This window comes from Aulonocara stuartgranti (genome assembly GCF_965226115.1).
Source record: "Aulonocara stuartgranti genome assembly, chromosome: 10".
NCBI classification, from domain to species: Eukaryota; Metazoa; Chordata; class Actinopteri; order Cichliformes; family Cichlidae; genus Aulonocara; species Aulonocara stuartgranti.
In genome coordinates, this window is record NC_138946.1 from 21274720 (window position 1) to 21394696 (window position 119977).

Genomic DNA, 119977 nt, shown 5'->3' on the forward strand with positions numbered 1-119977 from the left:
TTTTAGATGGGAGTTAGCTCTCTGCAGCATGTATAGTTGCATCATGGCAGATTTGGTTTGTATGCAAACTGCATGTGACTTTTCCACTAATGAGCAGTTTAGAGCCTTGCTGACATTTGGTTGTTTTAAGCAGACACACAGACATAATAATTATATCTTAATTATTAGTTAGAATAACATTATTATATGTAAGGTCACCAGAAAAACGGCTAAATAAATGTGACCAGGATACAGTGATGGAAATAATTATTTTGATCTTCACTTACAAAGAAATTAACAGTCTCCAAATTTGATGGCAGTTTTATTTTAACCGAGAGAGAAAGGATAGAGGAGGATTTTAATGAAGAACCCAGAAAGAAAACATTACATAAAAATTATAAGATGATTTGCATATCATTCAGTGAAGTAAGTATTTGAGCCCCAATCAAAACATGATTTAGTACTTGCTGGAGAAACCCTTGTTAGCAAGCATGGTGGTAAGAAGTTTTTTTGTAGTTGGTCACCAGGTTTGTGCACATCTGAGGAGGGATTTCGGCCCGCTCCTCTTTACAGAAACTTTTTTAGGTTTCTTGGCTGCAACTTGGAAACTCAAAGGTTCAGCTCCCTCCACCAATTTTCTATAGGACTGAGAGAGTTTGGAGAGTGGCTAAGCTACTCCATAATCTTAATGTGCTTCTTTGTTGCCTTGGTTTTGGCTACTGCCATGCTGGAAAAGTCATCCTTGACCCATCTTTAGTGTTCTGGGTGAGCAAACAAGGGTATTGTCCAAGATTTTATTGTACATGGTCCTGCTCATTGGTCCCTCAATGTGGTGAAGTCGTCCTGTACCTTTAGCAGAAAAATAACCAAAAGCATAATGTTTTCACCTCTGTGCTTGAATGTAGGAATGGTGCTCTTTTGATCATACTCAGCATTTCTCAAACAATCATTTCCCCCACTCTATACACGGTTACTGATCAGTAATTAGTGCAGGGGTATTGTTAAGTATACTAGAAAGTGTAATTAAATTGTAGTGCTTAATAAATCCATTGAAAAACTCATTTAAGTTACACGCTCATATGTTAGCCGCTCTATGCCCCGCTCATTCTTTCTCACATGCTGCGACAGGCACAGTGAATGAGGTACGGAAAAATCACCACAGACTGAAGTGTTTTCATTTGCAATCAAAGCGCTCTTTGTTCCAGATCAATGCATCAGCTGATTGATAATAAGACTACAATCTAATGGATTATTCAAGAGTATGAAAAGGTGGAGGTTGCAGAAAGGTGATTATTGGAGAATCTGAGTGCATTTTAATGAATGCATACATTATTTTTACACATTTTGTCATTGTAGACTGTAGCTGTTAACTCAAATAACCACCCATTACAACCAAGGCATGCAGAAGAGGATCTCTGAGTCACAAGACAAAGTCACAAGACTCATCAAAGACTCAAAGTTTTTTTGTACTTTAAAAAAAGTACAAAAAAACCAAACATATTTTACAGGTAGCCTGTCATTCAAAAATGCATTTATGTCTTTTAAAATGATTTACATACTGTGAACAAATGTGGCTATTGTTTGTCTATTTGGTCATTTTCATTGCAGAATTGATGCATTTTTTACTTTTTTCAATAGTAAAAACTAATTAAAAATATTTTTTATGTATTGTTGTTATATTTTATTTAATTTTATTTAACATATTTATTTGTTTTTTTCTAGTTAACTTTACATGGTGTAAAAAAAGAAATTCCTGACCTTTGGGATAAATGAGGTATGTGTTGTCTTATTTATTTGTCAGAGTCCTTTTAATTTTTGCTGTTTGAGCTGGAATGTCATTGGGCAGCAGGAACACCGATCTCTGCTGTACCTGTGAAAAAACAAATCACTTCCATATTTCAACAACATTAGCCTCTCACATTAGCTCATCTTGAAATTTCCACTTGATTTACCACAATATTCAAACTCCAAATTCAGACTTCTGCTTTTGTAAACTAAATAAATAAATAAATAACCAACCTAATTATCATACTTTATGTGCGTCCCTGTCTCACTAATTTCCAACATGTGATACTTTTCATTATGAATATAGCTCACGAATGTTTTTAAATGGAAGGCTATGGTTCACCTCACAAAGTATTATCCAGGCATTTCAGTGTCCAGGTGCTTCAAATAAAAAAAGCTGTCTTAAAACCATTATTTAGTAACGGAAGTTTTAAGCCAATGAGAGAAGATTGCCATACTCTTCCGCCAATGGAAAGTGTGGATACTCCGGCTTTCCTAGTAAGCTACAACTGCATTGGATAAAACTAGGAAGGAGGCTTCAGGGGTATAAGTGGATTTGAGGGCTTGGAAGGAAAACAAGGACGCAAGGTAACGCTATATCGTTGTGGAAGGTATGGAATATGCTTTATAAAACTTTGCAGAGTATAGTTAAACTGCCTACATTAATGAATATGTTATACGTAGTATATTAAGCTCAACACATACCGGGTTGTCAGTTAGCCATAGGCATCTGTTGGTGGTGGTAGATCAACCAACCAACCAGACCAACTAATAACTAAACCAACTAACTTATATTAGGACCACAGTCCTTTGCGCCGTCACTGGTTAAGCTAATGTCGCTATGGGAAGATTGCTTAAGAGAAACTTACGCGACAACCACAAAGTCGACTGTCGTGATTTGATGTTATTTTAAGCTAGCAAATGTTAACGATAGGGTTAGCCTAGCTAGTTAGCATTAGCCTGTTCCCACCGGAGGTGTACCGACAGTATGGAGTCAAACATGGCCAGAAAATGAGCAAAGCTCCCATTTGGTTGCCTTGTCTGTTAAGTCTGAACAGCTGTCGCAGTCCGGCTAATGGAGACAGACGTGTTTAAAGATAGGAGCCTGAAGCCTTTGCTAGGAACAAAGTCAGTTTTAGTTTCTCTCCCATACATCACGATATCAAACCTTGAGCTTTAAAAGGACTAACCTCACCTTCTCCACACGTCTCTCCGACAGCTCGGCACTTTGTGGTGACAAACGTTCGTCCCAAATTAAACCCTGTCACTAAATTAATTCTTAAACAGAGGGAATCAAAGTTTTAGGAAAACTTCTCAAATATCAAAAACTTTTGAGCTAAGCTTTTGAAACAATCGCGATGACAGTTTGCTCATCTTTTCTTATTTTAAAGGTGATGCTGCTGTATTTTAAACGAGCACGAAGATTGTTCTCTCAAGTAACATAGACTGGAGCTATATTTAGCATTAATTAGCCTAGTTCAGTGTAAAGCAACAAGTTGTGATGTAACTGTAACATTTTAGCAGCGGATGGGGTCAAAGAAACACCCATTCACCCTTCTGTCAATCTATTTCAGCTTTCAGCTACAAAGTAACATGCATGCACACGCACTTTGTTACTACCAATTATTTAAGATGTTAATGTAAGTTTAATATCGTCTAAGGTGAAACTATATGAGGGATTTGTGTGTGTGTGGTACATCTCAGTTGAGGAGAATAAGCGTTCAGATGGTGCATTGCCATGTAACTGAATGTTTGTGTCAGCTGACATGGGGTAAAGTGGATTAAGAAAAGATCAATGCCTTGCTGGAGAAGCTTTCTTAAACTGGCTCGTTAAAGTGTGCAAACTTTAAAACATGATAACGTAAGTTCAGTTTAAAAATGCTGTTAATACTGTCAAAACTTTCCTAAAAGTGCTGAATTAAAAATCACCTAATTAAAAAAAGTATTATGGCATTTTCTGGAGTTCAGAAAATGCCATAATGTGTGTGCTTCTTGGAGAAGGGTTTTAACACAAATATTTTGCTTTTGAGGTGTGGTTTTTGGCGAGGGTATGGAGCACCCTATACACAGAGGGGAGACGATGCCCGTCGGACTGCACGATAGGTATGGTAATGCGGCCTCATCTTGCATTTTTGTTTTTATTAATATGCCTATGAATTTTATATTTTGCTCACAAAACTTACCAAAAATTAAGGAATGTTTAACATACGGTGTAAGCAATGTTTAAGATTTTCTTTTCCTTCTCTTAGAATAATATTAAATGTAACCAGCCAAAATTAGTCGTTTTTAAAAAAAGCATCTTCCAATAGAGAATTGATGGTGGGCCATTTTTAAACTGTAGGTAATGCTTGGTTTAAATTCTGGATAGGAATGGCTTCTACCTGGTGTTAATTAAGTAGTATTTATTACATGTTAAGGAATTAAAGTATTAATGCATTAGTATACATAGGCCAGGACTGAAAAATACTGCTAAAACCCCTGAGCCTCTCCAGTGACTCTAATATATTATTTTGTTCTCCAGTACTTTACCTTTTACATCTTGCCTGAGTAGCCTGTGTGTAATAGTGGCTTATTTCTCACTAAACAAGCAGTATTTTCACATACTCATAGTTATTTCATACTTTTCTATATATACTCAAATTGGATTTTAATGGTATTTATAACTGGACTTGGTAATAATTGAAAACAAGCAGTTTCTTTGTTTTGTTTTGTCTTTGTTTTTTGTTTTTGTTTTTTACCCCCATCAAGTTGAGTCAAATGACTCATCAAGCTGAGTCATTTGACTCAACTTGATGTGACCTAATATGGACCAACACTGGGTATAACTGTGGTGGATGGTGCCCTCTGTTTTCGGTTCCTGGCGGGACTTAAAGTTAGAGACGGGCATAACTATTTTTAAAATCAATAGTGACACTCATGCATGCAGAGATGACAGAATTAGTCTTTTGTCCTCATTTTAGCTTCTTCCACTGTTGTTGGATTAAGACGGCACAATACCTACTGATTTGAATGGATAGGTGTTAAAGAGATTTATATAAGAAGTCGGAGCTTTTTGTAGATTTACTGTTCATCTTTTGCCTTTGTAGCTTATAACTTTCATTTTAAGCAAAAGCGATAGATGAAGAGATAAGGAAGTCAAACTGTGCACCAAAACTGTTGGTATTTGTGTTGCGGTTTCACTCTCGGTTTCATAACTGCTACAGCTCTTTGATGTGGTACTAATAGAATTAAGATGTGCACGTTTCTGTTGAGATCACTGATAGAAGACAACAATTTCATAGCAGGTATAGAAGAAGAAGGTACTTTCAGCTGGTCCCTTATTTCCCGAGGGTTCACCACACCACATGTTTGATTTGGCACACATTTTAGGCTGGATGCTCTGCCTGATCTGATTCAATTCAACTCAATTTCAGTTAAAGTCAATGAAATTTTTTTTTATATAGCGCCAAATCATAACATCAGGCGCTTTATATTGCAAGTTAAAGACCCTACAATAATACAATCTAAGTATTATTAAGGTAGTGACCACTTTTATTGAACTTGAAAATTGATCATCTTTGGTGTCTTAGCACCAGCATTTCACTATCGATAAAAGTAACTTATCCAGGCAAAATAGGGAGTAATTTTAACTTCCTGAATAATGCATGCTACAAAAACAAAGTTTAAGTGAGCCAACTGAGTCATGGTAATTTCAGTTCTATCTCTAAAAAGCTTCAGAGCTGCTTATTTTCCAGGTAACAGATGTTTGCATTTAAAGGCCTGATTAACTGGTCAACCACTTTTACCAAAAAATATTTTGATGTGTAGATAGAGAGCATCTAGTCTTTTTAATAGAGCATCTAAACCCTTTGTCTTTCCAAAACATCAATGACAATATTGATTCTCTGGAGAGGGAACATTTTCCTTTGCCTCGTTGTTTTTTATTCTAGCCTGTAGCAAACAATTTCAGATGTATTTTATTGTTCCTAAGGCCTTCGTTTAGCACTGAAGAAGCTTTGAATACTTGTTGAGATTGTGAAAGATTTGTAAGCATGCTTATATTTGATCTTTAATTGCTTTCGAGACTGTTTAACATTGGCAGGGTCGCACCTGAAAGAAAAGGGTGAAGTAGTCGTACATGCCATAAGATTGCATCTAAGCAACACAAAATTTAAATGGAACACATAATTATAGTTCTAATCAGATATGCTTTGCTTTAATAATGGGGCGGTGATGCTGATGCCTATTAATTTACACAGCAGACATTTTTCCCCAGCCTTCCTCCTTGGCTTTGGCTGCAGCCTTGGTGTTACTTTTAGCTGGAATTAGATTAATTTAATTCCTCATATTTATTTGAGGTTGTTTATTTTTTTAATCCTGCCAGTTCAGACAGCCAGTTTCTCAACCGTGACTTCTTTGATTAAAATTTAGTTAAATTTGAGTAGGTTAAACTCCCTTTGGACAGCTATGGTCTGTAAAAGGCGCTCGAGAACAGAACTGAGACTGTGTGGAGGTGGATGAGACACACCACCAAATGGATGGGCAGTTGGAGAACACAGTTGTGAGTGTAAAGTTAAGGCGGACTGCTGACTGTCTCTCCACAGCATAAGCTATCAGTAACACATTTAGAAAAGCCTGTTTAATAAATGAAAGAAGCTTAAAAACACCATGACTTCACTTCTCCTATGGTTAATTGCTTTTGGATAATAATCAAATTGTATTTAGCATAGAAACCTTGCTGTTCACAGTTCATTCATGTAAAATAAAATCTTTACACTGGTGTGGAATTATTGTATTGCTGCCATTTGACATGGACAGCTCTATTATGTGGGGGTTTGCAGTTGTTGGAGGAGAGTGATAGAATAGGACTGTGAATAATGGGTGTAGCACTGAGCCTTCAGGCTTTGACAGAAGCGGCACGATGACTGCTGCCCTTGGTTAAGACGCAAGGTCATTCTGCCAGTTACAGCGTAAGGTGTGATGATGGGGGTTGTAATACAGATGGCACCGCCAGTTGAGGAGAAGAAGAGAGGGGGAAAAGGGTCATGACCGTTATATGTATTTCAGAATGCAAGAGGAGAGAAGACTATTTAAAGATGTTATTGTTTGGCTAGTGCTGGGTTTGTATGTCATATGCAGGAATATCCACTACAGAGGGGGTGCTTGCACACACATGCAGCGTAGCTGAAATTTGACACAAGAACAGATTAAGTGGACAAATATTCATCTTTTCTGAGAGGGACTTTGTCACAAAATCAGCCACCAGAAAGAATTTATGCTTGAACACTTCACATGAAGCCTTTCCTGTAATAGCGGGACAGTGCACTCTTGGCCACTTGAAACTGCAGCAGTCTGATGGTGAGTTGAGGTTAGACAAAAATAACACAGAGAAGAAAGATTTATTTTGAAATGCTGCTACTGTTGTATTTTTAAAGAAGTAGATATTACATACATAGACATATTACGTTTTAATATTTTTTTTTTTGCAATGATCCAAGAAGTCTATCTGATATAACCGATTTGCAGTTTAATTAACACACAAAAACACTGTTTTGGAATTGGCCTCTGGTTGGCTCTCGGTGCTTTTCGCAGTCTCTGGCAAATAAAAAGTTAGAAGAATCACAAAATGTAATGCTAAGTGTTTTGAATTCTCCATATTCATATATGGCAAAGGTAGCATCTTAGGTGGACGTCTCACTCAGACCTCAGATACGCAGAGAGTGGTGAAGGATTTAAGACTAATTATGACTTGTGCGAGTCGAATCTGTGGAGAGCCTATTTTGTAGTCCACGCACAGGGCTGGTGACGTTGCCAAAATTTATGCTTGTGCTGTTGTGTCTCTGTTGTACTGCAGCTTTGCCTCCAAAACACTGGTTTGCAATCAAGTTTCTGTTTAAGTTGATCTAGTCCATTCAAAAAAAAAAAAAAAATAAGGGCAGAAACAGGAGTTGGAAGAAATAAGAAGAAAGGATTATACTGATGAGGTCAATCACAGTCATGTAGTTACATTTCCAGGGGGAGACAAGGGTGTGCGGTTACCCAGTAACTATGGTGTAGATGAAAATACAGGTGTACATTTTCACTGTTAGTTTGCCACAAGCAGGGAACATAAGTGGCCAAGTAAATGTGGCTCCATGGTGGAGTGGTTTACAAATTCACCTACCAAGTAAAACATATCCAGTTAAATCCCAGGGGCAGATGTGTATCCCTTTGGGGTTGTGTCAGAAAGCTACCTGCTGTGGTGACCCTTTTGAATTAGGGAGCAGGTGAATGTAGCTGAAGTGGACAAAAATATCAGCTGAACAGCTGAGGGTGAGCAGGTGTTAAGTCATTTTATGTCTTTTTTTCAACTTTTTAAAACTACTTTCCCCCCCAAAAAATCTTTTAGTTTGTTATTATGTGTACCATTTAAAAAAACAAAAAAAACCAAAAACTAAGACAGGCAATAACAGTACGATAAAAAAAATACATGAAAAAACTTGAGGGCTGTTTTTTTTTTTTTTTTTTTTTTTTTTTTTTTTGTCTGAACCACAGCTGTTAAATACAAAATTTTCAGATTGCTCCAGCTCCGTAGGGGATAAGCTTACGCCTGGAATAATTTCTAAAACAGTCGTATGATAATAATGGTAGAAAGATGAAACCCCATCTTGGCTCCAGATAATGATTTACATTCTGACTCCTGTTTGGTAAAATAGATTTTTGTCAGCAGACATCAAATCGTGGAGCCTTAACTGGCTAGATACTGAATAGAGAACAGGATGATGATCAAAGCTTCGTGGACCTAAGCCCCCTGCTGGTTTGATTATTTCCCATTTGCATGTTGAGCAAACGATTAATCTTCCATGTTTTGCCACAGCAGACCTCGCAAAGGGTGTCGAATGTCCATTCTTTATAATAGAAGCAAATTATTATTTATTTATATATATATATTTTTTGTAATATGTGGTAATGTAGGGCTTGTAAATGGCATGTTTATGTTGAAGTACATGTACCTGTTCAGGTTAGTTCTATTGTTTGACCACTTGTGGACATAATGTGCACATATAATGTGTGCAGCTATTTAAAATATTTGTGTGTGTTTTTCAAATAAGAGTGACTTTTGGTCAGTTTTCCTAGTTTTCACAGCCCTTGTTGTCAGGTAGATAAATAATTGATTTGAGTTGGGGAATGTTAATCAAATTAGATATGTTCATTAAATGCTTCATTAAATGAAGTGTTAACTTTCAAGGGCAGCCCTGTTGCATATGTATAACTGTGCATAGCCTTTAGATGGATCTGCCCTTTCTGACTGTGGAAGCGGGCATAGCATAAACTGTGGTTGCATTTATCAGCCAATCTGTGGCGCTAAGGATATGTCTCGCTGTGCTGTAACTACTCTGCACTGTTTCTATGACCTCCCAGCCAAGAAAGCGTAGGTAAGACAAATGACTTACCCACGCAGCACAAGAGTTCAGAACCTGCAGTATGCACAGCCATTTCAGTTCGCAGCAGAAACCAATGTGTCAAAGCCTTTTAATCATGCCCGTGTCCAAAGCACAGCCATGGCCACAGCCACAATCACAGTGACAACTCTGTCGTCCCGTGACCACAGTCTGACTCGTACAGCCTGAGCAGCAGTTTTTAGGCTCCTCTAGTTAATTGCAGAGGTAGAAAATTATGCTATAGCTAAAAAGCTGGCTGTAGTCCGTAACGTAATATTCTATAACATCAGTGTAAATCTCAGCTGTCGATGTGTTCGATCATCTGATCTATTAATCAGATGGATTGTAAAAGGTGTTGCATTGTATCTCAAAGGTATTGTGACCTAAAGCAAAGCCTACTGGGACTCCTTACAGCAAATCCTTTGCAGTTAATGACTGTCTGAAGTCTTGAGTCAGAGCATCTTACCAAATGATGTTTCTTCCTGTGGAATGCATTGCCCTGCCTTCACTGCATCTAGCACCAGTACCTGCTTGTTTGTGGGTCTTGTTTGTGCCTTCCGTTTTATTTCTTTCAGTAAGGGAAAGGTGGGCTTAGTTGGTTTGAAGTTAGATGATTGGCTTGTCCATTTAAGAGCATTCCACTCCTTTGCCTTAATAAGCTCTTGGGTTGCTTCCATGGTTTTAGGTCATTATCCAACTGCACCACCAATCGCCTTCCAATCAGTTTTGTGTGGGGGATAATTTAAGAGGAAGAGAACATCAACTTGCAGTTCACTCCAAATCCCTACATGCTTAGGTTTGGTAAAGTGGAACAGTTCAGGTAGTGTAGTTAAAATTTTGATCAATTTGCGCTCTTTCTGTACTGTTAATTTAAAAGGCAATGGGAATATGAATATAGTGGCCCATGTCCAGTACTTAGTATATAGAACTATATAGTTTAATCAGTGACATGCCCATCTCTTGAGACTGGATCCTTTGGTTGTTTTTTTGTTTGTTTGTTTTTTTAATTGACTTGTATATAGGGCTGGGCCATATTATACCGTTCACGGTAATACCGGTATAATGTTAGGCAACGATAGGAAAATGAAATATCGCGATAGAATGGGAGTAAAACGCGCATGCGCAGTGCCTTTGTTTTCATACGCACATGGCCGATTGTTGAGTGAAACAGATGAACCAGAATTGGTTTGTAAAAATGGTGCAACTTCCGTGATGTGGAACTGGTTTGGTGTTTGTCCGTCAGATACACAACAAAGCACATTTTTTTTGCAGAACATGCAAGCGGCCGTTGTTATTGTCGTATTTGTCGGACTAAGATGCTCTTAAATCTGGGAGTAATCTGGGTCCTAAACTCCGTATGCTTCAGGTCAAACAACACTGCAGCATCACTTAGAGTTAAAAACTGTCTAAATTCTTTCATCTTTAATAAAACGATCAGCATTGCTGCTTTACCAGGTGTAACTATAAAGTTTAACTTCCAGGCATCCATGAAAACAAAAGTTATTACATTTAACGGAGTTAGAAGTTAGCAGGAAGCTAGCGGAAGTTAGCTCGCTAGTTTCGCTAGTTACCTAAGCATGATATTGCATGTTCTGACTGAGAGATTTCTGAAAAAAATCAAACGTACAGCTCTGCTATCACTTCCAACATAAATGAAGACAGGAAACTAAACAGCAGTGACGTTTGTAGGGTTACTGAAGTTGGGCTAGCTGGTATATAATGATGTGCTACGTGATCGCTAGCGACACAGCTATGTTAGCATAACATAAACAGTGAAGCTGGAGGACGAACACTAACACTTTTCCACTTATAAAAGTTAACGTGAAGGTTCTTCGTGGTTAGAGACAAATGCAATCGCATGGCAGGATGCTGTAAACGGACCAAACTTCAGTCAGGAGAACAACTGAGATAATCCATCCACAATACGAGGTTAGTCATTAATATACTGCAACAACATGGGAATAGAGCAGCTGCCAGAGAATTCAACATTAATGAATCAATGGTACAGAAGTGGAGGAAGCAAGAAGAATGAGTTTAATAAAGTTTGATTTATCTGACTGCTTTGTTTCGCTTAATGTGCCTTATAATCCCGTGCACCTTATGGTCCGAAAAATGCGTACTGCACACTGCAGTTTAATGTTGCAAAGCACCTCTTTTTAACTTCAGTGGATATTATACATGGTTATGCTCAGGATATGTCAGCCCATTTCTACTGGAAATGCCTTTGGGTTAAACTTTCAGCAAGGAATTTGCATTTGCACTGTTACATTTTTATAAAGCTTTAATGTACATAAAAACCAGCTTCTTGTTTAAGTGAAAATAAATGGAAGGTTGTCTTTTTGCGCTAGTAATGTTGTGGAGTTGTATTTTGTCTCGCATCAATTATATCGTCGGTTATATCGTTATCGCAAATTTTCAAATATATATCGTGATAAATATTTTTGGCCATATCGCCCTGCTCTACTTGTATATATATTTTTCTTAATCTACCATCCTTGTATTTGCACCGAAAGCCAAGAGCTGTAATCACAGCTCATCTAACAAGGTGGCACTGTTGCTTAGCTACTGGGCTATTCACTACCCTGAAAGGGTGATGAGAAGGCAGGGCTTCTTCCCCCTCCTACCACGAGACAACTGTGAATGCAGCAGGGCAAGTAGTCGTGGTGGATGCAATCTATTGGCTTCTCAGTGCTGCCGCTAAAGTCACAACCCCGACTGTAGCCCGCACTGCCTTTACCAGTGTATTTCTGTAGCTGCTGGTGCCGCTGCTGCTCTCCCTCCCCCTTAAATGGTGTGGGCAGAGTGGGATGGAAGACTGCATTGGAAACCTTTTCATGGAAATGGTCTTTGCTGTTGGTATTGCTGTAGCACCATTCTGGTGACAACAACATGCCGTTGAAATGGAAAAGCGGTTCTCCTGTCAGCTGGAAATTCCCAGTGCCAGTTCTTAAGACATCCAGGTCCTCACCCCTTTCGCCTGCTTACATGTGAGTAAGAGCTGAATAGCATTCAAGATATACAATTGCAGCAGCGCATATGGAGATGCAGTTATTTGCTTCTCAGTTTCTAATATTTTATTTTATGTTATTTTTTTTAAATGAGTGTGACACCGTTGTTTTTGTTGCAGCCCTAATTATGCGATTAAGCCTTGTAGTGTGTCAAGAGATTTCCCTTGTCCAAGATGAATTTTATGGTTTGCTGGGAGAGTGCCTTGCTCTCGGGAAAAAGGACTCATTTTGCTGCTTGTCTGGACACAGCATGCTCCACATCCCCGACTCTTGCCCTCTCCCTGTGGCTGTGTTTATTTGGGAACCGGGGACTCAGCAGCTTGGGAGGAGCCTGCCTTTGTCAGGATGTCTGGCGTGCCCTGGTTTAGAAGCTATTGTCATCTGCTACTGTTCAGGAAGGAGGAAGGGGGAAGGGTAGATCTGGAGTGGTTCACACAGTCCCTGCCATCATCTCTCTTTACATTTTTTTTTCTACCTGTAAGTGTCTTGTTTGACTTTCTGAACGGTAACGGGGTTGGTTTACAGATGGTAAGAACAATTTTGGAAGTGACAGTTTTCAAGACAACCTTGGCTAACTGAAAAGCCTAAAGGGAATTTCAGAGGCTAACTGGGCTTACTTAGAGGGATTTCTGCAAAATTGGATTCATGCAGTTCCCAGTAATCATGTATCTTTATAAGCTTAGGAGATTATTTTTGATGGTTTTACTCAAATATTTATTTTTGTATTAGTGCAGCACAGTAAGAGAAAGCCATGCTTTTACTTCTCTTATGTCAGGCTCCCCTTTAAATATCCTCAGTAGAACTGTTCATACTCAAAACACAGCTATGAACAAGCAAATATACGAAATACATTTTTATTGTGTAGCATAAACCTAAACTGGATAGTATGTCCTGAATCCTGGAGAGGACTAAATTGTGAGATCTTGTATGTATAAAAGTTCACTAATGACACTATTGACTTGTTAATTATAGATTTAATCTAGATTTCATCAGGCTAGTTTAGGTTAAACATCCTGCCCGGCAGTCACAGTTATTGGCAATTGAGCATCTCCAGCAGAGCAGTTGGGTGTTAAAGGCCTTGTTCAAGGGCATCTCAGTGATGGTAGCAACCGAGAGGAAAAGGCGCTTCCTCATTTCCTGACAGCCTGTAGCTCAAACTACTGACCTTCTTGTTAATTTAATTTCTTTGAAACGGCGACACAGACCCCATAAAAGCAGTTGTCGTAAATTGGCTGTAAATGGTTAATTGTAAATAAGAAGTTAAAGTTAATTAAGTGGAAAAAGTTATTAACATAGAAAAGTGAATGAGCATTTAAAAAAAAAAAAAAAATTCAGTCTGTAGATATGCTGAATTTGTGCGTCACTGTTGGAAAAAGGAAAACCTGCTGTGTCAGTGCGTTAAAAGTGACTTTTCTGCATTCTGGTTGAATGCCGGTAACGCCTTTTTGCCATAGCATTAATCAAGACCTTGTCAGAGATTGTAAGCATTGAAGCTTAACTATTCACATTATTTTCAAGGCTTGACATTGTGCAAATTCGAGAGGAGGATCTTCTCACCAGCACGTCAGCATGCCGTTTGGAGGAAAAGCACATCAAGTGTACTTAAGTGGCTGCAGACATCGTTTGGGTTCTGTTCATGGGAGATAATGTGGACACGCTGACAAGTGAAGCATATTCAGGCCTTGAGAATCCACCTCATCCTGCCAAGTGTGGCCCTGCCCCACCACAACACGTCTATTTTAAAAAAGTGTAAATAGTAAGCTGTGTTTTTAGGCGCGCTGATATTGGGCCCCCAATTATAGGTTACACTATGGGCAGGGAGAAGTCACTCTTTATAGGCCCTCCCTCTGTTTGACTCCAGACACATTTCTAATTCCATCTGCTGCAAGAGTCATCTCTGTATATGTATCCCGAGCAGGGTGGATACAGGAGAGTGAGCTTTTAGAGTATACAGTGCTCATCATGTATAAAGAAACGAGATGTATTTGCACAATGTGCTCACCTCTTTTGAAACCTCCCTAATCTATATATGGACTAGTGAACTGCCTGTGGTGCAGATTTCATGCCAGAAAAGACTAGTTAAGGTTCACTGGCAGCATGGTGTGTGGACTAATCTCGAGCTCAGTGAAGAAAAAGCACTGGGTTTATCTTTCCTCCACAAAAAGTCCTTGAAATGAATGTCATCCCTCATCTTACGGTGATTCAGTAGTAAGCACTTAATATATGTGACTGCTGTCTTTTGTAATCTCCTCTCAGAGGCATCACGGTGAGCCAGCAGCCTTAACTGCACCAACACCTGTTTGATTCCTGCCAGGGACCTTTAACACGTCATTACCCTTTCTCCCTGTCCCCACATTCCCGTCACTCTTTGTCAGTATAATGCAATTAAGGGAAAATGCTGGAAAGTCTGGAAAACAAATTGCTTCTTAATATTTACCCTCAAAGAGTCTGTAAGTGATCGCTGTTGCTTTTTTCCATGACAGAAATGGACCATAAAATCCAGCACTCACAGAACGCGATGTCTGTTCATTAAAAGGTTTATTTTTATAGACAAGATGATTTTTCTATGTATATTTTTTTAAATTGTATTGCGGCTGTAGCAGTGTAAGTGGTGTGACCGCATTAGATTCCATACAGATTGAACAGCTTTACATAAAATGAAAGCCCAGAGAATCTGTTTAACAGATTTTTGCAAATCAAGATGCTTCACATGTCTCGTGTGGCTCTAAAAGCCTTCTGCTGCTGCTGAAATCCCCAGTGCCACTGCTATGAAATGAATTTTGCTGTCTCTGAGGTAAATAGCCCTTTAGTTATCACCATTTTTGTGAATTTTGTCCAACCTTGAGGGGTTTTTTTCCTGTCAGTCTTTGTTTTGTTTAGTTCTGGGGTTTTTTTAATCAAAATTTTATCTATATTCAAATATTCTGAAAATAATCACATGTTTGATTTGACAGCTGACAAACTAAATAAGAGATGTAGATTTTCATTTGCTTTGACTTTGAATTTCAGCTCCCTCTGATCGCAGGCATTTTTTATGGTTAAAAATACATAAATCAAGAGTGGCGGTATTCTCAAGAGTTTCACCAGATATATCACACTGTGATTTATGTGTTAATTGGACTCAGTCAGGTCTGACTGAGTTTAACTTCTGTGACAGCAGAAAAGTTGAAAGTGCTGTTTTTAGCTAATGCTGAAAACCTCTTTAAAAGTGCAACTAAATTTGGAGATCAGTGAGAAATCATTAATATACTGGCTTGGCTCATGTTCTGTCTACCCCCTCTAAACCGTGTCTTCTGCAATAATCTTTGCAGCAGGAAATTCCCTTGCTCTTATTTTGAAAGTTTAGTCATTGCTAACCAGAGCTTTTGTATTTTTTGCCTTTTTTCCCTACCAGCAGGCTGGCAGGTCACAGTTTGGCAGTTCTTGATATCATTCAGCTGCTGCTTGAGAGTTTGTTGTCCTGCAGTTTAAACAATTTTGGTCTGCTGCTGGTGACGGCTTTTTAAAAAAAATAAAATTAAAAAAAAGTACTGCAACTTAAAGCTCGGCAAGGCTGCAGAACAGAACAAAGACTTCCTTAGCTAACTGCTGTCCAAGACATTGGCAATGGGAATCTGAACAAGACAAGAGACTCGCTCAAGAGGCGGTTAATTATTGCTCTGTTTATTTGTCACAAAGTGGGCCAAGTTATTTTTGCCGAGGAGCACATTTAATATTTTAGAAGTTGATAATTCTTTTAAAAAAGCACTGGTGTGCCTCCCTTCATGTCAAGCAATGCTACGGCGCACTCCCAGCTTCCTGCACAAATTGAATAGCTTGCTAATAGTTTGCTTGAAAAAGCTTATAGTATTGAACCCCGTCATCACGGCATCAACATCTGCCGCTACTTTTAAACAAGGCCAGCCTTGGATCACGGCTTTGATATTCATCTGTATGCATCTACCTGCACACACAAAGAAGCTTAACGTCTGCTGTGCTGGTGGATAAATTAAGAACTTTAGAAAATTGTCTCTGAGCTTTTAATTTCCTTTCCCTTTGGAGCGGACATTAAGTTCCCGCTGACTTGTGGCCATTTTGTAGAAAAAGAAACAGCCACCCAGGGATCATTTATTTTCATTGAAAGGCCAGAGGAGAGGCACAGGCAGTCTGGCTGGCAGAGCATCAACTGAGTTCAGTCAGGTGAAACTGTCATATCTGCGCTCATCTAACACACACACGCGCACACACACACACACACACACATGCACACACGCATACATGCACACACCTACTCAAAGATAAGATGAAGTTGGGTGTACTTTCACCAAACAGTTCACCTCTAAGTAGGTATCTAATCTGGCAAGAATAAAAAAAAAAAAAATGCATTGCAGTAACCAAATTGAACTCCCTTATTAGGTGGATAACATCAGACTCACAGTGCTACTGTCTGTCAGAACACAGTGCAGCGAGAGAGGAAAATCTTTTTATAATCCCAAAACTAAAACAGTGACTTGTAAAATGAAGAATAGTACAGTTGCCTTAAAGACTGGGGAGGACGACTAGAAAAATCAGAACAGCTGTCGAGCCCAGAGAGAACATTTGGGCAAAAAAGAAAGTGTTATTTCAGGTTTAAGGACTGGATTGGAAAGCAAATCCAGCAGAGCCAACAATAGATTCCCGAAAGAAAAATCTGATTCTTGACTCTTGTCAGAGGGTCAGTCAGAGCTACCTTACTCTTTGTCACTATATTTGCACCTTTGTTTCTTTTCTTTTTCCATAAGAGCTGCAAGTTTTCTCCATTCACTCCCAGAAAAAACTCCCTCCCAAGTACATTCTGTTCTACTTGGATAGTTTTCACATTGAAAGAATATAATTGGTTTAATGGAAGAGAGACGATACCACATTGGGACAGTCAGGGGAATTAAAAATAGAAATAAACATTGCTGACCTATACAATTGTGGCAGGATCTACAATTAATCATGCGTCCCTTTCTGGATATTGAAAGATTAAACCCCTTTGTATGCAAAGTTATGCCTCTGCTTAATTACTGCTCTACCCAGGGCAAGTTAGTGCCCCGGGTAGAGCACTGTAGTTGTTCTTTTGACTTACATACAGCAGGCCTTGCTGGGTCATGTTACCTCTAACAACGTCCTTCGGGTTGATTTAACATTTGTTACATGCTGACAGATTGTTCCACCTATGAGCAAACACCGTGGGAAGCTTTCTTGACTTAGCGATTTGCGGTGTAGGCTGAAACTTTTTTTCTTCTTTTTCTTTTTTTCCTGAAATTCAGATAAAGTTCAGTTTCAGTTGTATTCATGGAACTTTGACCTCAAAGTGCTCTTTGATTATAAGGTGTAATTGCAGGCTCATTAAAGCATATGGAGACTGATTATTAGCTGCGATTCGGGCAATTATCTGGAGATCATGGATAGTTTGTCCTAGACAGAGAGAGCCCCAACCATGCACTTAAAATATCAGCGGGCCCAAAGCTTAATATTTTCCTTTGCATTCATTAGTTTTTCTGTTTTTAATTAAAACCAACAGGTTAATTACATACTATTTTAAATAAGGCTTCCATTTGTGATTGCCAGCAATTAAAAGGATAACTGTTGACTGTGTGACCAGTGCATTGTGAATATTGATTCAGAAGGCTTCGTTTTAATTAGGGAAGTGCCAATTTTCATCTGAATCAACAGAGCAAATGCAATTTGTCTGACACATCTAGACACAGGTATCTGAAAAGAACTGAGTGATCTCTTCCTTTTCTAGGGTAACTCTTGACCAAAAAGGGGTGGAAAATTGTCTGCACAATAACTTCATTAAAATCTCTGTTTTCACTGTGAACACATTTTCTTATTGCAGTCTATCCAACAGACCCGCTGTCACACTTTGGATGCACCGAGGTCTGTTTGATGGAAAGAGATGGTATGAGAGGAGAATTTTAAAGACTGTAACACTTCCTCCTTTTCTCTTCCCCACTGTTTCTTGTTTTGCGGGTCTGTGTGTGTGTGGTGCAGGAAGCGAAACAAAAGCTGCACCTAGAGTTTTCAGATTAGTTGAAGAAGAAAGCTTGTTTTTGCTGAGGGAAACATAGAGATGCTGAGAAATGTGCAGCAGCTAAATTGAAGCACGCGTGTGTGCGGGGATTAAGACATTCATATGTCTAGGCTGATGCTGTAGGTTGGGTTGCATTTTCCCAGCTACAGGGCTTTTTTTTTTTTTAGCTGCGGCAGCACGGTGGCTTGGTGGTTAGCACTGTTGCCTCACACCAAGAAGGTTCTGAGTTGGAATTCAGTTGTCTGTCTCTCTGTGTTAGCCCTGCATCAGATTGCCGACCTGTCCGGAGTGTAATTCATGTCTCGCCCTAAGGTAGCTAGGATAGCCCCCCCCCATATGACCTTGATAAGGATGAGTGGGAGAGAATGGATGGATAAAGGCCAAATCTGTTGAGTCTGTAAACTTGTGGTGTTTTCTCTTGATGATTGATGTGATGTAGTGTTTGATCGTTGTACTGTACTCTTTATTTTTTTTCATGAATAGGAGCTGCTCAGGACATAGCATTATTGCATTGCTATTCTCAGTGATTGAGAGTGACGCTTCACTATAGGTGTCTGTTTACTAAAGACAAATGGATTTTCCTCCTGACTCCACTCACTTAGCTTCAGAGGTGCTCACCCAGTCGTCCCTGTTTTGTTTCTCTCCGTGCACTTTGTCACCTTGTCTTGTGCCTTTCTATTTTCACAAGCGCTTTGGATTCAGCTGCTAGAGAGTGTATTGTGAGGGCACCAGCCAGACTGTAGGAGTCTTGTGATCTTTTTGTTGAGTACACACACACACACACACACACACACTCAAAGCACAGTGGATTCAGAAGGTATGTGAGCTCCTTCACTTTGACACATTTTTATCTTGTAGATTTAATCTTGAATGGATGAAATTGCAATTTTCTGCCCATCGGTCACACAAGAATACGTAAATCTGTTAAAAATGGAAAAACTGAAGTCTTTCATTTTCATAATTATTTAGGCCTTTTTAATTTGGTACTTTTGGAAGTCCCTTTGGCAGCATTTAAAGCTTTGGGCTCTTGGGTAAGTCTCTACAAGCTTTGCAAACATGAACAATTTATCCCCTTCTTCCTTATAGATCCTCTCAAGCTCTGTCAGATTGGAAGGGCAGCATCTCTCAACTGCCATCGTCAAGTCTTTCCACAGATGATGCATGAGCCGTGTTTGCCACGGATGTGTCCTTGGAGGGAAGGAGGGGGGATATCTTTTCGGTTTCTCTTTCTCTCTCGCACTTAATAGTAATTATTTTCTCTTGTCTTAAAATAAGAGAGCTTCATTGTTAATTACAACATTACAGATGGATCAAAGCCCCTCCTCGTACTTGTCAGGACATTACAAGCAGAGCTTCTTGCAATCTCATCCATAGGTGCCAGGATCAGCATTTCTGTACACTCTGGAGCAGGTTTTGTGTATCTATTTGACAGTTTTCACGCAGCTCCTCGGTCACTACACTCCTGCAGTAGGATGCAGCCACCCCAAGCTTTAGTAGCTTGTGATGGAAGACTTCAGTTTTTCCATGAAACCCGAAGCTTTTCTCTCATGTTCTTGGAGTCCTTGAAAATGCCGTTTGACAAATTCCAATTGGGCTGTCAGATGTCTTTTTTCCTCGAGTGGCTTCTGTCTAGCCACTTTACCTTAAAAGCCTGATTGATGAAGTGCCGTCGGCATGGCTATCCTTCCAGCAGGTATCTCTTCAGAGGACCTATGAATCTCACTCTGACTGACCACTGAGTTAGACTGCCAACTTTATGACGAGCCGAGGTGCTCCCAAACTTCTTCAATTTCATAATTATTGAGGCTGGTGTGCTCCAAGTTTTAGAAATGGCTTTTCTAAAACTCTCTGACTGAGAGTTACTTGGACTTCATGGTGTCTTCTTTTTCACTGACAGTAAGTTTGGATTTTGAGACCTGTGTTTCAGAAGAGATGTTTGTAGTAAACTGTCACGTTTCAGTAGGTCTACATTATTTACAAATCATTACTTTATCCTTTATTTCACATAGTTGTTCTAAACTATTTACAGCCACTTTAGTTTGTCAGAGGTGGACTCACACAGGCCTGGAGACTAAACACTAACCCCCAGGTAATCTCCAGGGAAAAATGTGTGTATTCCTTGACAGGTTGGTGAGTGGTTGCTGGCTGTTGCTAGGTGAAATTTTTTTGCAAAAAGGGTGCTACACTCAAAACCTCTTTGTGATTGCTTTGATCTTTTGGACAATGTTCTTGTCGTTTGTGATTTGCATAGATTGTACTATTTACTTTCTGAGTTGTAATGAAACTTGAAAATGTGTGATGCAAACCAGAAATTGAGAGTGCTCACCTTCAGGGTAAAAGTTTTTTTGATCTGCTGGGTGAGTAGCTTGCAAGTGTTTGCAGAAAGGTTGTTGCCTTCCACACAAACTACATCTACATGTAACTGTGGCAACCTGCTAGCTAACAAAGCAATCACAAAGAGGTTTTTGGTGCAGTATCCTCTTTGCAACCACTTTCACGCTAACGTTTTCCTTCGACCACTCACAAACAGGTCTGAGAATGAACTTCTTTCTTCTTTCTTTTCTTTCCCTTGTAACCTCTGTTTGCCAGATGATCACTGACCAGTCATCAGGTATGTGTGACTGAGACCTAAAGTAAACAGGATGCAGTTAAGTACAGTTTAAGGTGGCACAGAAAAACTTCCACTTACTTTTAAGAGGTTTCAGCTTTTACCACTGTTGTCAGTAATTAATGCATTTTAGGCGTCAGACTGACGGACTTGTTATTATTATTTACATATCGGTATCAGATATTAACGTTTTTGTATCTCTTTGTACAAGAGATAGGCTCACCTCAAAGCATGATCATTTAGATTATGATGCTGTTTTTTTTTCTCACCAATTTTATCTATGATTCTTTCTTTTTGCTTCTCCAACCTAAGAATAGAGATCTCTCCTTTTTTTTCTCTCTTCTTTTTTTGTGAGTCTGCAAAGTGTGGGCAGGTATCACAGACACATCCCAATAAATCAAGTGCCTGCGGAATCGAAAAATCCCAAGTTCAGACTTTTCAAAAGACTTTTGATCCCCTCCCTGCTAGACGATATAGATGTTTCACAACTTCAAAACTGGACCTGCACTGGTAATTCCAGTCTCCAGTGTGAAAGCAGGGAATGAGTTCAGCATTCAATAAAAAATGAAATCAGACATGAAAAGCCGTCTGTCGGAGGCAAAGACGTGAAACAGAATGCCTTTGATTATGTTTGAACGCACCAGCCTGTTTAGCTCTTTTATTTTTTCCTGTTTAGACACAATGGCTGCGCTATTTTAGTGCCCTCCACTGCCATTATGATTGGTGTCTCCGTTTTTTCTCTCCATGTCCTCATAAAGACACACTCTATTCTGTGTATTAGTTATTGATGTAATCAAGTTGTGTGGCCTCCATGATTACATTTATACAGTAGGACTCAAAATAATGTCAACAGCCAAACAAATGGGGAAATAAATGCATCTGACAATAAATCTGACACGAGCACCGAGGACTGCAATGCTAACTTAGCCTTTACCCTGGTTACTTTGCACCGGGGTCCAGAAACTGACACAGGAAAGCCTTTTCTGATGGCACGTGTAGACACCAAGTTTTTTTGTTAACATTTATATATATAACATGCAATGCTGAATAAAAAGAAAAAGTGATCTGTTTTTGTTTTTATTACGTGTGAAAAGAATTTCTGGTGCATTACAAATTTAAAAGCATCTGTCTCCAGAAAATGTGATGTTGGTCCCACAAATGTCAAAGAACCTAAAACAGATGAGATTAATAAAGTTCCTATCGATGCAAGGCTAAACATGACGAGGCAGTAAAGCCATACTCATTAATCTTTTAAGACCCTTCTGCTGTCATTCCAGGAGAAAGCCAAGTTGACTTTAGCTTCCTGAACTGTCAGTGGTGTAAGGATGTGTTTAAGCTTTCCACTGACATGAAGGGACTGGATAGGCTGCCACCCTTTCCCTTATTACTTCTTTTCAACCCTTCAGCTTCCTCCTCCGGCTCGCTGAAAATTAAGGCAACATTCCTGTTCATGCAAATCTCACTGATATTAAAATGGATTGTATAGCATCACATATTTTGCACTTGTCGTTGTAGTTAGAAGTACATTTTCTAGTGGTTGAGGAAAGACCTGAACAAAGGCTTTCATCTGTACCACCATTATACAGATTCTTTAACTGAATTGTTATCAATGTGCCAATGTAGTTGCTAAGGTAACTGCATTTCAAGGTACTACCTGATAGTAATTTTAACAACTTTGTCTATGCATAAAATCTAGGATAGATCTCTTTATTGACTTTAAAAGAGGGATTTATATCATCTGTAATCTATTACTTCACACTCAGCTTGTGAAGTGGTCAGTATTATGCATGTATTAAAATGTTTTAAAGTCAAATGAAATAAAATGGTTTTCTTAGAATATATTAAGGCTTCTGATATAATACCAACTTCTAGGGAATGGGGGGTTATTCTATACATGATCAAGTAACTTGTGATTTTGTTTAAGCGTATTTATTGGAGAAAATGTAAAAATTTTACCTTCATGCTATATTATGAATAGTATATTTTTCATTACAGGCCCTCAAAGTACACATGTTAGTTATGCCTTTCTGTGAGCTCAAATTTCAGCATTTTAAAGAACTAAGGAACATCAGTTTTGTTTCTCCATTTCATGGCTGTTAGCTACATTTGCAACCGTTTACAATATGACTAAATTATAAAATTATTTTGACACGGTATGAATCACAGCCAGAAGATAAGCAAGGCATCAAAATGCAGGTTAAAAAAAAGAGAGAGACGGTAGATATGCTATAATTTGTTTTGACAGCCACCTATCCCACATGGTAACGTTACCCCTTGAAGTTTAGCCAAAGTGCACTTTTTAAATTTCTTTCACATCCACGACACCAATGTTTGGTTTTCTTACTCTTTATGCAAAACCTTAAACTGATGACGTTTTGTTTTTCAAGTTGATGTATCCTGTGATTTTTGTTCTTAAAGTTGGTTATATGAAAAAACTTTCTTCAGTGGCTTAAAATGTGAAAAGTTTGCCCTCAATCCTGTGTACTTCAAGATTTTCATAGCAAAGGCAAGATTTTGCACGGCTTTATGTAGTACATACAAGTTATTGTACAAAAAAATAATTAAATAAATAAAAAATCAGACGGGAGGCACTGACTTTTAATGAAATTACCCCGGCAGTATGTGTGACAGTGTATGATACTGAGTGTTTGATAAGCAGTTTTGCATTCATCCACCCTCAGTGTTCAAAGGCTGAATGTGCTTCATGACCTGCTGAGTATTAAACTGTGAAATGAGTTTAGCGTTGAACTTGTGACAGCTTTTATTGAGCATAATCTTTCATACAAACACAACGCCACAATTAATACAGTGTTATATATTGCTATGTTTTAAAAAGTTCGTATGTGATTGTGCAAATGTTATATACGCATATAATATAGAAGCTTAGTAGAATTTATTTGAATGTAATAGTACTTTTATTCAAGATCAGAGAAAAAAATCCAACATAATATACATATTATTTTTGCGTTGGTCAGTGCTGCGTGCACTAAAGCTTTGTGTCTTCAGACTGCTCAGGGATGCAGCTAGAGATTCAAGACTCCGTTCTCTGGTCTGTGAGGAAGAGCAGAACTTTTATGTGGGATGCTGTAGCTGTTGTCTTCTTTGTTTCGTTCCGGCAGCCACCAACACTCCTTTGTGGTTTGGACAACCCACTCTCTCCTCGCTGCCTGTCCGACTTACCACCTGACGGGGTAAATGTACCAGTACATCGCCTGTGCTCTGTGTCAGTGTGATTGTGACTATTGTTAAAGCCATCAGTATTTCGTGGTAATGGTGTTCCTGCTAGACATGGTCCATTATCATCCTTGTAAAATGTACCTTATTACCAATTCCATTCTCTCATTGTCATCTAAAAGATGGTACTGTATTTAATTCTTAATCATTCATATGTAACAGACCTGTAGTAATATAGCTAGATCTCATATTTCTAGTTTTCCTTACCTCCTGTGGTGGTAGAGGTCTCCGTGTTTTTGTGCTTATTTTGTCTGTTTATGTATCCTCATTGGTCCTCCTACCAGCTCCTCAGTTCAGCATGTGAAAGGAATAACAATTAGATTCACCCTGACCTTCTCTTAATGTTTATCCATCATATATCCCAAATGTCTTTGGCCTAATCGTTTGAGTCTTCACAAAAAAGTCTACACAGGAATGTTAGTTTGCTGAAGTCTTTGTGGTGTGTTAAAGTGCAAAGATGTGAAGCGAAGTGAGGTGACAGAAAAGCCTGCCTGATGAAGCTTTTTGTGAGTTTGAGGTCAGCTCAGCTTATCAGAGCCTAAAGTTTCTCTGTGAAGAAAAGAGGAGAAAGTTTTCCGCCCACAACTCCTAAGCTAACTTTTTTAATTTTTTATTAGCACGAATAATGAGTCTAAAGATTAACAATAATGACTTTTAAACCAGATTAGGCAGCAAAAGCATTCAGTGACATTTTTATAGTATAGCAAGTTGAAACCCTTTTTTTTTTTCCCACGTCCAACTGATCCAAAGTAATTGTGCCTCACATCGTTAATAATTCTGCATTTCCAGCCCTGTGTGCAGTTTTCCTTCACGGCAAAAAGATTCAGCATCTATAATTGTTGGTAAAGTTAATTACTGTGCAACAGTTACTATAAAAATAATTACTGAAAGATGGCTATTTACATTTCACACTAATGTACATCAAAAACATTACAATACCCAAGCAGACATTTAATTTCCATTCTGTGTTTGCAGACTAATGAATCTCTGCTCGCTTACATACTTTATTTGCTCACAGAGTAAAGCATAACAATAGCAGCAATCAGGCCAGTAATGAGCATTTTATTTTACTTAGTTAATGGTGTAGATCTTTTTTAAGTGACCATTTGATTTGTTGGGTCTTTAGTTGTGGAGTTCAGTAATTATTATGCATTTCTGAGTTTCTTTAATATGTGCAAGGTTAACGATCTAATGATTCACCATTTACTTATTCTGAAACCTAAAGGCAAAAATGCTGTATGTGTTTAAATGGCATTTTATTTCAAATGGCGAATCCTTTTTCTTTTTTTTTAATTGTAACTCAGGAGAGTGATCTTCCCTTTTTTTATTATCATTTCAATCTTGATCTTTGTCAAAACCATCAAAACTACTGTCTTAATACAGTCTTTAACGTTGACAAAATGGTTTGCGGCCAGTGAAAGTAGACCAGTTCTGTCACATTGCTTGAGGTCAGTTATTCAGGTCAAATGAGCGGTATTGCAGGTGATTCGCCAGCCTGCAGCCTGTGATGTTTTTAAAAATAAAGACACTGTTTTAAAAAACAATGCATGTTGCACTTGTGGACTCATTCATGTGCAGTCCTGTGAAAAACCATGCTATATGAGTCTTTGCACAGTTCTGTAAATGCTGCATAGGGTTTGAAGTGAGACTCTGCAAGCTGATCCCTTATAGTTATGGTTCTCTCTGTTCTTGACTAATAATGGTAAGAATATAATTTTTATAGTGAAGTCCTTGCTGCAGCATCCAGTTTTTAATGCAAATCTTACCTTTGCTGAGAGGTGTGTTTTGTTTTTTTTGTTTTTTTTGTTTTGTTTTTTCAATTTTGGGTTAACTATTGTGAAAAAGGAGACCTATTTGAGTTACACATCACAAGAAAATAGTCTCTAAAAAGTAAAACAACAACAACCAAACAAAAAAAAACAAAAAAACAAGTAGTCCCCCCATAGGGACTGCTTAAGAGGGTAAGTAGCAACAAGATACTGTTAATCAAACGTACTCAATTAACGGATAATGAGCCTCTGTGAGTATCTGTATAATAACAGAAAATTTGGCAGTTTTCTGTACAAAAGCTCAAATCCAGCAAATTTACCCCAAAGTCAGACTTTGCGGTGCTCAGATTTTTGCAGAAACCCCAAGAGCTGCTTGTCTGACTCAATTAGTATGTTTAGTGTTAAAGTTTGTGATGTTACAGTTAGAAAAAGAATGGCAAATGGACTGGAACTAGTTTGGTTTTTCTGCTACAACTCTCATTCACCCAATCACCTATATATTGTTACAGTGCCTTTATCTATACCTAATCACTATTGTATCAATTTACACATGTACACTGTGATGAATGGATCAGGGGCAATTTGAGCTTCAATATCTTTCCCAAGGATACTTTGACATATAGACTGTAGGAGCAACTCTACTACCTAAACCACAAGCGCTCTGGAGCCCTTTGTACACGGACCATTCAGCAGAAACTGGCTTCCACATAAGAAAAATAGGAGAACACTAGTATTGTTTAAACATGCATGCATGTATAATCTGTACCAATATCAAAGCAAACTTTGATAGAAGCAGGTGTGAATAATTATTTCGGCCTTTTAGCATTCATTACATCCTTTCTGTGAATTGCATCTGTTTTCCCCTTAGCCCACCCATCCATTTTCTTCTGCTTATCCAATTCAGGGTGATGGGGGTGGTTGGAGCCTATTATAGCTGCCATATGGTGAGCAGAGAGAGCAGGGTACAGCCTGGACAGGTCACCAGGGCTAACACAGACAGCCACACACACACACCTGTGGGCAATTTAGAATCACCAGTTAACCTAACCCTACTAATTGCTAGAGATGGCACGATACCACTTTTTTATGTCCGATACCGATACCGATATCATAAATTTGGATATCTGCCGATACCGATATGAATCCGATATAGTGTTTTTTAATCAACAAAACTGTTTTTTAAAATATCTTGCTGCATTTTGCAAGTCTGCAAGTTCATACTCAAGTTTAAAACAACAACTACACTAAAGCTATTCTGTTATACCTGTATGCAAAAAAAATATTTCATAGTTCAGCAATACTGATCAATCTAAAAAACTTAGACCTACACCATCCTCCCTATTCTGGTATTTTAAAGAGTACTTAGCGTAAATATTAAGCAACCTAACTAATAGGGTTCCAACTCCCAGCAACAACAAAAATAAATAAATAAAAAATAGGGAACCACCCCTCACGCTCCACCTCATGATGCTTAATCGACGTAATCAACCTTAATTTGATGCAGTGTGAAAAAAAATGCACAGAAATCAATTATTTTTCAAGAAATATTAAATAGATTCAACATCTTTCTTCAACAAAATTGCAGACTGCACAGATGGTACCTTCCCAAAGGAAAAAGTACTATAGCTTACTAGGGTATATATATTAGACTTAATAGTTACTATATACAGTAATGGACTTCTATTCATTTTACATCAAATTAAAACTTTGTGTGTCAGATAATTATTTATTAAAAGCTAGACATTTTAAATGAGAATAAGAAAGAAAAGTATGTCTTTGTGCCCCCTTTTCCCAGTTAATGCCCTATCGGCCCCCCTGGTTAAACTTTGCTAGATCCGCCCCTGCACAGTTACCAGCGTCAGCTACGTAGAAAAAGATCCTCGAGTAGAAAGTAATATTAAATAAATTCTAACAACAGCTTATCAAGCTTAAACGTGCTGCTGTTGTTCAGCCGCTGGTTTCCTCTTTCTGGTGCAAAGTGGGCCAAAAACAAAGAAGAGAGACGGCGTTGCGACAGAAAAGCCGATCAGCTGATCATTTAAGCAGTTTCACGATTGAAGTAGCAGCCGGAGAGCGAGAGGCAGTCGCTCGTTAAGCTTAACGCAGGAATGCTTTACAAACATTCAGAGATGGACTTACACACTTGCTTTACTTCTCTCGGGGATAACTTTGTCGAAGATGAAATGCCAGGTTGCTAGCGAAGCTCCAAATGCTATCCAGACCACCGACAGGTCCCGCATGCCACAGCCGCTCTATCACGTGATGCATACTGCTCTGACATGCTAACGTTCTGAGGCGAGTTACGGCGTGTTGCAAGTTTTGTGAGGTGCTTTCGTGATATTTAATGGATCGGATTACATTTTTTATTTTTCTCCGATATCCGATCCAGTCATTTAGGTCAGTATCGGACCGCTACCGATACGTAATATCGGATCGGTCCATCTCTACTAATTGCATGTCTGTGGACTGTGAGAGGAAGCCAGAGAGAATCCATGCAGACACGGGGAGATGATACAAATAGATGGCAGACTTAAAAACCCGAGTTCTCCCCTGTTCTTTTTCTTTCCCCCCACAAAAGAGATGTCATCAAAGTGTTTTTCTTTTTCATGACATGTTCAGTGTCCTGAAGAATTAGAATCACAGCAAAATACCTAGCTTTAACTATCTCGTTTCTTCTAATCAGATGTACCATGTTGTGCTACCAAATCTTTATGTAACAGATGAACACACCATCACACTTGATTACTCCTATAATAGACCTGCATCAAAAGCTTTAATGGATGTACAATTTACATAAGCAATGTTCTGCCTACTTATTACTGATGTACATAACGTTATATGAGATCAGTCTTAAAATAGATATGCATGTAATGCAGATGGAGGCAAGTGTTATATTCCCAACTTACTTTACCAGCTGGGACTATGTTTTCTTTATTTATGATTAAGTAAAAACCAGACATGTTAGAGATGCTGAGGAAATCTGAAGACTAGATGATTGGTTATTAGACTGAGCAGCTCCCTTTTTCTGTGATCAGAGTTGCTATACGAATATTGCTGCTAAGTAGAAAACAGACATATTTAGGAGACTCTCAATATCAAGAGCGTTCTTTAATTATTCATTGTGGGTGTGTAGTTTTCCGTATACTTAAAAAGAATAACTGTACACCCTCCTCTGTGTGTATGTTTATCTATCTGTTATTGGGACAGACATAAACTGTTTTTCAGTTTAAATGTGAAGCAATTTTAAAATATTACCTCCACCTAAATATGCCCCATTAATTTAATTTCATACATATGAAAGAAGAGCGTGACACTCAGCGGCTCACCCAGCCTTTTTATTAACATGTAAAAGCTATGTTTTATTCAGTGATGTTGAATAACAGCCCATCAAAGCACAGGGAACATTTACTCACAAATGGGAAAACCACTCCACTACCCACAAAAAATAAATAAATAAATTTTTAAAAAATCAAGCGCTCAGCCAGACAAGAACTTCAAATTACTTCCATTAGTCTCGTATATCTGACAAGCGCTGCCTGCTTATGGGGTCTGTTTGAAGACGCAAATTCACTTCTATGCTGAGCCAGACATTTTTGTGGGGTGAAAAAAAAAAAGGATTTCTAACCAGGCCAGTATTCGTCTGAAAATTAACACTGTTTGAGGCCCCAATTGCACATTAATTGCTGTTTATGTCATCTCAATATAGTGCATGGAGAATAGAAATAATATTTTAAGCCTAGTTTTCATTCTGTGTTAGAAATACAGATTTTTAATTGGCTACTGTGGACGCAGACTTGGCAAAGAAAGTTTTGTTTCTTTCCCATTAAAATAACTGCCCTTATTCAATCACATCATTGTTTTTATTGTCGGATTGTCATCATGTTCTTGCTTTTCTAGAAATGCAAGACAGGTGTTTCCGATTCTTTTGCGAACTGTTAACGCCAAAGTCAGCTGTTTTTTGTTTTGTTTTTGTGTTTGTTTTGTTTTTGGTACTTGGAGTAGAAAAGCAATCCAAATGATTTGCTTATGATATACACTATAGAGCTGTGTTGCTTGATAGCAAATGTTAGTATTGTTCTTCTTTTGATCCACAGCTCTTGTACCCAAATGAGCTTCATTCTCTAATGTCAGTTTTGTCTGAACAAAATGTACTCGTATCCCGAGAGTATCTGCCTTGGGGATCTGAGTCACACTTGCCGTCTTTCCATGTTCACCCTCTATGGAGCAGTTAGGGACTTTACACCCTATTACATCACATGTCGAGGTCGTAGTTGTATCTGAATTTTCATCCTTTTACACATTCATAGATTATAACAAAATGCTAAATTATCGTGCTCCCACGGCGCTGACTTTTTTCTCACAGACGGCTGCTGCAAGATTTCCCAGAGGACTCTTACTGTGTAGGATCCACGAAAGGATAAATGGCTCAGACATTATGCAAAACAACAACAAAAAAGCCCCAAAACTTTCATTTGCTTCAATCATCATTAGCAGTATTTTGTATCCTATCTTTTTTCCCCTCCCTAAGCTCTGAAACCTGAGAAATAATCACTGGACATGTAATATGCTTTCACCATTAGTCACATTATTTCTATTTAATGATCTTTTTCAGTGCTGCGCAGCTCATTTAAATTCATTAGAAGCTTTCTTCTTTTCATTTCCTCATTAAATTTCAAGAGATGATGCATTACATAGCTGTGATACCCATCAGCATCCAGCTTGACTCAAAAAACAGCTTAAGTGTCACTAAGTCTACATCGGGCGGTATTCTTGTTTGTTTATCACTTAGCCATTGCAGTTAGCTCATTTTTTTTGTGCACTGCAGAAAAATCCTTCAATGTCAACTTGAAGCCAGGCGCTTCACTTTCACCTTCACACTTACTTTTTCAAATATTTTGGTGTAATAATGTGTTTTGTGACACTCCGTGGCCTCCAGAGGTTTCAGTGTTTGTAAGAAATGTGCAATACTAAAAAACCTTGCACGAAGAAAAGAAGAGGGGAGTGGAAGGAAGGTGAGCTGCTGCTGAATGTATTGGAAGACAGGATGCAGTTGTCAGTGGCGAATCCATTTGCAAACTTTATGTCCATGTGTATTTCACTGAGATGTATATTCTTGCCATTTTAACATGATGGAGGCTCTAGATTGAAGGTGCTAGAGGTTGTCCAGAATGAAATCTATTCATCATCCAGGGACAATTCAGGGAGCTTCTCTTCATAATTTAAATATTGACTGTGTACTGTGGGAAATGGTGTATGTCTCCATTTATATAGTGATATTATCCTGTCTGTGTCTTGTTCACAAGCACACACTGGTGGCAGGAATCTACCAGGCACGGTGCTTTCCTGACCACTGGGACCAATTAGGAGTTTAGCCTCTTGTCCAAGGTCACTTTGACAGGTGGACAGAAGGAGCTTGGGATTGAACCGTTATACCACATCCACCTAAGTGGAAATCTTCAGTTCTGGCAAAAGGGCTCGTATACTGTGGCTACAGCAAATATCCACATCACATTTCATGTAAATTAGGGCAGAGGTCATTTTGGCACCGTGTTGAATATTCATGCCAGATCCTGCTGATGTTAGTGCTGGTGGTGTGACACAGACATATGTGCCTATAACTTGTTCATCTATACAACTAAAGAGGATAATGAAGGCTGTGAATATGACATTGGGATTTCAAAGCTTGTTTTTTTTCCACAGAATGTTTAGTGCATATCATTGCATGTTCATTTAAGTGCTAATTAACAAAAGTTAGAACGGATGCAATGTCAGCCTTGGGTATTTCACAATGTTTTACTGATATTATGGAGAAACATTTCTTGCATATTAGTATATTCTCATGGAATTCATGAGCAGCTTTTTAAGACTCGGGAGTGGCCTAGAGCTGGAGTCTGGTTGGTTAGAGCTTCGGGAAGATCATTGTACCTCGTTCACTTCCTTTGCCACAATTTCCCTCGCTGATTCAGTCTTGCAGTTCTACAACTTTTAGGTGACAGTCTAACAATTAAGCTACCGCCGCCCAAAATGTCCTTAAGCAGTGTCACTTTGAAAATGCATCTGTCCTACTTTCCAGAAGCTAAAATTAGAGGGAAATGTGCATTTGCTACCCGTTTGAAGTTAAAAAAAGAAAAAAAAAAGAAAAACTTATTTCCTTTTTCCTATTAGATCCCTCGTGGAGGACGACGACGCTCACATGAAAGTTGCTCTGGGCTATGGTGATATGGGCATCTCTGCTCACCTTCAGGCATCAAAGACTGGAAACACTCGATTTTTCACAAGCAACACGCACAGCTCAGTGGTTCTTCAGGTGAGAGTGCAGAAACATAGAGAAAACAAAGTGTAGAGTCAAATATCACCTTCGTCTGATAATAACATTAATGTTTGGCCTTACCATTTCTTTGGCGATCTCGTGAGTAGTTTCTATAGCTCTGCTCACAGGTGTTTGCAGATTGCAGGCCAGCAAGATGTTGAATATTTGTTTTAATTGGATTTCTTTGAAGATTAAAAACTGTTAACATTGCGGTATCACACAACATAAGGGAATTGATACCATGGATTCCTGGGCACAGTTTAATATCTCGTCTCGTGTTTCAGTAATAATCCAAAACAGTTGGGATTTGATGTCTATGTAATTTGATGTAAGGGGTGAGCGCAACCTGATTTACTGTTGATGAAAAATATAACAAAAGCTCACTCATCTTGTACATACACAACCCCCCCCCCCCAAAAAAAAAAAAAAGTCAGGAAGCTGCATAAATGTTACAGTTGGTGGCAGCTTTGGCATGTCACCGCTGATTGGTGCAAAGTGAAGATCAGCCTAAAGTTGTGCAAGTGAGTGCTGGCATCATGCTGTTTGCTGCAACAGCAATAACTGTCCTTCGTCATCGGCTCTCACTGAAAATGAATGGCCGTTGGCTGCTTTTGCAGCTCATTAATCTTTTGCTGCCACAGCACAGTAAGGGAATGCTAATGATTTTTCTAGCCTGATGTGATCGTACACCCTGATTATAGAATCTGTTAGTCTCAATTAGGTGGTGCATTTGGAAGCATCCACCAAAAAACCCGCCCACTGATTATTGCAGGGGTTGTGAGTCGGTATGTGTTATACAGGTTTTTTTTTTTTTTTTGTTTAATTCAATTTCGTTTTATTAAATAGCGCCAAATCACAGTAACTGTCGCCTCAAGGCGGTTTTTGGCTTGCACATTCTTAGTGCAACCCGCCATAACCATAATCAGAAGTGGTAGTCAGCTGGTAGGTTGTGAAATCAGGCGTTGGGTGAATAAGTGCAATATCCACTTATGAATTAAAGTGTGTTCGCCCATGTTTAGTGTAGGTAGTGCCTTTTAGCTGTAACTTTGCATCAGGTTTCTATGCCAACAAGAGAAAAAAATCCCTGTAATTCTAAACATGTCACTTTGAACCAGTTGTGCGTAAGAAAGCCAAGAAAATATGAAGGCAACAATCAAGTCGGTCAGCTCCAGCTCAAGACTAGAGTGCTGTCACGTATCATTTCAGGTCCATGAGCTCATGTCTGACAGGCCGTTGCTGACGGCATTTTGTTTTTATCCTCACTGAACCATACAAGTTCATTGTGTTGAGCCCTAAAGCAGTGACTGCTTTTTCCTTTTTTGGCAGCAGCCGTATTTGAAAGTTTTAGTATTGATGTTTTTCATCAGGCTTTGTCTAAGCCGAGATCTTCTTCTTGGGAGTAAAATCAGAGCTGTTCAGGTGCTCTAAGCTCAGGGTCAGCAACAAACCTCTCTCTCTTTCATGTTTTTTTTTTTTTTTCCTCTTTAAGGGATTTGACCAGCTGAGGATAGAGGGATTGCTCTGTGATGTCACATTGGTGGCTGGCGACTGTGATGAAGCTTTTCCTGTGCACCGTGCAATGATGGCCTCCTCCTCCGACTATTTCAAAGCCATGTTCACAGGTTGGTCTACAAGCCCTTACTCCAGCCAAACCACGATGTAGAATTTTGTGATATTTGTGACAGTGGCACAGGCATTTAAGTACTCTATATCTCTGTATTTTCCACTAAATTGCTTTCTTTTCATGAGGATTTCTGTTTCTACACAGTGGCAGTCATGTTGCTAGAATTTTGCATTGTGAATAAATTACTCAAATTGACCTTGTGCCCTCATCCCTCCAGTACTGAGCATATATTCATATTATAAAACCAGCTTGTTTGAGCCATTGTTATGCATTCATGTTCATGGTCATTTGTGCTGGCAATGAATATAAATGACCTACTTGCCTGTTTCATCTCCTTTGTGCACTGTATGCAGAGGCAGAAGAACCTTGAGCTCTTTTTAAGTACATAGAGAGTGTTTGTGTGGTATTTTCAGGAATAACAGACTGCAAAAAATTTTCTTCGTTCACTTTCGGATAACAAAGATATCTGGGCAATTAAACTGAAAGCTTTTAATCTGACGCAGGGAAAACGAGTAGCACAGATGTTGTCAGAGAACGCAACCTTACTGCACTGAATTTATCTTGTATTAACCCGTAGGTGTTTACTTTCATGACTCAAGCTTTGATGGGCAACTTGTCATCAAGTAACATTACGTTCTATATGATGAGCAGTGCACATGAATTTCTTTTTCTTTGTTTGGTCCAGATTAGCTTGCGAAATATAACGGAACAGAGGAAAGCTTTTTGTTTTGTCTTATTTTACTAATGAGTTAGCTTAGGGCTGTGCGATATGACCAAAATCTCATATCCCGATATAAGAATTCTATTGTCTGATAACGATATAAATCACAAAAATGTAACATTTTCTGTAAATTCTGTGAATCTCGGGCAGCTCGACTTGCAGAAAGTGTTTCCAGCTGCGGGTCATGTAGCTGGAGTCTATACAAACTATACATTTTTAGACATAAGTTGTAAAGGCCGCCGTTTTTTTTTTTGTGAGTATTTATTACACGGTGTGCTGCGGGGGAAAACCTGTTCTAACGGTTGAGTCCAAGGTTTATTTTTTAGCACCTGGCGGCTCTTTTTTTAATTCTCATCCGTAAATAATCTGCTCTTTCACGTGATTCAGTTTATTTTGAAAAGTCTCAACAGGATCTTGAGCTTTATTGTGAAAGATTTATGTGGAACATAAACAAGCAGACACGTGAAGGTGTTACCGTCGCTGTTGCTAAAATAAATGCATAAAAACAGGCGCTTGTCCATCTGTAGTGTGGTTGTGTGGTTATATAAAATATAAGAGAAAGAGAGAACTTTTAAGAAATTAATATAGCCACTACAGTGACCATCAAAACGATGAAAAAATATTGCCGTAAACAGTTTATTTTGCGACACCACGAAACAAACGATAGCGTAAAATGAAACGATAGACGTTTTTAAATCGTCATCCGATATATATCGTTATATCGAACAGCCTTAAGTTAGCTTATTAGTGAAAAGGGAATGCTCTGAGTGTAAATGTTGAACAAAAGTGCTCCCTTATGCTTACTATTCTTGGTGACATAAGTCATTTGACTGTAAAAACATTGGTATTGACATTTGCATCTACGTGACGTGTGCATATATTAGCTTTTATTCTTTTGAATAAAAAAAACTATCTGAGTTGAACCATATAAAGATACTATATGTTCAGTTAGTTTCTTCTTTCCCTTACTCTCCTCTGGTGCAGGTGGAATGAAAGAACAGGATTTAATGTGTATCAAGCTGCATGGAGTAAACCGAATAGGCCTCAAGAAGATTATTGACTTTATCTACACGGCAAAGTTGTCACTCAACATGGAGAATCTGCAAGACACACTTGAGGCAGCCAGCTTCTTACAAATCCTTCCAGTGCTGGACTTTTGCAAGGTCTTTCTCATCTCTGGGGTAAGGAAATTCTCACAAAAGTTGTGTTTTTACAGCTATCCTGCAGCTTTTAAGTTAGCTTATTGTCTGAATTAACTGGATATAAAATTTGAAACTTTTTTTCATAAACATTGTGTCATTTTAAACAAATTCCATCTAATCCACAAGTACAAGCTGCAATAGTTGCACACTCTTACTATTTGCACATCCTCTACAGAGAAAATAGCAAAGTAGAGTATGACAAGAGGGCCACCTCAATGCCAACCACATATATTCAATTTGTGTAATGTACTTGGATATTTATGATTTCAAAATATTGTATCTATTAGAGCTGTTTTGTTATATTTTCTAACTTTGTAATTTAATTTAATATATTTTAGTTTAGTTACTATTCTTGGTGTCTTTGACTGTGACCACATCATTTCATCAGGGATTAAAAAAGTATCTTGATTCTGAATATTTTGGATTTGAACTGGTGGGAAGGTTGTGAGAGCATGCCTGTGAGGCAGGGTAAGAGCAAAAAACCAAAGACTTATTTTAAATGAAGAAAAAGTACGTTTGAAGAACAATTTTGTTTACGGGTTGTGCTTGTTGTACAGAGTCAAGAGAAATCAGCTTTTAATTATAATTTCAACTGTTAATATGTCTGCCTGCTTTCATTAGCTAAAGTTATCATGCAGTGACTATTAATGCTGACAGCAAAGTGTTTAAAAATGTATGTACTTGTTTTTTCTTTAATGCAGTGCAGCAATCTGTTTTTACTGATAAATTTATCAAGGTGTATTAAAGCTGGTTTTCTTGCCAACTGTCTGAAAACCCACGTTTTTTAAATTTAAAGTGATATAAAATGGACAAAAGCAGCAGAGTCAGTTGACATCTGCTGTGTGTTAAATTGCTAAAGCACTGATTCTTTGTAATGAGACTTCTTTCCCTTGAGCTGAGAATTAGTCAATATCATAGCATATTCTTTCATTTATGTTTCATTCACTGGGACTTGAAACTAGCAAAAGGCCTGTAAATTCACAGAGCAAGGGACTGAGGACATTTTTCCATAGATTTCTATACAACTAAAGGAATGACCAATTGTAGGCCAAGAGTTTGTTTTACTTTCCAAGGGCTGTAAGCTACATCCATCCTTTTCTTTTCACGCTTACTTGCAGCTTTCCAAGATTTTTTACTTGTTTTTTTTCTGTCAAGGTTTCTCTGGACAACTGTGTAGAAGTGGGACGCATTGCCAACACATACAACCTCACAGAGGTGGATAAATACGTCAACAATTTCATCCTGAAGAACTTTCCCTCATTGCTGGGCACGGGGGAGTTTGTCAAGCTACCATTTGAACGCTTGGCTTTTGTACTGTCCAGTAACAGCTTAAAACACTGCACTGAGTTGGACCTGTTCAAGGCGGCTTGCCGCTGGCTACGCTTTGAAGACAGCCGTATGGACTATGCCCCAAAGCTCATGAAGAACATCCGCTTTCCTCTCATGAACCCGCAGGATCTCATCAATCACGTGCAGACTGTGGACTTTATGCGTACAGACAACACCTGTGTCAACCTTCTCCTGGAAGCTAGCAACTACCAAATGATGCCCTACATGCAGCCAGTTATGCAGTCAGAACGGACAGCCATCCGCTCAGACAGTGCCCACCTGGTCACTCTGGGTGGTGTTCTGCGCCAGCAGCTTGTTGTGAGCAAGGAGCTGCGTCTCTTTGATGAGAGGGCTCACGAATGGAAGGCGCTGGCGCCCATGGACGCACCTCGTTACCAACACGGCATTGCGGTCATCGGCAACTTTCTCTATGTTGTGGGTGGCCAAAGCAACTACGACACCAAAGGCAAAACAGCAGTGGACACGGTGTTCCGATATGACCCTCGCTACAACAAATGGATCCAGGTGGCATGCCTTAATGAGAAACGTACCTTCTTCCACCTCAGTGCACTCAAGGGACACCTCTACGCTGTCGGTGGAAGGAATGCTGCAGGGGAGCTTGGTGAGTTTATTTCCCCCACTTGTTTGCTTTTGTTTCCTTTTAAGCAACAACAGGGGCCTTTAATTAATATTGTATGAGATTTTACACTTTTAATATGAGAGAGCAGTGTGAGAAAGAATGAGCGCTTTAATAAGGCTGCAAGCATACCGACGCCAAGTAATCAAGAGCCGTGCATACACATCATTTGCTGTTTCAACATGTCGCACACATAATGTGTGTGTAATTTAATAAAATTTAGAGGATGGGCACATTATCACAAACACCCTCCCAATCGAATGTAATCCATTACAAAAGCATTTCAGCACATGCAGAATCAATTTCAGTCATCGCAGCCTCAGAGAAGTGTCATGGTTTTTGATGAGGTGTTGTTTAGGGTGTCATAATATATCATGAATAAAATAAGTTTAGATTTTTTTCTCTCTCCGTGTAATAAATTGCAGTGCAATACAACAAAGCCACAGCCTACGCTGATGCAGTCTTAACAAAGTCACAGTGTTTCTATTTGTTCAGAGCTGTGGTAGGTACATAACATTGAACTGTAGGTGATGAGATACAGCTGAAGGGAGGATTAAATAAAGAGGTGGATACATGTTGCCAGTGGCGTTTTCAGTGATTAAAAAGGGAAGAAAAAAAAAAAGCGGGTCATATCAGATCAACTTGTATCAGTAATCTGATGCTTTTACAAGCTTTTTGGTTCACATTTCATCCCTCTGGTGGAAAGACGAAAAGCCAACAGATGTATTTATACATTTATATCTAGTCTTTGTAATTTGGTTGTTGATGCTGAGTAACCAATCTGCAATCTCTGCACCAACTGTAGACCACAGAGAGGTGCCACCCAGTACTTAAATTCAGCTCTGTAGCTGCAGTGGACAGAGAGAGGCTACTGTGGAAGCAGTCTGGGTTATAATTAGACCAAAAAACACAGCACCAGTTCACTGTCAGTCTACACAGCTGCCTCTTCCTTCTTTACGTTTCACTGCCCTTTAACTGCATGCGGTTAGGCCTCCATGTTTTTCTGGATGTGCCCCTTTTATTATATTTGTTTGCTCTGGGTAGATCACGAGGGTGTGGTTTTTCTGTTACGTCAGAAATGCCTAGATTTTAAAAGAAAATCTTCACGACATAGAAACGAATATTTAGAATATACTTGCAGACCTGAGTGTTGCATGGATTTTAGTTTTGTGCTGCTTTTATATTTTCAAAAGGATGTAACAAAGATGCACGTACTTACTAATTCTAGTTCACCATGTTGTAAACCCTTTTATAGCTCTTGCACAATAACAGCTCAGTCTTTTAATATAAAAATAAGACTGCATCAGGCACCTATATATGCTTTAATTGAAAAAGAAGCAAAATGTACAGGTCTCGCTGTATGTCACCACAAGCTGCCAGTTTTTAAAATTATTATTCTATTTTCTATTTTCTATTTCTATTGTTGTGGTGAAGAACTTGTAGAAAGAAAAAAAATCCATGCTAATTACAAATGTGACCTTTCCAGCTTACAGAAGAAAATCATACATTGAATACATTTCAAGGTTTAAATGCAATTTATAATTTCTTTATTGAGAAGTTGCTTGTGATGAATTCCATTTTCAGCAACTTTGCAGTTTAGATACGGTCAGCACAACTGTGCTATTTCCATCAAGTTGGTGTGAGAGTTTGTATACTGCTGAAGGTCACTTTGATAATAGTCGTTGAGCAAGCAGACCTAGGTATCCACTGATTTCCTTGGTGAGACTTATCCAGCTGGTCCAGAGGTGACTCACAATCCTTGTGAGGGAACAAAAAAACCAAAAACAAACTGCCTGTAAATCTGTTAACTATAGAAGATGACCAAAAGTTTGTGAACTACATTGGATTACCAGGATTTCTAAACTTATTGATGATACATTTAAATTTGTTCTGACTCATTTATGAAGAAACACAATGTGAGTGAACTAATAACACAATGGTTTAATCATTTACAGTGCAGGCTGGAAAAAACCGGCTCCTGAGCTGAGTAACTAACAGGAGCTCCTCTATAACCCCATATACTTCAGTGGCTTATGAGTCTTGTAAAATGAGGAGGAATTTTGAAGGACTGCACTAAACAAAAATCTTTATCTATTTCTATAATGATATGATTGAACAAAACTCACAAGCTTATACTATTCAGACTATAAAAGCTGTTGTGACGCTGATTTTCTTGTGAGCTTGGGTTTATTGTTTTCTCTCATCACCGAGCGTTCTCAAAGCTTCAGGGAATGCACTGCTGCCCTGGAAATTTCTTCATTGAAATTTAGCAGTGCGACAGACTGGCGACCTGTCCAGGGTGTACCCTGCCTCTCACCCTAAGACAGCTGGGATAGGCTCCAGCCCTCCAGCCCCCCCCCCCCCCCCCCCCGCCCCCCCGCCACCCTGAAAAAGGATAAGCAGAAGCGAATGGATGGATGGATGGAAATTTTGAATTCATTCTTCCCTACACTATTGTAAGGCACCCAGGCCTCAGGTAGCAAAGCATCCCTGAATAATGATACCACCTCCACTATGCCTTACAGCTTTGGTGTTTGTTTCAGGAATGAAAAGAGTTTAAGCAGGTTGTAGAGATTCGTTTTGCAGGTAACGTTGGGCTCATTTCCACCGTTTCTATTGGGATGTACTCTGTATTTAAGTCTGTTTGTGCTTAACTGTCTCAGTTGTAATTTTTGCAGGTAGCTGCTTCTGGAAAGTGGAGCAACAGTCCTGATTGTTCAGAATTTTTCCTCACTCATGTCTTTAGAAATACCTGTGTAGCCTTTCCCAGCTCAGTGTACTCCTGTAGCACTCTTCTGAGGTTCTGTGAAAGTTCATTGAAGCATGTTTATGGGGATTGGCTCATCTACAACCTACATTTCCAGACTCCGTAATTGGAGCACCTCACTTCAAATACTTTCTTCAGCAAGTTCAATCCAGAAATGTCGAAAACTGGATCCCAGATATAGTGAACGCAGAAATGATGAAACAGATCAGCCACTGGTGAAACCCATTTTATTTGCCAGGAAGCCTGGAGCAAGTCAACAGGGGAATTATGGGACTGTAACCCATAATAAATGGAGAAATTCTGGTAATTCTTAGTAGTTCACAAATCTTTGTCATAAATGTTAACAAGCTCTAGTGAAATGGAAACGTGTGATTCTGCATTGTTAAACTGTGGTGTTTGATGTGAAGGTAAATCATTACCCTTCTCCATCAATGCAGTGATCATACATGTTGATGGACCCTGGCTGGCTGGCTGGTTTTGGGGTTCCCAGCCAGCAATTATCAGCCTGTGAGCATCTGATATGAACCCTAAGGTCCCCTTTCTGATTTCTCTGATATTTTATAGAACCATCAGACACCTTAAGATGAAAGCTCGAACAATCTCACTATTTCCTGCACAGTCAGTGCATTCAGAGCTGGTGGGGATGTGTACTCTCTATTTAAATCCTTGTTTTAGCTCCCACGCTGAGACCCTCCAAGGCCTCATTTGCTGCTGTTTGTCCTCCTTAGTTGTGTCTTGACCTACTTTCTACTAATACAGTCTTTTTTTTTTCTCTTTTTTTCATCTGTTTCTTCAAGCTACTGTGGAGTGCTACAACCCAAGGACAAATGAATGGACATACGTTGCCAAAATGAATGAGCCACATTATGGCCACGCTGGGACGGTGTACGGTGGTTATATGTATATTTCAGGTAAGTGGCTCCAGGGAGTTTTGAGTTTATTATCGGCTTAAATAAATAGAGATGTAATGTTGCATGACTGGGTAAGAGTTGTTTTTTTTAATTGCATGTTTTAAAGTTACAATAGCAATAAATTTTATTCTCTGAATGTGTTATATAACTGCAAGGTGGGGTCACAATAGTATCTCATTTTAGACAAACCGTACATAGAGTTCTGGAGTTATATGTGAGTCAGGATTTTTCTGACAGCCTGTTAATGCTAGGTGTTTTTATCTTTCAAACTTCATATAAAGAAAGTGTCTTTCACACTTCCAGACTTTTGCAAATCTTTCCTCACACTTTATTCATCTATGCTGAGCATGCTTTTGGAGCCTGCGAGGGTTCAACACTTAGGGCAGATGGCGGACACTGAGAATTGGGCCTTCAGCCAGCCAGTACTTTCTCTTTAGGTGACACCTGGGCACTTGTTCACTTAATACGACGGAAAACAAATCCTGCAGTATGGAGATGAGCCCTAGTTTCTTAGTGTGACTAATCCAGAGAGGTGCTACAAAAGATGGGGAACGGTGGTGGTGGTGGAGGGGGATTGGGAAGGATGGAGCAAAGTAGAGGACTAGAGCCTGTGTAGGAGGTGTAACACAGAAGAGACTGTAATAATCCCTCCTGGCCATGGGTACTATGATCCATCTGCAACACATGAGCAAAAAAATTGTTTTATGCAAAAATATTTTAAAAAATAGATAATGGTTTTCAGCATTGTTTTTTTTTTTTTTTTAATATATATATATATAGAAGGGGAGATAGAAGTAACAATCAGAATGGAAATGGTGTTGGTATTTTGATCCTTTAATCCTCCTGAATATGAATACATTATGAACACCAACACTTACATAGTTGCATTAAACGCATATTGTACTTACAGTGCCACCTGGGAAACTTTAGCTAATGAAAATAAAATATTGAAATGCTCTCTAGCAGCAATATACTAGCAGCAGTATTAAACCAATTTACAGTCTGAGGTGTTGACCAGCTTGCATGCAGTTTTATTAGATCCAGCAGTGTGATCACTGTGCACACAAGCCGTGAATTCAATCCACAGACCTGCAAATGTTTGCCGGTGTTAGATGGTCCTACAGAAGGCACCTCACATTCTCTATCACATTGGTTCCAGTTATCTTTCATGTTTAGCTGGAAAAAATTGCCACATTAAAAGTACATGCAGCCCCTTTGATTTGATTTTTATATCACCGAACTCTGACGTGCTGGAAAGAGGCCAAAAGCTAAGGACTACCTCCACACATGAGTACTATCAGGGTTTATATAAACAATTTTTAATTAGTTAATATTTCACATTATCAGGGAGAAGAACTGGGGCATGTTTGGGATCACACAGATCACAAGATTTGGCAGACCTAATATTAGAGTGGAGCCGAGATGAAAGCCACACATTTTACTTTTTAATATAACTAAAGTGAAATGATGAATAACAAAACGGTCACGGCCTGAGCTAATCTGCTGGTAGCCAGCTGTATGAATCGCTTCGCCCCTGGCAGTACTTTCCACTTCGTAGCGTTTATTTCCACTTTTTGATAGTCTAATGGCTTATCCTTTGTGTGTGTGTGTGTACGTTTGTGTGTTGGTCTCATGCTTCAGAGATACAATCAATCACAGTTCAGCAGTCTTGTAAATTCTGCTATTGTAACAGCTGGCTGTGCACCTGTGACAGCTGAAAATATGTGTCAGGGAAAATGAACGCTTGCGTTACACGATCAAGCTGGTCAGGCAGTTTTCTGAGTACAGCTGTGGGTTATAACACAACAGCGTGTTTTCAAGTGCCTTTAATGCCCACGGCACAGGTAAAAGAGCATTACCCATTAGTGCAGTTTTGTTCCGGCGAGTCCCTGCTGTAGCGTCCGCGGTCTCAGAGGTTACAGTCGCGCTGTGCAAGGTGACCCGAGCTAGAGTGCACTTCTGTGTCTAGCTGTCACAGTACATCAGGTCACATTCTCCGGCTGTGCTGCTGCGCTGTCTGAAGGTATTCTGTCAGCTGGATGAGCCTGACGAATGCACTCAGCCCACAGACCATCACGGCTCAAGTGGTGTGACAGAGTTCAGACACAAGCACTGAAAACGGCACAGAGCAACGCTGCTGCTGGTCCACATTCCTGTCGAGAGATTAAGACCCTTTGGTTTTACTATTACACTTTTTCCGAGTGTTCTGATGATTTGTGTGTGATTGTTGCTTCACTGACTGGGGATTTTTGAGGTTTTCACAACTCGCTAGTTGTCTGCTAATGGTGTTTTTATGTAAAGAAAAAAATGTTGATGTAAATCTCATGGTTGAGATTTTTATTTTTATTTTTTTTCCTCCATTAAAGATGATTATATTTGATCATTTATATTAATCGGGACATTTTATATTTTAAAAATCTAAAGTACTCTCCGCTTTAATTCATCTATGCTGAACATGCATTTAATGTCAGTGAGAGCTGACAGTAATCTCAAATGGATATGGTTCTGTAATGCAAACCTTCTTTCTTCAGGTTACTCTGAAAAGTGAGAAGAGGGTAAAAATTTCAGATCAGGATATTTTCTAGTGTAAAAATCTGCTGGGCTGAATGTGCTTTTTGATTCTTAGCTTACATGTGTGTTTATATTTAATTTCTTTGCATTAATAGTGACATTTCTGCACTAAGCTTGTACTGGCCTGCAGAGTTGTTTGGATAAATTGAAATAGTTGAAAGTGGTCATTTGAAAGATGGTTAAGAAAGATTCCTTTTCATATTTTTTCTTATTTCTGACAGTCTGCTAGGTATTTGTATGTTTGAACTCGCTACATCATTTAAAAACACTGTCTTTCACACTTACAGATTTATGCTAATCATTCCTCACACCTTTGATTCATCTGTGCTGAACATGCATTTGAAGTCTGTTTGGGCTCAGTGCAGAGAACTGACGGTGCTCACGAATATTAGGTTTCCAAATGATGATGTCCTGTGATGGCTCCACATTGAATCATATGAAATGTTGGTCGTATTGACATAGTTGCTGCTCTCGTGATATAATGGAGGTGTTGGTTAAGACGGTTACAGCGTAGCTCCTCTGCCTTTTTTGTGTGGAGTTATGAAGTGAATTTAAAAAATAAGGGGCTTCTGCTTAAAACCTTAAGAGAAAGTGTGTTGAATTTCATTGTATGACTTAAAACCCAGAAGTGATGACCCATAATGGCTCATAACTGTCTGAAATTTCAATTTGCTGCTCACCTCAAGAGTAAATAACTGTCTATTTTATCAGGAATAGTGAATAGAGGGAACAGGGGAGCCATTTAGAGCTCATATTCCTGCAGGGACTAATAGTCAGAGTGAGATGTCATACGGCTGTAAAATGAACTTGACAGTACGACTTCAAGAGGGTGATTATGCTCAATGGAGAAACGCAAGTGACTGAAAGTATTTTGCATGACACAGAGGCCATAAATGCAAACCTCTCCATTCTTCAAGCCACTCTGAAAAGTGAGAAGAAAGTAAAAACTGGTTTCATCAAGCCTGCGCTGCCTTTTGTATGTTAATGTCAGTCTACATATATTTTAAACCACTCTGCAGTAACGCTAATCAATACATGGATACATAGATCGTTACATATGGGCTCTCTAACTCATTATGGGGTATTTTTGGAATCTGCTAAGCCCCCTCCCCACCTCCCCGTCTATTTCACATCATTTCTGTGAGTCCCACATATGTTGGCACTGATTCAACCAGGTTGCTGGTTTTACAAGGGGACTCTGCAGTTGTTTTATATCTGCATGGCTGAGCAGGGAAATGTTTTGGCGTGGTAAAACAAGGGCATATGTAGCAGACATTATGAACAATATCGCAGTCTGCCCTAAGCTGCCTATGGAAGGCCAAAAGCTCCTCGGCAAGTTTGTCAGAGCTGGGATCAATTTGGCAAAATCTTGTCTGCTCTTAGTGTCTCTCTAATGGCGCTGATTAGACAAAGATACTGGAAAACTGATCAGACATTATTGTATTAGGGAAAGGCCAAAGCTATTGAACTGAATCAAAATAGCAGCACACTCCCTTGAGAGGTATTACAAGGAGGCTATTTTGACTCCAGCACTGTTCTCTTGTCAGGGTTTTAATAGCTGATTTGCTCCGTGGACTACTTGGATAAGGAAAATGGATGGTGAGGCCATCTTTGAACCTGATCAGCTAAGGGGTTGCTCCATCAGAGATCTGAGTCATGGCAGCTGAATAGACGGCTTAGGCCTGAACAATAAACCGAGCGCACGATCACTGGGCAGCAAGAAAAGAGGGTTACTGCCTGTATTCGGCGTGCTCTGCAAATCTTCACTGGATTTGCTCCTAGTCAATCTGCCTGGGGGGGAGGGGTAGGCTGGCTTCCACCCAAATGCATGCTGGGATTGTGTTCCTCTTTATTTTAAGCCTTCCCTGTAGACATGTCCTGTTTTTTTGTTTTTTTTTGGTTGTGTTTTTTTTCCCTCCTTCCCCACTTTCCCTCAGCATTGTGTGTTGCGGTGTCTACAGACTGTTTGCGTGAATGCGCGTGCATGCGTGGACGCTTTGTAATGGTGTTCCACTTTGTACTGAGCGCTCCTCATCAGCATTATTTCATGTTGTGGAAAAGAGGCTGAAAAGCTATTGATGTCACCTCGGTTTGTGAAATCAGTGTTTAGCCTGCAAATTGGCGGGTGGGTTCGAGTGAAGGTGTGGAAAAAGGGGATCAAAGAGAAGTCAGAGGTCTTTTTTTTTTTGTTTTTGTTTTTGTTTTGTTTTTTGTTTTTTTTTTAATGTGCGGCCTTCCAGCGTCAGAGCTGGCTGATGCTCCACATTGCCCAGATGAATAAAAAGGTTGGCTGACTTGAGCGAACGAGTCATTAATCTGTCTGAGTGACAGCTTCTCCCAACTAATGAGCCTTGAGCCCTAATTTCCATGCTCTTGTTTCATTTTATATTTTTTTTCTTGCTGCAGGTGGAATCACTCACGACACTTTTCAGAAGGAGCTGATGTGCTTTGACCCGGATGCCGATAAATGGACTCAGAAAGCGCCCATGACGACAGTTCGCGGCCTCCACTGCATGTGCACGGTGGGCGACCGTCTTTACGTGATCGGAGGCAATCATTTCAGGGGCACCAGCGACTACGACGACGTCCTCAGCTGCGAATACTACTCCCCCGCCCTCGACTTGTGGACACCTATCGCCGCCATGTTGCGAGGTCAGAGCGACGTGGGCGTGGCCGTGTTTGAGAATAAGATTTACGTGGTGGGCGGCTACTCGTGGAACAATAGGTGCATGGTGGAAATAGTACAGAAGTACGACCCCGAGAAAGACGAATGGCACAAAGTTTTCGACTTGCCCGAGTCACTGGGGGGGATCCGAGCCTGCACACTCACAGTTTTCCCCCCTGATGATATGTCGGGCTCACCCTCCAGAGAGTCGCCGCTTTCAGCACCTTGATGAGCAAAGGGGGTGAGCCCTACTCCGCTCATACCCCCGTAACCCTTCCCCACCCCCCGACAGCCCCCCTCAACAAACACACCTTATAGACTTTGTTTGCACTTCCTTTATGGACAACATCTGTACTGCATCCCAAATTACCCCCCCAAGTCCACATCCCCTAAAGCTGTGCAGAACCCCGCCTCCCACATCTGCGTGATGAAACCTACATACCAACATGGTTTGGCAACCTAATTACATGTTAATTTTGCATACTTGGTATATTTTGGCAGGAAAAAAAACAACAACAACAAAAAAAACAACCTCCACTTGAAAAGTGACTTTGCAAATCAACTTTTCTACCTGATGTCCAGACTTTTCTTATGTCTCGTTTCTTTTGGTGTTCTACCTTGAGATGTTGACTACCACACTGACTCTCTCTTCTAGTCTATGCCAGGTTAGATGCAGGTGACGCCCTCCTCAGACAGCAAACGCATAGGGACCGATGAGCTTTTGAAAGACAAGTGGTTTTTAACTCAGGGGTTGGCCCAGGCCCCATCTTCGTCTCTCTTGCAGTTTCACTTCTTTCCTGCTGTTGGTATGAAACTGTTAACAAAAATGGTGTTTTCTAAATTTAATAAACATAATTTTGAAAGTAATCAAATATTGTCCTCTTCACTGGCTACAGCTTGAAGTTGCACGTATCCAGGTCGTATTTTGATGTCTGAGTGAATCTAAAATCTCTTATACAGGATTCATGATCATTAATCAGCTGAGAGAGAGTTGGCTTCCTTTGTTGCTTTGTAAACTTGTCTGTAATGAATGAGCTGTGAATGACGTGAAGGAAAAGATCAATCAGTCTGTTTGTGGGGAACGATGACTTCGCTTTTATACTGCGGAGCTGGACTGTATGCAGTAAAGGATAACCGCAGACATAGAGTGTGATTTTTCTTTTTAGAGCCACGCTGTTGAAGCACTGTCCACCCAGTGATGCAAACTACACTGCTGACAAGTGTTAACTGGAATTTGGCAATTCCACCGCTGTCACCTCTTCTCCTGCCATCATGACAGACGGTAATGTCGCCCACAATCTGCCCACCTGCTCCCGGATCATTAAAGCCTTAATAGCAGCATATGGTGTCCGAGACGTCGGCTTCAAGCTGTTACTAGGAACAAAAGGTTTGTGTAATCATCAGGTGAGTTGGCTCCAGAGCTTTAAATCCTCATTATAGTCCCATTATGTCCCTTTAATGAGATGCTGCAATGGTGCTTGAGATTTGAGATTTGAATGCCTGTTTCTGTGTTTTCCAGAGCAATAATCTACTATAGGTCTGTCTTTTAATTAGATTGTTTTAACATGTTATGAATTGATATGCGTTTGTGCCTTTTTTTAATGTTTCATTTTGAGGCTCTTATGTGCTAAACGGGTCAGTCTTGTTTCATTAGCTACATTTTAGCTTGGTCGTGTTTTTTTGGGGGTTATGTTAATGTCACACGTCAAAAAGCTTTTTTTTTTTTTTTTCTAAAGAGTCTTATTATGAAGTCCTTTTTAAATGTAACAGTCTGCATCATTCATCTAGTTTTAAAAATAGGCACTTTGTAATCATTTTAATGGAAAGCCACTGAATACACAGAGGAGCAAAACATGTGATGCGCACAGCTGCTAGATGAGGTTGCAGGAGTAGGACTTCAGTGCTGTTGTTGCCTGGACATTTAACTGAAAATAACCCTTACACTGGTTACCATTTACCCTGTGGATCCGCTGAATATGAGAGAAGTAATGAGAGCAAAGAGAAGAGGATGGAGTGATGCTGCAGGTAGAAAGTAGTAAGATAAGATGATAACCGCTTCAGTTAGCATGCTGGGAAAAAGGGTGATTATTTAGACTGAGAGACTCTTTAAGGCTAATAACCTAATCCACCTCCTATCGTGTAAAGTTTGATTGCTAAGAAACATTTTCTGCTAATTGAATATGTCCCTGATATAACGAGTTTATGTAAGTTTGTCAGCTAAAGAATCTTTCTTTTAGTTGTTATGCTGTGGTACTTTTCTTTTTATTATGCTTGCAGTCTTAGCCAGTTGGAGCAAATAACTGAAAGTATAAAGGCAAAGAATTTTCAAGCCATGCTGATGCTGGACTTTATTATCTGTATATTCTAGCAACTGGTAATTCACTCGGTGTAAATGGTAAAATAATTTCTTCTGGATCAGAATTATTATAGTTTTATTTTTTTTATTTCCTAATTAGTTTTGGTTTTTAATTAATTGTAGTTTCTTGAGTGGATCTTCCTATTTCAGTTTTGTTTGTATTGTTTGAAATGGTTTAGTTTTAGTTTCTAGTTTTTAAGCACGTTAGCAAGCTAATATTAGCAAGCTAATGTTAGCAAGCTAATGTTAGCAAGCTAATGTTAGCAAGCTATTTAGCTCATAATCCCTCAGGGCTCAAGAAAACCTCAAAGATTTTTATAGTATAGATGTTTAACCTTATTATGATGACCGTTTTATCCCAAAAAAATTTCTTTCACATAGCAGCTACACACTGAAAATATATTACTGCAAAAAATAAGGCACCACTTAAATTACACATAGGATCTCTATGAACAAAACATTCAAGTTGAAAATCTTTACAGCCTTTAAATTTGTGTAATTTATTGAGAACAAAATGACTTAATGGTCATAATGGAAAACCAAAATCATCAACGCTTTCATGGTTGGATTCAAAATTACACCAAAAATCAAGATCATTGATTTGTTATTGTTATTGAAATCACAGCCTGAACCAATCATAATGCCTGTATGCACTCTGACATTGTCTGGGATGAGGTTATGGATGGCATCCTGGAGGATATCCTGGACAGCTTTTTGGTGCAATTTAGCAGTGTCTCATGTATTACTACATAATGAAGTCTGGAGAACATGAGGACTAGCTGGTGGGCTCCAGGATCTGCCAAACATTCGCCTACCTAAAAGCAGCCAGGATAGTGTTGGCCGGTGTGTGAACCCAATTAGCCACCAATAATGTTTACATCCTGCTCTCACTGTGGAAAGACGTATGCTTCATTCTGCTATTATGACCAGGTGTAGTTTAGTGAAGGAGAAAGTAGTTCCTTCCTGAAAGTGCTCTTAGTAAGGTTTGTGTTGAAAACCAGGTCCTGATGTATTATTAGCTCTTAGAGCACAACAATGCAAGCACCATTTAGTTCCACTGTATTCAGGAGAAGGCAGGATTTTCTCCAGCCAATATCACCGCTCCATGGCCTGTGCAGTGATGCAATGAGCGATGATCCACATTAAACGTGTAATTCCTCTCGAATGGGTCGCGCTATTGTGTTTTTGCAAGCCGCAGTCAATATTGCATGATGCAGAGCTTTGTGTATTCTGAAGACTGAACATTTAGGTATTATTGGACAATGTGTCCTCGGTGCTAAACCAAAGAGAACTGGAGCAAAAAATTACAAGCGTTCACCCATCCTCCTCCTCCTCCTCCCCTCCGCTTCACTACCTGTGTTTCTCGGTGGATTTCTTCGCCACTGGAGGCATGTTCTCTTGATTCATGAAGCAGATAAAAGAAGAGCGAGTGGATTACGACCTGACTCTTGACACATGAACGCGGCACACATTTGTGGCTCCGTGTGTCTCCAGACGACGACGACTCCTCCTCATCTCATCCCAGTTAGAAAATGACCTAGATTCTCCAGGCTGCTGGATGTGTTTACATACACTGAGCGCTGATGACATTGTCAGTCAGAAAGCATCGCTCTCAGCTGCGAGGAGTGGGGCGCTTTTTACTGTAACCAAAGCGCCTATCCACCTCCCGTCATGATGAAATAGTGTGCAGAGCCACAGATCCCTGCTGTCCTCTGACTGCATGCATGATGGTGTTAATGGCTATTGATCCTTCTGACTGGCAGACAGCCAAGATATCTGGATGTTACGCCTGCTAGATATATTTATTTTTGCAGTTAACTGCAAGCTGCCTTCTGTTATTAGACTCCACAAAGGTTTTTTCTCTCCAAAAAAAAGAGATTTACATCTCTCTTCTCTCCCTCATCATGAATATTCACAAAAGGTCAAGTCCTTGTGCTCCTCCTGAGCTCTCTATCCCCCCTGACTGTGTCCTGAATAACATGTCCCTGATTCATCTCTTGTTCCAGAGCTTGTTCCTGCCCTGGCTGTATTTTTAATATAGCAGAGATGGGAGGGGTAGGCCTAATTGGGATTTGTTTTGTTCAACATCTGGCCATGTATCAGTCCTAGATTTCGCCTCAGTTGTATCTCACATGTAAAACATTGTATGTAGGGATCTGACTTGCATCTTTAAAAAAGCACATCGTTTCTCCCTCAGTTTGATCTTCTGTCCTTCGTCTAAAGGACAGGGCATGATGTGCCTCTCTGAACCACCTCACTGCATTTGTATTTAAAAGTCATATTTCTGTGCTGACATTTGTGAAGGTGCACTAGTGCTTGGGTTTCAGACTCGTCTGTGAAGACTGAGCTGTGGGAGAACATGCAAAAAGTCGACTGGAGACTTGATTGACAGGAAGCCTCTCCGAGGTGCCTCCCTGCTTTCAATCCATGCATGCTGGGGATATGCTCCAGTGCCCCCCTGACAACGGGCAGGAGAAAGTAGAGAATATGAAACTGGGAATTTTGTAGAGAACAGTGGAGTTTGCACACTTAGAGCTTTAAAGTGTAAAATTTGGCTACAAAAAAACTGTAATTAACCCTCTTTGGCATTTATCACACATTTGCCTCAGGTAAACTGCTTTAAAAGTCTCTTCCCTTTGACCAGCTGAAGAGAGCGTGGATCTAGAACAGTTCAACCGCTCTGGGAAAACTACTTGACCTCGCATGGGTTAAATACAGCTCCCGGTTAGCTTCCCTACAGGTTTTCTGCACCTGAGCTCCAAATGAAGCTTTTTACAAACTCAATTAAAACAAATTACTGGTCAAACATTCAAAGCATACCCGGCAATACAAAGCAATGTATCCTGACTGTAGCCAGAAACTGCGACAAGATAAGATTATTTAGGAAAGCAAGCCTTGGAAAAAAAAATCAGCTTGACTCATTCTAGTAATTTATTTTGACATTTGTAAAACACATGCTGTGGCATTTTGAAACATAGACACGGCAGATTTGAAGCTTGTAAAATATTTGAATTCTATAATTGTCATTTATCATGTATGCATTGTCATATTGGGGACCTGCAGTTAGGGTTAGGGGTTTTTGCAACATATTTTTCATAATAAAGGTCCAATGCATGAAGATTTTTTTTTTTTTTTAAACAGGATGAAAGTTCACTAGTGGAGGAAGAAGCACTCAGATCTTAAGAACGCGTAAAGGGAAATGTCGAGTCAAGTCACCTTTTTATAGAGCACATTTAAAAACAAGGGTTGGACAATATGTACTTTGTTGAAGCAGTGCCTGCACAAGAATTCACAGAATAGAAAGTGCAAATTTGTCTAGAGCAAAGAGGGAAATGCAAAATATAAGCCTGATGAAAAATGAGAAACACTAGCAAGTATTACAGTCAAAGTGTATTCTGTAGTAAAATGCTTCCACCAGGTGACTGGAGGTATTTGAGTAGAGACAGCTCGCTGAAATGTTCAAGAAAGCAGTTTGTGGTGCTTTGAGCTTTGTGGCGTGGGGTTTTATCCTGCTGGAAGCAGCCATCAGGAGATGGGTGGTCATAAAGGGACGGACATGGTCTGCAACACTACTCGGGTAGGCTGTGGTGCTTAAATGGTCCTCCACACTATTACACTCCCAGCAGTGTAAACTGTTGATACAAGCAGGATGCATCCATGCTTTCATGTTTTTTACACCAAATTCTGACCCTACCATGTGGCTGTAGCAGCATTCAGCAACAGCAAATCGAGGCTCATCACGGTTTTTGGACGACTCTCTGTAAACCCTGGAGATGTTTGCGTGGGAAAACTCCAGCAGAGCAGACGAGGACTTTCTGAAATACTCAGGCCTGCATGTCTGGCACCAACAATCATGCCACATTCAAAGTCACTTAAATCTCTCTTCTCCTCATTCCCATGCTCGGTTTGATCTTCAGACGTGAGTGTATACAGTTGTATGCTTTTTATCGAAGTTTGGTCCAATTAAATGGTGTTCTGTGAAAAGCACAGCGATACCTTTTGAAATGTGATGTATGTCAAAACTGTGCCCTTGTACATTACTTGACTAAATATACTTCATTTGGCAAACCGGACATGGTTATGAAGAAATGGTTATGATGAAAAGCCTGCGAGGTCACATGAAGGGTGGAGGAGCAGAGCAGGGGAGCATGTGTGACAGTGCCGATGCCAAAGTGATTGATAACCCTCCTCGCGAAGCTGAGCTCAGACTCAACCTCGTCAGCTCCTCCTGTATAATGCCAGGTTGCCATGGTTACCCTAGCTCTTCATACAAGAAAATAAGGGGAGTGGGGCGGGGATGTGTTGGGGGGGGGGCATTTTCTCCTCCTCCTCCACATCTTTTGACATGCTGTGGCGGAGCTTTCCTGGGGGGTTGAGAGTGGGGAGTGCTGACCTCCCTGTCAAACACTGAATTTACGAGAAAAAAATAAATAAAAAAATAAAAATGGTAGGAAAGCAGCAGTGATGGAAAGCTTCCTCTTCAAACACAAACTCTTCTCCTCGAACTCCCCCTGCGATGCACAAATGTGTCTGAGCTGATTACCACTGCAAACTCATTTTCATCCCTGTAAGAACAACTAATTTCCATTTCCAGCACATTATCACTGAGTGCATGCCAGAGGTGGCTTTAATGTCTGCAGTGCTCTTTGCAATAATGACCTCTAGTGGTTTCCAGTGAAGGCAAACGAGACTCGGGCTGAACCTGTTTGGAGAGATGTCTGGATGATGCAAAGGAAGTCCCACTCGTGCTCTTGCTCTTTGTTTTTTTTCCATTTGCAAAAAAGGGAAATATCATCATCTATGCATTTACCCCCCCCCCCCCCCTCCGTCATCATCCTGCCAGTGACATCAGGCTTACACTTGGAGACAAAAGGTAATCTTTTTATTTACAGGGTTGCAGTTGTAGCCAAGACAGACAGACACGGAAGTAAACAGGATGGGACGCCTGCAGGGGGAGATCAGTTGTCACAACCACCCACTTAGACCCGCTGATTCCTCTGATGAAGCCCCCCCCCCCCCATTTAAAAAGCTGCTTATACACTCGACTAAACTAAACCAGCTCATTTGGAAGAGGTTTTTGATTGACACCCTTTCATTTTCCCTTTTCATTTTCTTCATTGTACTCTCGTCAAAGTGCCTAAAAGACTAAAAGGGGAGGAGGACCAGTTCTGCATTTAAATCAAACCAGTATGTGTTCTGGCACCATTTCCAATAATGGGCACTGATGGATGTCTGACCTACTTTGAACATTTTATGCCCTGTAAAACCTGACCCCAGCGGACAGAGAAAGCAACCATTAGTGCCCCTGCTGGTGGATTACAACTACTGATATTAATAATAACATTTATACATACGTAGTGCTTTTTTTTTTCTTTTTTTTTCCCCCAGTGCCAAATGCAAATTAATTTTTCACAAATGTTAACTGCCTGGAAGTGAATGACAATTTTGAATGGGAACCTGTATAATGTTATGGGATGAATATAGTATTACAGCTTCCAATTATTTTCATTGCAGAAAAGCCTCTTAAAGCCTCACCTACGTGCTGCAGCACAATCAGCAGAAAGATCAAATCATGAATTGATCAGTCCTTATTCTCTGTGGTGCCGTCGCAATGCAAGAAGCAGAGAAATTACTGAAAGAAGAATCTGTTTTTTGCCAAAGCAGCTGCCAAATAAAAGGTCAAATCCGACTGGCAGTTATGATGTTCGGCCCCCTTTGTCCTGTTTTCTGCTACATTACTGAAGGTTAAGCTCAACTGCAGCAGCTCCTGTATCTGTCGTTTTCACGTCGTCGGTTTATTTGACGTGATATTCACCCTGACAGTTTTTGCGCAGTGGTGCGCGTCCCGTACGGTGATGAAAACAGCTGCTTGATGGATCGGGAAACGACATAGATGAGAGTGAAACTTGAAAACAGCACAAGTGATTATTCAGCTTTCATTTGACCTTTAAGGATCCTTCCTCCTCTAGTTTTGCAGGTGTTGTTTTGACTTGTGTGCTCACAGTGTTTGAGTGGAGGTGACTCGACCTCGAGGAATCTGTTTTATCTCATGTTGTTTCCAATCAGCACTGGGCCTAATGCAATGCCACTTGGTAGGCATGTTTCTAATTACAGGTATGCAACTTTGAGTCTTTGCCCATTCAAGCAGACAGGCCTCTTCTTTCTGACCATTTCTAGGCGATACATTTACTTCTCCAAGCCTAACGTCGGTTAAAAGTTAAATGAATGATGGATCCATGCTTCCACGTTATTTATGACAAATTCTGACTACCATCTGAATGACGCAGAAGAAATATAGACTCATCAGTGCAGACAAGCTTTTTCCAGTCTTGATGAGCCCCTGTTTTTTACAGGCGTGTCACCTGGTGTGGTCTTCTGCTTACTGTAAACCGTATCAGCTTTAATGTTGTGTCATGTCTTCAGAGATGCTCTCCTGCATGTCTCGGTTGTAATGACTCACTCTTCCCTTCCTATCAGCTCAGAGCAGTCTGGCCATTCTTCTCTGACCTCTGGCATCGACAACATGTTTCCCCCCCAAAGAACTGCCAGTCAAGGAATGTTGTCTCTCTTTGGGATCATTCTCTGTAAACCCCAGAGATGGTTTTATGGGAAAATCCAGTAGATGAGGAGTAGAAATATTCAGACCAGTCTGTTTGGCCATTACCCTCTCAGGCTCAAATTAAACTTTTTGTTGCTAATGCACAACCAAGTCCTGCAGTGGTACTTCTGAGTAAAGAAAAATCATAAAATATGTATGTGGGGTAATCAGGTTGTTAGTTTTTAACTGTTGCAAATCGGCAACGCCTGCCTTGAGAGGGTTAATCATGAGACATTCAAAGTTAAATCACCTTTCTTCCCCATTCTGAAGCTCAGTTTGAACTTCAGCAGGATGTCTTGACCATGACTTCATTCTTAAACGCATTAAGCTGCTGTCACATTTTTGTCTGATTAGATATTTGTGTTAACAAACAGTGAAGTGGCCGGTGAGTGTAAATTTTGTGTCATATCAGCACAAATCAAATGACTAAATCAAATCTGTCCCTGATGCAGAAATGGTCGTGGATACTGAATGACACTAATGGCAGTCCTGGATTACGACATTGTGTCTGCTCCACTGTGAGAAGCAACGGCTTGATTTGTGAGCTATTTCGCAACTCTGCGCTTCTAAACATTGCAATATCATTAGCAACATAACATAACATCAGACTTTTGGGTAAAATCCCAAACTTCATAAACCCCGACGTAAACGTGTTAAGCATCAGTTCACAGACCAAACAAACACTCGTTCTGTCTGCTGGTTACTAATGTGGTTACTAATGTGGTTACAGTAACAGAGGTGTCAGGTAGAGACGAAGCTTCTTGTTGACACAGTCAGTGAAGCTGATTCACTTCTTTATATCTTACCTCTTTACCAGAAAATGACTCACCGGATCACTGAATGAGATTTCTATGATTCAGCATGACTCTTCTAAAGTGAGTAGCATCTGTCAGCACATTCCAGTGCTCCTAACCTCACTCCAACATTTCCCTCCTGTTGCCAACAAAAAACAAAACAAAATACCAAGACACCATTGCATCTAAAAATTGAAGATTGAGAAGCAGCTCTGCAGCACGGAAAATGCACCTCACATCTGTTTTTCTTCCAGATAATCTTCCACTTTATTCAAGTAAAATCCAAAATCTGTTTGGAGAGGCGCTGCGTCTCTCTGTACGTGCTGTACAGAGCTTCAAAATGCGCTCTGCAAAACGCGGGAGAGTCATATATCAGGAGCCTCAAAATATTCACATTAGCAAATGATTAGCAGAGAACAGAACAGTCTGTGCATCATCTAGGTCCCAATTGAGCCTTTATGTAGTTAGTTATTAAGTCATTTCCTCAGAGCTGGAGATCATAAACGTTTATTGAAAAAACAAATTTCATGTAAATGCCTGATTGTAACACCACAGCTAAAGAATACTTCTTACAGAAAATAGCTCTGACTTGTTTTGGATCAGCTGCAGGTGTAAACGCAGGTATAAAAGCAAAATCTTGACTTTATTTTATTGTGTTTTAGGTTTTTTCTTCTTCTAATAGTTCACAGATTCAGCAGATCAGATGCTCAGTATTAAAATAAATTAAAATTAAGTATAAAAATGAATTTGCTTGGAAAAAACCCTCGAATTTTCAAAGTGAAGACTTCAAACCATGTAAATTCATTCTGATTGTTTAGATTTAGAATTTTGCAAATCTAATTCAAATATCATTTTTTATTAGTTGTTGAAACTTTACTCGCCTTTAATACGGATGTTTTATACTTCCATACAAGATCTTGGAAGTCTCTTGAAGAGGAAAAGACATAAAGTGTGACTTTATGTCTTTTATTGGCATTATAGATCTGTAGCCTTTTCATTTTAAACATCAAAGGACTCAGAAGCGTTTATACTTGACCACGGGGGGCTGTACACAACCTTATTTCATTTTCTTCTTCTTAGAACTTTACTGGATTCGGCACTCGTTCACGGGCTAAATTTTGATTTCATCAAAAATTCAAAAACATTTTCAGGGTTTGAAAAAGTAGTGTACTTTGAAATAAATTGAGCCGTGTGCATGTTGAAATAAGATACTAATGTATTTTTCATGTTCTTCTTCTGTTCTGCAGCCATCGCAGAAACGGTGTGAACTGTCTGTTACTGGTTTCAAAGTTTCTTGTGTTCTGCATTTGCTTTGAGCACAGAACGTCTCTTTCTATTTTAAACAGGCTGCTGCCAGCTCGTGTTTTTTTGGGTTTCATCTCAAAGCGGCCCATTCATGCAGATATTTCCCTCCCAGTCTGACAGTGACAGCAATGTGTGTCATAAAAGCAAACATCTTGAGGCCATTTGAGCCACTCAAACGAGCAGTCTGTTGTGTTTCCAAATTACAGATGTTAGATGACTTCGATGCTGCGCTCTGTGGTGTAAGTTGTGCAGTCAAGTTGGAATAAGAAAGACGCCACGCCAAGGGCTGTGGAACAACTCCATGGCAGCAGCCGGAGCAAAAGGGAATTATAACATTGCTGCTAGAAACGCAGATGGAGGCCTGAACATGAGATAAACTGAGGGGGGGGATTAAAATTTTGGACTTTCTTCTCATCATGGCAGAGAGAAAAAAAAAGCCTCAAGCTTCTCATCAGCCCGATGCGGCGTGACGGGAAGTCTCAGATGGGATGAGACAGCCCTCGCAAAATCCATATCCCTCTGAAAAAGCGATTGTGTGACAGCTGGAAAAAACATCATCGAACACTGGTGCTCGTCCAGGGCGCTGACATAACTTCCGTCAATAAGACAGATGGAAAAGCACACCCATCCTACCAAGTAAAAGATGATACAAAATGACACGTTTCGACACAGCGGTGGTGACTAAGGCGACGTTTTACTTAATTTTAATAGTCAGGCTCGAGCAAAAGTGGTCAATCAAACACATTTAACGTCCAGAGGCGAAAAAAGAACACAATTGTAATAAATACAGTTTAAGTCAGTTTCCAACAATCGATCCATTCACGCTTTAATTACTTCCATTACACGAGGAGCTCTCACAGAGAGTTTCAATGAAAAGATTTCATTACAGCTTGCTTTGATCAGAATCAGAATCAGAATACTTTATTCATCCCGAGGGAAATTAGGGGTTACAGCAGGCAGCACGCTAATGGCGCATGCGCACTCACAAAGGAACCTTCTGACCAACTTTACACAACATCACATTGGGGAGACATGTCAGAAAGGTAGGCTGATGTCTACAACAGTAAGTGACAGCATCTTTTTCCTTTCCTGGGGGAGCCTTCCTCAGCCCTCATAGAGCAGAGGAGGCGGTACAGCCCAGAGAGATCGCCATCCCATCACAGAGCTCAACAGCAAACAAACCCTAATTATATTATATAAAAAATTATAGTGCCATTTGAACCTTTGCTACCATCTCTTATGCCTTCTGCTGTACTCTTTCAAACAGAATTTGTGCTTGTTGTCATTTTACTTGTGCTTTATGCTATTAACACTTTAATACACGTCACTATTTTGTAAACACTACTCCAAGAAACCTCTAATTTGCACAGAAGATTAGGAAAGATACATTTCTGTCAAGTAATAAAGTCGTGGAGCACCATAGTGGCGCTTTTAAAACTTTTATCATGTAAGCTTCAAATATTTTTACCCCACTATTAGCAGTTACACACTGTGCTGCTCAGCTAAGCAAGTTGAAAGCAGGGACCACATGCTGGGATGTTTTCCTTGATGTTTGTCTTCAGGGTTTCATTTCTGGGAAAAAAAAATATAATTTGCAAGTAATGAATTCTGTGAGTAATTTTATGCATTTGTTGTGGATGTGGGACTTTCTCGCACCGAGGGGTTTTCAGGATGGAGGCATCAGGCGATGAGCATAACCAGTTGGATGTATTCATGTGAAATGAATACATCGCTGCTTCCTCTTGTTTTGAGAAAGCCTCGTGGTGCAGGAAACCTCAGATGTTATCGTGTTTTCATAGCTAACTGCAATAATGCAGAAGAGTCTCAGAGCACAGACTTCTCTCGACGAGTGTCCAGTCTTGCGGTGCTTCCTGTTCACCTCGTCTCAGCTGTGTTGTGCATGGAGATGGTGGCCTCCTGTTTCCTTTGCCTCTTGTGCCTCCACAGCAGGACGGCCAGCAAGAGGAGCAGCAGGAAGCCCAGGGCTCCCCCGATGAGCCCTGCTGTCAAAGGCAGGCTGTTATCTCTGGGATGGTACATCATACAAGATCCTTCGCTGGCTCCGGCATCATTCACGGCCACCACGCAAACTTCTGCTATGTTGCCAACTTCGCCCACTCCTCCGCTTCTCCGGTCCTCCTCAAACTTCTGCCTCTCCTGCCCTCCGACAGTCACAACATAGGTTGTGACGAATGAATAAGGTGTGCACCACTGAAGTACAACTTCGGACCCGTTCCAGGATACTGAGCTTAGTTTGGGCGCTTCTGGGGGCACATTATTTAAAGTGAACCCCGGACACAAGCAGTTAGAGGAGGCTGCAAGCTCAAAACAGGAGATCTGGCCTTCAAGACAGGGATCATAGTCACACTGCTTAAGGGTCCCTCTACTTGGAATCAACGTCTTGGATGATCTAGTGGTTGTATCGTCATATCGACTGTAATCCTCATCGTCAACAAGAGAATCCTTGTCTGAGTGTGCGTATGGGCCGTGAATTCCCATGGGATGCATCCCTTCTGAGCTCATAGGCAGGGGGCAGTAACCTCTGATGAAAAGCAGGCATATGATCCCGAGTGGGAAAGTAAGGTCCCTCATGGCAGCCGTTGTACTGGAAAACATAAAAAAGTAGAATTCCATCAGAATATTTTAGAATCTGTTTTTAAGCCCCTCGGGCTTCTAACTGTGTGTACATTTAGTAAGTCAGTTGCTTTGTCTCTTGTATGAAAGAGCCAGAATGAGAACATATTTCCCCCTGATTCTGTGTCTTTTGGAGATGATCTACCTGCAGAGGCAAAGGACCGTTTCGAATGAATCGACTGACTTGAATAAAGCGCTATTTTCAGTGGGAAAATAAATCGGTCAAAATCAAAACTTTTTCCCAGCCCACATAGCTTTCAAATAGGCAAAATGACAAAATGCCGACACCTAAGTAGCTGAAATTGAGTGCTCTGCAAAGTGCTTATAAATGATGTCTAGTGTTGTATATCAAACTGCAAGTAATAGTCCTCATTTGTTAAGACTTGGAGGTTCCACACTCCACTTTAGCATTCCACTGGCCTATTGCACAAGAGGGTTCAAATGCCTGCACGCCAGGAATCAGCGCAGGCTTGTCAGCTGTATCTAGTTACAGGAAAGCTGCTGCTTCTTGAGAATCCACACGAGCGTACCTGAAATATGCTGTGTGGTGAACTTGCATAGCAACCTAACAATGGGGCCATTCAAAAATCTCAGTGCGGTGAACGGAGTAGGAGCCCCCATTGAATACTAATCTACTTTATGCAAGCTGTTTTGGCAACTTGCAGCTTAACGCTACTCACTGAAACTGTGTAATAAAAAGATATCCATTTACCTGTTTCTCGGAGAAGTTTGAAAACGCTATCAGAACACCGATGAGCTTCTTTCTCCTCGCCTCTCTTCCAGTTGCTCTCTCCGGTGTGGTCTCTCCCTCTTTATATGTTTTCCTTCTGCCCAACAATCGCCTCCTTCTTTCTGTCCTCCCTTATTCCTTATGCTTTGGCTTCTGCACCAGCTCCACCTCCCTCTTTGCCAAATTGTTTAGTGATGTGTCTGTGAGTGAGCAGCTGTGCACGCCATTTAGTGGCGAAATACTATAGTCTGCTATTAGTTACATCACCACTGGTTAATTTGGTGACCACATTTTTGTTTTTGTCTCATTCTTTCACAACAAGCACATTATTCAGAGCATGTCTCATTTGTTAATGAAGGCTCGTTTCCCTTTTAGGGGAGAAGGGATTTACAGAGGACTGGAAAGCTCTAGCTTTGATTCATCTAAATGTTTTTCATCATTGGCATACACGTAGTGGCTACACGTAGACTGTGACTTCCATTGAAACAGCTCCAGAGTCAAATAGAGGAAACTGTTTAGCAGCTGTTCACCGAATTACTAATAAGGAAACAGACCGGACCTGTGCTGGGAATCATTTGTAACGTATGTACTTATTTCTCCTTGAAGAAAAAAATGAAAGCATAAAATAAATTGAGTAGAAAACGTGGTGGATGTCAAAAGCCAGTTGTATGAGATTATTTTTTGTTACCTGTTAAAAACTTCACGTGGCTTTAAACCCAACTGTTCTCTCATATCTCTGCCCTGCTTTTGAGCTAAAGTCACAGAAAAACACAAAGCACACCGTCCTGTACCTGAGGGATACCTACAGCTCAGATAAAGTCTGTTGAAAACTGATGCGCTGAATGAGTCACAATCCCGCTCAAATACCCAAATACATCGTTCCTGCCGTTATTCAGCAGACACCAGATGGATGAATTAAAAGTTTTATTTCCTATATCATTATCAGGTGCGGTATAAGTGTTTGTCGCTTCTCGCTTCTATCTGTGGATGTGTGAACATGTTTTTGGATATATAGGAGAGCGTGTGGGTGTGAAGGGGGCACGTGTATATATATATATCTGCATCCAGGATGCTTCTGAGTAATGCTCTGTTTATATTGTGCAGCGTGTGTTGTTATTATATCCGAGTTCAATACTGCGAAGCCTGCGTCAGTTTTCCTCCATACTTCATTTCACACACTGTAACAAATTTCTATGAAAATACAGGAAACTGTTCACTTATTGTATAATAAAGTACGTTAACTTTATGTTTTGGGGTTTGTTTTTTGTTTTACTTTGTTGGGCCCAGAAGCTCGTTAGTGTGTAAATGTTTACGTTCAAGTAATTAATAAATGGGTATAGTCTAAGTCATGGTTTGCATTTTCATTGCTGTGACTGTGCAGTCTGGCTTCCGGTGTTTGAGTGGGTCAAATCAGTGTTAAACAAAAAACTGACCTCTCTGGCTTGGACGGGGTTCATCACACCCAGACAACATTCATCTTCAGGGTGGTTGCACAGTCTTGACGCTGACTTTTTATTTCTGTGTAATACAAATACTGAATCATGTGACGGCATCACATCATGTGACTCAGTGTGATGGCAGCTAAAGAGCTGATAGTATTATACTGTTAAGTTATATCCTCTATAACAAAGTAAGGGGGATTTTATTCACAATAAGTCAATAAAACATTTAACTGTCTTTAGAATTTAATGAAAGCAGAGAGGGTGTGACAGGCAATATGACAAATGTAAAGTCCCTGAGTAAGAAACGTTTCCCCGAAGTGACACAAATCCCAGCAGATGGTAACTGTTAAATGGGTTGTTGCATAATCCTGAAATGGTCTACCCTTTTTTATTTGCCACAGATCACATCAGTTTTTCCTTTTAAAAAACACTGCCCGCGGCTGGGGATAGGTCTGCTTTCCTCATCAGAAATGACTCTATAAGGAATTGATTATTCTTATATATGAAACTAAAGCAGCACAAACAAATACTCCAAGGTCCTGTTATATCTGGAACAGATCTCCACAGGAGATCTTGGTATGGTTAATAATGGTGCTTGCCTTCTTTCCACATGTGGTCACGTAAACCATTTACAGTTTTTTCCACGGCCTACAGGAAAAGAAAACAGTAAGTGGAAATTGTCCCGATAGTTCACACAATCTTTGTGAACAACCAGTATTAATATAAAAAGGAACATATGCTGAAGTCCTGAGGGTGCTCGTGTCTGAGAGGAGTCGGTCCGATTGTAAAGCAACGTCCAGGTTCTTATCTGGCTCATTCATCAGCCTGTGTCTCTAAAAAAATTTTTTTAGAGGGAACACACAAAAAATCTTGATTACAGCAGATTTGTTCTGTGTGGGCCGTAACTGCAATGGGTGGATTTGACATTAATTAGTGTGCATGATGGATTGCACTGACATCTGCAAAACATAAAGTTCATGGTGCTTTTGGCCAGTTTCCTCAGATTTAGTGGACCTTTAGTGGTTCTGTGAAGCTTCGCCTGGAGCAGACTGCAGATGTTTTCTCCACAGGGTCAGCCTGACCAAGAGGTCGGTGACCTGGGCGTACTTCAGACTGTGAGCGCTACTTGTATCTATTATTTTTTTCTCCTCATCAAATGGCTGCTGTACTGCCAGGAATTGTGGAGCCAATTTCACCCTGAAACATGGGATTAAGGCTGTAAATCAGGATACACTTGTCCATTACACTTTAACAAACACTTTTCGCTCTAGTTGCTCCAGAAACCACCAGGCAGACTAAAAGTTTCATTAAATGGTAAATGGGCTGTATTTGTATAGCGCTTTACTGGTCCCTAAGGACCCCAAAGCGCTTTACACATCCAGTCATCCACACACAGGTGATGGCAAGCTACACTGTAGCCACAGCTGCCCTGGGGCGCACTGACAGAGGCTGCCGGACACTGGCGCCACTGGGCCCTCGTGACCACCACTAGTAGGCAACGGGTGAAGTGTCTTGCCCAAGGACACAACGACCGAGACTGTCCAAGCCGGGGCTCAAACTGGCAACCTTCGGAATACAAGGCGAAATCCCAACTCTTGAGCCACGATCGCCCCAAACAAGAAGACTCAAACTGTCACCCTCAGTTGAAAGGAAATATGTTCAGATGTTCCGGAAAGTCCCAGGCAGCTACCTAACTGGACAATCCAAATGCCTTCTGGTGAAAACTTTTATGGACAGAAGGCACAAAGACATTTGGCCACAATGACAGGTTAGGTATTGGATGCCTAAATGTGAGCACAATGTGTAGGACTACTACTACCTCCACATTATTTAACTTCACTTTAAATCAGCAGGACAATGACCCCAAACACACATTAAGAGAGGTTTTGAATGGATAAAGAAGCTAACATTGAACTTCTTGGATGGCCTTCCCAAAGTCAGGATTAAAAGCTAGGCTTAATAGTCTGGACCATACTAGGAAACCAAACCAATTTAAGTGAACTCTACCTATTTTAACAATAAGATTCTTCAAACATACAGCCAGAATTATCCCAGAAGCTTCTTCATGGTTACTGAAATGGTTGAGGTGCAACTTGCTAAGAGATATTTAACCAAATATTAGTGAGTGTGTGTGTGTGTGTGTGTGTGTGTGTGTGTGTATTCTGTATGTATACTTTTGAGGCTGTGTGGCTTAGAATCCAAAATAAAATGAAACTTGTGCCACCAGTACGTGTTTTTTTACAGTCATTACAGATGCTGTACATTCTTAACCAACCTGGAAAAAGAACGGTTAAAAGTATGGGCAGAACATTGTGCCATCAGAAACTGAATTTGAATAAGTTAAATTCGAATTTGAATTCCTCGGATTGAATCTAAATTGTAACTTGAATTCTTCAAATCCAGTTTCTGGTAGAACAAAGTTCTGCCCATAAAACTTTGCCAAAAGTGCTGACAAAACTGTGGCCAGTTGGGTGTTTAAAAAATTAGAAGAACTTACAGGGATTTTTTCTATTTCACTGAAGAACATATTTTAAAAAGTACTCCCCAAAACATGAATCTGATATTCATTTTTGTAGCTGTAGTTCAGGGTAGAAGTAGAAAACGAAAGAAAAAAATGTACGAACTGGGACGTGTCTAAACTCGAATGTTTTGTGAGATTAAAGCAAGATAAGTCACTAGGTGCGCAGAACCTCCTGCGAGTCCCTACCCTGGGTAAAACGAGCCCCCATATTCTGACGTCACAAACACGCGACGGGCCTGCGCTTACAGTCGCTGCAGACGGAGGCAGGAGATGGGTGAGTCGCTGTGCAGAGTGGACGTGTTTTGAACAATAACTCGTAGACTTTATTAGGACAGCTAAAGAGCGGCAGCACACCTCTCCATCGGGGCCGCAGCGTTAGCAGTGGTCCTCTGCCGTCTGGCCTTGTTACTCCTGCAGAGAGCGGGCCAGAGCCAGGCCCAGCGGAGAGTTACCTACATTGTTTTTGTCGGCAGCGCCAGTTAAACAGCTAATGAGGCGCATGTAGTCATTGACAGTCATTGCTCTCACACAGTAAAGCAACAAAACCCGCAGAGTTTCCCCTCTCTTGGTGCTCATATTTGTGAGCTGTTTTCAGGAGCACGGCGTGTAAACGTTAGCTGACTGAATACCAGCTAGCTAACTGCATTATAATAATAATGACTTCCAGGAGGACGGGCTATGCTGGAAGCATGGATTCCTCCTCTCCGTCAAACAGCGGCAGCAGCTCGCTCCACAGTGGGAACCGCAAACAAAGCGCTGTTAGCATCCCCGACAGGATTGAATCCTGTTACGATCGCAAAGCCGACAAGGGTGGATACGGAGGCTCGCAGGGCAGTGTGACTGTAACGTCGCTCAAATCGCGTCTCGCCCCGACCATCCAAACCGCCATGTCCGCAGCAGTGGACACTCTGCTCGGGGAAGTGGTGCTAGTGCTCAATGAGACTCAGCAGGAGTTGCTGCATAAGGAGCAGGAGAACGAAAGGCTCAAAGTGCGCCTGGAAGTGTCTGAGAGGGAGCTGAAGACCCTGCAGGAGTGCCTGTGCAGTGCTCAGAAGCTCATAGATCAGCTTCAGGTGTCCTACACGGGCCCTCAGTCAATCAGTCAGTCAGTGTTTGCCCCGTCGCTGTCTTCCATGGCTTCCATGACTTTGGACAGGGACCACCAGAACCCCAGAAACGTGAATGGAGCGGGTGTCGACTTGGGTCTTGGTGGCTCTGTGGATGAGTCACTTCATGGGTTTGAACCAAGAGATGAGTACAAAATGTGCCAGCTTTCAATCCAGCCAGATGGCTCTGTGACCAACCACGCTCTGGACTCCTTCACATCCAATGCATCTCATATGTGCTCCGATTCTGGCCGACCAGGTGAGTGTGGAGCTTTTGCAAAGATTGATGACTGTGTTCAAACATGGTAATGATGTACATGTTTTATTTTTGTCTATAGACGAGAGGCAGTCTCAGGGACCTGGTGGAGCGTCCAGATTTGAGATTAAAGAGGAGCAGGGACCAGCTTCAGGCTCCACTCAACCCAACAGGAAGGACAGCATAGCGACGGGGGACGGAGAACGGTCGTCACATAACGTGGGAGATCTTGGCTACGGTCAAGTTGGAGGAGAGGCAGGTTCCCAGCGATCTTTCCCTCACCCACTGCGTCACCAAAGACCCATGCGTGAATGCAGTAGTGCCTTGGGCGGACTTAATGGACAGAAACAGTTAGCTAGGACTCCTGGAGCAGGAAGAGGTGACAGCGCTTCATCGGGCGGAGCTGATGACTCTGCAGGACCATCAGCTCCTGACACGGCAGTGGTCGAGCCCCCCGGAGATCGGCCTCACCACTGCTTGGAGTGCGGAAAGACCTTCCGTCTGATCTCCAGCTTGAAGAAGCACATCCGCATCCACACAGGCGAGAAGCCATACCCGTGTGGAGTCTGCGGCCGTCGGTTCCGCGAGTCAGGGGCGCTTAAAACCCACCTGCGCATACACACGGGGGAGAAGCCGTACTCTTGCTCAGAGTGCGGAAATTGCTTCCGCCACCTGGATGGTCTGCGTAAACATCGGCGCACCCACACGGGGGAGAAGCCCTACGTGTGTGCCATCTGCGGGAAGCGGCTCAGTCGCCTGCAGCACCTGAAACACCACCAGCTGATCCACACCGGAGAGAGGCCGTGCTGCTGCCCTTTCTGCAACCGCACTTTCAAAGAGCCTGCGGCTCTGCGGAAACACATCCGCACGCACCGCGAGGAAGGCGGTCACATGGGAATCGGCACCAATGAAGACGCCGACCCAGACGCCATGGACGACATTAATAACCTCCATCCAGCAGCTCCGTCTCCGCAGATGAGGTTTGGGGAGTGGGGAGCTGAGGAGGATGACAGCTCAGTTGTAGACTGTGTCTAGGTGGAGGTTAAAGAGGTGCCTCGCTGTTGGTGTTTTTAAAAAAAGCACAGACTGATGTGTTTGTGTAGTTTGATGGACCACGAGGTCACCTTCACTCCGCAGTGTTAGGGTGATGAACCAGGCTACATATAACCAGAGCCTTGGAGCTTAGTTTGTCCAAGATATTAAAGTGTTACACTTTTAGATGTGAAGCTTAGTTTTAAATTACCACGGTACATTCTTCAGCAGCAGCTGTTCTTTCATACAGATGTTTATGGAGCAGTGCAGGTAGTGTACAGATTCCGGGAAGTTGCTGGATTGCAAACTTTCTGGCAATAATTTGGGAAATTTATTGCAGATGTGGGCACAAGCCAAAAAATGTAAAAAAAAAAAAAGAAAAAAAAAAAAAAGGAAGAATATTTAAAAAAAACTTCGGAGCTGGGCATGAATTTATAAAACACTCACAATAATGAAGGCATCCTTACTGTTACAGAAAAAGGATTTGGTAACAGCATATTTAGTTTGTAGGTTTTTATTTTGTTTTTTTAAAATCATAATAAATTGATCAGGTTTGGGCATTTATAATCACATCTATGAAACTGACCAATGTCTAATGTGGGCGAATTTCCCTCAGCTGAAGTACCAGATAAAGGCCTTTACACACCAAGCACATTGTGGAAAAATGTCACAAAAATCCGAATTTATTTTGGATGCGAATTTGTCATGTAACGTCAAATCGACATCAAGAAGAAGAAACAATGATTCTGATTTTCTCCAGTTCTCACAAGCTGGTTTAATCCAGGAGTTGAAGCTGTATCACGGCAGCTTTCGTACATTTAAGAACATTTAACACCTGAGGAGGCAGAGAAATCATTTCAGTGAGCAGATTGACCCGGAGCAGCGTCTAGTTGTGTGTCTGAGGTAAAATAATATTATTTTCTTGTTTCCATATAATTGTATGTTCAGCACCGGTGTGCGCTTTGAGCACACTTGTTGGAAAACGCAGTAATCTGATTGGTCAGCTCTGTTTATGCACATGCGAAAAATTAGAAAAAAATCATACCTGGTTGGTATGAACGGCTGCATTAAGAACAAGCGAGGCTGCACAAAATATTTGTGTGAATTTTACATGTTTAATGTATAAAGGCCTTAACACTCAACTTTCAAATTGCGTAAACTATGATGGCTTTATAGCCAAGGTAGTCCAAGATGGTCTCCTTTCATGGTATATTAATATCTTCCCACCTCTGCTCCTTTCATCTTTGATGCTCATGCTTTATTTAAAGCCAGATTTATATGCACAAGCTGTTTCAGTGGTCACGGATCACAATCGGCCCAGTCGACCAACTTTTATCCTGATTTCTTTTATGAAGGTGCTAGGGCTCATGTTCTTGGTAACATTGTTAGTAATATGCCTTCTGAGATACAGTCACCAGGAGGTTGAGCGGGCCATCCACTAATCAGAAAGTTGATGGTTTAATGTCCGGCTGCTCCAGTGTGCACGCCAAAGCATCCCTGGGCAAAAAAGCTCATCAGAGTTTGAATGTGAGTGAATGAAGCATCTGATTTCTTTCACTGACAACTTCAGTAAAACCCCGGGTAGATACTTTATTGCCCTCTATAGGTGGAAACGGTAACATTTTAATCTAAAATATGCTGCTTTAAAAAACGACAACAGTATGCTTGTTTTTATTACACCACTGCTGTCCCTGCTGTTTCATTTTTATAATGAAAGGCTGTAGCAATGCCATATAAAACACTAACAGACCAAAAGCTAAAGTGTAATTTCAGCTGTGTGTGTGTGTGTGTGTGTGTGTGTGTGTGTGTGTGTGTGTGTCGTGAGCCAAATTTCAGTCAGCCATCACCCCTCTCTCTCTCTCAGCCAGTTCTCCTCTCTTATCTCTTCCCGTCACTGTGCAGAGCCCTCATCGGTCCACAATTGTTATGTTATCAAACGGAAATTATCTGTGTCGAAGACATCCTGTTTTGAAGAAATCACTCAGTGCATTTATTTGTTTATCAAATCATACAGGACTAGTTGAAGGCAATTAGCTGGCATCTTTGTGCACCACATCAGGAGCTCAAACACTCTCCTATTCTCTCTTCTCGCTAAATAACGTCTCCCCGTGGACCTCAGTTTAGCATTCCATTTTTATTTTATTCTTTTTGTTTTGTTTTTTTCACGCTGCTACTGTATGTCTGGAAAGATTTTCTTTTTCTGGACTTGTATCATTGTTACTAGGCAGTCGCTAGCAGACAGACGTTGGTGCTTGCATGTGCATATCTGTTCCTCCGCTGGCAACAATGCCTCTCAGCTGTTTGTGTATATAAGAATGTAGTTAGAGCATTTTTATTCGGTTTAGTAAGGGTTGTGCTTAAGTTGTCGTGCAACAGTTTTGTTTTTTAAAGGAAACACACATTGTGCTGAAAGCAGCAGTATACTAACATACCATGTAAATGTATGTAACCCAGTTACACTTGTTCCTGATGCTACAGCGCACCAGGCGTTAACAGCAGAGCATTAATCTTCTCAGCCCTTTGAGCTAAACTGTGTGGTGTTATTTAACATGTGTACTACTATAACGACCTCCATGTAACTATTCTATGTACAAGTCATTTTAAAGTGACACTAAAAGTGTTAAATATTTGTCACTGTGTATACCAAGAAGGTAGTCTTTGCCCCAGATAAGCATATTTATTGTTTTTTGTATTACACATGGGTGGGTTTGAGGGGTGGGGGGGACCTTTGCATGTAGGCTTGAACAGAAATGGCATTATTCCCTAAGAAATCAGTGTTTAAATGTGAAATGAATTACTTTTTTATGCTTATTTGTTCACCCACTTCACATTCATACTGTACATGTTACTATATTAAAGGGCCTTGTTTATAATTGTTTTTTCTCTCTTTTGTTTTGTTTTTGGGGGTTTTTTTTAGGGGAAAAAGGGGAAAAAGTTGCTTTAAAGCCAAAACACACCCAGATAATTTATATCGTGTGTAGGTAGTAAATAATCTGTGAGCTCGATCAGCCGCCTAACTGCTCACTGAGCCATGTAAAGCTGCCATTTCATCTTGTTTCATTTTATTGTTTTGTTGTATTATGGCAGGAAAAACCGCATTAAGCCTGGGGGGAGAGTTTCCACACTGCCTGAAACGCTGCCAGAATAGATTGTGTAGGTGGTGTGGTCACACCCAGACACAGATCCCAAATAACACTTTGCTCTCCTTGCAGTGCTGAGTAATGACATCTGTGTTCAAAAACACCAAACTGCTGTTTAAGGTATAAGTTAGCCTTTGGTACGATTACAGAAACTTAACAGGTTAGATGGACCTGAAAAAAATGAGAATGCTTTCCTCCATAACATTGTTGGCTACACTATAAGACTTAAAACTCTTTTCTTTTTGTAATATTTGCCATAAAACAGATCAAGGTCCCTCCTGGTTATATCCCCTCCAGAGGAGGTCACGCTCATCAAGGTTCATAGCACATAAATGTGTTGATTCGTAAGCGTAAATTGGATACGTCTTGATATAATTAGCAGTCATAGCTCCCAGAACGCATTTGCATAAAATACTGCTAAAGACATGTTTGGGATTGTCAAAAATATTTGGGACGTCTCACGCAAACATTATCCATTCAAAGCTGGATGAGCCTTTAACACAGAGAAAGGATAGTTAATGCTGTGATACAGTTCCAATCAAAGAACTGTACTTTCTGGTATACACTCACCAGCTATTGTAAGTGCACCTGTTCAGCTGCTTGTTAATGCAAATGTCTAATCTGCCAATCACATGGCAGCAATTCAGTTAAATTAGACATGTAGACTTTGGTAACCTCAGTCTTTCACTGAACATGCTCCTGTGACTGACCAGTATGTTGTGGAGTGGGTGGGAGGTGTTATCCAACATTGTCTTTATCTTGGACAACATCCGCCTCTCCAACACCACCTTAAGGGAGTCCAGCTCCATCCCCACAACATTACTGGCCTTACGGATCAGTTTATTGAGTCTGTTGGCATCTTCGACCCTCAGCCTGCTTCTCCCCCCCCCCCCCCCCCCCCAACCCAGTATGCAAGGCCGTAGAGGATCACACTGGCCACAACAGACTCGTAGAAAATCCTGAGCATTGTCCGGCAGATGTTGAAGCACCTCAGTCGCCTCAAAAAATAGAGACGACTCTGGCCCTTCCTGTAAAGTGCTGTGGTGTCTTTAGCCCAGTCCAGTTTATTGTCAATGTGTATACCGAGGTATTTATAGTCCTCCACAATGTCAGCATTGACCCCCTGGATTGAAACAGGGGTCAAGTGTTTCCTGGTCTTCCTGAAGTCCACGATCAATTCCTTGGTCTTTGCCACGTTGAGCTGCAGATGATTCTGCTCACACCACGTGACAAAGGAGTCGACCACAGATAGGAAGGTAACAGTTACTTAAATAATCACTGGTCACAATCAGTGTGCAGAAGAGCATCTGAATACACAACACATAAAACCTTAAAGGAGATTTGTTACAGCAGCAGTAGCAGAAGACCACACTGGGTCAAAGAATGTGGGCTCCCCAAAATTGAATAATACAAGATTGGAAAAAAGGTTACCTACTGATGAGTGTTGATGGTAGTGGTTCAGCATCGATCCACCCTGCTGTGCATCAGTAGTTCGGGCTGCTGCTGGAAGTGTAATGGTGTGCGGGATATTTTCCTGGCACAATCTGGGCCTCTTATGACCAATGAGCATCATTTAAACAGCCACAGTGTACCCATCTTCTGATGGCTGTTACCAGCAGGATAACACATCATGTCACAAAGCTCAGATAATCTCAAACTGGTTACTTGAACATGACAGTGAGTTTGCTATACTCACAAAGCCTCCACAGCCACCAGATCTACACCTAACGGAGCACCTTTGGACCAGGAGATCCACATGCCGGATGTGCAGCCCAAAAATCTGCACCAACTGTGTTATGCTATCACGTCAATATGGACGAAATTCTCTGAGAAATGCTTCCAGCACCTTGTTGTATCTGTTTGGTCACAAATGAATAAAATGGACAAAGAGAAATTTCAACGTGCAGTAGATAAAAAAGTTACAGGATCACTAAACTTACTGCAATCTATTGTCTGGTGGAACAATAGCCAGTGTGATGAGTTTTATGGCAAGTGGTCTAAAAGCTAATCTCCCAGGACAAGTTTTTGCAGTGATTATTCCCTCAAAATGCACCATTGAGTTCAAGTTGTGCAGCTGTGGGTTTGTTTTAGACCAGTTTGGAAAAGAAACTACAAATTTTAACCTTGTAAAGGATAAACAGTCATAATCACTGACCGTTCTGGGGATAAAAGCACAAAATCCAGAGTACAAATTGTGTTGATACACAGTCTAATCTGCTCCTAAGAAAAACCGTATATAGTTCATGTAGTGTAAATCATGCCAATATGCTTCACAGGCTTGATCCAAAAAAAATAAGACTCTTTGTGCACGGCACCGAAACTAATTTCTTCTTACTGTTCTGTAGAGAAAACTCCACCTGGAGCCAACGTGCCCTTTGGACGTCTTTGTTTAAACCACTGGGCAAGTGATCCAGCAGAGGCTGCCATAGATCCATTAAGCTGTTGTCATTGCTCCTGAGTGTTCACTGAGATTCTCTCGTGGCCAAACCTGATAAAACTTCCAACGCCGCTGAGTGTAGTTCCTCGTGATCGCTTTAAAAATTTGGCATTGTCTGTGGAAATGGCTCTGATTGTTTCCATAGAGAAACACGAGCTGCTGTAGAAATAAAGACGCAGTCTAATATGTTAACTATCTCACTGCACTTTGTGTGTTGATTAACTTAGAGGCCCGGGACACATTGAGCAGAAGGGTTTATTATTGTTCGGGGCACTCTGCTCTAAGTAGTCTTTGCTTTAGTCGCTCACATTCTTCATCTTTTGGATGTTGCGTTGCTGCTTTTATCCAAGTAAAGGATTGAATTTCCATCTTCAGCTCTTTTTACACACAGATTGTGTAATAAGGTTGCTTATTTGTCCGTGCTGTCTGTTATTATTGTCTGCTTGTCAGAGAATATCACCAGGGTTTCAGTTTTCAGATGGGAAGTAATTATATTGTACTAACAATAAGGATGGGTTCTTGTCTGACCTGCAGTGTATTTTCATTCTGTGTGTGCGTGCATGTGTGCACGTGTGTGTGTCTTGGCAGTCGGTGACCTTATGATGGTGAGCAGCAGAGGCTCAGAGACATGTGAGAACGGCTCGTGAACTCTCTGTAGGCCCATGCAGTCATTTCCTCAGCGACTAAAAGTAAACACATTCACTTTTTTTGGAGAGGAAGTGACTCAGCTTGCTTTCTTCCCCTCCCTTTGTCTGTTTCTCACTTTCACCCATTGCTCACATGACCCCCAGACACTGACTAGCCCCCGTGCTGCACCTTCATATATTTTTTTTTTTACTTTTTGAAGTGTGATTAATCAGCACGCTCGTTCGTCCCAGGCGAGAGTCGCAGCTGAACTTATCATGCATTAAGTGTTTAGGCAGGTCTCAGCGCTGCAGACTGTGTGGTGTCACGTTGGCCGTCTGACTTTAATCTGTTTCAGTCGGCGTGGGCGGCTGCGAGATTGAGCGCTATTTATCTGCACACCGAGGGCAAGAATGGAAAACTGGAATTTGTTGCAGTTGTTGCAAAAACCTCAGCAGCTAATAGATGCTTTTATAACCCCAGACTGTAAAAGCATCTATTAGCTGCGGAGCCAACAAATTTAAATGCTGAAAGTAAGAAAGGTGTTTTCTGAAAAGTGTATGCTCAGTTTTGATTTGATGCCAGGTCGCATCACCTCTTCTATTAACAGCACTCTGTAAGCATTTGGAAACAGAGGAGACCCATTGCTGTCATTTTGAAAGTGGAAGGTTTTACCATCATAGATAGGCCAGGACTGTAGGTAGGCCAGCATTTAGACCAGGTGTCAAACCTAAGGCCTCATATCAGCCTGCCAAAGACTGTCATTTTACACTCCAGCCCACTGGACAGAAAACGCTGGCTAATTCTGGTCCCCGGGCCTTATGTTTCAAACCCCTGGTGAACTCTTCTTAAAAGACAATGCTGTTGGAATACACACACAATGGCTGTAAGCATGTATATAGCATTTATATGTCATTCAGCACCAGTGGTCCTTGGGATACTGGCTTTTCAGCTGTACCATGCTTCTGGACATCCTTACGGCTATTTAAATATCTGAGCTGTGAAATATAAAGAAGCTCATCACACAATACAAGAAATATTAGACTGCCTGTAAAATCTTGAAGAAATCCACATGACTGATATTTTTTAGCTTCAAGTGAAAAGCAAAATATTCAAATACAATGACTGATGTAGTGCAGTGACACACTGCGGCGTAATGACATGTTATGATCAGTGTATGCACACTGGCTGATATTTTTACAGACATAGAGAGGAACCTCGGAGAGGCCAGTGCATTTTCACGCACTAGAATCTCACGAACACAGAGTGAATTATTAGCCTGTGTCCATGTTTTGTTTTATTTTTTCTATTTGAGAGTGACACGCACAGCTGTGCAGCTGTGATTTGTCTGTGCGGGGGCAATAGAGCAGAGGAGGGCTGTTAGAGGAGAAATAACCAACAAGGAAACCACTTTCAGCTTTGCTCCTGCACCGCCTGGCTGGCCTCCGGCCAAGTTCTCCAGAGAGGGCTGGCTCACCCCTTCTCCTCCTCTCCTCCCTCTCTTCTTTCTCTTCCAAACCCACATACGCACTCCTCTCCAGCCCTCCAAAGCAACAGGCGAGAAGAAGGAAGAGCGACAAAAGCAAAAGAGCAACTCCTGCAACTTTTTGGAACGAGCGCAACTAGGAGAAGCTACCGAGGATGCCAAACGCGTCGGTTTTGCAGATGGATCACATGGGTACGCGAGGGAACTGATTTTATTTTTCCCAAAGAAGAAAACAGGAGGGAGGACACACGTTTTTGTTTTTTTTCCTCCACCGTATGAGACGTCAAAAGTTTCCCTCTGTGTTAACAAAGCAGGCGCCTTTGAGCTGGAGCTGAAACCCTCGGCTTGTGATTAAATGTCCCGGGGTCTCTGTGGAGGGCAGTGAAAGGATGCCAGGATGCCCTCTCTGATCTCCCATCTGCTTGTCATCTGGCTGAGCGTCCACAGGCTGGTGTGGTGCACGGAGCGCTCCTCCACACGCGAGCGCTTCAAGGTGGTCATCGCTCCTCTCATCTGCAAGCGGGTCTGCCTGAAGGGGCAGTGCCAGGATACCTGCGAGCAGGGCAACAACACCACGCTGATCGCGGAGAACGGGCAGGGGGCCGACACGCTCACCGGACCGGGCTTCAGGGTCGGTAAGTGACAGAGGCAGTTTCTTATGAGGGCTGGGGGCGATTAAATGTCTAGTGAGAGCCCTGTCCTGACCCCAGGCTTTTACGTTGTGGTTATCCCTGTTGTGCCAAAAAAGGATTTCCGGTAATTGCAAAAAGAAATGATCGCGATTATTTAAACGATTATAAATGCCTCCTTGGCCTTCAATCTGTCAAAAAATATGCCAAATACATCTAATATCATGACTGATGTCCTGCCATTTAAAGCCAGAAGGAACATTTCTGTCACAAGGCGAAGCTGGAGCTGGCAAAGTGACTTTTATATATTCTTTATTTATGCAGATAAAAAACAATCTTCATAAGGGATCTGGCCAACAGGACAGCAGAAACTGTAACAAATATAACATTACAATTTTATAGGCATACTTTAAGTTTCCCCAGCATCATGTTGCCCTCCATCTTTTTACCAAAATAAGTAAAGATATTAGACATAAGAAACAAGGAGAAACCATGGAAATCACTTTTTGGCACATCGCCCCTGTAGAGAGGTGAGGGAGGCCTGTTTGTTTGCTTAAAAGCTGACTTTCTTAATAGCTTATTATACCAATGTGGAGCTCCATAAAACACCTAAAACTGGCCCAACTGTGCTTCTCTATAAGAAAAGGTTATGCCTGAAAATCTGAAACACTTTTAGCTCATTTCAAGGTTAGTTGATAGCACGAGCGCGAGTTGAAGCAATAAAGTCCACCTAAAAATCAAAACCAACACCATGTCACAAAAAATGGCCCATAATCCACAAAATAACTGGTTCAAAGCCAGCATATCTGATCATCTCGAGGCCTTTTGGTTCCATACCTGCTGCTGATAGGCTCCGTGGGTTCATGTGAGGAAACTGTGCAAATAAATAGGTGGCTAAGATGAGGTGAGCTGAGGTTTACCCTCCGCTGCATCTGGAAAACGTTCCTGGGTTACACTTTAATTAGTAAGGCACGGCTCATTACATGGCACATAAATGTACTCTTAAGATCTATACTTTCCCCACCTCCCTCACTCCAGTGTCTGGTTGGCATGAGTGGAGCTGTTTCTGTGCTGTATCAGATCAGCTGTGGTTGAGACTTGGAGCCTTGCAGTCTACATCAGTGTGCCGCTCCACAAATGGATTTACCCTCAGTGGCTCGGTGTACAGAGTGAGATTGAGCTTTTTAACGCAGTCTGACAGTGAATTAACTCAATAACAGTAATGAAAGTGAGCTAATACACTACGCTGCACGGCACAGCTCAGTAATAAATATATTTATTAACATGATACGGCTTCTTTCTTCTTTTTCTTTCTTAAAACTCACATATTTCTAAATACAGATTCCTCTTCCACTTATGTGCTCTCTCTCTCCTTTATTGGCTGAATTCTTAGAACCAAACTAAGATGCAGAGCTGCTGGATGAAAAATAAACAATGCCTGTGGGGAGGGAGGAGTGGCAGCAGCAGGTTGTGGTTGTGGTGCATTTTGCATTCATCACACACAGGTTTGCACAGAGTTGCAGTTGCGTGTAGAGTCGTAGCTGGAGTCGAAGCAGGCTGGATTCAATTGAGGCCAAGTGAATGGTACTTGCACTGCTGTGACAGTATTCTTCCACTCTGACACAGTGTAGAGGCAAAGAGTTGGCTCCGGCATCAGTCTTCCCTCTTCTCCCCCCGATTTCCTTGTGGTACGTCACGTTTTATGGAGCTTCTGTGTAAAGTAATTCAAGAGAGACGCGTCGGATTCCTGGAATGCCTCATGCTGTTTCGCAGTGTGTCTGGATAACGAGATCATGTCGTCACACAGTCCCGTCTCCCGGATTTATCCGTCCGTTTATCGGAGTATTTTGCAGAGAGGGACCGAGGAGTCGACTCCAGCTTGCACAGGAGATGTGTGCTGTTCAGCGCGAGCGCTGGAATGTGGTCTGGACAAGTGGAAATTTCTCTCTCCCGTGTTAAAACGGCCACGGCTATAGCAGCAACAATATGAAGACTTTTCCATATTTGAGCAGTTATGATGTAAGCAACGGCGAGCCTGACGCCCAGACTGAACAAAACTTTTCCACAAAAGAAAATATGATTCCTGTCAGTCTGTAGAAGTAAAGAAGAGTCTTTAAAGAGCAAACACATTCAGAACCAAGATACACTTTTAGTCATAATGTAGTTCACTGAGACTTTTTGCTTTGCTTTACTTGACATGTTCTCAAAAGTTTGTGTTTCCACGGCAAAATAGGTCATTTATTTTATATTAAACTGAAAGAGGGAAGTGAAATCCTGTTCGTTACTTCTGTTTGTTCTGTTTTAGTAGGCCAAAGAAGTTATCCAAAGTTAAATATATCAAAAGCTAAATAATACAGGTACAGTGCGTGTATTTATGGTGATCATAAAACCCTCCTCAGTTTGTTGATCCTCTGACTTTTCAGCCAGTGACAGGCACTTAAAACTAAAGCGGCTGAGCTAAAGGATGTGAAATCACTCTGCACGATTTGTATTCTTTGTACGTTACTGTACAAAACTTTTGAGCTGGCTCCCATTTCTTTATATTTTGCTTCTAAGAAACCAGACCATTTTTTCCAGTGGTCTCGAGCAACAGTTCACCAGGCTTTCTGAAGATCTCTCTAAGGTTTTCTTTGGACATTGGCTGCTTTTCCCAAACATATTCAGCACAGTGCTTGTACCTGACTGTTTTTGTTTGTTTGTTAAGTCACTTCACGCTGACCTATGTATCATTCAAGCATAAAACAGGCAGCTAGCTCAAGGGATGAACAAATGTTGTGTCTACACATAACAGACAACTTAGCAAAGAGCCAATTTCTATCTGTAAGCACTTTGTTACTAACAAAATGTCCTAAAATATCCTATTTTTTTTTTTTTACTAATTTCTTTAGTTGAATCTATGAAAAATGGCAAAGATAACACAGTTTAACAAATACAAAAGAATAAATTTTCACCAACAAGGGGATTCCCAAAGATTTATTAGCTGAAAACTCACCATGGTGTGCAGCGTGTCATTAAACAAATTTGAGGAAACTGGACAAGCAGAGGACAGAAGAAGGCCTAAAAACTATCTACAGCAGGTGTATTTGATCTGAAAGTCATGTCCTTAAGAAGTAAGAAGGAATCCAGCAAACACCTGACACAGGACTCATTTGATCTCTCAGTTGATCCATGTGCTGTTTGTCGAAGCCTCATCAGAAACAGTCTCAGTGGAAGGATGGCGGTTAAGAAGCCATTTTTAAGCAAGGGGAACAGAGAGAAAATGCTCAGATTTGCTCACACAAAAACTGGACTGAAAATTAGTGACAGCAAGTCTAATGGAGAGATGAATCCAAAGTTGGAACTTTTGGTTTAAATTTCCATCAGCATGTATGGAGGAGGTCAGGAGAGAAGCAACAGTGAGTGTCTACAGCCATCTATCATGGTTTGGAGCTACATTTCTGGTAGTCATGGATTGGCTTCCCCACAGCCCAGACCTCAACATGAATGAAGCAGTGTGGGATCATCTTGAGAGAACTGAAAAAAAAGGCAGAAAGATCCAAAACATAAAGAAATGAGGGGTGATTTAAGACTTTGGCGCAGTACTGTAACTAAAATAAAAAGGTATGGCATAGATTAGAGCAGCTTTAAACAATTACTCTGTTTTTCCAGCAATATACCACAGAAGCTTTGTTTGTGTAAAGGCCCGAGCTTCTTTATGTTTAAAAATACACTAGTTCATAAACAGCAATTATCCAAAATGTAAATCAAGTAATAAATAGAAATAATGAATCTGTTTGATCTGCGCGGGATGTCATTATGCTGTTGCAGACTGGGACAGACAGACGGAGAGGCGACCACCCAGATGTTCAGACAGAGCAGATTGTCTCAGTGTGAATAACCTAAAGGACATGAATATAAATCACCTGCACAGCACGCTGCTCATTTGGACTTTCTATAAGAGAACGTTTGCACACAGGCAGACGTTACAGGACATCGTTTTATTGCTAAGTATGTCCCATTCAGGATCGGCCATCAGATTACGACATCCGATTTGTTTTGTCGATACGCTTGCGCTGATTACATGTGTCATAAATGAATCTGCATTTCACTTTGCACTTTATAAAACCGATGAAAGCAAAGAATTCCTTCCAGGCATGGCAGGCAGAAAAAAGAACTGTTTGCAGCAACATACAATTTGCCCTCCTCATGGACTCCACATGGTGCCTATGTAAGTAATCACAGGGCTCTGCAGGGGGTTAGGTGGTTATGACAGCGATAAAACTATTGCAGAATACATATTGTTTTATTTATTAAAGTTGAATTTTAGCATTCAGAGACTGGAAAATATTAAAAAGGATGAAAGAGTTACATGTGACTCACTTCACAGAGAAACCCGTGAATGACCTTAGCTTATGCTGATCACATGCTATGACCCCTTTTAAAAACTTCCTTTATCCCCAACACTTTCAATCTTGGTTCTTGGTTATTGCGCCTCAAAGTTTATACGTCTTGTACTTTGTCAGAATTATGTATTTCTTTTAGGAGATATTCTTTCAGAATCAATGGCTACATAAAAGCAGTGCACATACTGTGGTTGCTTTGACTAAGGCGTGCTTTTTTAGTCCAAGTCTAAATGTTTCTCGTTGTTGCTAGCACGGAGGCATCCAATATATCTTGCCTTCCTGACAGCAGCTGCTCAGCTCCCAGACAGCCCGCTGAGCCTCCTCTCTCCTCTGCATCTCCTCTTTATCAGGCCTGCTGTTGCCAGGCAGCTCCAGATTCTCATCTTTTTCTGGAATATCTAAGGGAATGTTGTGAGGGGGGGCGGGGCCTCGTTTGCACAGGAAGTGGTTCTTATCATAGCTCAGTCTGGGCTTGCGTCCCCTAAAATGGGCATCATGACAAGTGGAAATGGCTATTTGAGGATTTCCCATGTGGTTTTGTATTTAGGGTAAAGTGACAGTAGTAGCCTTGTGGTTTGTTTTGGTTTTCCCTTGGCATGGGTCAGAGGTCCATGGGAGCCTGAAGATGAACACAAGTCAGTTAAATACAGCAGTCAAGGCTGGTTCTGCTTTCTCTCTCCTTCTTTCTCTTTAGGGAGGCAAGTTTATTTTACCTTTCAAAGCCCTCTGCTCTTCCCCACACGCTCTTTTCTCTGTCATGCCAAACTTTGGAGAAAGCGGTCTAACACAGGCAACCAAGAAACCTGCAGCACTCCGGATTTTTTGCCACAGGCTGGACTGAGCTCAGAGGCAAAGCTGGGCACGGCTCCCGTGCTCACAAACTCACAAACACACAAACACACATGAGCGATGGACTCTCGGGCACATTCATTCCCAGCTTAATAATCACGAAAGCTTCTTACCTTTGGCTGCTGTTTACAGGCTGGCCATTGACCCTGTTGCCAAGGCTGAGTTTTAATCTAAATAAGTGTAACCTCCGTGTGTCCATTTAAATAATGCTTGTAATTATTTGGGAGGTTTTGTGTTCTCGTTAACCTTTTCTTTTTTTGCCTTTGTTTCCACTGTGGGCTCCCCTCATAAAAGTGGATCCAACTGGTAAAGCTGTGAAAATGCTTTATCTTTTAAAAGATAAACACACCCAATTTTAGTCACTTTGTTTTGATTCAGTGCAGCTTCCCCTCAGTGAAGCGTGGCCTTTTAAAAAGGTTAACTCCACAGTCAGTTTTTCCTTTTTTTTTAAAATTTTACTTTAGTCAAGCTTGCACCACAACACTCACTCAGAGCCAACATCCACATGATCTTAAGCCGGAGTTCCCCATCCAATCAGACTCTAAATAGCCTGCATTTATGTAGCGCTTTTCTAGTCTTACAGGCCGCTCTGAACGCTTTAATCCTACTTTTCAGCGCGAAGAAAAAGAGAAAAAAAAAGCATCTCATTAAATGAACTTTGTGGAAACAAAGCAGCAATTAGAGGTGCTCTCTTTTAAATCGTCTCAGGGCAACGGCGTGTATATTTTTTGCATGTGACTGTGTCCAGGAGTGGTGTGCTGAATGAACCCAGCTCAAACAAACAACCCTCTTTGCCATCTTTAACACTCTCCTCCCATTTGTGTAGTGAGAGGGGGGAATGGAGCAGTTATTTAAAGCTACTGAGAGGAATGCTGGGGACTGTACCCACACCGAGCAGAGACCCTGTAGCTGTAGCGATTAGGAAGGGTAAATAGAATAACATGGCCTCCGCCAGCGCTGCCTCCTGCCCTGGCCTGAGACAGAGCACCCTGCAGACATTACCTGCCACGCACTCCAGTGCTGAGTATCTCACAGCACAGGTATCTGACATAATCTCAGCAGAGCACAGTCAGCACTCTTACCTGCCTGCCCTGCAGTCCTTATAGCCGGGGCTTTTAGATAGTCATTAGATGACATCATCTGCACCGGTGCCAAGATTCTATCTGACTCTCTTGCTCTCTTTCCACAAAACGTATGTGCCAGAGGGGCGTGATGGGGTAACGCTGGATTTGTGCCCGCTAAAAAGCTGCGCAGTGTGGTTGCATATTTCCATGACATGTGAAAACCACATTGCGCAAGGCAGGGTTTGATTTAGATCTGGGAAATCGCGGCCCTCCCTATACTCAGACTGATCCCCCTTAATGACGGCTGCTTCTGTTTCTCGGGAGCAGTCGTCGTTGTCATCATCCCGTCTCTGTAATGTTAACAAACTGTTGTTTTAGCCTTTATGTGTGTGTGTGTGTGTGTGTGTGTGTGTGTGAGAGAGAGAGAGGTAATGAAAGCCTTCAGTGACAGTGCTGGACTCTGGCAAAGGGCAGCACTGTTGTTTGGATAGCTGAAAGTGAGGCCGTCCAGAGTTTCTGGGGGTTGATGGAGGAGCGGGAGCTCTACAGGGGGAGAGTAGGAGGAGGAGGAGGAATGTGTACGCAGGTTTGTGTTTTCATAAGGCGGTGATTATGTCATTTACTCCCAGTGTCTGGCTCAGCTGCGGGAGTCTGACCCACTTCATGCGTCGTCCCTTGCTTGGCGTGGTATGTGGTCTCACAGTGCCAGTTGACGGTGGGTGTATTTGGGGACGTGGTTTGATGGTAAAGGGAAGCACATCATATGATGATAGCCATTCTCTTCTTCTCGTTTTAAACACCGGCTCTTGTGGCAACTGTTTATGGGAGCCGGTGTTGTTTAGTCACAGTTCTCTCAGGTCAACGAGAAGAAAAAAATATAACCAGAAATAATCCTGGAAGCACTTTTTAAAAGACGAGAACAGGGTCACGGGGTTAAATCTAGTTTTCCACTTGCAGGCATTAAGCTAGGTTGAGCTTCACCACTTTCATATTCCATAGTAGAATGAGACCACAGAGGCCATGAAAAACAAAGAAGCAGTGTTTATGTTTCACTGTGAACACTAAAGCTGACCTATTGTACCAAATATTCAGACTTCCTGCTGTAATCTTTGTAGGCTCCTATATTCTGGATCAGGTTCGGCCTTGACTGTGGATGGATGGATTTAAAAGATTGCCCAATCAAGTCTGACAAATTATGTTTTTTAGTGGGTTTGCAGTTAGTTTACTTAGAACCTGATTTAGTGGCAGTACCCTCAAGCACCCGGCTGTGTTTGTGGAAACTAAACAACTGCATCTGAAGCCAAGCCAAGCAACAGCCAATTAAGAGAAAGCTGACCTGAAAGAAGGGTGGCCTTAAGGCACCTTTTAAGGCTTAAATGGCTTGTTTTGGACCATGGGTGAACCGAGAGGCTGCATTAAGGTACAGTATAAGAAAAATAAGCAGTTGTGACTCATATAAAGCTACTGACCCACTCTACTGTAGTAGAGTCCAGGACTATGAATATGGAGCGATAAATGAGGAAAAGGTCCACTTTAATAAACCACCAAGTGGAATTTTCATAAAATATTGATGAGAATTACTCACTACGTGGAAGAAATATAAAAAAAAACCCATGTTGGAGTACATTTTTAGATATTTCTACACTCAGTTTGATGTAATCATTACTTCCACTGAAGATAAACACCAACTACCAACTGTGTCATGCTTCACAATTACTCAGTAATAATTTGAAAGCTCCACCAGTCTAAAAACAACTCCTGGTGGTGTCACACTCTGTATTCCTGCAGCTGTACGGGCCAATAAGATCTGGGACCAAAAACCCATCCAGGGACTGAATCACAGTGAAAGTGACTCAGCGGGAGTCATCACCAACTTTCAGACGGGTTAGCTTGCTAAGTTTGGCCAGAGGACAGTAGTGAGAGACGGGGACAGATCGGGCCATTGTATCATCTGTATGGCTCAAGATTATGTGGGGTAGCTTTCAGTTCAGTGAGTTGCAGTCTGTAGGACTGTAATTTGTTGTTTTTGTGCTGGGAGGGTGCGGCTGCGGCTGAAAGGACGCCGTGGAGGGAGGGGGCTGATGATGCGTCATCTCCAGACAGACAGAAGTGAGTGGGTGGGTTTTTCACAGGGTACTCAAAGGGCAACTCTTTCTTTGTTTCTTTCTTTGTTTCTTTCTTTAACATCATTAAACTTTTCAGATCTTTCAATCTGATCGAGTCTTCCTGGGCTTTCTTTGGACATTATTTATGTCTTTCTCGTTACACTGGGCTTGCTTACGTAGGAGCTGAGGAATGTACCAATCTGTTTTTTTTTCTTAAAGAAATAAGTGTCTGGGAATCGCAACAATCCACTTATTTTTTAGTCTGTGGATTTTACATCTCTCTCGTGTGGCTTTATTCCCTCACTTTAATATGATATATTTATTATATATAATAAATACACTGTTTGTTCCCTCTCATTTGTCCATCACTTGAAGTGCTGATGATAAGAGCTTGAAGACAAGGAGTCTCCCTCCTGTCTCTTTGTGCTGTTCGTGTCTTTCTTCTGAAGTCAGCAGTGGGTGGGAAAATTATAAGCTTCCTGACTCTTGGAACGTACGGGGAAGCTGGCATTCAAAATTAAATTAGGTTTTGAAAGCATAACAGCAAAGCACAAGGTCAACTTCAAATGCTTTCTTAGCTCCACTCCAACCACATTTTGGAAAGATAGATCAAAAATATGAAATGGCAGTGCGGTGTGTCTACATGATCTGAAGTGAACAAAGTTATCTATTAAAAACTTTATGTGGATCGATTTGGCATGGATTAGCAGTGAGTAATGTTGAAATCATGGACTGTTCTCTACTTCTTCAGTTGTTTTTTTAACGTGGAAAATATTGTTCATGATAGAGTAGTTGCTTCAGATGCACATGTTCCACATCCCGCCACTGACACAGCCAGCCCTGTTCATGCCTCACATTCATCTAGACCACCAAATAACTCTTAAGCACGTTTGATTTTTAATAACACACCACCTCTCGGTTCAGGAATGTGTTAGATCTGTAAAGACAAAGGTGTGGTGGAAAACAGAGGGCGTCTGTCTCCGAGAGGCTAAGCTAGCTGACAGACAGAGTCGCTGAGCGATTTTGGGTCATAAATTCTGCCAATGAACGCCGAGGTGATGATTTAAAGGGAAAGTCCGCCGGAGAGTAAAACCCTTTGTTATGATCTCAGCTTTTAAACGTTGTGCCCATTTCAGCTTGTAATGTGGTGCAGTCGCTCCACCGCAGCAGCATTCTGAGGAGGCGATACACCCTTGACTTAATAGCACTCTCACACAAACAAACACACCCACTTACAAACAATCTGCAGGAAACATTAGTCTGTGCATGGCTCGAACTTAAAGGAGGAAGATGTGAAACGGAGGTTTGTGCGTCAGGATAATAAAGGCACGAAGTGCAGGTGTAATACCACCTGCCGTCGGAGCTTTAACTTGATACGTGACTCTTGTGACCCTGGAAACCTTCCTCACCCCTGAATCCGAGCAGAAAGTAGCGCTCATATTTTCACTTCTGTCATATCATGAATAAACACGAATAAACACGTCACCCAGTGCCAATGGAAGCCAGGCATGCACATGCATCACACTGACTCCACTGTTTTAGAGATGATGTTATATGCTTAAGGCCATGAGCTATTCAAAACCTCCATAGTTCCTCCTTCCTGAACACAGACTCAGTCATCCAGAGAATGCTGTTGCAGAATGCACTTTGTGCTGAGCCCTCTTTGCTCCCGTATACAGTCTTCATGTTCCGATAGATTTGACATCATATACCTAAATGGTCCACTGAGTGATAAAGCCTCCTCCTGCAGAGTTTTTTTTTTTTTTAACACTTGGCTGGTTGTTATGGAGGCATTTTTGTTTACCATGGAAAGGATCCCACGATCATCTACCAGACTTCAATAAAGTCCTGAAACAGTTGCATCTTGGCTGCTTGTGTCGTCTTGCCACCCAGCAGACATCATGGCAGTATCTCTGGGCAGTTATAGCCAGTTACGAACACCTAAAAAACAAATTTATATGTTTATTTCTGCTGTTAAGTTAGGCATTTTAACACTATAACATGGGAGCTCAGGGGCTGACCAAGTTTTAAAGCCTGTCTGAAATGGCCTCTTTGAGGATCTTCAGATTTTTGCTCTTTCACTCTGGCTTAATTTGAAATTTCCAGATGTTGCAGGTTGTTTTTTTTTTCTGTTAACTCAGACATTTCTGTTTAAAGCGCCATGAAATGCTTTTTGTAAATAAATATATGGGGTTTCTATGACATTACACAACAAAACGCTCACAGCAGCATGTAACACATAGAGAAGAACATCTTAACAGTTGTCAGGAAGCCCAAAAAGGAAGGAATAAGATCATCTGCAATATCACAGCTGATGATATTTCCTACATCTATAGTCTCTCTTGCTGTTTAGGTGTGTCCGGATTTGATTTTAAAATGAAATTCTCTTCTTTTTTTTAAACTACAGTTTAATTAGAGCTGCAGGCTCACTTTGCTCTTCGTCAGGAGTATATTTTACAACCTTTCAAGGGTGGAGTTTGTTCCTTTAAACAGCCAGAAGACACAAACAACAGAGTTTTCCCTCCAAAAACTGGACTATCTGTCATAACAAATCAACGTAGAATTGTCATCTCTGTATGCTGTGAATGACCCTTTTTTGGCGTTTTTGACTGTTTTTCTGTTTAAAATAGATAAACCAGTGTGTTTCACAACTCAGTGTAAAAATAGACCGGTCACAGAAACAACAGATGTGATATATATAATCATGCACCAAGCAGATGATGTGTGTTATCCACAGAGTATTGTTTGTGCAATCAGCATTGTTGCATGTAGCATGGCGCAGCGTCAGGCTAAAAACATCAAGAGGTTTTATTCACAGGAGTCCAAGAAATTCAACTCCAGGTATGAAAAATGTTCTCTCTTCTCTTTTTTGAGGAGCTGGATCATGTCTCATTCAGACACATTCCCAGCTCAAGTCCAGACTGTCTACAGTTAGTTGTTTCCACAGCCTCTGTGCGTTTAGATTGTGTAATCTAATGTAAGATTCGGGGAAAAAAGTCCTCTGGCTCTTTTTCTGTGTCTGCAATCTCAATTTTCAAGGCCCTCATTTTCCCAGTTTCCTCTCATTCGAAATCCAGTTCTGAGATGAAATGTGAACCTTGGAAACTGGAGCTCTTATGTCAGAGTTAAGTAGTCTTCAGTCTGTGCCTGAGCCTTTCCACCTGATTCTGCATGTTGCTGCCTGCACCCAGTCCTAGTGGTTAAAGTCCTCTGTCACAAAGTGTTATAGGCAGACTTCCTCTGAAGTGTCCATGTTGCTTCAGAGTGAAAATATTTTATGCCACTTGTTGGGTGTTTCATTGAAGTTCTTTCATTTTTCTGCCAGACTTTCACCATATGAGGATGTCCCTGCTGTGCTTAAAGTGATCTAGTCCCCTAATTACCCCACAGCCCAGACTCCTCGGCAGTCCGCAACTAATTACTTCCACGTGTGCGAACCTGGCTCAGCAACAGTGAGAGGCCTCCTCTCCTCTCCTCTTCAAAGTTAATGTTGTAGCGATACAGGAGGGGTAAGCTCTATAGTGAATGTTTGTTTGGTGAAAAATGGATTTTAAGTTTTGAGTGATTAAGCAGAACTCGTGTAGAAGAGATGGTGGACTCTATATTTAGGCAGAAGTCTGAAGCGGTGGTGAGGAGGAGGAAGACAACAGTGAGTGCATTTAACAAAGAGGCTGTAATTCAACTTCAAGTGACACGAAAAGAGACAAAGGAGGAAAACACGGCAGGAAAATAACCGAGGGGAAACCATTCTGACAAAGGGCGTTGCATTAATAGGAGAAAAGTTTTGGATCTTGGTAATCGAAGGGAGGATGTGAGGAAGTGAGAACAATGGAGCTGAAAAATGAAACAAAAACATTGTGTGAACACCACAAGTGAGCACCCTGTCATTTGAAGTCTAGTTTCTTTCTTGCTTGTTAGAAAATAACAGTTGCTTTCATCCAGTCAATTTTTTTTTGTTTGTTTTCTTGACTAATTGGTTGGTTTATAACCTAAAAAAGGGCCTTAAATGCAGTCGGATTCTGTTGTTCAAACAGACCTCTAGCTTTTTTAAAATTAATGAATTGGTCAACATTTTGGAAAGCACACACATTCCTTTGGCAGAGACTTTGATGACAGCTAATAATACTCAGATTTTTCTCTTACATAAAAGACACATTAAAGACACAATCGCAGCATCATTAAAGCTCTTAACCTGACGAGTAGTGTCCACAGCTGCTTTTTAACCACAAACCTCTTGGAGTTTCCACAGGTTGCTGCCAGCTGCCTGATTTACTATCAAAATGTGTGAATTTATTAACCGACTGACTCCTTTTTTTAAGCTCAGACACAGTATTTCTCTTACTGAAAAAAAAATCCTTATGTAATACAAGATGGAAAGCTTAGACTGTCTTAAAGATGAACATCTTTATGCGGCACTGTGAAAAAAAATGGTGCACTTTATCAAACCGCTGAGCCCTGCCTTGAAGAAACACGCCTTTATTTTTTTTAACTCATTGTTAGATTACTGTGTGAGCATCATCATTCAGATGTTTCGCTCTAACAGTCACATTGTTATGCACCCTATACACCTTTTCTGGATGTGTTTAGTTATAATGTGTCATTTTCCCAAAGCATCTGTTTCATGTCAATCATGCTGCCATGACATCATCACGCAGCTGCGGCTGCACACCTGTGATGTGAATCCCCTATTCCATCACATGAGATGATGCTGATGACTGCTGACGTACGTTTGACTACAGTGAACTTATTATCATGTTGCAAGAAACCAGTTTGAGATGTTTTTAACTTTGTGGCATGGGGCGTTATCCTGCCTACGCTGTTGACACAGGACAGGATGGTTCCATGTTTTCATGTTGAGACCAGGCAACATCTGCTGCAGTGTCTCGTGACACCTTGTGCGTTCAGAGATGCTCCTCTGCATACCTTGATTGTAACAAATGGCTGCTAACCTTACTGCTGCCTTCCTATCGACTTGAAGCAGTCATTCTGCCTTGACCTCTTACATCAACAAGGCATTTTCTGCCACAAACTGAATATTTTCTTTTTTTGGCTCATTGTCTGTAAACACTAGAGACGACTGTGGAGTAAAATTTCAGCAGGTCAGCAGTTTCTAAAGCACTCAGCCCGTCCGGCACCAAAAACCGCGGCAGTTTCAAACGATCTTTCTTTTCCTATTTGATGCACAGTTTGAACAAAATGTATTGATTTGGCTCCATGTGATTGGCTGATAAGATTAAACAAGTTGCACTAATGAGCAGTCGAACTGCTGTGCCTAATGAAGTGTCCAGTGAGTATTTTTTGCTGTGTGATGTAATTGCAGCACATTTAATAATAACTGTCTTGATTTGCTCTTAAGTATACGTGTAGCTTATGATGTTAATTCATAATTGCAGTGCATGTGTTTGGAAGTCTTACTGACGCTCAGGTATCACAAACATTTGGGATGTTACAAAGACCTAACATGGATCGAAGCACAATAACGAGATGGCCTTCATGACTAAGCTTTCACTCCCACTTCACTAGCTTGTTTGGGTTTTATCTTTCTCTGTGGATTCATCACTGCTTGCTGTTTTCTTACAGTCCTGCTCTCTCTCTCTCTCTCTTATCTCTTTCCTGCGATTGTTCTTATTGTGGGAATTTCAACAACTTTGCACTTAAATAAACACAGCGGGGAACCTAATAAACCTGCAGTGAGTACTGTATATGCCTTTAAGGCCAGCCGCTTTCCCACGAACTTCAAGATCTTTCCCATATGCCACAGTGAAGCCGTTATACAGATCAATGACTTTACCTGCTTTCTTGCTCAGGCCGACTGGCTTCAGGGACTCATTCATTTTTTTTTTATAGTGGCACGGTTCAAAGTGAAGATTTTACGCTGCCCTGCTTATGCTGCAAACCCGTTGGTCTGTCTTCCATACTTATGCTGTACATTACTGAATCATAAGGCTGTTCACATCACTCTATGAAAGATCATATAAAAGTCTGCCTCTGACTCAGGGGATCCTAAATCAGCACTTTCAGTCTGACAAAACTCATGAATACATATTGATGGATTTCAAAGTATGAAATACTTGTATTTTAGTGAATCAATGAATTCATGCTTTATCAACTTATATTTCTAAGACTGCGCCTGTTGCCTTTTCCTCTCTGCAGTTGTGTGTCCCTTGACGTGTTTGAATGGAGGAGTATGCAGCTCGAGGAAGCACTGCCTGTGCCCTCCCGGCTTCACCGGTCGACTCTGCCAGTTTCCTCTCCAGCAAGCCCAGGCAGCGCGAGGCAACGAGCAGCCTGTGTACCCCGTAGCTTTAAAGCCAGACGGCCAGAAATTTATGGAGTCAAGCATAAGCCGCAGCCAGTTTACACACACGTCGTCAATGTCAATCTTCAACGTCCCCTTATCACAGCCGGGGCATCACTCCTCAGAAGGTACCTATCGTCTGCCTCAGCACTTCTCACATTGTAATATCTCTTCTTCCCTTTCCTTTCATATCTGATTTTTCTCTTCCAGTGCAGTTTAATGTACGTGTTCACCACACGCCAGACACCTCCGTAATCATTCACTCACTCGACTCAACGGATATCAAACCTCCTCACAAAACGGGGACACGCCAGGTCCTGGTGAGGCGCAAACCAAAGGGGCGCTGCTTTCAAGAGACCACGCCCAAACAAGCCGTGAGTTCAGTTGTAAGAAGTTTTGAACTTGAAATATAGATGCGTTCCTTGTTTTCCCATTGTTAATATTTCTCAATATTGGTCTTTTAGTGCAACAGCACCCCGCTTCCTGTTCTGACCAATCAGGAGGATTGCTGTGGGAGTGTGGGGAATTCATGGGGACAAAACAAATGTTATCAGTGCCCCAAATTACCAAGTGAGTACCTCAAGAAATGTCCTTTTTTACCAGCTTTGTAAATGTCACACATCTAGGGTTTCTAGCTTTCATCTTTATCTACAGTATTAAGATTTTTTTTTTAAAAATCAGCATCTTGTGTGTTCCCGGGAATAAAATTACTGTTTATTGAGCCAAAAATGTGACGCATTCCCACCAATTTATACCTTCCACCTTCTGAAATTATGGCCCTGGATTAAAACAATCACTTTGTACCTCTATTAAAAAAACGAGTGTCTGAACGTCTACATGAAAGTTAGCGGTAAGGTGGGGGAAACGGAAGAAATTATGAGAATTACACACAGACAGTGAGACAGAAAAAGAGAATGTGGAAAATAACCCTCTAGTTAAGCATGTTCCTATGGGCCTGCCCAGTTCAGCGCTGTCATCACGCTGCAGAAGATCAAATTTCATGAAAATCTTGGCTACTCGTGCTTTTTCCACTCCGCTATTATTCCCTCTCTCAGTTCTGGCTTCAGACAATGTGGCCTTTGACAAAACCTAATCCTGGTTAGTCTTTTAAAAGCTGTTTTTGCAAAAAGTGCTATCTGTTATGTTACACCTGGTTGTATTTTTAATCTTTTTTTTTCTTTTTCAATGAGATGATAAAGGTAAGCTGCGGTGTTGCCTCTGTTTCCATTGTGATTTCACAATGTGCAGTGTTTCCACGGCTCTGTCATAAAACAGCTTTGCATGTTTTTACTCCCTGATGGAAAGTTGAACAGTAAGAAGGAGGAGGAGAATACCGTGGTTTATTATTTCAGGTCTCATGAAAGAAAATTTAAGGCAGTTCTCTTGCAAGCTACCACCCCAAGACTTCAAACAACTATGATTAGAAAAGAAAACAAAAAGAAAGGGAAGGTTTGTCCAGACCCAAAAATGGAACTTAAACTAAAAAGTATTAAAGGAACATTGATCTGTATAACCACACAATTAGACAAATACATAAAAAATGAGAAGTAGCAATTACTGAGACATAAACGTACAGTTTTGCTCTTGATGACAGTTGCTCAAGTTTGGGTATTTGTCTGTATTATTGTAGGCTCCCTACCTTACAACATAAAACTCCTTGATGCAACTGTTGTTGACATTTATCACTATATAAATTAAACTGAATTGAACTGAATTGCAGGCAATAGTTTTTAACCAACCCCTTCAGTCTGGAGTCTATCTCAGCTGTCATTGGGTGAGAGGTGTGGTACCCTCCAGATAGGTGGTCCGTCAAAAGGGGTTAACACAAAAAGACAGACACTCATTCATGCACTCATTCACGCCTATGGGTGATTTAGAAACACCACTTCCACAGTCCAAACTCATGTTTCTGGACTGCCGTGTCTTTGGACTGTGGGAGACCTGCAGAGAGCCTCCACAGACACTGGGAGACAGCCCTGTCACTTAGCTCGCAGTAAAAAGGTGCTTTTCCCCAATTACTGATGTTTAAACTAGGACTTCTGTGTTTTTTCCTATCAAGAATTCAACTCCCACACCTCTACAATAATTACAAAACTATTCTCACTTTTCTCACGCTTTGCTTGAAGGCTTTGATTGTGTGACAGTCGTTCAAAAAGTCATGGAAGCGGTTTTGTTCAGAAAAGAGTTTGGGAGGGACGTGAAAAAGTGTTGCATGAACAGATAACCGGGGCCACTACATTCAAAAGAAAGCTCTCATTTCCACCTGCAGTAAGCTATAGGTAGTGTAGGAACTTCCTCCTGTTCTACCTGCTTGTGTGGAAAGCTGGAGGTGTGTAGAACAGCAGCCAGATCACTGGGCAGAACAGAACAGGCATTACAAAGGATACAGTATTGATTGTCAGACACAGCATGAAAGGAGAGGCAGGGGTGGAGCTGGGTTGCAAAACAGTTTGCAGATCTGTAGCAACAGTAGGGAGACACTAAAGCCTTATATAAGATTTACTGATGAGATTTAGACGAGAATACCTGAGGTACAGGTGATGTGGGAGTTTCACAGCTGCTTGATTAGTTGTAAAGGGCTGTTGTATTATTTGAGGTATAAAAAATTGCAACTGCGGTGCATTTACCTGGTGGGTGCCTAAACATTTTGTATAATTTGATGTCAAACTATCTGCTTTTCATATACCTTTACCTGTGTGCTCTGCTGTGTCTTTCCTCAGATGCATCAGTCAAACAGAACATTGTGGAAGACTATGGCTCTACTTGTCCCCAAGGCTATAAAAGATTCAACAGCACTCACTGTAAAGGTAAACTAGAGCCGTGAAAAGTATTTTCCTCCTCCCTGAATTCTTACTTTAAACAATAAGTGTTAATATTAGAGATGGACCGATCCGATATTACGTATCGGTATCGGTCCGATACTGACGTAAATTACTGGATCGGATATCGGAGAGAAATTAAAAATGTAATCCGATCCATTAAATATCAAAAAAGCACCTCACAAAACTTGCGACACGGTGTAACTCAGCTCATAACCGTAGCACTTCGGAGCAGTATGCATCATGTGATAGAGCGGCTGTGTGTATTTGTAGCCTCGCTACCAAACCAGCATTTCATTTCCGAGGAAGTGATCCCAGAGAGAAGTAAAGCAAGTGTTTAAGTTCATCTCTGAATGTTTGTAAAGCATTCCCACGTTAAGCTTAACAACCAATATATGGAGCAAGTGCCTCTTCTTGCTGCTACTTCAATAGAATAAATAGAAAATGCAGTTTTTAAAATATGACCTTAGTTAAGTTATCCAAACCCTTTGTGAAAAAGTAATTCCCCTCAGTAATGAGGGACTTTGGGACTCTAATGAACCACGGTGAGAGCCATTATCCGTAAATGGAGAAATCTTGGAACAGTAGTGAAGCTTCCCAGCAGTGGCCAGCTGACAAAAATTACTCCAAGAGCGCAGCGACGACTCATCCAAGAGGATCTTCAGGCATCACTTTCCATCTGTCAAGGTCAGAGTTCATGTTTCAACAATAAGAAAGAGACTGGACAAAAAAGGCAGCCGTGTGAGAGTCCAAGGAGAAAACCACTGCTGACCACAAAGAGCACAAAGGCCCGTCTCAAATTTGGGTCACTCCATGTCAAACCAGCCATTTATTTAGAACATTTCTTGCTTGAGCGTCATCTCAAATTTGCGTAAACATTTTATGGCCCACAGTTTGATCACACACAGTTTCATGTAATAAGGTCAGTGAATTTTTTCCTTTATATATTAAATGTTTTTCAGGGTAATTTTGCTCTCTTTTTTTAATTTGCAAAGTGTTCCATTGACCCACTCTCAAACCATTTTTTCACACATTAAAATCTGAGCCAATATTTGAACATGAATATTTCAAAAACAATTAAAGATAAAGCATCTGGACTTCTTTAAGTTGCTCGAAGACCAGCAAGTCCACCGTAAAGGTTTTGGACTCGCCTAATCAAAGTTCCATTGAGATGCTTTGGATTCTTTTGGGGTCAATTACTTTTTCACACAGATCCAAGTAGGTAACATAATTTAAAAACTACATTTTGGGTTTACTCAGGTTGTCCTTGTTTAATATTAAAATTTGCTCAATGAGGTGAAACATTTACGTAAATGTGCAAAAACAAATTTAAAATTCAGGAAGGGGCCAAATACTTTTTTACAGAATCCAGGAGTAGCTTATAACAAGAAAAAGAACAGTTTAAAGCCAAGTTTAGGAGTTGTTTCTGCCATTTTAATTTTAATCTTATCTTTTCTTGACCCTGAAGATATCAACGAGTGCTCCATGCAGGGCGTCTGTCAGAACGGAGACTGTTTGAACACACTGGGCAGCTTCAAGTGTTCATGCAAATCTGGTTTTGTCTTGGAGAGAAATCGATGTGTTGGTGAATATAAACCCTCTCTGGCTTTCTTCTTTTCTCTGCTTTGTATTGCACAGCCACAAAGCACAAGACATGAAACAATCGTTCCAAACGTGCAATGTACTGTCGGGATAGATTGCCACAACACTTTTCTCCTGTGTTAGAGTATCCCCCTCTGGGTCAGTGCTTCCGGATAGCATCCAACGACAGGAGCTGCAATTACCCGCTGCCGACCCCCCACACCCAGGTGGTATGCTGCTGCACAGTGGGCAAAGCCTGGGGCCGAAACTGTGAAAGATGTCCTGAGGAGGGCACAGGTGAGTCAGTTTACGGGTTTTACTTCCTGCCACGTCGAGCGTCGTGTTCGTTTTTGTCACGGGGACATCAGTCCACTCGCTGCACACCAGCATAGTCTAGAAACAAAGTTACTTATTTATGATCAACAGAGAATTCCTCTTTAAATAAATAATCATTATTTTCATTTAGCTAGATATATTGTAGAGATTTTTCCAGGTCATTATGCAGCTCAGCTCTTCATTCTTGATGACATGAAAGTTTGAAATAGAAATAATAATAACAAAAGAAAGCGTTCGAGCTTTCCATTTTGTTGCCCATGCTTGAAGATACAGTTTGCTGCCGTGTTTGATAATTAGTTAAAATAGTTGCACAAAATAAATCGTTACAGCTTCTCAGATGTAAACAGTTTCTGCTCTCCTCAGTCTGATGGGATGAATAGAATAAGAAAAAAAAAAGCAGGATATTTTGAACTGTTTGGCCATTAAGTGAACTAAGTAGAATATACTTAATTTTCTTTTCATAATTTAATTTAAAAAGATAAACATTCATACATTGCTCCAAACAAATTAAAGTCAAACTATGAAAACATACAAGAGCTCAGTGGGGAAATACACTCATGCTGGATATCTATACTGATATGGACCAGGCGATGTGTTAGGAATGAAAGGATGACACAGCATTTGATGATGAAATAAAAATGATTGACCTGCAAAAGGCTGAATTCAAAGATCCCTGAAAAAAGGTGAAAAATTATGCAGTAGGCTGATCCAGAAGGCTCTGCTGAGATTTCACTGCAGCAGCTCAGAATGGTAGTTTGTATGGCCCCCATGTGTTGACATGCCTGACAACATCTGGGCACGCTCCTAATGGGAGGACAGACGGTGTCCCGGTGGAATCTCTGCTAGATCTGGATCAGGTCATCACTGAGCTCTTGGACAGTACAAAGTGTTGGTGCCAGATAAACTGAAATAGAGTTGTTTTATTGGATTTAGGTGAGGCGAGTGTTGGGGCCTTGTGATTTCCCCTGCTGATGGGGAAAATGTCAGCTTTTTTGGGGTTGTCTCATTGTTGCCCTTTGAGTGCACCTGGTATTAATTTCATTACCATCATTCACCCCCTCTGTTACTCAACTGACCAGATCAATTATTTTTAAGCAGTGTAGTTTCTTTTTCTCTTAAAGTTACAAAATCTGCATTTTGGGATTTCCATATGCTTTTTAAACTATTTCTCTTTGCGGGGTTGGAGTCCAAAATGCAGTTTTTTGGTTGTACTTAAACATATCAACGGAGTGATTCTCCAAACTTACTATTAGTTGGCTGAACCTATTTTACAGGGTGTGAGAATTAAAGCAACATTTAAGTCCTCTCCTCTTTTTTCCTCCCGACGGCATTCAGTGGCCTTCAAAAAACTCTGCCCTGCTGGGAAAGGCTACTTTTTGCAAAACATAAGAGAGACGGTGCAAATCACCGTCCCCAGCGACCATGAAAACCAAGGTAAGTGCACAAAGAATCTCTTTGCAATTTTTAGAAAAATCTTTATATGAATCATGTGAATTGAGAGCTTAAATTTCCCTTTATTGCCGTTTCTTTCAGAGCACACCAAGAGGGTAAGATATAGTTTCTACATTTTAATACAGCAATAAAAAGCAATCGCTGTTGCCGTTTAAAAATCAGATCGTCTCTTCCAATCAGATTCATGCAGAGACAACGACAACTGCGCACCAGGTCCCCACCAGTACCACCCGTCCTCGTGTGCCTGGTAAGCGCACCTCGAGGGTCGCCTGCATGAGTCATACATATGAAAATTCATTCACTAAATGCACACTGCAGGGAACATCTGTAGACATTGTAGACTGAATGCTGTGAAGAATGATCAAACATCAGGACTTGAACATGTCATACATCCTCCTGAAGTCTGCCCACTTCATTTCTCCACAGTTATTAAACCCACCCCGCCGACAATCATCCGAATGACCCCCGGCAATGACCCCTTCGAAACACAAACAAAAGTCTTCCGTGAGTCTCAAACACAAGCCGTCAAACCAGCTTAAAAAAATCTCTTTCTATTAATCTCTTAAAGGGTTCTGAATATAAATGCTGGCTCATGTTTCATGCACCACAAAGGTAGAAAAATCCAGCTCTCCACATTCCCCAGTAAGAGAAGATCCCCTGATGGGCGCTTGTTTCTCACAAATGACATGTTGACTTTCTCCGTGTGGTGAACAGCATTTGTCATGTGATGCACTCCATTTTTTTAAATTATTTTTTTATTGTGCGTTGTTTTAGCACTCCACTTTAAAGGCTAAAACAATCCAACAAAAAGGGGGGGGGGAATAAGTCAAGTAAGCCAATCTGATCTGACGCATGCTTTGCTTTAGTGATTACCTGATGCTTTGGGGCACCGTGCATGTCACATGCATTCAACCATGAAGCATGAACCAGCCTCAAGGCCGTGTTTACAGTCTCTCGGTTCTATGGAGGTGAAGTGTGCTGGTATTTAAGAGCAGGTTAGCAGGTAAGAGTCACACTCCATTTCCATGAAATGAAAAAGAAAAAAAATGTGCTGAATGATAGCAGGAATCCAAAGCACTCACAGGGCTCAGCTTTTGTGCTTCTGCTGCTTTCATCTGGTCTGTCTTCTATGCAGATGTGTGACTTTTTTTAGAGTCTTCCTTGAGTGTAATTTCTCTTTCATGGCAGCTTCAGTTGGTGGTTTTCTATTCAGCTTTGTCACTGGCTTTAATTTGGAAAAAGTCTGACGCATTTCAGTGTCTGCTAGAATGCAAACAAAGCCAGTGACAGAAAAATGTAGGCACGGCATGGACATTTTCAGCTTTCTGCATCTATGTATCCATATATATGCATGTATATATATATGATGTCGTTCTTTGTTTCCTCCTTGAAGCACCGACAGATGAATGCAGGCTGAGCAGAAACATTTGTGGTCATGGAGAATGTGAGAACAGCCTGACCGGGCACATCTGTCACTGCCATCCTGGCTACCATTTCAACCCGCAGAGGAACATCTGTGAGGGTAAGAGACAATGGTAGAGACAGGAGGAGCCAGCAGAGAGTAGTTTCTCACCTCACATATGAGTGTGTGATTTTTTTTTTCAAGCAATATTTCTCATATAGGAATGGAAAGGCACAGCTTTTAGAGAATAAAAATTATTATGTTAAATATTATGTAAACAAAACAACAACGGCAACAAAAATCTCTTTTTGAGAAACATTACAGTGGCTGCAAGAGCTCAACACATTGCAACTTACAAAATACCTGCAAATAGATTAAACACAAAATACACTGAGCATCTTCATCACTATGACAACATACGACTAAATACAGAAATACTCTCCAAACCAGAAATCAAAGGTTTCCCGGTGAGACAAAGATGTGTTAAAGTCTGCTTGTCATTAATGTTTTGTGACTTTTGACATTATTAAAGTCATCAGCAGTGTTAGAATTTCAGCTAAAATGGAACCAACTTCAATTTCAAATGTGTTTAAAGGCATAAAACACTGAATGGCAAAATGACACATCCCAAACCACAGTAAGAACTTATTTGTGCCCTGGAAGCATTTCTGCTATCTGAGGCGTATTTCACTGATTGCATGTGTTTTCCTGATGAGCAGTGCCTTGAGCTGTTTCAAGTGTAAAAATAGACACATAACAGGAATATTTTACATGTTATTTCCTGTTATAGCAGAAATAGCAGCTGTATTGAATTGGATTTGAACTCAAATTTCATGGTGCAGGCCTATTCACACTGAACAGCTATGTTTACACCTGTAACTATTAGCGCCCATGATGCTAATAGTCTGTCATGTATCTTTTTGCTGGGTGCAGCCATTTTCTGTACTTTTCAGCAAGTCTCACGTGCGTCTCCTTGGCGCTCTCAGCCCATTCTTCTTTAGCAAATCTCTAGATTTGATCCTCCAGATTTGATGGTCTCCTTTAGTTCACCCCACAGATTCTCAATGGGATTCAAGTCAGGGCTAACAGCCTGGGGTCACATATGTTGTTGTTTTGTTGGACCACCAAAGCGAAGACACAGCTCGAGGTTTCTTATTTCGTGATTCTTTCCACCTCAACAAGATTCCCAGTTCCAGACACACTAAAGCATCCCCACATCATAATACTCCCACCACTATGTTACACTGTACGGACGGTGCTTCCAGTATGGATAATCTTTCTCCAGGTTGTCCTTAGCATACTGTCTGGCTTGAAGGTGTCTCTTCTGCAGAAGTGGAGTTTTTCTTGCTCTGATGCCTCATAGTCCGTTCCTCCCCACAGTTCTGGTTTCTGATTTGGCTGAGTCACTCACGTGTCTTTGAAGTTGGGTCTTTGAAACTCTCACTAGTTTTCTTTAGAGGCTTTGAAATCTTTCACTTCCTACCTCTGTCACGCTTGTTCGGTACTGTGTGTCTCTCTTTGAATTTACAGATGATGCTTCTCAACCCAGTTCTTGACATTTGATAACTTTACATATACATCTCCTGCTTTGTGAGCATCAACAATTCTTTTTCTTTCAGTCTGATTTCTTTGGTTTTTGGCACAACGTTTTCTCCAGTTAACATCAATTTTAACTTTCTTTATTAAAAAGATAAAGCTTATCATTGCAATAAAAGGTTTAGCTATATTATTCACCTTGGTAATTTATATTTTCTGAAATAATTCTATTATTGTGTGCAAATAGAAATAATTTATGCTTTCTTAAGGAAACGGGTATGTTTATAATTTCTATGATGAAAAACTCATATTTTTAGCCACTATGCTTTTAATTTCCTGAGTAAAAGCCACTTGATCTCGCCAAACGACTGACATTCATTCGTGGTGAAAAACTCCAGCCATCTGTCCCTTAAGCTTTATGAGCCTTTGCTGTCTGTCTGTATTAAATACTGCTTTCACTTGACTCATTCTCTCACTCCTGTTGTCTAGATGATAACGAATGTGAGTCAGAGCCGTGCGGCCATGGCAGAGGCTATTGTGTCAACACAGAGGGAGCATACAAATGCATCTGTCGCCCAGGCTACAAACACATGGTGCAGCATGGTAGACTTAAGTGTGTAGGTAAGTTAAGCTGAGCCTTTCCAATATTAAAATGATTTTTTTCTATATCCCTGCACTGACTCTGACCTCTCTGTGTTGCAGATGTGGATGAGTGCTTTAACCAGGACATCTGTGGTATCGGGGGTCGTTGTGTGAACCTACCAGGCTCTTATAAATGTGAATGTCACAGCGGTTTTAGGAGCAAGTCACACCGTAGTCCAGCCTGTGAAGGTAAAAAAACACAGGTCATTGTGACACTGTGCATACTAGAGCACAGGCCTCCCACTGACACAGCACCTACTATGTGTGTTGCTACAATATGCATGCGTCCGTGCTCTACTTGTTAATATGTGCACAGCTAGACGGTGTGTAAGCTTCTCCACATCTTTTTCAGACATAAATGAGTGTTTGAATCCCGACACTTGCCCCAATGAGCAATGTGAGAACACGCCAGGCTCCTACGAGTGTGTCCCCTGCTTGCCTGGTCATGAAGCCCGTGCTGGCATCTGCTATGGTAAGTGCAGCTCTGCCATACAGCAAAACTGATCACTAGTGGCCTTTAATCATTACACTAAAACTTTAAGAAAACCAAAACCTGCTGAGATTGAGACACAAAAAAAAGCGTGACATTCATTTGCCGCCTTGTAATTTATGGAATAAATCAAGGTTAAGGTTTGGAGTGTGCACACTAAGGACCTAAATGCAGGATGCAAGAGAAGAGTTTAAAAACAAAAAGCAAGACATTTATTTGGCTTTATTTTCCTCCCTGTGTCTGCGTCGGTGCTCCTACAGTCCAAGCACATGCACTTAGATTAAATGATAAATCGAAATTGGCTGTAACTGTGAATTTAAGCATGAATGTCTCTCTCTCTGGTGACCTGTCTTATGACAGCTGAGTTATGCTCAAGAACAAAATAATTGGATCGAAACAGTATGACATGACTGGGAGCAAAAGTGGACTGAGGCAGTAAATACACAACACACAGAAGGCAATTAGGGGAAGTGACAGCACCTGGGAAACTAATCAAAGACACAGGAAGTAGAACTAAGAACAAGGCACAAGAGACTCACAAAATAAGACAAGAAGTCATACAACAGGATTCGGCAGTGAGGCAGACAGGATTAGGACCCAAATGCAGGGCTCTGGAAACCAGGAATGAACTCAAAAGCACAGCTTTACTGCTGGAAGTCCACAGGAAAACAAATCCAAAAACAGCTACTGGGCAGGAACTTGATTCTTAAAGTAAAACACAGGAGATACAGGGCAAAGGAACACACTACCACGAGGGAATACAAAACAAAGAATAAATACACACGAGATAATGAGGGGTGAGGGCCGAGGACGAGCTGAGGGAAGTAGAACTAAACACAAAACACAGGAGACAAGAGATTGTCAAAATAAAACAGGAAATAAATAACACCGAGACACAGACTCAAACATCCAAACTTGACATGGAAACAGGGCTGACTTCCCAAAGGAGAGCTAAAAGCCAAAACACAGAGATGAGGCTAGGAGAGAATGGACAGGAAAGGTAACTAGCAGCGTAGGAAACAAAGCTCTGAAGCACTAGGAAATGATATCATAGTCAAAGGACTAAATATAGAACTTGAACATAAATCACATGTCAAATCCCCCAAAATAAGTGGCAAATACTTCCAGTAGCAGGAATTTGTAGTAGAGTGACAGGAACGGTTATCAAGTCTTGTCAAACCCAAACATCAAGATAATACGCAGGTAAACTCAGCAAGAATCCAAAGAAGCAGCAGCGATCTGTGGCTACTGCATCACACTAAGTTGTTTGGATCTCTCCCACGTTTCACCAGATATTAATGAGTGTCAGAAGCCTGGCATCTGCCCTAACGGTCACTGTGAGAACCTGGCTGGTACCTACCGCTGCCTGTGCAACGAGGGCTTCCTCCCATCTGTAGACAGCAAAGCTTGCACTGGTAAGTAATGCTTTTGTCACCTGGAGCAAGCCTGTCTTAAAACTGAGCAACCTCATCCCCACAAGCGCATTTTAATGAGGAGTTGTCAATAAAAGAAGGTGTGTTTGCACCAGCTGGGTTCACTGAAATGATTTCTCCCACGCAGACATCGATGAGTGTGCGGACATTCGGCTGTGCGCTAACGGCCACTGCATCAATACTGACGGCTCCTTCAAATGCCAATGCTACCCAGGATACCAGCGCACACAAGAGGGCAGCCACTGTGAAGGCATGAAACCATACACTCAGATAGCGCTGACAGTGAAATGCAATCTTTTAACCACCTGCTTTTATTAAGAGCACATAAAAAAAAGTTCAGTGAAGCCTTGACCAGTTCGAGGAAAGAACAGAGATCCAGCTTCCCATCACATGCTTCACATTCTGGCGCTGTTTTTGTTTCCTTCCCGTCAGATATCAACGAGTGTAAAAATCCATCAAGCTGTCATGGGGGCCGCTGTATCAACAAGATGGGTACATACCACTGCGAGTGCCAGCAGGGGTACAAACTGGTCGGAGGCAGGGAATGCCAAGGTCAGTCGGTCACGTCATGTTTTAACCAGAAAACAGGATTGTGTGTAATAAATGATAATGTTGTGAATTGGATTGAACACCACGTTTGGCCTTTTATTTAAAATTTTGAAAGGTCATCAGTTTTGTGAATCATTTAATGCACAAACAGCACACTTTTTCCTTACTCACAACTCAGGTGTTGTATGAATTCCCATATTTAGAGCAGCCCGTCTGATTTCTCTTTCAGACATTGATGAATGCGCCTTGGACAGAAGTCTCTGCCAGCCCCACGGCTTTTGTGGGAACAAACCGGGCTCGTACGAGTGTGTCTGCAATCACGGTTACATCCTCTCAGAGGATAGACACTACTGTGAGCGTAAGTCTGCTCTGATTTCCTCAGAAGACATAAATCATCATATTCTGTATATGTATGAGCTGTTAAGGTCAAAAAGAAAGGGCATCTGGGCTTTGCATTATAGTAGGGTCTAACTTGAGGTGATTTGTGGTGATTCGGTGCTTTATAAATAAAATTGAACCGAGTTAAACCCAAGGCCGTTTGTAGCCCAGTGAAGTCGCTGGAAATCCACACTAAACCCTCCTCATGCTGCAGCTGTTCGAGTGGTGATGGATGAGAAGAAAGAGTGCTACCTGAACCTTGATGACACCGTTTTCTGCGATAGCGTCCTGGCCACCAATGTCACCAAGCAGGAGTGCTGCTGCTCCATCGGAGTGGGATGGGGAGATCACTGTGAGATCTATCCCTGTCCTGTCTCCCATTCAGGTAAATGTGAACCTTACCATGTACACAAAAAGCAAGTCAACTTATATTTGTGTTCAGTAAACACGTGGAAATTACATCATGTACTGTGAATTCAACTTTTACTTCTCCAACCCAGCCGAGTTCCACGACCTTTGTCCAAATGGGCAGGGTCTCTACTATGAAGAGAGTCTCCAGTACAACCTCCCGGCCTACCAGGGTAGGTATTGTGTAAAGTCAGAGCCAAGATCACATACTGCACACCAGAATTACACAGTGCTTAATCCATTCTGTGATGTTAAAACAATCTGAGCTCCACTTTAATCAGCTGCAGAGCCTTTGTTTCATCCATGTCCAAAGAAGCTGACAGTTTCTAATGTTTGCTGTTAGTCACAGTTGTCAGTTAATCCCTCTGAGAATCAGCTGTGAATCTGCCGCTCAGGAAGCAATCTTTCTCTCCTTGTCCACAGATATTGACGAGTGTTCCTTGTTTGCTGAAGAAATCTGTAAGAAGGGTCGCTGTGAGAACACGCTTCCAGGCTACGAGTGCTACTGTCAACAGGGCTTCTACTACGATAGCAACCTCCTTGAGTGCATTGGTAAATCCCTCCCATAAAAATATGTATTAAAGGTTCATTTTGAAAAATCAAAACAGAGATTTTTAGGTTCTTTCTAAAAGATGTTTGATGGATTCTTTTCTTGTTCTTCCCCAGATGTGAACGAATGTCACGATGAGTCTATGTGTACTAATGGCCGGTGCATCAACACTGAAGGGTCCTTCTACTGCAACTGCAATCAACCCTGGGTCCCAGACTCCAACAGGAAAAAGTGCGTAATGGTAACAGTAGCAGGTTAGTATCTTCGCCCAGCTTAAACTGCATTTATCAGGATACTATAGGAATAATCCTGAACACTGTTTGTTTTGGGTTTTTTGCGCAGATGTGAATGAGTGTGAGAACCCAGAAAACTGTAAAAACGGCCGCTGCGTGGACACCCCGGGCTCCTATTACTGCATCTGCTCTCCACCCTGGACCCTGGCCACTGACCGCAACAGCTGTGTGACTCCTGAGGAGCAGGCTGGTGAGTGCAGACTCCCTGCAGTGGGAGAGACCAGTGATCAGTGTTATATGTTACGTAAGTGTTTTATGTAAGACAAAATATTTCTGTGCCTGGTTAAAATGAATAACGTCTGTGAGCCATTTTAAGCTGGTTACTGCAGCTGCACTGCATCATGCACATATCAAACCCCACTCTCTCCTCACATCATATATCAATAATACACTTTGAAAGCCTTTGGGGGGGTTATATTTACGCTTCACTCCCCAAGTTTTGTATATTATATTTGTAGGGAGTGATGGTCTTGGAGCCTAGGTGCAAAACGAATATATTCTGCTGCTGTAATAAATGTGTCATTTCAAACACACAATACTGTGCAAAAGTCTTGACTCACCCCTCCTTTCTTTATGCTTTGTTTGCAAGGAGTCAGACCTTTCTCGTAGTGACCTTTTAGGAGGTCTTTCAAAGTTTTTCTTGGCTAATCAGCTGCTTTTTCACTTATTTTCAATCCAGTCCTTGCACCTGTCCATTTTCAGAGAAGTGTTTCTTTTATTTGTTAAGCCATTTAACACTGATCAAGCATAAAAAGGCACCCAACTCAAGGGATCTACCACTGTTGTGTTTACAGAACCAATTTTAAATTGGTTTAAATATTTATTTACTTTATCACCAGGAACCTGTATTTTTGCACCAGCCAGATGATCCTTAAAGAGCTATTGGCTAAAGATTTGATGTATTTTGGCATGGTGTGCACTGTGTCCTTAAAATATTTGAAGAAACTTGACAAGTTTTTCTGTCTCGTCTATAGCAGATGAACGTTATCTGAACCTCACGGCCTTAATAAATATGGGGGGAAAAATCCAGCAAAGACTTGGCACAGTGATGCATATGGCTCATCTGAGTGAAGCCTCATCAGAATCAGTCTCAGTTCTATCAAGAAGCCAGACTGATTGAATAATAAATCCAAATTTAAAATTTATGATTCAAATCATCATCACTGTGTTCGCTGGAGGTAAGGAGAAGAAATTACGAGAAAGCTCTTCTAAGAGGGTTCAGGCTATGCTGAAGAATAAAGGTGGCCAACTCTACAGTTATGTTAACACACGCTTCAATAATTAGCTACAACCATTTCCCATTTTTCTAGAAAAATATATAATGTTATGAGACTCAAGACTTTTGCACAATACTGTAAGTTGTCTGACTGTGTTTTGTTTTTTTACATGTAGCAATGGTGATATAATGAGAGCGATGTTTTATCAAGTCAACAGAGCTAAAGCATATAAAGATTGAAACCTTGTGCTTGTGCTGTCCACGTAAATCAGTTGTGAATTTCACAACAACCTGTGAAGTTGTGCTTGTGATGGAAAAATGTTATATTTAGACTGTAGACTCAGTCTCAGTCCAGTGCTGTAACAGACAGAGTTGTTAAAAATAGCCTCCTTTTCCTCTACAAGTATTAGGTTTGGCTTTAATAATGCTTACATGTTCTCTAATCTAGATAACTCCAGTCAGCGGTTGTCTTTGTGATGTCCAGTGTGATTGCTGCTTGGATCTGTGGCTCATCAGTGTCAAACATTGAACAAATATTACATTTGTTAAGGAGAAATCTGCATGTTGATGAGATTTTTGAAGTAGTCGCTTTGTTTTCTATACTGGAAAAAAGAAGGTTTTGAGTTCCTGGTGTTACACAACGCTGGAAAAGAATGACTTATCATGTAGCTGTTTCATAAATCTTGAAGTTAATGTTGTGGATGGAAAAAATAACTGGGCTTTCATCTGGTCATCACTCAGTGCTGAGCTGCATCAGCTACCAGATAGGCCTAACTGTCCCATGGAGTGTAATTTTGCTAATATCATGGTGGAAAAATCTGTGTTATACAGGAAAATTGCTTTTTTTTCCCATTATGACCAAAGGCTGAGGACTTGCAGTTAGAATTACAATTGCAAAGCAAATGAAGTAAAAAAGTCGTATTGAAATTCAGCAGTGAAGAATGACTTTAGGGGGCAGTACGATGAACATACTGCCAGAATTCCTGTGTAAATGTGGTCAGTCTTTTAAAGTGGGCTCTCAACACCATGTGTATCCTTGTTTTATCTGTTATACTATATTTATGCACACAACCAAACTGTGGGTTTGGAGTGTGTCTCATGTTGCAGCAATGACGCACCATTGCAGATGTGCAGATGAAGTTCACAGAGGCACTTTGCTGCTGAATAAGGTACAGTTGGGACATAGATGGTTGCCTCAAATTTCAGATCGGTTCTGTCCCACAGAATGGAGGATTACACCTTACAGGTGACATGGGAAGCAATAGCTCATAGTGGAGGAGTTCAGGTAACACAGGATCATATTAAGAATCTTGGCACTGACCTGTGGTTCGGGACATCGGCTCCTATAAAGCTGACCAGCTCTCATGTTAGCAACAAAACTAAAATGCTACATGCACATGAATTGTCAATTTAAGTCCCACCAGTGGTCATAAACCTCAAGCAGGATACAAGCAGTCAAAATCCCTAAAATTAAAAGAACTCTACCAAGACCAATCCATTGCATCATGTCATCAAAACAAGGCTCTAGCAGCTCCTGGAAAGTCCACCTCAGTTTTTTGTGGCTGACATGCTAGAGTTGCAAAAATAGAGAAAGCTTCTTAGATAACAGGACCCGGACTCATGAGAGTACGAAGTATAAATGGTTTGGGTCTGCCTGTTACCACTACAACCACGACATAAATAAATTACTCAGGAACAGGTGGATGGATACTGATGAGTCTAAAATAAACTTACTTCTACATATGCTCTTGTCATAAAATGTTAATTTTGGAAAGCATAAGGCCTGTGTAAAATAGTTTGTAACTGTATGCTTTTCACAAAATCCTTGGTACTTCTGTACTGAAAATAGAAATCAAGCGTATGAAACTGAAAACTGTGAAAATCCACTGTGATTAGGTCTCTATTTTAAGAATGACATCTAAGTATTTGGTAAAACCCTATTATGTAGGTTCTAGTCTACAGTAGTCCCACCATATTTTGTTAAATTCAAGCTTCAAGGAAAAGAACAGAGATTTAAAGTAATAATAAGCAGAACTCCAATCCAGGTAAATGGCCTACAGTGGGGAAAATAATTATTATAAGTTTCCTTACTTAGAAAGAAATGAACAGTCTCTAATTTTTATAGTACACACAGATTGCAATCAGTCAATCAATTACAGATACTCCTGATCTCAACTCGTTATGTGTATAAAACACACGTGTCCACAAAATCAGTTTCTTCCAATCAAACCTCTCCACTATCATCGGTAAGACAAAAGAGCTGTCAAAGGACATCAGGGATTGAACGGACGACAAGACCATCAGTAAGAAGCTTGGTGTGAAGCTGCCAGCTCTTAGTGTTATTATTCATTATTCAAATGGAAGAAATCTAAAATGACCATCAGTCAGCCTCGGTCTGGAGCTCCGTAAAAGATCTTGCTTCATACGGTGAGGATGATGAGGAGAAAGGTGGTGAATCAGCCCAAAACTACACGGGAGGAGCTGGTTCTTTATCTGAAGGCAGTTGGGAACACAGTTACCAAAAACACCACCAGTGTGCTTTAATGGACTGAAATCTAGCAGCGCCCAAAAGGTCCCTCTGCTCAAGAAGCCACATAAACAAGCTGTTTGCCAGTGAACAGCTTAAATGATTCAGAGAAGCCTTGGGAGATGCATTCCCACACTCAAGCAAGGAGTTGGAAACATTATGCCTTGGGCTGTTTTTCTGTTAAGGATCCAGGACGATTTTACTACGTTGAGAGGCCGTATAAATTAAAATCTTGGACAAGAACCTCCTTCACTCAGCCAGAAGACTGAAGATGGGTCACGGATGGGTCTTCCAGCACAACAGCGACCCAAAGCATACCACCAAAACAGCAAAGGATTGGCTAAAGAAGAAGCATATGGAGTGGCCTAGCTAGTCTCCAGATGTCAATCTTATAGAAACTCATTGCTGGGAGTTGAAGCTTTGAAGTTAAGTGAAAGCCAAGAAACCTGAAGGATTCAGAAAGTTTCTGTAAAGTGAAGCAGGCCAAAATCCCTCCTGAGATGCGTGCAGACCTGGTGACCAACTACAAGAAACTTGACAACAGTGCTACTCCTTCAAGAACTAAGTCATGTTTTGCTTGAGGAACAAATACCTATTTCACTCAATGATCCGTTTTTAACTTTTATGTAATGTGTTTTTTCTGGCTTTTTGGTTGATATTCCTTCTCTCTCTATTGAAATTAAACTACCATCAAAATTAGACACTGTTCATTTATTAAGTGAGCAAACTTACAAATACAGCAGGTGATCAAAGAACTAGTTCAGCCACTGTGCATAACAGTACATTCTTACTTTTAAAGTGTCTTTAAATTTATTGGCAGACTGAAATGTAGCTGGAACTGAGCCTCCTATTTTAAACTTTCTGATACATCAGAGGAGTTCTAGGTGTTGTACTGTGCATGGCTAAATTTTATCACAAAAAACCTCATGTTTAGTATTTATGATAAAAATGTAAACAGGTAGCAAATATGACATACAGGGTAACTAAGACATAAACCTTACCCTTACAAAAAGAGCTCACATCAGCCTTAACAAAAAGCAACATCTGCAGGAAATGTATTTTTCACATCTTCTAGGAAATAAGTGGAAAAAATACTAGTTGCCAGACTGAATTATTCTGAATATCGTAATGTGTTTTTTTTTTTCTTTTGGAATTAATAGCCGGCCCCAAGCAGATGTTCCTACTGTAACCAGTGTCTGTGGTGCCCTTTGCAGATGTGAATGAGTGCCAGGACCCCTCGTACTGTAAGAACGGGAGGTGTGAGAACACGCCCGGCTCCTTTCACTGCTTTTGTGACCCTCCCCTCACCTTCAGTGCAGCGCTGAAACAGTGCGTCTATGACGGTGGGTACAAAGCAGCGTCAGCTCACCTGAACCTGACCACTCAAAATGAGCTTTGGCTTACCTCGTCATCTGCTGCTTATGTAATTCCCGACTGTAATTCCTCCAATTTGTGTCCCATCTGGCCTTTACTGGCTCTATCTGGCATTTTACCCAATTTATAGAGAAAAAGTTTCCTGTTCTTTGTGTAGTTATGAAAAATATGGTGAATATACTTATTTAGGCACACAAACAATGCCAGAGTGTGTGACAGTAACCATATAATTTGCGCAACTCCGTCTGCATTTTTAAATAAAAAAAACAACAACAACAAAGAAACATGTGCATCCTTTTTGTTTTGGGTTTTTTAAATTGTGGATGAAAATTGCATTTATTAGGTTACAGAATTAGTCAGCATCTGAAAGCTTCTCATTTGCTGGAGAAAGGCCTGCACGATACACGATTCACAGCATTAGTTTTCAATGCCAATGGAGTCATTTAATATTTGCAATTAACACCGCTGCACTTTTTAAGTGTGACAAACATTAAAAGTAAACATTATAATACTTTATTTCCAAGAATGTAGAGGCTGAGAACAAACAGATCCAAAAGCAAACGATCTGTAACTATTCGGTTTTTGCCTAATGAAGCTAAACTTCAGCCGTTTGTCTTTTTTGTCTGGCAAACAACAAGAGTGTTGTTTCCTATTAAACACAGTGCATGAAAGGCTGACAACCCACTCTCAATAATTCTGCAGAACTATAATATATTTTAGCCTTCTCATCTCATCGTATTAGCGTCTTACACTTGTACATCCATCATTTGTCACTACAAACAGAGACACTGCAGGAATTGTTATTTGTCAGCCTGTCAGTATCCTGCACATATGAATAACTTAGTAAAAGCAACAATTGTTGGTGTTTTTATGGTTTTGGTAACTCAATGCTTATCACGTATCCCTAGATATAAGACGTTATGAATAATTGAACAGAATAACTGAATCTGTTTGAAGTATATAGCGTGATCAGGTCTCCATCCTCCAAATGTAGTTTGAGACGTACACTACAGTCATACAAAAAGACTCTTTGCAGTCCAATGAAAAACTAAGTACACCCTTCCACATGTATTAAGAGGGTAAGTAGCAGCCAGGTGCTTCTAAATAAATCCACTTGATTAACTGATCATCAGCAAATGTGAGCACCTCTATTAAAGCAGAGGTTTTGGATGTTTGCTGGCCAGAAGGATTCAGGTCTTTGTTAACATAATGCCACAATCTTCCCAGGAGTGGACATCTTAGCAAATTCATCACAATGTCAGACAGCCCAGAGAAAATACAAGAAGTCAAGAGCTTCAACTCAGACAACATGCTCAGTTACCATGGTAATGTTAAAGTCAATGACAAGCACAATCAGAGAAAGAATAAACAAGCATTTCTTGTTCTCTTTAAAAAGATTTAGATTTAGTTTAGATTTGCAAACTTGCATTTTAACAAACCACAAGACGACAGGAACTGTGACCAGAATGCACAGCACCACGTTTGATTAAAATGAAACACAGCATATGCACAAACACTTCAAATCAAGCATCAAGCAAGGTGGTGGATGGGGTGATGATTTGGGCTTGTTTTGCGGACACAGGGCCTGCACCTTCACTCATTGAGTTGGCCGTGAAATCATTGCAGAGTATTTTAGAGTCAAATGTGAGGCAATCTCTAAATCTTGGCTGAATCTGGGTCATGTAGGGGAAAATGATAAAAACTACACAAGCAATTTTTTTTTTTATAAAGAGAAAAGAAATAAGGAGTTGCAGTGGCCCAGTCCAGACCTCAACCTGATTTAAATGCTGTAGCGGTACGTTAAGAGAGTTGTGCATAAACAAATGCTTACACATTTCAGTTAATTAAAGCAATGTCATAAAGAAGAGTGGGCCGAAAGTTGTTTTACAAGTTTGAATCATGGGGTGTATTTAGTTTTTCACAGGACTCCATGCAGTCTTATTTTCATTTGACTGTGTATGGGCAATTGTATTTGGCCACACCTCTTACTTCTCTTAAGAGAGAAGCAGTCTGCCTTTACAAACAAAACAATGGGTTTCCCTAAATATCGCCCTGAATTTAAGCATTGTACTACAAGGATGCCACTGTGATGACACAAAAAGTCCCTTTTACATGATCCCATGATCAACAGTAGCGGTATTATTATGAAGTGAAAGAGTTTAGGAACCAAAAGCAACTCAGCCACAAAGTGGCAGACCATGTAAAGTCAAAGCGGTGTGGCCGAGTGCTGAGGCACATTGTGTGTAAATGTCACCAACACCCTGCTGACTGAATAACTGCAGAGTTCCTAACTTCCTCCGCCTTAACAACAGCACAAAAACTGTGTGCTGGGAGCTTCATGGCCCGGGTTTTCATGGCTGAGCAGCTCCTGTAGGTTTAGGCTACGTTCACACTGCAGGCGAAAGCGCATCAAATCCGACTTTTTTGACCCTATGCGACCCATATCCGATCATGGTATGACAGTGTGAACGGCACAAATCCGATATTTTCAAATCCGATCTGGGTCACTTTCGTATGTGGTACTGAATCCGATACATATCTGATGTTTTAGAAAGCGACTGCTGTTTGAACGGTCATGTTGCATTAAATCCGTCAGATGCCAATTATCAGCGCCGGAGAAGCGCCCGATAAGACATCGCGAACGCTTCCTGGCCATCCCATGTAGATGTCAGTGAAACTGTTGGGAAGACAACGTTGGAGAAACATGAACATTTCATTTGTACTATATAATCTGCAGATTCTGACAGAAATCTGCAACTATCCTTTGAAGCACCGCTCCTCTCTAAAACAGCAATAAGGATAATTATCAGGCCATATGTAAATAACAAAATAACTTTATAACTTAAAGCAAAATTGGGAAACGTAAAGTCCGAAACAAGTCTTTATATTAAGGGCCGTCAGTCAAACAATACTGTTTGGTTCGAGTCTAAACAGAGCGCGTTGTGTGTGACGTCTTCTTTTGCGCATGTGGCCGCTTTGAGGGTTCACACTAGAGCGCGTTTGCTGTCACATTTTATTTGTAGTGTGAACAAGCAGACATAAAAATCGGAATCGAGCATTAAGACCTGCAGTGTGAACGTAGCCTACGTGGCCCGATACTTTTGTCCATATGGTGTAGATGGATATACATGTCTGAATGGGCGCCTGATGCTTGTTACTCCCAGATATTACAAGCTTGTAAAAAAATAGTATTTGTGTGCTTACTTTGTAGTACAAATAAAAATGTACATTTACTGTTTTTAGGTGTAATTTGCAATGTGAACCAATCTGACTTTTTTCAAATATTATATATTAAGATTAGTATTCTTTACCTTCTCTTATTAAATACACTTGAACACTGAGATCAGTTAAAATTTCATGACTTGTTTTTTATCCTTTTTTCCATCTCTAGATCGGACTGCAGCTCACAAGGATGTGTGCTTCACGCGAATTGAGGAGGGCTGGATCTGCAGCGAGCCCCAGAACCGGGTGGTGACGTATTCAGAGTGCTGCTGTCACTTCGGTCGTGGCTGGGGGCCCGAGTGTAACAGCTGCCCTCCCAGAAACTCAGGTGAGCTACTGAAAATTTACCAGACCTCTTTAGGACTTAATCCATTTATTGAATTAACAAGAATTTTATCTGTTTTACCCAGCAATGTTCAGCCATCTGTGTGGGATGCATCTTGAGACGGAGTCAGACGGGGAACAGGATTTGCAGGCAGCTTTTCCCAACTACAACCCGGGTAACACTCAATGACAGTTTTTGTTAAAAATCAGTGATAGCTGAAACATTCCTGCCCTCAGACAAGGCTTATTTATTTACCTCTTTCTGCCCCTATTTTCTCTTTTCCCCTGGTTCTTTTTGTGAAAAGGTGACAGTTCAGAAGAAGATTCCGACGAATGCAGCTGCGGACATGGCCGCTGTGTCCGTTCCTACCTGGGCACTATGTGTGAATGTAACCCAGGCTTTAGGCTAGACTACTCGCGTGCTCGCTGTATAGGTCTGTCCTACATATACACTACAAAAATGCAAATACACATATTCTTTTAGAGTCCTAGATTCTCTTATTAGTGTATGTACAGCAGCCAATGTGCAGATTATAACTTTGTTCTGTCAAGTAATGTTTGGATTTCTGTTTTATGGCTCATTGTCACTAATGAATACTTGTTTTTCTTTGTTCCAGACATTGACGAGTGTGCAGAACCAGATGTCCGTGTTAGTCCATGCAAGAACGCTCGCTGTGTGAACACTTCTGGCTCGTACAAGTGCTTGTGCAAGCAAGGCTTTGTGCACACGCGTAGGCCAAACGTGTGCATCCGTCGCAGAACTCGGTAACCTTTGTGCGTTGCTCTGCGTGCCGCTACGTCTCTCCCCATCTACGCGGCGTGCACAAACAAACCAGCACGTGCAGCTCTTACACTCCTCTCTCATGGTACATACATGGGACTGTGTGAACGCAGTAAACATACAAACATGTTGTCATCGGGAGCCACGTCATAACAATATAAAATGTACAAAACATATCATTGTCAGCCCCTTTTTCATTGGCCAGTCCACATTTTAAAAGATCTGCAACACAGACAAGGAATATGTTTGTTTATTTGTGCGCTAAAAGTATTTTGTAATTATTTTTTTATTTTGAACTGTTTTTGTAGTTTAAATTGTGCATTTTGTGACCTCCCAGTTGCTTTTATCATCTTTTGAATTTTTGATTCAAACAATGAGGAAATGAGTTTCAGACATTTCTATGGTATTATAATTGTCTTTAACCTATTCAGTAGTTGTATATTGTAGCAGTGCCTTGTGGTATTCCCATTTACATTCCCAGTTGCATCCACATTCTTTCATGTTTTAGTCATCTGGATTTTATTTCTTTGCCACACGTTGTTGACATTGTTTTTTTTGTACAGTTTGTTTCGTGGATTGGTCCCTGTCCTCCCCTTCTTTATTTGTTTATGTAAAATATGAGAAACCTGAGGTTTTTGTATAATTTGACATGTGCACCTAAGTGGACTTAAGCTTGATAAAAACATTTCACGCACTTAGCAATAAATATAGTGGAAATATTCGCGAAATATAGCTTATTCTGAAAAAGAAATCAAGCAAGTTTAACACCTATTGCCATTAAACACTGCATTAAAGTATTTAGAAAGCCAAAGATGCTGTTGTGATAAGAAGAATTTGATTAAAAAAAATGACACCCTTTCATGCATTTGTTTTTCTTCTGTTTGAGGGAAATATGTTTTTTTCCACACATATGAAGATATGTGGAAAACAGCAATGCTTTAAGTTCAGACAGACACATTCAGGCAGGGAGGCACAAAGTTCTCCCACAGTCATGTTCAGAAATATGCCGGATCGGACTGTGGATGATTCAGTGTTGCCTTTCAAGCACGCCTAGAAAGCAAATAAACCCAGTGGATGGCAGAGTCTCCCAAGATCTTCCATTAGATTTATGTTCATGTGCTTTTTTTTCCTCCACACACAGTACTGATTTCACATTTTAAAGGTACAGTCAGATCATTTTTGAGTTTATTTAAAAAGAAAAATAGAATGTTGTACTCATAAATGCACCTTAATTAGTGTGTAATTACATGCTTATTCTCATGAGCTTAGAAATAATTCATAAAAAAACATAGGAGTGGGCTTGTGGAAGCCATCATGCTGCCCCACCAACTTGAATACAGTTCAATCTAAATGCATTTTTATATGTGTGTACAAACCTGCCAATCTTCTTCCTCCTCACCTCAAGTGAGTTAAAGTCAGGGATCTAGCTGGGGTTTTCCCGATACTAGAATTTCAGACTTGTAAACCAGGAAAATGCTTAATACTCAATACCATTTTCAATAGCACGAGCAAGATTTTTATTGTATCCTCACACAAAATAAGCACGACGGAGAAGTAACTCCTTGGAATTGGAACAAATGTTCTGAATTATATTTAAAAAAATAAGTTTTTAAGTTTAAAGTTTTGTATTTTACAAATATTTTGATAATTTCATTGGCCAGCCATTTTAACTACAACAAAAGCTGGTTATAACCTAAGATTGTTGTTTTTCAATAAGTTTTTCAATAAGTGTGTGAGTTCAACAATGTCCAGCAGTTTACTAACGACAGCTACCAGTAGCTACCAGGGGCTAATAGCAGCTAACAGAGGCTAACAGCACTTAACTGTAGCAGAAACAGCAGCGCTTAATGACAAGTTCAGGATATCCTCAACAACTCCCCTCAGTATCGCTATGAGGCAGAAGTGAGCTTCACTAGCTCCTCGACTTGTATCCTGCACCTTTCACAAAGTTTTACAGTGTCCTCCAGAGTAAATACAGATGAATGGTGGCCAGAGTGTTTGTCCTACGGTGGCTACCATAGCTTGGATTACGAACTTAATTATGCAGTTCAACTGGTAAGTAAGACAGCAGAACTCAGTTGATTGCAATCTGCAATCCTCTCATATTTAGTGGTGAGATTTTAAATACTGTAGGCTTAAACATTCTGCAGCATCAGGAAGTGTTTATAGATAGATTTTGTTATATTCAATAAAAAAGTTTAAAGTAGTAACACAAGACAAATGTAGCCATTCCTCTAAGTGCTGCAAATGAGGTCCTACAGATGTTGGATATCAAAGCTTGAAAGTCTTGTCCATAATCATTTTCTACAAGTTAATTTTTTATCTAAATCTTAATCTCAAGTTTCAAACACAATCAGTTTAAACTAGGGCTAAACTAGTGGTGAAAATGATATCCTAAACTTAAAAGCCCACAAATGTTATCAGCTACTTAAATAATGGCACCATCTTGTGGTCTCTTTGTGTCACTATAATTCCTTCAGTGTTGTGGACATTATTACCAGGGGCACCACTAAGGGAAATTTGCTGCTGAAATGTGAAAGCTAAACTGATTTAGCTCTCAGATACAACTGGATTTCACAGAGATTTGCACAGATTTCACAAAGTGTTTTCCCACTATCTGAGCATTAAAACAGTAAAATAGTTATCTATTTGTTTTTATAGGGGTAGGATATTCCAGGCATTACTTTTAGGGAAACGATATGCAGAAATTGACAAAATTTGTCTATTGGTCAGCTGGCTGTGGGTTGGTATAATGTGTGACCTGTTACATGAGGAAATGGTCTGTATTTTGAACTCTCTTTTTCCTGAACAACTACAGCACAATGCCATTTCCAACATAATTGAGAACAATCATGAAAATACTGCAGAAGAGGCCGATGAAGAGGGTAGTAATGGTGAGAAGCCAATTTGGAATTAATCTGAAGCTGAACGTGACACTGAAAATGATTCTGAGGATGATGTTAGTGCTCTCTAGCCTGGTACCTGGAAGTGGCCAAAAGAGGATGATAATGATGACAATGACCAGATCACCAATAACTGATTCAGGCCCTCCAGCGAACTGTCAGACACCACCTCTAGCAGTGGGAATGACTCTGATGAAGAAGGCATACTGTCAGCACCCTCTACATCAGCATCGGCAACACACAGGAAGAGAAAGTAGGATGATGAAGCGAAAGATGGGCGAGAGAATGTCACACACTGCCACATGCTTAGTGTTGAACCTCATCTTCTTAGCCCAGTGTCCTACATGTCTTACATTGAATGACTACTGCATTAGAATATATTTTTTCTAGGATAGCCGACTGCTACTGTGAACCTTTGACAGATCATTATTTTGAGAACACAAGGAACTCATTCTACTCAGTAAATCAAAGAGCACTAACATTTAAACTTCATTTTTCCATGCTGCATAATAAGCTGCCGGACAAATGAACCTGGACAAATTAGACAACACGGCAAGGAACAAATCCTGTGGACCTCACACTCCCTTGCAAGTTGTCTTTTCTTTGCTACCACCTCACACCCCAGCGCCCAGAGGGACTGAATTTTGGCCACCCCCTCTCTAAGATTGTGACCTTGCAGCCCGTTTACCACACTCTTGCCAGTTACCTGTGGAATGGTAAATGGCCTGTATTTATATAGCGCTTTTCTAGTCCCTAAGGACCCCAAAGCGCTTTACATATCCAGTCATCCACCCATTCACGCACACATTCACACACTGGTGATGGTAAGCTACATTGTAGCCACAGCCACCCTGGGGCGCACTGACAGAGGCGAGGCTGCCGGACACTGGCGCCACCGGGCCCTCTGACCACCACCAGTAGGCAACGGGTGAAGTGTCTTGCCCAAGGACACAACGACCGAGACTGTCCAAGCCGGGGTTCGAACCGGCAACCTTCCGATTACAAGGCAAACGCCCAACTCTTGAGCCACGATCGCCCAGCCTAAAAACCAATATGATATCATAAATGAGCCATAATTCTTTTCCTAATTTCTATACCTGCTTTTCACCTAGCAAAGCATCTACAGGAAGGTGTGACTGCACTCCAAGCCAGAGGTAATGTGGTGAGTCACCTGTCGTTTCATGGGGAGTTCCATTGTGCACATTTAATAGTTCTTGAAAATACTCAGGCCGACAGTGTTTCTTCTCCAGTAGAAAGCTGTGTCGTGATAGGCCGTGAGGCGTCCTGTTAAAACGTTCACACTGTGCGTTACCTTGACGATGATTCAATGTTTTCTTGACCTCATATAACCTGTGCAGCTCCTGAAATACCCCATTTTCAAAATTTCTGTTTTGAACTGAATGCTCTCAGGCACACAGTACCACTTAATAAACCACTCTCAGAGAAGGACTTTGGCAGTTGTACCAGTATTTGGTCATGTGAAAGTCAGCGTGAACTTCAAATCAACAGGTCTAGTGGCTAGAAAAGGGTTCATGAGAGCACGTCTTTTGGGCTGCAGCAACTTACTGGGCACACACCTCTGTAACTGTTATACCCATTTATCCACATCATCATACATACCAACTCAAGTCTGTCTTAACAGATTCTGCGTGCACTCCAGTCCCTGTTGTACACTCTCCAGAACAGCTTCCTGTAAACAAAACAATACTCTCTTAAATGCCCATCATTGATTACTTAATACAGCAATCCTTCAGTTTTCCTGACTTGGGGCCACTGTCAGAGCAGAGAAGTCAAAGGTTTAGCCAAACCTTTTCTCTGGTGATGGGTAAGCTTTTTCTTTTGGGCTCAAAACTGCCTGAACTGTGCAGCTCTTACTTAGCATAACCTGCCAGAGTGGATGTATTGCCCTGGGAGTCTCTAAGGTGACTTGCTCAGTTGCCATGACATGAGTTTGCCTGACCTGACAACACTTTAAGCCTTACGCTTACTATCTCTGGCACTAAAGCTGTTGCTCAGTTGATTAAGTTACAAATGGATATACAGCCATCAAACTCCTCTTCATCTCCCAAAAGGTGGAACAGAGGGTGGTTTTCTGTTTGTACGGTGAATTTGCAGCCCAGGAGATATTTCTTACATTTCCCAGACAGCCCATTTGAGAGCGGCTCTCACTTCATGTTGCTGTAATTTCTGTTATTTCTTTCTGCACTCTTCAGTCTCCTACTGGCATATGCTATGACATGTTTTCTGCTACCCTGCACCTGGCAAAGAACTGCTCCCAGTCTTAAGCTCTTGGCATCCATCTCAAATATAAATGAGAGCGAGAAATCAGCAAAAGCGAGGAGAGAAGCACTCGTAAGCCTCCTCTCTTTCAGCTATTCAAAAAACTCTTGGTGTCCTCAAACTTTCAAACTGGTTTTTTTTACATTTAGCTGGGTATTTTCCCGAACACTCACATTAATGTATTCATGTAGTGCCTGCAAGCTACAAAAACCCTCCTGTAATAACTTTTTTGACATAAAGTCCAAAGATTCACCCCAGTCTTCTACTGTGGTGTGTACTGGCCACTGCTTCACAGCGGCTATCTTGGCTGGGTCCATGCCTAGCTCCTCAGCTGAGATCTGATTCTAAAGTGTATACTAGATCAGGGGAGGTAACATTTTTACAGCCTTAAACTTTAACCCGGTGTCCCTGAATCTTTTCAACACTGTCTGAAGACATGCCAAATGGTATTCAAATGTTGATGAGTGGACTAATATGTTGTTTTAGTATACAAGCATGAAAAGACTAAAAGGCATTTACAGCGGCATGCATGAGTCTTTCCAAAGTCGCCAGACCACTGCAAACACCAAAAGGTCAGCTAAGTTTGATCCCTGTATCAAAAAAGGTCTTAGCCTTTTACCTACCTCCCTCATTTTCATCTTTTGGACATATACTAACTACTCTTTCAGAAGAAAATCACTTGAAAAAGGCTTTCGATCGTCTGTGGAGTGAAACTTTGGTCTGGGATTTTTGTATGATCTTTGTCTGAGTGTAACACTCTTCCTTACCACATTCATACCACCTCAACAATTTTATCTAAGGTAGCAGATGGCTTTTCTTGATTTCCATACATAGACGGACTTCCTTCGACTACATTTTCACCCAGTGATGTCATGCTCTTAGCACCTCTAGTGCCACTAGGCACTAGAAGACTGTTGTCTTCTAGAGACCAAGCAACAGCTCACTGAAATACATAAAAAAGCATTCACTCTGTCTTGTCTCTCACCATCTTGTGAAGCTCCCTTCACTGTGCAGAACTTCTTATTCCCTCCACAAACTGTTCTCTTGCTGCCATCTTTGCATCAGATACTGTGTCAGGCTTCTGTTTAAGGGATGAGTGGAAAATCTGGGTCAGTGTGTGCAAGTATTCAAAG

The 119977-nt window shown here is 40.9% G+C and overlaps 4 protein-coding genes and 1 long non-coding RNA gene across 10 annotated transcripts; 3 read left to right on the forward strand and 2 right to left on the reverse strand.

Moving 5' to 3' along the window:
• The first annotated feature begins 2281 nt into the window (after positions 1-2281).
• On the forward strand, positions 2282-47432 carry klhl13 (kelch-like family member 13). Of its 5 annotated transcripts, XM_082550166.1 has the most exons (9): positions 2282-2375; positions 3795-3867; positions 23940-24011; positions 31989-32130; positions 33623-33755; positions 35463-35659; positions 36836-37631; positions 41211-41324; positions 46302-47432. In XM_082550166.1, exons 2-9 carry the CDS (start codon positions 3815-3817, stop codon positions 46787-46789), a joined length of 1995 nt encoding a protein of 664 aa, XP_082406292.1. In that variant the 5' UTR covers positions 2282-2375; positions 3795-3814; the 3' UTR covers positions 46790-47432. The 5 variants fall into 5 exon arrangements, with proteins under 5 accessions (XP_082406292.1, XP_082406289.1, XP_082406290.1 ...); XM_082550163.1 differs by lacking the exon at positions 23940-24011 and having other exon boundaries at positions 2284-2375; XM_082550164.1 differs by lacking the exon at positions 23940-24011 and having other exon boundaries at positions 2289-2352.
• Positions 47433-58288: 10856 nt separating this feature from the next.
• Positions 58289-61299, reverse strand: LOC309715165 (LRRN4 C-terminal-like protein). The gene is made up of 2 exons (XM_082548032.1): positions 60960-61299; positions 58289-60218 (listed from the first exon to the last, which is right to left on the reverse strand). Exon 2 carries the CDS (start codon positions 60203-60205, stop codon positions 59489-59491), a length of 717 nt encoding a protein of 238 aa, XP_082404158.1. The 5' UTR covers positions 60206-60218; positions 60960-61299; the 3' UTR covers positions 58289-59488.
• A 1719-nt stretch (positions 61300-63018) lies between these two features.
• On the reverse strand, positions 63019-65050 carry LOC309715161. The gene is made up of 2 exons (XR_014279158.1): positions 64917-65050; positions 63019-63067 (listed from the first exon to the last, which is right to left on the reverse strand). It is a non-coding gene; the product is annotated as an uncharacterized lncRNA (long non-coding RNA).
• A 120-nt stretch (positions 65051-65170) lies between these two features.
• Positions 65171-70207, forward strand: LOC309715160 (uncharacterized protein). The gene is made up of 2 exons (XM_082548021.1): positions 65171-66305; positions 66385-70207. The coding sequence occupies exons 1-2, from the start codon at positions 65597-65599 to the stop codon at positions 67335-67337; spliced, it is 1662 nt and encodes a 553-aa protein (XP_082404147.1). The 5' UTR covers positions 65171-65596; the 3' UTR covers positions 67338-70207.
• A 4742-nt stretch (positions 70208-74949) lies between these two features.
• On the forward strand, positions 74950-114520 carry ltbp3 (latent transforming growth factor beta binding protein 3). 2 transcript variants are annotated; one of them, XM_082548030.1, is made up of 29 exons: positions 74950-75656; positions 90204-90476; positions 90559-90722; positions 90813-90918; positions 93069-93155; positions 94636-94752; positions 94893-95045; positions 96420-96518; positions 96618-96631; positions 96717-96783; positions 96963-97040; positions 97930-98058; positions 99964-100095; positions 100177-100305; positions 100469-100588; positions 101899-102021; positions 102167-102289; positions 102472-102591; positions 102818-102946; positions 103181-103351; positions 103467-103547; positions 103798-103926; positions 104041-104178; positions 104267-104407; positions 109175-109303; positions 112726-112884; positions 112967-113056; positions 113186-113314; positions 113498-114520. In XM_082548030.1, the coding sequence occupies exons 1-29, from the start codon at positions 75419-75421 to the stop codon at positions 113647-113649; spliced, it is 3720 nt and encodes a 1239-aa protein (XP_082404156.1). In that variant the 5' UTR covers positions 74950-75418; the 3' UTR covers positions 113650-114520. The 2 variants fall into 2 exon arrangements, with proteins under 2 accessions (XP_082404156.1, XP_082404157.1); XM_082548031.1 differs by lacking the exon at positions 109175-109303.
• The last annotated feature ends 5457 nt before the right edge of the window (positions 114521-119977 follow it).

Excerpts from the sequence above, each read along its gene's own strand:
- klhl13 (XM_082550166.1), top strand. The coding sequence starts at position 3,815 with ATGGAGCACCCTATACACAGAGGGGAGACGATGCCCGTCGGACTGCAC. Across the intron at positions 3,868-23,939 it reads CCCGTCGGACTGCACGATAG|CCACCAACACTCCTTTGTGG; the intron begins GTATGGTAATGC and ends TCGTTCCGGCAG. Across the intron at positions 37,632-41,210 it reads GAATGCTGCAGGGGAGCTTG|CTACTGTGGAGTGCTACAAC; the intron begins GTGAGTTTATTT and ends TGTTTCTTCAAG.
- LOC309715165 (XM_082548032.1), bottom strand. The coding sequence starts at position 60,205 with ATGAGGGACCTTACTTTCCCACTCGGGATCATATGCCTGCTTTTCATC.
- LOC309715160 (XM_082548021.1), top strand. The coding sequence starts at position 65,597 with ATGACTTCCAGGAGGACGGGCTATGCTGGAAGCATGGATTCCTCCTCT. Across the intron at positions 66,306-66,384 it reads CTCCGATTCTGGCCGACCAG|ACGAGAGGCAGTCTCAGGGA; the intron begins GTGAGTGTGGAG and ends TTTTGTCTATAG.
- ltbp3 (XM_082548030.1), top strand. The coding sequence starts at position 75,419 with ATGCCCTCTCTGATCTCCCATCTGCTTGTCATCTGGCTGAGCGTCCAC. Across the intron at positions 104,179-104,266 it reads CGTAATGGTAACAGTAGCAG|ATGTGAATGAGTGTGAGAAC; the intron begins GTTAGTATCTTC and ends TTTTTTGCGCAG. Across the intron at positions 109,304-112,725 it reads GAAACAGTGCGTCTATGACG|ATCGGACTGCAGCTCACAAG; the intron begins GTGGGTACAAAG and ends TTCCATCTCTAG.